At 35.7% G+C, this 144,179-nt stretch overlaps 1 protein-coding gene across 1 annotated transcript; it reads right to left on the bottom strand.

Moving 5' to 3' along the window:
• Positions 1 to 75,762: 75,762 nt before the first annotated feature.
• Positions 75,763 to 142,397, bottom strand: CDH9 (cadherin 9). The gene is made up of 11 exons (XM_063162372.1): positions 142,084 to 142,397; positions 122,472 to 122,766; positions 100,993 to 101,112; positions 98,711 to 98,878; positions 94,796 to 94,983; positions 93,266 to 93,519; positions 91,872 to 92,008; positions 90,370 to 90,491; positions 80,263 to 80,380; positions 79,925 to 80,176; positions 75,763 to 76,725 (listed from the first exon to the last, which is right to left on the bottom strand). Exons 1-11 carry the CDS (start codon positions 142,312 to 142,314, stop codon positions 76,238 to 76,240), a joined length of 2,373 nt encoding a protein of 790 aa, XP_063018442.1. The 5' UTR covers positions 142,315 to 142,397; the 3' UTR covers positions 75,763 to 76,237.
• Positions 142,398 to 144,179: the final 1,782 nt, after the last annotated feature.

The raw sequence follows: 144,179 nt of genomic DNA, 5'->3' as shown, positions 1-144,179 counted from the left end.
CTTAAGCTGTGACACAAGTGAAAATAGGGTCGTGTCCCTATTTTAAGTCAAACAAGGGTTGGACTTGCAGGATGAATTTTGGTAGGAGACTAGCAATTTTCGACCAACAATTTTCACTCTATGCACAGGAACATAGATTTAGGGGGTTTTTTTATATCTAGCCTGTAGCTCTGATGTCTGGGAAACAAAAGTCAGACCTAACCTTCCTAGTAAATCTACACCTGGGCTATGTGCTGTGTCTGGGCAGCCTCAAGCAGACACAGTGACTCCACTTAGGGTGTCACTTAGGCAGGTATTTTCCTATAATTGTAGACAAACGTGGGAATGTTTGCACTTTGTTATATCACTGAAGATGTGTTGTTCCAGTCACTTGAGAATTTTCTCCTAATTTCATTGCTATTTCCTAATCTAATGTTACTAAATGAAAATTCAACTGAAAAATCAGAATTTTGGAAAATGATAAATGGCTTGAAGATTCTGTATTTGAAACAGCCTAATAAGATCTGATTTTCAGAGGCAGCATGCTTTTAGTTAGGTGTATTCAAAATTACTGAGAACTAAGAAGGTTAAAGTCTGTCCTCAGAAGCAGTCCTCTCACTAAAAATTGAGTGTCCCCTCATCCGCAAGATTCACATTTCTCATATATGTCCTATTTGTTAATTCTTTAATTATTGCTAATTTGGTTCATATTTTAATCTATTTACTGCAAGCAAGTATGACTTTATCTGAAGTTAAGAGTTCTTTAAGTTGTTTCTGTAAAAAGGACCCTTTGGTGAAATATTGAGAGTCCCCAAAAAATCCCTCATTTCTGTTATTCTACTAATACACTTAGGAACAGAAACCAAATTGGCTTTATCAGTCCCGGTGCAGGAAAAATAAGCTATGAGAACACTGAAAGTGTCTGCAAGACTGTAAAATAGGAAGAGGAAATGAGAAGTATGTGAACAATACCTTGCAAATGCAGACTTATGGAAAGTCTTCAGCATAGTGTTTATTTTTAACTTGACTCTGAGCAGTGCAGTTGAGTAACAAAATTTAATTTCAGTGGAGGAGCAGAAATCTCCAATCTCCCCATCTTAGCATTATTTTCATATGAATTATATTAGCTCCTAATTTTGAGAAATTAATTTCTAAAGAACTTAAAATTTTTTTTACTGTGCTTTGTCTGTTTTATCTTAATATTTGCTCACAATTTTCATTTCTGTTGATTTCTGTTACAAAACTCCTGCTAGTTGTTCTATGTAGTGCAAATTGTTTTATCAAGCTGTGAGAGATTGTGTAACTAACCTACTGAAACAACAACAAAAGAAAATAGCAAGAGAGGAGTAATGCTGGTTTGGCTTCTAGTAGGCATATTTTAAAGTAAATTGAGCTGTGGAACACTAGACTGAAAAGTTTAAGATGAGTTTGACTCACTTTCTTGTCTTTGGATGAAATAAAATATGCCCAAAATATTTTAGCACTAGCAAAGTGTCTGAAGAATTTAACTAAGGATTTAATGAACTAAATTGTGCATTCTAAGTCCATTAATCTTCTGCAACATGATAGTGCTGAGTTTACAAAGAACTTTACTAAGGAGAAATACCTGCTTTAAAGAAAAAACAAGATAAATACTTTAAGAAGAGATACAGTTATATCATAATGGAACCTATTACCACAGTTTCTATACTTCAGTGATCTTTGCAGAGCAACAATACTTATGACAATCATCACATTAGAAAAAAAATTTAGTACAGTACTACACATATGTGGCATATTCTTATACTGCAATGTGTTACATAAAAGAAAGGATAACTTTATATTTTAGGCTTTCCTTGTCATAATACTTCATTTCCATATTAGGGATCCTGATTTCATACAGATGTTTATGTCATCCAGATGGAACAAAATATTAAAACAAATTATGGCCTTTTTTCCTAATTTTTTTCTTATAATCAGAGGATGTGATTTGTGATAACTGTTTGTATTAGAAGGAATGGTTTATTTTAGCTTTTATGCAACTGCTTAGAAAATAAAATGACTCAAGCTTTGTTTAGAAATAGATTTCTTATTCATCTTTTTGTCCATGGTTTTAGAGAGAAGACAGCTATTATTTCAAAAAATCATACTTATCCTTAATGAAAATTAAAACAAAGTTAGAGAGGTAGCTGTCATGAATTTTGCAGCAAAAAGAATATAGAGGTTTTTTCTAAGTGGAATTTTGTGGGATATAGGGTAGAAACTGATATTTCAAAGTAATTGATATAGGTAAACACGCTTTTCTTATTAGAACAGAGTTTTCATTTGGTTTGGCTTTAGTATAAAATCATCTTTAATTGATGAATTGCTTGTTAGAGAATAACTGTACACATTCTTTACACATTTAGGCTTAACTAATTCAAGTGAGTGCTCTCTGTAGAGATTAGTGTAGCTTTTCTTGTGTGCAAAAGATACATGTGCATTTAGAGACAGCAGGCTAACATAGCATTTAAATGTATGTTTTAAAAATTTGAGCTTTAAATATGTACTCCAGATCAGAGCTTGTGTGGGTAAATGCAGTCTGCTTTATTACTGCTATGGCATACTTACAGCCACCTGGAGTCCCAGCTGGAAAAGTTGTCACACAGCATAATTCAGAATGCCCCTGGTGGAAAGATTATTATTTGCTGTTCTATTGCATAGACTTTTAGGCTCTTTTATTAAAACTAACATAATAAGAGAATATGTTTCTGAAGAAGATACCTTTGGTATGAAAAAAAAAAAACATAAACCTATTCAAAACTTGAAAAAACTATTAATTTTGGTTCTGTTTAAAGGTTTAAAACATTTTTATTAGCTTAACTGCTTTGAAATTTCCATAAAAATGTCATGTTATGTTGTGTTTGGTAAGTTTAATGTCCTAGTTACTCCTTCTCCAGTTGTACATTCATTTTAGTGAGTGGAAATGGATCAAATAAATAGTATAATGCAGAAATGACTGAAAAAAAATTATATGCCACCTAATAATAGATCTCATTATTAAATTTAAATATTAAAAAAGTTTGATATGTATTAAAATCAGTTGAATATTGTAGGCATACATTTTTTAAAGGCAAGAGCTCACTATTATTTCTAAATAAAATTATATCATCCTACCGAAGGATTTAATTCCTTTTGCTAATGCTGTGGAATGACAGCCAATTTTAACCTCTCCGTAGAACTCTTTCTGACAAATCCATTAGAATCGCTGCTGTGATGCTTTAAAAGGTGCATTTCCAGCCAACCAATCACTCTGTATCTTCAGATGGAAATTATCAGAACAATTTGATTTGAGCATGGACTCTCCCCAGCTGATGCTCCCTGTCAGAGCTGCTGGACAAGCAAGTACTGTCAGCTTAATGGCTGCAGCCGTGGTCCCCCTCAACAGCAGCACCTGCCTCACCTGAGACTGTGTCTGTGTTGAACTAAGTGAAGGAATGAACACTGAGTAACTAAAACAACCTGAGCCCAACTGGCAAAATTTTTATTATTGCATACAGCTCATGCTGGTTTACTTCTTTGATATAGAAGTGAAAATAAAATTTTCTATGAAAGCAAAGAATCATGGTGAGTTAGGAAAGGTCCTGAGGTCTGAAAAAAACCCAGAAATCACTCTGATCTTCAAAGGCAAGAAGGAAACTGCAGCAAACGATGTGCTGGTGAATTCCTGGGAAGGTGGTAGAGCAGGGCTGCAGATGGGATCAAGGGTTCTGCTTCTTGCAGACATCCATAGTGGAAGCAGCCCCAGATCCCCTGGCACCAAGCTTCAAGCCTTGGCAGGGTCCTGCTCCCACAGCTGCACTGCGTGGCCACTGCCCTGTAGGCCCAGATGATGCCTTGTTCCCTGAGAGTAGTTCTCTCCCATTTTCCTTCCCCACACCCATCTTCCCTGCAGGCTCCACACCACCTGCCTCCGTGGGGATAAATTTGCCAGCCTCATCTTCCACTTAATCTTTTTCATCCTGCTGTCTTGGGAAGGACTTGGAGTGTGGGATTAGAACATTTCTCCTATTCCCCTATGGGCATGCCAGGAAACTGTGTCCTGTGCTGAGCACACATGGAGCTGCAGGAGCCCCGAGGAGAAACCTCAGCTCCAAAAAGGCCATGTTTGACATCTCATCCAAATAAAAGGGTGAGGTCCTTGGGAAGGTCACAAAACCCACAAGTCCCACTTGGGCTTTCTTGATCTGGTCTCTGGTCACAAAATGGTCAGTGAGGGCTGGCCCTTGTCTCTCCCAAGCTCCTTGTGGCACCCAGCACTTCTGCAGCATCCAGGCAGTACCAGCCCAGCCCTCAGAGACTCCAGAAAACACAAGGCATAGGAGCAGCAAGGGTGGTTCTCAACCCCACTGATTTTAAACTGATCTTAAAAAAGTTCTTTTGTCTCAGATCAATGGATTGATTTGTGTTTGTAGATACTTCCGAACTCTTGCATCTCAACAGTGTATTAAAAAATTCCTTTCTGTGGCCTGTTTCAAAAATTACAATTTTTTTAGAGGGACTAACAAGCAAATAAGAGGGGTAAACTGATTTCAAGTTAATATCTTAAAATCCAATAAAATTAAAGAAAAGCACCTTAAGGGTACAGAATGGCAAATATATACCAAGCAGCCTTGAATTCTTTTAATAATGCCTGTAATGTTGCAACTATCTATAAGTTTAGTCAAAAGTCACACAGATATTTTATTTACAACAAGGGAGGCATTTAGGTGAAAATAAATGAAACTTCAAGAAATAAAGAGTCCTTAAGAGACAACAGCATCACTTTCAACTTCCCAGAAAATGATTTTTAAATTCTGCTTTCCTAGCTGATCATCTCTGATTCTTTAAGCATAGATCCAATGACACGGTGGTTAGTAAAATTTCATCTTCACAGAGGTAGGTTAAAAATACCCAAAATGTGAAGTAGGTGTCAGCTCAATGGTGTCACTCTGCCCTCATACATTCACTCAATTTATGTTCCACATTATTTTGAAAGGACAGGTGGCACTACAAGTGAGCTGCATTCTTGTTTATAACCTTCAGTTCTAGAATCCTGGCTCAGAAAAAGACTTCTGTGGTGTATACCATTCAGTTGTGACAGGCCCTAAGTAGCACTCATAACTAAGCTGTCATGCAATATTTAGTGTTAGGGTGGGAGAGAAAATGACTTGGTGGGAGGGTTAGTTCCAAACACCTTGCTAAAGAAGATTGCTACAGTCCATTAGCTGCAAGCAGCTGAGCAGATGAAAAAAGCCCTGCACAGAGTCAGCAGACGAAAAAAGCCCTGCACAGAGTCACATATTAACTCTATGTAGCTATATATTACATAGCATGTGTATAGTTGTATTACTGATAAGAGATAATAGGCTAAGTGGAAATGAAATAGCAAATCTCTTTTAGATGCACAGATGGTTTTATATGCTTTATATTAATGGAGATCTAGTATTTGATGTGCTTCTATTAATATTAAGATGATTAAGGATGCATTTTTAAATGTGATTTTGTATCTGAAGTTAGGTGAAATTTTAGCACTGATCACCAGAATTTCAGAAAATATTTCTTACTTCTACTTTCAGTTCTAAGCAACCTGCGTGATCCAGGTACTGCAAGAGAAGTTTAAACTTCAGTGAGTAAACACAGCATGAGGAATGTTTAGCCAAAAGCCATAACAAAGTAATTGCGAAACAGCCTACAAGCGACAGTTAACTTATCAAATGTGTTAGCATTTATTTAAAGCTAGGAAAAATGGTTCTGATGAATTGGGACCAATTTGTAAAAAGTCAGATTAATTAGTTGGTTTATTTTTCAGTGACCCATGCAGCTACTAGGTGAAAGTCTGCAACGGGATTTTTCCTTCTTCTCTTGTAATGGGTATACATCCTACCTTTTCCTTTGCCTCCTGACTAGCAGAAGTGAGCAGATAAGTAAGCCTGACTGTGTGGAATGATGAGATGTCCTTTTATTTCAACCAATTACATGATTAATTATCTGAGCTAAAAACTTTTAATTATACTAATCCCTATGTTACACAACAGTTAAAGTCTGTAATAAGATCTATTTAGATTTTCGACTTTTCTGATAACAACATATCACAGGAAAAATGGGACTTTCCTTCATGTTAATCAAATTAGCACAACAGTACATTTCCACTCATTTTTTTTCGTGTACATTGAAAGAAATTTGGATGAAAGGGATTTTTGGCATGTTATATTTTCAGCTCTGTCTTTGACAAGTTTGATGCTAACCTGCTGTAACATCTTGAGTAGGTATGTGTCCTTCTAGCAGTCTTTCAAGATCACATAGCCTTTAATATATACAGTGAAGAATGAAATTCTGAAATCTTGAAGAGGTATAGATCATTATATATTTCTAATCAGAATGTTTACTTGTTAATTTTGAAACATTATTAAACTATATATGCTATATAAATGGCTATATATGCTATATAAATGGCTAGCTGCAAAATTAACATGATTCTAAAAATACCTACAAGGTGTGGGTTTTCATCCCAAGTCCCTGAATATTTCTGCCTTAGAACTCAAGTCACTTTAATGTTTTTGTCTTTATAACAAACATCTCTATTTTTTTCACTTGTTTAATCAGTTCTACATATGCACCAATACTAATTTCAATCACAAGTGCTTAGTACTGAATAGATATGAATACATATTTATGAGGTCAGTGATAGGACAAAGGGACACAAAAAATGCAGTTGTCTCACATGTATGTTATATTATGGTTTTCTAGGTGTAAAGTAAACATATATTTTAGAAAGAAATTTTTTACTTCATGCTATTAACTACTGATTTTAAAGGATTGGAGAAAACACATTAGAAATAAAGTCAATTTTGCATGGACTTATTTCAGTCAAAGCTGGTATAGATGTATCCGCTCTATTCTCATGGAATTAGACACTAAATCTTTTCTTAAGATAGGGATCTTCAAACACTGTAAATCCGTTGCCAGTCCCCAAAATTCCTGAGTTGCTTGTGGCTGTGAGAAGAGGAAAGGATGAACAGAACAGTAAATCCTGGCTTAGCAAACTTAAGTTAAAACTGTTATTTATTTTTGTCTTAATTATTGCTTAAATTACTGTAATGTAAATATGAGAAAAATGTGGTCCTTCATTCTTAGGGAATATGTGCCATCTAATGCAATATTTTTGAGTTCCAAGTTTTTCCTTTTATGGGCAAGAATGTAATTGGTCATTTCCAAACAATAAATATTCTGTCTGGTAAAACTTGTGCTATCTTTAATTATCCTATCTTTTCACTTTAAGATGCGATAATTGTTCTATGTGACCAGCTCTACTGACAATTTGTCCCACCCACCTCTGTTTCCATGTTATGAGACCCGTAAATGAACTCTTTTAAAAGTAAGACTTAAAAGTATTGAACAGTCCTTCACAGCCTCCATGAAACAAAAAATTCAATAAATTACATTGCACTCTTATTTCATCCTCATTCTAAAAATCTTACAGCACTTTATAGCATTTAATTGTATTTTACATGATCTTCTACAGTGAAATTTCTTGCATACACAGACATGTATAGTGGACTGTCCCTGTGTGCTGAAAGACAAGGGCACATGGAAAATGTCCAGCCTGAATGGGCAACTTAAGAATAAAAAGGGGATATATTATGCTTGAAAGGAGCGCCAGGTCTCTCAGGAAGTATTCAAGGGATCTTCTAGGGCATGTGGGAAAAAAAAAAGCTCAGTTTGAACTTAATTAGGCAACTTTTATACAGGATAATAAAAAATGTTTTTACAACTATATTAATGGTAAAAAGAAGGGTAAGACCAACATTTGTTTGAGGGAGGGAACTTAGTGACTGCGGATGAGGAGAAGGCAGAAGTGCTTAACGCCGTCTTTGCCTCAGTCTTTAGTGGGACAACCGTCCCTCAGTCCTCAGGACAACTGTCGTCCTGCGTTGACAGAGGGTGTCAGGGAGCAGAATGGTCCCTTTTATCCAGGAGGAGGCAGTCAGAGAACTGCTGAGCCACTTGGATGTTCATAAATCTATGGGCCCAGATAGGATCCATCCCAGAGTGATGAGGAAGCTGGCAGATGAGCTTGCGAAGCCACTCTCCATCATTTACCAACAAACCTGGCTCACTGGGAGGTTCCAGGTTAGTAGAAACTGGCCAATGTGACAATCATTCACAAAAAGGGTGGGAAGGAGGATCCTGGTAATTATAGTCCAGTTAGCCTGACCTCAGTACCCGGTAAGGTTATGGAACAGTTTATATTGAGTGTCATCACACAGCACTTACAGGATGGCCAGGGGGTCAGACCCAGCCAGCATGGGTTAGGAGGGGTAGGTGGTGTTTCACCAACCTTTTATGACCAGGTGACCAGCCTAGTGGATGCGGGAAAGGCTGTGGATGTTGTCTATTTGGACTTCAGCAAGGCCTTTCACACTGTCTCCCAGCACACTCCTAGGAAAGCTGGCAGCCTGCTGATTGGGCAGGAGCACTCTGTGCTGGGTTAGGAACTGGCTGGATGGCAGGGCCCAGAGAGTGGTGGTGAATGGTGCCACATCCAGCTGGGGCCAGTCAGCAGTGGTGTCCCTCAGGGGTCTGTGCTGGGGCCAGTTCCGTTCAATATCTTCATTGATGACATGGATGAGGAGATTGAGTCTTTCATTAGTAAATTAGCAGATGACACTAAGCTGGGAGTGTGTGTTAATCTGTTGGAAGGTAGGAGGGCTCTGCAGAGAGACCTGGAAATGTTGGATGGATTGGCGGAGTACAATAAGATGAAGTCTAATAACTCCGAGTGCCAAGTCCTGCACTTTAGCCAAAATAATCCCCTCAATGTTATAGGCTGGGGACGGTGTGGCTGGACAGTGCCCAGGTGGAAAGGGACCTGTGGGCGCTGGTGACAGCCAGCTGAACATGAGCCAGCAGTGTGCCCTGGGGGCCAAGAAGGCCAAGGGCATCCTGGCCAGTATCAGGAACAGTGTGGCCAGCAGGAGCAGGGAGGTCATGATTCCACTGTACTTGTCACTAGTGAGGCCACACCTTGAGTCCTGTGTCCAGTTCTGGCCCCTCAGTTTGGGAAGGACATTGAGAGGCTTGAATATGTCTGGAGGAGGGCAACGAGGCTGGTGAGGGGCTTGGAAAACAAACTCTGAGAGGAATGACGGAGGGAGCTGGGGCTGTTCAGCCTGGAGAAAAGGAGACTCAGGGGTGACCTTATCACTCTCTACAACTGCCCGAAGGGTGGCTGTAGTCAGATGGGGGTCAGTCTCTTTCTCCAAGCAGCAACTGACAGAAACCAAGGACACAGTCTCAAGCTGCACCAAGGGAAATATAGTTTGGATATTACGAAAAAGTTTGTTATGGAAAAAGTGATAAAGGGCTGGAATTGTCTGCCTGGGGACGTGATGGAGTCACTACCCCTGGATGTGTTTAAAAAAAGATTGCATGTGGCACTCATGATTTAGTTGAGGTGCTAGGGCTGGGTTGGACTTGATGATCTTGAAGGTCTTGTCCAACTCAGGGATTCTGTGATTCTATGAATTTCTATCTGACTGCAAGTCTCATGCTTTTGAAATGTCATCCAAGCTTCAGGCTTTTAAAAAGTTCCACTTGTTGAAACACGAGGAAGTCATAAGAAAACCTTAATGCAAACAGGGCAATTGTTACTCTTCTTTAGGAAGATCTTATTTTTTCACTTGCATTGGCCAGAGTTAATGAAGTTTCTTCATCTCATTCTATTTGTTTGAATTGCTTTCATTTTCTTCCCCTTTTCTTGTAAAATGTTTTATAGTAACCCTTTTCCTCCTTCAATCAACTCTCTGTTTTGACCCTCTACTTAAAGGTGCCAATGCGGCACTTATGAAAAAGGAAACACGACCCTGAAATCCAGTCACCCACACATTCAAAAGATAGTTTTACACAGATTTCCATTGCATTTGGTTTCTCACATTATTTTGGGTTTAATACAGCAGTAGTGGTGACTTCTTTTCATAGAATCACAAACTCATTCAGGCTGGAAAAGACCTTTAAAATCACTGAGCTCAACTTTGAACCACCACCACCCTACCAACTAAATCACAGCACTATGTACTACATCCAGTCATTTTGTGGACAGGTCCAGGGAGGTGACTCCATGACTTCCCTGGGCAGCCTATTCCAACATTCAATGACCCTTTCAGTGAAGAAATTCTTCCTGATGTCAAACCTGAACCTCTCCTGGCACAGCTTGAGTCCATTTCCTCTTGTCCTGTCACTTGTTGCTGGGGGAAGAGGCTGACCCTGACCAGGCTTCACCTTCCTGTTAGGGAGCTGTAGAGAGCAATGAGATCTCCTCTGAGCCTCCTCTTTTCCAGGCTAAACAGCTTTGGTTCCCTCATGTACTCCTCAAACAACTTATTTTCTAGACCCTTCACCAGCTTTTTTGCCCTTTTTGTTTTCTTTCAATTCCCTCCTGCCTTTGTCTGATTCTCTTTACAATTCACTATTTTTATGTCTTGACTTTTTAATGCTTTTCTTTTTTCTTTTTAAAAATTTTTATAAGCTTATAGTTTTCCATATTCCACTTCCTTGCACTTACAGAACTACTTCACATCAGACCAGAAAACTGAGGCACCTCCACTTTATGTATTTGTTAATTTCTGCAGTTTTGCTGCTTCAGTGTGTACTCTGATAACTTACTTGAACTGCATGTTCATAATCTTGTTAGTTTCCCTATCCTTTACCCTCTTCTTATAACCAATTCACTCATTTTTACATCTCTGTACACAATTTCTTTTTTTTTCATGATAGAGTGCAATTCCCTTTATTCCTCTTTTTGTTATTTCCTCCTTACTCTTTTTTCATCACTGAAAGCCTGATCTACTTTCTCCATTTTCTGCTTTTACTATCAAAACCCTTTCTACCAGAACAAGCTGACATCATAAATGTTTTATCAAAATGTTCTCTGAGTAGAAACAACATTGTGTACCAACAGGTTAGCCCACATCAAGACTATATTGTCTTGTTATTTACCTGGAAAAGTATGCAATTTCTCTTTTTTTGCAAAGAGGAAGCATAATTTTTCTGTTCCCCACAAGACAAACTTCTAAAGAATCTATTTTCTTTTTGCTTGCATTTTGAGACTTGTTAAACTTTTTACGTGGTCAATGCTGTCTTTCTCTGTCAAACTTTTGTTTCTCCCCTAAAGGAAAATTCCATGAAAAGAAAAATATAAAGGACAATGTTCTAAATAACATTTTTAAGAAGACATGAAGTAATTACAGAAATAGAAAAAAACAACGAAGTATATCTCAGTGAATAATAAAAAAAAAAAAGTGACATTTCCATTTTAGCTCTTTAGTTGAAGGGAAAGATATCATGTACTGGAAACACTCAGAAATTAAGAACCTATCATTAAATTCTAAAAAAAAGCCCTCACCCATATATATCTATTGATTAAATTGTGCCTTATATTATAAGAAATCTGTAATAATGGACAGTCAGGAAATTTTCAAAACCACAGGAACTTAATGAAAAGCCAGAAAGTCACATTTTGTTACCCTTTGTGTTTTCACCTTGCTTGCACCATTTCAGCTTTCACAATTTTCACTCCTGGGTGACAGGTTTTGAGTGACGGTATGAAAGAGAGAACAACTGCAGGCACAGATATAACCACACACCTGGAAGAACTCCACTTCCTCAATAGTGTGATTGTAATATCCTGAACCACTGGTGCATCATGAAGATTCTGAATAAGAGAAAAAAAACATAGCTAAGTTTTTGATTCGCCTAACCCTGGTCATAGTTATGATGTTTAAGTCTATATGTGACTATGAGTTTGTTGAATTGGTTGCTGATATCAGTCTTTTTTTGGGTATGTATCTCCCATTATTTCATTTCCTTTTTCTTGCATTTAATGATCAGCCGTGCCATCATAAATCAGATAAGATTTTAGGCAACATTTATTGTCTGAATGCAAAGTAATTATGTTTTAGACTGTCCTAACTTACATTTTTGTTCTCAGCAGCCACAAATTTGTTAAGAATGGACCTATTCTCATTCCATCAGGATGAAAATATTTTACCATCTTCATTCAGAGCGTATAAGCAGGTTAACTGTTGTCTTTGATCATTCTTTTATAATTAATGGAATTCACTGGTAAGCAGCCTGAAGCTAAAATATATATTGGTATAACTAGGGTAAGATAAACTTAGAAGGCTTAGAAACAAAATTACATCTTCCAAAATTGTCTAAAACCCAAATTTATTTTCTAATATAATATGTGAATGTTAAAACGCTTTCAGTACAAGCACTTCAGGATCTTAATATTTGTTCTTGACTATAGGAATGAAGGCAAAGGACATGGATGAAAATGTACCATTTAACATGTGCTTAGCTGTATTAAATGGAATTGTTAACAATTAAATGCATCCCCTGGGCAACATTGCTTTAACTTGAGAGGTTCTATGCTTTGTATTAAAAAAATGATGTGAGAAATAGTCACTTACCCCTTCATACCTCAGTGCTGTAATATATGCTGATAAGAAATGTCTGTTTTATAAATCCTCTCTCAGAGTAACAGGGTAAGAGAATAGGAGCAATCAGTAAACTAAGATTAAAAGGCATGACTCAAATGATGATGAATGATCAGAATATTCTGTCTACACAATTTTAGTGTTTACATTTCGGACTTACTATGAAGGAGCTAAGTTACTTTTGAAGCAAATTTGCCTGGGGAGTGATCAGTGCTTTACAGCTAGGCTGCTTCTAGTCCCAAGCAGGTTAATTTAGAGTTAACATACACACACAACTCCTCCCTCCATCTTTGCAGTCTTCGTTCTGGAAACACTGTCTTTGTCTAAGCATTTGGGACTGTTTGAATTCAATTCTTCCAAAAGCTTTACAGGTTAAAAAACAAAAATTACAAACTATGTGCTTACCTTTTGTTCCTGTCTTGTGGGCCTTAGTTTGGCTGATAGGCAGGATATTTAGAGGCTGTCATTAATGCATCATTGAGCTTTTCTGTCCTTTTCTCTCCTGCAAACTACAGCAATGTAAGTTCAAGCCCTCCATTTTTATTTTTTTTTTTTGGTACTTGTGCATTTCCTAGTTATCTGCTGAAAGTCTCAAAAATTGGAGTTGTTTTGCTTAAAAATAAAAAAAAATAAAACCACCTGTGCTTCCATAATCGTAACAAGTCAGAATTTTAGCTCCTTAAATCAAGAAAGCTACATACTCACTGAGTTGTAGCTAAATGCAGGAAATTGGATTTTTAAAACAATAAATATATATCAAATGAGAGTTATGTATTTTATTTTCAGATAGCGTTTTTGCCATGCTGGTGCACAGTACCTCTAGTATTAGATGCTGTAATTCCCCCAAGACAGATTACGCTCATAACACAAATAGTGTAACAGGAACATGAATGGTACGACCAAAATGGAGATTTAAAACATCACAGATAAAACCTGGGGTTTCTTTTCTGTAGTTTTTTTGAAGCTTAGGGCAAGATGGTATGGGGTCTTTCAAAATAAGTTGGCAAGACATCTCTCAAAATATGTTACCATTTTCCCAATCCCATTAAAAAGGAAAACAATCTGGTAAGGTGGAGAAGAAGTTAAGGAATGATGAGCAGCAGTGAAAAGTTGAACATTTAGGGTAAGATGCTCATGAAGTATGCTGATTGAGATACTCATGCAGTCCTTTGGCTGCGCAATGCACCATTTTCTCATTCTGCATCTTCAGGTCTCAATTATAATTAAATAAAACAGATAATTCCTCAGGTTATGTGTAATTGTTGTTTGTTTGTTTGTTTGTTTAGTTTTTGTTTTTGTTTTTGTTTCCTGATTTATTGCAGACCTGAATTTACCCCTCTTAACTCCTGTAAGTTTCCACAAGTTGGTAGCAGATTCCTGGTTTCAGTCATTGATTGTACATAGGCCAGCTTCTGAGATGACCTGGGACAGGCTTGGATGACCAGCTTCAGAATCTTTTCTTTGTAAGGGCTCTTGCCCTGGGAAATGCAGGGCAAAACAGTAAATTGGCAATGACTCTTTTGTATAAAAGCCAGTCAGCAGCAGTGGCAGCTGCACAAAAGCTGGTAATGGCTTATTACAGAGTTTGGAGAAAATCGTATTGCTTGAGAACTATGTTGCTGTACAACAATAAGGGCAGACAGAAAACATTTAATAGGATTATTTTGTTTTCTTCAGTAGCAGGCTTGAAAAACTTGGAAACAATTTGTCAGATAATGTTTTATATATTCATGAATGTGTTTTGGGGCATGTGATCATGAAATATTGTCAGACAGCCTGGCAAAAATCTGGGAAACAAATTTGAACGGCTTGCCAGGCTTAAACGAAACAGTTCTCCAAGCATCTCTTCTCTAACCAGCTACATAGTAGTGGGAATATGGCCACTTCAATACCAAAGGTAAAAAGATATAATACCACTAGTATTGCTCCTTTGCATGCTCTAAGTTTCAGAAATGTCATGCCTGAATTGTGAAATTCTGATATTGTGGTTTTTCTTTAACTTTCTGTGCCCTGTGAAGCTGAACTACTAATGTGTATGATGCAGCATTCCTGTGTGTCGACAGGAATACTTCTTCAGAAACACCCAGGGAAAACCCTTCCAATCAATTTGTCTACCCTTCTTCTGCTTGTTCCTGTCATATCGCATTCCTTCCTAGTCCTCACTGCCTCAGACTACAGGCTCACTTTTCAGTCATCATTTTTTTTCTTGGCTGTATCCTCCCCAGGATGCTCCCCATTCTGCCTACCAAGAAGTCTCTTGCTCCCAGTGGCTGACAATTACCCAAATAAAAAAAGTTTTCTGCATCCTCAGAACCAATGTAGACAATAATTCAGTGAGAGGGAAATCATCACCAGGATACAGAAATGACAGCTGGTTTCCAGGAATAAGATTAGTTTTCCTTTATTTTTTTTTTAATGTATTTGTCATTGTCTTTCAACATTTCTATCAATCCAGATATCTGCTAGTTTTGGAGGTCCCAACATTGTTTCAGTGATATTAAAGGCTTGGCAGAAAGGAGTTTACAGCAGCATTCTGTGGTGCTCACAGGCAGTATATGCACAGTCTGGCAGATATATACAGTCTGGACTGAATGTTGATTAAATTTTGATATGGATACTTCTGTTGATATGGATATGCTGATATGGATATTTCAGAAGCTTCACAAGTGAAGTTTATGAATGTGGTTATCCATAGAAGTGTTTCTTTTCTTGATTATTAGCATTTCATGATTTTCTTAGAAGTGCTCACGTGTCTGTTTAGGTTCTACATCAACATTTCTGTGTGCATAGGACAAGGAAAGGAATTACTATGTTTTTGAGACGTCCCACTTCACAAATGAAAGTGAAGACAATAATTTTTACTGCCTCTCCACTAGGAACTCACCTGTCAGAAAGTAATTCCTTTGACTTCTTATTATGAATAGCCATATTTTCCAGTATATTTTCATTTACTGGTTGATTCTTTCATTTAAAAGCTCTCCAGTGCATGTGGTTGTGTTGCAAATAAAACCTAAGTCACTTGCTATATTAATGATACTGTTAGACATTTCTGCTTTAAGGGGCACATCAGCAGTAACAATAGCAAGTCAGCTCCTTTCAAGTGTAGATCAGTCCTAAATTATTCTGTGAAGAAAGGAGAATGCTTGAAATATCCCATCCTGCTTAGTGGGTACAGGGGAAAGCCGTTGGATATACTCTCGGTGGTGCATGGAAGAAAGAGCAGAGTTCTGAAACAACTTTGCTTGCAAACTTTAGAGCATCCAGAAAGAATAAAGCACTCGGCATGGCTTTGACTGGATTTTTTGGTCAGGTTTAAAATCTGTGTTGAAAAGATGGTAAAAGGGGAGTGGAGAGGGGCAGGGGGGGAAAGGGAGGGAGAAGGAGAGAGGGAGCGGAAAAGGGTCTCCGGTTGCAAGAGCCATAAGGGCAAAGGGACGGTAGGCATAGAAGGGACCATTCTGTCTCATTCTCATGACCTTTGATTTCTCATCCCTCACTTCAAATAAATGTCACTGGAATGATGATGGGAATAGGATGATATGAGGCATTTAAAGGGAACTATGTCTTTGGTGTCCTCCCTGTGGGCTGGGATGAAGCGAGTGGAGCTTTCTTTCCCTCGCTCCCTGCTTTGTGCACTGGTGAGGGCTCAACTGAACTTTCTTCACACAGCCCAAAATGTAAATACCAAGAATGGCACTTGGATTGACCTTGTAAGAGTATTTTGCATTGTCACCTAATTGTGTCTTTTATTTATTTATTTATGGAGTTCTATTTGCATGGATTAAAATGGGGAAAATTTTTTGGCACCTTTCTGCACAGGATTTTCATTTACTAAGTTACCAGGATCCACAATTAGGGTGCTAAATTCTACTGAACTTTTCTGATTCAGTTTATGAGACTATAATATTGTCTTGAATGCAATTCGCAAGAGATAGTGAATTTAGGGGAGGTTTCTAACACTGTTTGGAACAAAGTTTTAAGTTGAATAATTAAGTAACAGTGGAAAATGGAATCTAATGAGACAATCTTGCAATTCTTATTTAAAAAAAAAAATTAATCAATTCACAACATTTTTTATTTTTTTGCCACTTAAATTCTAGGACTTTGGGTAAAATTTGATGCTTGAAAAAGTTTATATTGTATTCATGGATAATGAAAAATTATGCACTGTATACTTTTGTTATTACTGGATTGTTATACATATTTGTTCTGCAACATATTTGTTATAGAGTCTACATTCAATAGTCATTAAAACACAATACAAACTCAGTTTGATTCAGAATTTATTGTGAATCAGTTCTTATTTATCATCTATATACTTGCTTATCAGTTTTTAGAGTGTTTGGAATCTGCATGCCCATGTGAATGACATACTCATCAGCTATAATAAGATTAATAAAATTAGTAAATCCCCTTTTAAGCACAGAATAGTGGCAACCTAAATGAAATAACAGAGGTAGATGTGATGTTCTTTAATCTGTAAAGCGTTTTGCATAAATATGGGATTTTAGTTTTTGTTTTTCCTTTTTTGGATATATTTTGGAAAAATGGGATGCACAATATTGGAACTTCATATTCCTCATAAAAAACTCTCATGTCCTGTTCCTCTTAGAGCAAGTAAATTCCAAATTACTCTTTAAATTCTTCTTTAGTAGCACTTTTAAGCTGAGCACTTGAGAATTTGTATTAGTACAAAGAAAGAAGGGCAGTGTTAGTAACCCTTCATTTTATTGTTCAGGGCCAAGTGTGAAGATAATAAATTGTTATTACTGTATGAACACTTTTATTGTGAATTGTGAATCATATCTAAAAGAATTTGCCTCATAATATTCCCTCAAATACCAGAGACATTCCTAAAGGGAAGATTCAGCTTTCAAATAGGTACACACATACCCATTTTTCTTTACTGTAGTTACACTGTGACATTCAGGTTAAGCTTCTGTGGTGCAGAAATAGTTTAGAAATCAGTGTGCTTCAAAGCTAACATTCTTCTGTCATTATTTGATTTGGAAGGACAGAATAAAGTCAGAAAGGATTAAGGCATGAAGGACGTTAATATAAAACAGAGGGTGGGGTAGAAAGACCAAGTCTAATAATCATGCTGTGAAACCCTGATGGCCAGAAGGAGAGATTGAGGTCAGAAATGGCCAGTGCCAACAGCATCATTACCAAGCTTTCTGCTCTATAAGTTGATAGACAGTAATCAACATCAAAACGTGGAGATAACTAAAAAAATAACTCTGCTTACAATCTGTCCTTTCTGCATTTGGTATGAAAGACAATTGACATTTTTCACTTAATTTACATGTGGAGTACAGTATTTAATAGAATTTTTGGTGAGAAGGGATCTTGGAGGACATCTTGCCTGACCTTCATCTAAAATATGTCTATGTCCAGCACTAGGTCAGGTCTAGGCAAATCCTGAAAATTTCAAGGACAAGGATCCAGCAGACTAGATCCTGCCTACTCTGTTACAGCTCTGCTCTACTTTCCCAGTATACATTGGAAATATACCTTTTCTCCCAATGTCCAAGACAAAGCTCCCAAGTCAGAATAGACTTTGTAACACTGTGCAATACTACTGGCAGTTGTTTTGTTAAGTCTTTTTTCTAACCCTCCTTCAATCAGGTAATTATTAAAATGTCTTTATTGCCAGGAAAATAATAAAAAAAAACTAGAAAGAAGCTCATCTCTTTCAGGTTAGGTACATGAAGACCACTTGGGCAAGGGAGCAGTAGATAATGGTATAAAAAGAGTATATGTGATGCTTTTTTAAATGGCTGCTTTCTGCTACATCTGGTTTTGATAAATTGTGGCACTGCTGAATACTCTGTCCCTTTTTGCTTCCCCAGGTTAGTCTGATGTATGTTCATTGCAATTTTTCTCCAAGTCATTTTGTGCGGAAGATATTTAAAATGAGAAAAGTACCTCTGCAAGGATGTACACAGCTTAAATTTCAAAACAATTATTTAATAATAAAATCACAGAATAGGTAGTTAGAGTTAATGAGCTATTACAGTAACCATTAATATTAGAGGTGAGTCTTTGCTGTCCAAGCAGTCATCAGACTGTTGGGAGGGGTCAGATTCCACTCCTCTTTAGACCTCAGTATTTCTGAGTTGACATCTTATGACTCCCTGGTTTTTTGTTAGGATTTTATACCTTTTCATGTCTGTGATTTTCTTCTTGAATCCTTGTGCAGCTAACTACTTCTGTCTCAACTGTCTTACCTCTTTCTGCCCTTTTACCGTTCTCATTTGGGTTTCTCTCACCTCTAGACTTGACAGCTCCTTCTCACAATCTAGCCTTTCCTCAGATAGTTGAGCCAAAGTTACCTGACTATCCTGTATCGAAACCAAAACTAATCTCAAATGCAGTTGAACCTCTGGAAGGAGTTAAATCTCTGTTTCCTGAAGAACTTGTTAACAAACATTTCTACTCTTACTTCCCCAGAAAGGAGAAATGTTGTTTTATATATGTAAATGTCTTCTAACCTGTGGTCTCAGGCATGTATTCTCTGCTGTTACACAAAAAATGGCCCCAAAATTCCTGCAGATTTTCAATCACAAAATGAGATTTCTCTATTCTGCCTGCCATCCATCCATCCATCCATCCATCCATCCATCCATCCATCCATCCATCCATCCATCCCTCAGGCTCTTGCTCCTACCCCCTTTCCCTAGGAGGTCAATGAGCAAACAGTGTAATTGAATACAGCTCAAAGCATCAGTAACATGTGAAGAAAACACCAGAATAGTCTCATATCAGAGTGCAAATAATTTCACTTGCCTTAGGTCATACTCAGGTCTTCCTTCCAGGCCCTGCTCTCCCCACGCATAAGTGCTCTATGAAACAGAGGGGTTAATGGGGGCTATGCTGTGGCAGGGGATCTTTACTGAGTGCAAAAAATGTATCTGGCTTTTAAAACCATAACGGAATGCATACAGTCTGTCCCAGGGAGTCACTTTTTCCTTGATAGCATAGCACAGTTCTGCATGAATTCTACTTATCTTTTTCTCTCTGCACAGAGCAAGGAAGCAGAGCAAATGAGCCAGAGAAACTCAGCCAGTCTGGGGAATTTTAAAAATTCTTTTTGAGATAAAGATTTCAATGCCCACAGTTTCATGTGCGCTAAGAAGCTTTACTAACAACTGAGTGCTGAAGCATGACCTGCATGTGCCTTTTAGGTCATCAGAGCCAGAATGATCTCAACCCATTTAGCTTTCAGGTTATGCCTTGGTCAAGTGAATACTTTGAAGTCATTTCAGCTGAGAAGGTTAAAGGTTGACATTTGCAGTTATGACTTGTGTGTGCCAGCTTCACACTCCTATCAGTATCATAAAGTCAGCTTCCAAGTTTTCCCTATAAGAAACTGAACCCATTTCTAAAACTTTGGAAATAAGTATTTTTAATGTATTTTTACTCTTTCATTTCCCCCAGACACTCTGTTTGCTTTTGTGCTTTTAAAGTAATTATGAATAATTTATTTAAAGAGATTATTAGTGATAATATGTTTTAATTTCACCTATTTAAGGATTATATATCTAATTTCACATAAAATATGCATATTATTTTCATAGTTTTTTAATCTATGCATAGAGATCTTATTCTAATGAGATCTTACAGTATATAATATGCAATAGTTAGAAAACCACTTAAGAAAACAAATTTTTTAAAAATTTTTCTTAAAATCCCCTTTATTAATTATCTGTTCACACAAAGATCATTCAGACTACTTGGGACCAGCCTAGTGATAAATGATAAATGACAAATGAAATTATATTGCAGCCTTTCACTGGTGTGTGTTAAACAGAGTAACACAGAAGCTGTAATATTCTGTTATATTGCACTTAAAAATATTTTAGTGGGCTTTTTGCCTTTTTTTTTAAATTCAGACAAGATAAATTGTTCACTCTTTATTGAAGGAATAAAAATCACTAAAAGAATGACAAACTATAATACTCTTTTATGCTAGTTCCTTCCTTTCTAAGTCATAATAATGTTATTTAATTTACTTTTCAAATTAGGAAAGTATTGTTTTAGGGATGACACATGGGTAATTCTGTACTATCAGAGCCATGAAACATTTTCATACCTACATATGTTTAGATCAGGGCATTTATAACTGCTTTAAATCAAGCGCTAACAAAGCTCAATTCATGTACACTAAAATACATAATAAGAACTGATTACAAAAGGCAGTAGAAATATAATAGCTTATGTCTGGCAAGAAATAGAAAATATTTAAACATAGTGAAGACTATTTAGCAGGTTTCTATATATCACTTGTCCCTCAAGACAATGCCAAGGCTGGAAAAGCTTTCTAGCTTCCCCCCCATCTGTGTCTTATGCTCATTATCAAAAAAGAAGACAAAGAAAGAAAGACCCTGAGTGTAGTCTGAAGTCCTTAGCCTGCTCACTGAGGTGCATTGATGTATTTATATATATTTGCCTCTGTGTGTGTGTATAAACTATGTAACAACACTTTGACTTGACTGATGTTTTGGAATACTGGAAAGGGTATTTACTGGAAAAACCATCAGTCGTTTATTATTGCTGTAAATTTCACCATTGTCTTATGAAATTCTGCCAGTTAAAAGAGGAAAGTTGGGAAGCCAGTTTGCGAGATTTCTCTCTGCTGCTGAAGGCTCTGATGAGAGATTATCACCAGGTCAGGAAGTTTGAACATGCATCATACTGGTGGTGACCCATGCCCTGCTGCTTGTGCTTTTCATTAGCCAGCCTGAAAGTAGTTTCTTTAGATCCAGAAACTACACAGGCGAGTATATGCTTAAAGAGAAAATGGACATGAGTGCAGCTATTCTTTCATTTTAAAACCTTATCCTTCCAAGTTAGGTTTTGAGGTACATTGGCATTGTGGACATCATTTTACACTAATTACTGCTTGTGTTTGCAATTTCTTAGTTTTTTCTTTTTTTTTTGTTTTTCTCTCCAAATTAAAAAGAAAGAAAGAAAAAAAAAAAGACAGCTATATTATATAGTTATTGTGTTTCTATTGTGTCATCTTTACTTTCTTTTTGTCCTCTCCTCAGTGTAGCAGCCAAACCCAATAAATACATGATGAGCTGTGTATAAATATAATGACCAGCTTATCCGCACAAGAAAATTTGCATTCTTACTTATAATATTACTTCTGACTTGTTCAGTGGAGCTGTTTTTAAAGAAATTGACTTGGTTGCCTGTGCTTTCACTCTTGTATCTCAGCTAAGGATCATTAACAGAGTAGTATAAGGGGGTCTGCACTTTGAATAATCACACAGTGTTAATGTTTTTCTACCTTTACAGAAACCAAGAAGCAATCAAGTAAAACTATTCTGTGTGGACTTCCAGAAAAGTTTAAAAGCCATGGGGTTTATGTTCCCTAGCTAATTTCAGTCAATCCTTGTGCAGCGTTTGTTGCATTCTCTCAAATATCTCTGCAACTTAGAATTGAAATAAAAATTATACCTCTTCCTTCATTACGAACTACACAAAAAAAAATTAGGAATTTGAGCTAGATGGTACTAATACATAAGCTTTTTCTGATACATGAAAATGATAATTTGACCGGTCATATGTCATTCCGAAACAAGAAAGTATGACTACATTCAGAACTCTAAAAACTCCATGCCTTAAGGGTACAATAAGAAAAAAAAAAAAAAAAACAACAAACAAATAGCTGGAAAAAAAAAATATCCTTGGCTGTACAGCAATGTCTGATGCTTTCTGTAGCATAACATGTACACTGATTAATCTGGTGCAACTATGCTCTTGATTAAGACTCTTTTGTGAAGATCGGTCGCCCCAAATGACTTTCTGTAGTGGAGCACAATTAATTCTCAGTAGACAGTATCAGGTCACATATAGCAAATGTGATGGTGATGAGGCACTGTAAGAGAACAGGAGTATCATCTTTATCATCAGTGTTGATGGCCCATCTACGTGCAATTTTACCTGGTCTGAAGTTAAAATCAGCACTTGGTGACAGAAGATTTTGCCTCAGTGATATTTTTGTATTCTGAAACTCTTACAATGCCCGTCTCAGTGTGTTGGTTTTGTTTTTTTGCTGTATCTTCATTTTATATTCATGAACTCATATTTGAACTAGCCTTTGTCTTAATCAGGGGTTAGCACTGTTAGCTTCAGGAAACTGGCCATTTAAAGCTGGAGTTAAAAAATTTTTTTGATCTTAGATGTGCAACACATGTAGGGCTTAATTTGAAATAGTTTGCTGAGAAAGCAAGAAAAAAGTTGTCAAACCTCGAGGAGCCCTGTACAAATGTCAATTATTTATATTGAAGCAACTATTTATATGAAAGTTATATGAAATTCTACTGTTACAGTCACAATTGCTTAGTATAATATTGAAGAGATATTAGTAGTTCTGGAAAACTACTAATGGAAAAATAGTGCTAAAATTGCAATGGATGTCATCTGTGTCAAGAGCAGCATTTCTAATTTGGAATTATTCAAAACATGCCTTTCTTAAGTAGATCCTAAATTTGGATTTACTTATAACCTTATAACTCAAAGTCTGGGGTTTTATTTTCCAAAATTTTAGATATGCATCATGGGGCAATTATCCTGTATGCCTTTTGTCACTGACATTTAATTTGCTCTGTCACCTTTTAATGTGTGGCTTTGGAAATGTTAACTTTTTTCTCTTTTTTCCTAAGCCCAGGAAAAAAGGGCAGAACAAGGGAGTCCACCACCAGCCAGTAGTCTTGCATCAGATAATGCCATCTGGGGGCTCAAACCCAGCAACTTTAGATTGCTACATATCTTGAATATATTTGGTTTAATGTTACTTGCAGATATACTCATAGAAGGCCACTTTGTATTTTTTTGCTGTTTAAAACTAGGTCAGGTCTGTAAAACAGAGAGTGAAGTAGAAATCTAGGCAAAATGGTAGGAGTCTAAACTTGTGAGGGAGAAACAATATTTCAAGGAAATTTAGGTTCAAGGGGACTAAATCTTCAACAGCAGGAATTTTACCTCAGCTGTTACCTCTGAAGAAATTCTCGGGGGTATGATGCTTACCTATGTACTCCACAGGGAGAATACCTTTAATCAGATAATTTATACTTCCATTCTCAGCTCTATGGCTTTCAGACCACTAGCAGAGCAATGTGACTCTGTTCAGAAGACATTCTTGATTTCCAGATATGTTTTACAGAAAATAGTCTCTGAGGCTATGGAGAAATGCAAATTTCTTTCTAAAATACTCTGAAATATTTTTTTTTTCTCCCTGGAGATGATGTCTGTTGTCCAGCACGCAAGAATTCATACACTGTAGTGGTAAATATCAAAACAATAGCCTCTTGGCAAAACAGCAGAAGCAGAATTCCATTCTACAGTTTACTAAATTTTCAGATGAAATGTTTTTCACCATGAAAACATACAGACACAAAAGGTATAATTTTCATTTTATCACAGGAAAATAAAGTATAAAGTGTCACATTTATGAGGAAGTCGCTGTGATGCAACATTTTCCTGTTCATAAAATCTTACAAAATAAATTCCAGTGTCAGAAACTAGTAATTTTCATATATCAACCTTTCTGATAAGCAACAGGCAGATTACCTTTCAAAGACTAGGAGCAAAACTATGGAAATGTTAGTTATATAAAAAAGGAACTGATCCAAGACACAAATCAATGAGTGCCTTTTGATTAACTTGATCAAGTTTTTGATCAGGCCTGTACTGTTTGAGGCATAAATAACTTGCTTCCATGTTAGTTCACACAGTAGTGTTGTCAATGCACAGAAACTATGGGCTATGAAAAAATGCAGTTTGTCTAAGACTGATGATTTTTATTCTACTTTTAAATTTTTTTTGTTCTAGCAGATGCTTATATATCTCTGTATATAAAACAGCTAAATTTTTCCTTTTCTGTTTTTATATAGATTAAAACAAATAACAACTACAAAGACCTTCCTAGTAGAAAATATTAATAACTTGCATCATTGTGAGTCTTGGATTTGGGATGCATTATGTTCTTATTATCTACCTTATTAAAAATGGTTTTGGACCCATAATAGGTCAGGTTAAACACAAGTTTTGTATTGGAGATTTATGCTCCTATTAGTTCTTTAACCTTGATTGCTATAGAAAAGATACTAGGGCAAAATTGAAGACATGATGTCGAGCCAAACATTTGGGTACACGCCAATAAAACAACACATAATTTTGGAGTATCTACTACATCTCTGACGTTGGCACAGACCAAAAGTTATGTACACAACATGTATGTGGGAGTTTTGCCATAAAATTTGATAAATAAAATTCCGATGCCAGGTCCCTTCTTCTTGCCTTTCTTCCAGTTAGCTCACAACAGAGGCCGACTGACATAGTTGTACAGTTCACAGTTCCAGAATTTAGCTCAGGCCTCCCTTCTTTTGTTCACAGCGTGACGCACTTTTTGTACCACGACTTGTACTATAATAGGAACATATACATGTAATATTGCAAAAATTATGACAATAAACTTGTCTTTTATATCTTCAAACTGAACAAATAAACATATTTGCATTTTTACTTATTTCTATCATACACGTATTAAAGGAAAATATATGTGGAAGGCAGAAGATATGCAAGTTGTTGCCTAAAGGAGACTTTAAGCAGGAGTTTCTAACCCAGCTGAGGACAATACAATTGAGAAATCTCAGCCAAAAAGCTGATCGTCCGAAGAAAATTTTTACTGCTAGAGAATGGCATGGACTGCTTAGATAAAGGTCAGATACTTTCCTAACTTGAAAGTGCTTCTCTAAACCCTTTACAGTCTTTGTTGTTTTTTCTTCAAACTGAAAAAGACTTCATGATTTCATCACTGAAAACAACCTGCAGAACAGCCCAGCAGAGAGGGCAAATAGATTTAAAACCAGTATTGCTCTCAATAAACTCTGAATCAACATGGTTAGGTCATTGATAGGTAGCCTAATTCAAAGACAGCAGCAGGTAAAGAGGAAAGGTGAATTTGAATTTATTTTAAAGAGTAAATGTATAATCAATATTTTATATAGACAAAAAGCCGATATAAGTCTATTTTATATGGACTAAAAGTCTATATAAGTCTATTACAGTAGTAATAGTACACAAAAAAATGTTCACTTTCCAATAAAAAATTGAAAAGATCTGGGTAGGGGAAAATTAAGAATTTTTTTTCATAGACTGCAATGTATTTTGAAGGTTTGTGAAATGCTGTGGGCATTCTAGGCTGTGGTTATAACATAAACTGAGATCCTACTCAGCTTATGTTATAACCACTGGGAGCACTGAACATCCCATGAATAAAGTACTTTAGCTGTTTACCTGGGGAAAGCATTGTGTGGAGAGATAATAATGGAAATTTTCCTTCTACTTTTCTAATTCTCCACTGAACTCCACTGGGGATATGGTATAGTTTAAGCCCAGCTTGGTCACTAAGCATCACATAGCCAGTTGCTCACTCCCATCTAGAGAGATGGGGAAGAGAATCCTAAGAATAAAATAAGAAAACTCATGGGTTGGGATAAAGACAAGCAAACAAATAACTAGAAGAGTGAAATTAAATGTGTCTATGTTCACTATATTTTGCCTATTTTTAAATGCAAAAAACCATCTAATTTGAATAATAATTTTGAATAAAAGTACTTTATCTCTGTTTGCTTTTGTATTTTGTCTTCTATATTCTGTCTTCTAGTGCAGTCTCTCTCACATGCTGCTAGAATACTTCTCTGTATAATGCATTTTGCTATTAAATACACAGGCCTATTTGCATTCTTTCTTGAGGGTAATTCAAAATCTTTATCAAACGTATCAATGTGTAAGAATAGGCATTGACTCCTTCAGTGTGCCTGAGGTCTACATAAAACACCTCTTGTAGAGCTCAGAATCTGATGTGTGAAATATCACCTCCTTTTATCTGTGATTCACATTCCTTTGTAATTTTGTATTTTACTCTCTGTGTGGAAATGTTGCTTTATTGCACAGTAATGTGGAGAAGCATATGTGTATGATACTAATAAAATAGGACCATGAATAGATCTTTTACACTGTTAAACCTCTTAGTCTGGAAGGCCCTCTTGAACATCATTATAATAGGAATAGAAACAATTTTAGGACCCAGATATCCTATTCCATTATATGTTGTTCTAAAATAAATGTTGAAATTCTTCTGGTGAAATACTATTCTAACAGAAAATGGAAACTGTCAGACATTTCAGGTCATGACCTGTAATACATAAGCCTCAGTAAATAGTCAGAAACAAAATATTATCCTTCATGCTTTAGACAAAAGCTTTCCAACACTATGGTTTTGATTAAGTCTCTAAAAACCGTTAAATTAAATAAATAAAAAGACTTGTCATCTACCAGTATGCATAGAATTCAAAATACCAAACACAGGACAAACTGAATCTGACATTAAAAAAAAAATTGAGTGTGACAGCTGCAGCAGTTACATCTTGTGGAAGGAAGTGTGTGCTCGCAAAGACTTTACATCAGGTCCTGGTTGGGAGCTGGCATTTTTAAAGGTCATGAAGCTCCTTAGCACCATTCAATTACTGCACAAAGGGTACCACTGACAGTTTTAGCACTGTGGTTAAATTAGCTGAGTATTATCTGAGACAATCAAACCTCTGACAGGATTATTTTGACAGATAATATCTGTATATCGAAAAAATACCTCAAATATAATACTCATCTTACCTCCCTTTATTTTTGAATGACAAGAAAAACATGAGAGAATTATTTAGTTGTCCTGTAGCTTGTGAAGATATCAACACTCTCAACCTGACAATTGCATAAATAAAGATAAGGCAAAAACCTTTGATTTTAGCCACTTTTGATTTTTTCTTTATTTCGGGTTCTAAATGAACAGTCTTAATCATTAACATACTGTTCAAAGTGTCTTGCCATGGTTATACTGCTTAAAGCAGAAAAGGACCAACATTGTTCTGTTGTTTACAAATGCACCTCCTTTGCTGTGTCGTGCCCTGCAAACAGTTTAGATGAAACTGGAATCACAGAATCGTGCAGGCTGGAGAAGTTCTTTGGGATCAAGTCTGGCTGTTAGTCCACTGCCAAGCCCACCACTAAATCATGTCTTTAAGTGCCACATCTACAGTCCTTTTAAACACTCCCATGGATGGTCACTCAATCACTTCTCTGGGGACCCAGTTTCAAGGCTTGGCATCCCTTTTGGTGAAGAAATTTTTTCTAATATCTAAACCTAAATCTAAACCTCCTCTGGCACAGCTTAAGGCACTTTCCCCTTCTCTTATTGTTTTCTACTCAGGGAAAAGAGATTGACTCCCACCTCTCTACATCTTCTTTTCAGGTAGTTGTACACAGCAGTAAGTTCCCCATAAGCCCTTTTCTCCAGGCTTAACAGCATCAACTCCCTCAGTTGCTTCCTACAGGATTTGTGCCCGTGACACTTTTCCAGCCTTAATGATTCTATGTGTCCTGTCTACCTATGAGACCTTTCCCAGGGATGGTAGGATGTGATTCCAGTAGTCTATCACTCTTTCAGACTCCCTGGTACTCCTGAGCCTACTCACCTCTTCCTGGAGTTCTGTCTCTAACCAGGGGAGTTCCTGTACCTGGGCACAGCTCCCACAGGGGTGCTCATGTCTGCCCAGTGGTCTTGGTGCAAGAGCAGGGCTCACCCTGCAGCTGGCACTGGGGTGAGTTCTGCAGCTCCAGTGGGGGCTGTCTGCAAATCTGCCTCTGTTGTGGAGTCACAGACCTCACAGTGGCCGTGGTTTCTGCCAGACGGTTACCATTGCTCCTTGGTTGAGCTGGCAGGGCTTCAGAACATTTTATGTATACTCTTCCAGGGGAGCTCCTATGGAAACTCCTGCGCTACAGCCCTGGCTGACATACCACGCCCTGTCTGTGTTCCCTGGTCCCTAAAACTCCCAAGGGGCTCCTTTTGCATGCAGCAATTGTGGAGTTTGTCGGCCACCACTGCCTCTAGCCTTGCTTACATCTTGTGAGTCACTATTGCATGAACCACTGGCTCCTGGTGAATCTCTCCTCTTGACTGAGGTTCCTCTGGTTCAGGAATCTCCTCGTGCGCTGTGTTACATCACCCTGCTGCAGATCATGCCAGCATGTGTGCTGATCACCTCATCATTTTGGTCTTTATGATTGCTTACCTGTGTGTACATTTTTGCACTATGCATCAAAGTGACATGAGGAGGCCTAGATTAAACCTTTTAAAGTAGATGGCAAACACAGCTCCATAATGCAGTTACAACTTCTGGCTATTCACACAGCCACACTTGCTTCCTTTAATTAAATAAGCACACGTTTCTAAGTACATGCATGCACACTTAGGAGTCTGCATACAATACAAATTATAATCAAGACCTTAAAATTGAGGAGAGAAATTTGTCAGCTCTTCTGCACAGTACACAAGTATAGTGTTAATCCCCTATCTTGGCAAATTTTCTCTTTATTTCTGACGTTTTCTATTCTCAGTAAAAAATTTTTAACATGCATTTAAAATGTTTTTAATGTTTTTAAAACTCTCTTATCAATTTCAATATAACAGTACAGAACACAACCCCAATTATATGCACATAATGAAGGTAGGATAGAACACTTTCATACAGTAGATACTAATGAACCTAGCCATTACAAATACTTAGTTAGATTTTTTTTCAATATTTTATAGTCTTGAAAGAAAAGTGTGATGGTGTTCACAGGGGTTCTTGGATGAGGGAAGAGATGAGAATGTTGACTCCATGTTTCAGAAGGCTTGATTTATTATTTTATGAAATATATTACATTAAAACTATACTAAAAGAATAGAGGAAAAGGTTTCATCAGGAGGCTAGCTAAGCTAAGAATAGAATCAGAAAGAATGATAACAAAGCTTCTGTCTCAGAGAGTCTGAGCCAGCTGACTGTGGTTGGCCATTAATTACAAACCAACCAAGATGGGCCAATCACAGACCCACCTGTTGCATTCCACAGCAGCAGATAACCATTGTTTACATTTTGTTCCTGAAGCCTCTCAGCTTCTCAGGAGGAAAAATCCTAAGGAAAGGATTTTTCATGAAACAGATGTCTGCGACAGAAAGGAAACATACCATTGGACTCAAGTTAAAATAAATTGAAATTATATTACAATAAAGAATCTCTGTCCATTATAAATCATTTTCTTTTCAAATATTCTCTCCCATATATTGTCAATGAGTGCTGATGATCCAAACATTTTCTTTTGTAGCAGTAATTTTTTATTCAATTATGAATAAAGTTCCTTTTTTTTCTTTTTAAACTCCTTTGCACCTTTTGCCCTTCCTACTCACATTTTAGATATCTGGAAACCATGAAAAGTTGAATATGTGTCTAATCTCACTATTCACAGTTTAGGTTTTGCTGCACATAGAGACATGTCTGGCTCATTCATGAGCAATGATCTGGGGCTGCTGAAGAATCTGAGACGTTCATCAAGACTTTCATGATGATGAAGTGCAGTGGTTTAGCATCTGTGTGCATTCTGCTTTTTTGCTGTGTTTTAACAGATTAAAGTTCAAATTTATGAGGTGTTACAGACATCAGCTTTGGCTTTTTTGGGAGCTCTGCCTTGAATCTGAGTCCTTTTATTATATTTGATAAAGTAAACCTTGATGATATGAAGCTCTTCTCTATAGACATTCTGATGTTTCAGTAAATCCTTGCTGTGGATAAAATTTGCATGTTTTGAAAAGGAATCAAGACATGAGTATGAAAAACTTGTAACTCTTAAAACCTTTAAACTATAAGAAATTTTAATAAACTATGTGAACTAAAGCTTTGCTCTAAAAATAAAGACTATTGACATGAGTTTTGCTAAAATTTACAAACCCCTATTTGCATACTACTGCTGTCTTAGTCAGTGAAAATATGAAACATGTCAGTTTTTACATTTACCTAAAACATAAGTCATTAGTAGCACTACAGTACTTTCTGAGTTATGGACTCTTCCACTGCTGTTAGTATGTAACTTAATAGTGAAATAAATACATATATTCATTTTTTAAACTTCTGTGCCAATTTGGAGTCATGCTGTGCCAAAGTAACCAAATCTTAATAGTTTCTGATCAGTACAGATGTGTAATAATGTCCCAGGAGGCAGAACAAACAATTCCTCATTCTGTAGTATTTCTAAACATAATAAAGCTCTACAGTATCTATGGCAGAGAAAATATTTGTGAAGCTCCAGACAGTGATCATTGAGATAAAGTACTTAGTTTCTTGCTAGGTGTCTTGTAATCATCCCCCCAAAGCTCATCACATCCAGAAACTGAATGTTCAGAGTTAAACATCGAGTGTTTTCAAGGGATCATCTTGAATAATGCATTGAAACATAGATAGATAATCACTAAAAAAAATATTCTGAAGGAAAAAGTTAAAAAAACACTACTATGTGTCTTGCTGGTCTCAGAGTGAGGGAGGCAGGTACAATTGCAGTAGACATGTAAATACAACATTTTTGGTCCAAAATGGTCTAGCTCTTGGAATCTGCAGTGTTCTGGTACACCTTTCTGACAGGCATCCTGTTCTGGAGGACAAAAGATGTTCCTCTGACAGGATACACCACAGTAACAGTGTATGGGCAAGAAATGCAGGAGGTGAAAGGAAATGAACTGTCCACAACCAACAATGTTAATGCAGTGTGACAGGGTAATATGCACGTTATGCTCAAATAGTCAAATTTGATCACCTTCTACACACACCTTTCTAATAAATGTTGAGAATTTTAATAAATGGCAAGATCAGAGGAACTGAGGATTTGAAGAGTAATGTTGCTGATAAGGTCAGTTGGCAGTCAATCACAGTACATCGAGATACTTAAAAGATAACACAAATTCGTGTTCCATATGTTTTAAGAGTGATCTCAAACTCCAATGTATGTATATGATTTGAGACAATTTGCTCATACCAGAGCAAATAAAGTCTGATAAATACATCTCTTTTAATGAGAATCCTAGATGTTCTGAGTTTGTAGAGATATCTCCATTCTCAACTGAATTGGCCATGATATATTTTTAGTACCAGGATGAATCGTAAGTCTTAACTGTTGAAAACCAAAAAAATTTAGCTTAAGAATTTTGATTGTCCTGAGCACAGCATTAGGATTTCTTATTTCATGATTGATAAACTCTCTGTCATTTGAAAATTAAGAAAATACAGCCAGTTTAAATACACGTCCTGCACATGCTCAGGACTGTCAGCAAAATATGCTCAGTGGTTGTTTTCCAGAAAGTCTGAGAACCCATTCTGTTAGATATTTGGAAAAAAGCCCAGTTACAGGAAGAAGACAATCCTTTAAGACTGTCTTAAGGGATATGGAGTTTAGTGATATACAGGAAATCTCATTATATGGGAAAAGTAGTAATACTAAGTGGCCAAGGACTCTTGAAGGACTTTTCAAGTAGGTCTGGTTGCTTAAAAGTGAAATTATTTGGAGTACCTAAAGAACTAAGGATTTTGCGCTGAGAATCAGACATTTTCATAGTTACCAAAGCATGATTTTCTTATAAAATCTAGCTTAAAAAAGCTAGGGACAAAAAACCCCCATTTTATCATATTTCAAAAATATTTTACCGAATGTTGCTGTAAACAATATCACAATTTTATTGGCTTTGTGTTGCAGGATTTTGATGGTGAGGGTTACAGGGGTGGCTTCTGTGAAAAGCTTCTAGAAATTTCCATCGTGTTTGATAGGGCCAATGTCAGACAGCTCCAAGACAGACCTGCTGGCCAAAGCTGAGCCTGTCAGCAATTGTGCCTCTGTTAGTGCTTCTGGGATAACAGAGATAGCAAGAAGAGCAATTGAAGCCAGAGAAAATAATGTGAAGAATCATCTCCCTGTTGGAGGAAGCACAACATGTGATAAAATTACCAAAATTCCCGGTCCCTGGCCCCTGCACCACTGAGGGGAAGAGGTAGAGAATTTGGGACTAAAGTCATCTTGAGAAGAAGGGAGGGGTGGGGGAAGGTGTTTTAAGAGTTGGTTTTAGCTCTCATTGTCCTACCTTGGTTTGACTTGTAATAAATTAAACAGATTTCCCTAAGTCAAGTCTGTTTTGGCCGTGACAATAATCAGGAATGATCTGTCCCTGTGCTTATCATAACCCATGAACCTTTTGTCACATTTTCTCTCCCATGGCCAGCTGAAGAGGGCGTTGATAATATGGCTTTGGTGGGCACTTGGCATCCAGCCAGGGTTAACTCACCTCTTCCAATTTCCACAGGCTTAGACCTGGTCACAATGTTGTCTTGTGTTTAGTGTGGGATAAATGTTGATCATTTGGTTGGATAATTTTGGTTGTTGCTAAGTAGTGCTTACCCTGAACAGAGGACTTTTCAATTCCGCGTAGTCTGCCACTGCAGGAGAAGGTGGGGGAAGCATAAGTGGGACAGCTGACCTGAACTGGTCAAAGGGATATTGCATGCTATAGAATGTCATGCCCAGGGAATGAACTGGGGTAATTTGGCTGGAAGAGCCAGCTTCTGCCTGGGGATATGGGTGGCTGCATGTAGTCAGACCAGGACACCACCACAGCATCTAAGTGATAAAAAAGGCATTAGCTTTCAGAGCATCTCAGCTCACCACATATCCTCAGAGAATCAGCTGGCCACTAAGTTATTGATAATAATTAAGAAAACAGATATAACCTTGAAATCTCCAAAGATACTGGTTAGTCTAAACAATATGAAAATTGAAAAGGTACACAGTGCTTTCCTTCCTATCAGTTGCAAGCAAGAATGAAACAGGTCTCAGTTGAAAAAAACTCCTGGGATGCCTTTTTTTGGGTGATTTTTTTTTCTCTATAATTTGAAATTGTTACTTTGAAAACTAATTCAGTGTCAATAATCGTAGGTATGATGTTTTTCTTATCGTAACCAGACAAATAACCAGACAGAGTTTTCTTCATAAAATAAACAGGTATTGCTAACAGTGGGCCTATCATTAAAGAGACATTTAATAAGCATTTTTAAGGACTAAGCAATAAATCAGCAGTTCTGAGAAATTCTCATGTTTCTCAGGCATTCTGAAGGCATAGAAATGGTACCATTCCAGCCTTGTTCCCAGGATGCAGAGAATCATTACAAAGAATTCCACTTATGGTTAGGAAACAAAAGTATTAGAGTGCCTCACAGTAGGGTGCCTCCTCCCTTGGGATAAAGTTTTTGGGTTACATTTGTTGTTTAAATCTTCTGAAGAAAAAGTCATTAAATATAATTTATTATTCCTGTTAACAATATTTTTTCTCACTCCCTTCAAATGGGTAATCTGAAGGGAAAAACCCACAAAGTTGCTAAAACATGTAAAAAAATAACATGCTTATCTTCTTACTTTTTTTTCATTTTTTTTCTCAGTGCTTTCATAATATATGCAGTCAGGAAAAGGAAAAAATCCAGAAATGACTGACACCAAACATAACTCAATGTTCAATCAGTGACATACCATGCATATTGTGTTAACACAGATTGTAATTACTTTCTCACCAAATGGTATGCCAGATCTTTTCACTGAATAAATATATGCAAGTGATGTGCCATCATTCTATCACTGCCAGTTTAATAGGCATCTCTTTGAAGAGAAGAAGAAAAGTGAAAGTGTTCAACTCATTTCTTTGAACTTGCATAATCAGTATTGAACGACTATGTTTACTAGGAAACACAGAGGCTTTTATTAAAAAGTTGTATGGAATTAACATCTAAAATGATGATGAGCATGAAGGAAAAAGAAGAGCTCTGAACCTAAGGACCTTTGACAGTACTGGGACACGAAATTCCATTCACTAGGGACACAGAATAAAGAACAACACAGAAGGGATGGACCTATTAGGTCTGTACTCATCCTTTCTTTAAAAAAAAAAAAAAGCGTAATTAAGATTTTGTCTCAAATCAGTGTTGCAGATCCTTTTGGTCTGGAATATCTTCTTAGAGGAGTATACTATTTTCTTTGTATGTTTTTTTCTTGTGAAACAATCATCTGAAACATGTGAAAATGAAATAATACTCTAATGCTCTTTTGTGTGATCCTAGAGCTGGCACAGCATTGATGTGTACTACTGAACATAAAAACATATTGTGTCCACAGCATGGAGATTGAACTGTATGAGAGATCTGACACTGCAGCATGACAGGGCAGTAAGGGAGCAAGAAGGAACAGCAGATACAGACAAAATGCTGAATTATAACAGGTTAAGCCACGTTTGACATGCTATAGGCTAGCACAGAACGAAACCAAGAGAGCTTGGAGACAAAGCAACAGCAAGCTGTAAAACAATTTCATTTTGACAGTTTCCGAACAGCTACAAAACCACTCTCATTTCTGGTGCCTCTCACTAGGGTTATGGGATAGATGTCAGTTCTGTGCAAGTTTGTGGGCTGAGAGGAAGAATCTGGGAAGGCAGTGTCCCAGCTGAAATGGGTACATAAATAAATTAGTGTCACACTGACAATAGATTTCATTTTACATGAAACAAGGCTTAGGCATTTTGTTTCAGGCACTTTCAGTAGAAGGAAAGCCAATGCAAATAAGGAGTCTAAACTTCACTTGTGCTAGACCAATTTTTGGCTTTTATATGTTACTCAAGGATTTTGGTAACTCAGCTTGTAGAAGACATCTTTAAAATCCACTCTCTGTCTGAATTCTACAAAGCCTTAAATTAGAATGTTATAGGATATTTTGGAAGAGAAAAGGCTCTCCTTTTAATTCTTCAAATCTGGAAGAATTAAATCTGGAATAGTTTATCACTCTAAATCAGTACATACAATTCAGATGTTGAGTTAGGCCTATTTTGGAACAGATTTTTTTCCTAAAACTAATCTTAATTCCTCACATCTAGATTGTAATCCCTATATCCAACTAGTTCTGAAAGAGGGGATTCAACATCAAGTCTTGAACTACAGGAGATATATGAGATAATTGATTTTCAAAAAATACACCTCTGCATGGATTTTTCAGGAAATTTAACTGTTTTGAGTCTCTCTTTTTGAATGTTCAAGGGAAATATTTGTGAAAAATATCTTCTGTTTTCCTTTTCAGAGCATTGTGCTAATAATGGCAGGATCCTGGGTTTGACCCCTGCATGGACCATTCACTTAGGAGCAGAAGTCAACGATCCTTCTGTGTTCCTTCCAACTCAAAATATTCTGTGATTTTTGTGATTTGTTTTCAAAGATGAGGCCAGGATACATTATGGGAAATAAAAATGTGATTAGGAATGTTTTATGAAGTACAAAGTCAGGAGACACTAGTTTCACCTCCTACAAGAGATAACAAGATATTTCTAAGTAGTATTTCCCAATCTAATTGTTTTATGATTTTATTTTTTCTCATTAAAAAAGTAAAAATTTTCAAGTAGGAAGCCATCCATTTTCCAGTTAAGTATTTCAAAGGGAGCTTTAACATTCTCAAGGTTTTGAAGCTTCATAGTTTCAACAACATAATGCCTTGTCCTCTTTTAGGGAAATTTTTGTCAATAAACTTCTGAAGTCGTCCTTTTTAGAAAGCAAATTCAGGACACCCCTCTCCCAACCTGTTTGAGAGGTAAAGCTCCTTTGAGAAAAGTGGAAAAAACTGTTTATTTAGCAAGCAAAGTATGGAAAAATGAATAATATTAAACAATAAAGCCTCTCACTGTTCTGAAGAGATGGCAAATTCAGAAAGTCCTTTTTGTGGCCTGTAGCTCAGCTCACTCAGTCTCATATCCGTCCCGGCTGCGCTGGAAATGCCACATCCCTGGCCCCAGTTTTTAGTCCAAAGCAGGACTGATCAGCTCCAAGAAAAAGAAAATGCCACAGTCCAGGTAACATCTCTGCCTCAGCTATCTAAAAATACCAACTAAAAGCAAAGGAGACTGTCTGTGCTACAGACAACATTCACCAAGAGAAAAGGAGTTACGGGGGAGTGAAAATGAAGTTTCTGGACAGACAAACTGGGTGCTATGGCTTCTCTCTCCTTTTGGTCTCAGATCTGGCTTTAAAGGTGCAGAAATTATTTCTGGGCTAAACAGATAAATTGGGATGCAATTCAGCATCATAAAGTCACCCCAGGACATGCCTCAAGATTTTCCACAGTTTCTTCACATTTCTGCATTAATTGTCATGAAAAATGATGATACTCAGGAGCACCTCCATGTCACAGGTTTCTTCTCTAAGCTCACAGCATTTTTGAGAATTTGACCCAAAAAATTTCCTTCAGTATAAGGACTACTATATATATACATGTATATATCTATATATATATATATATATTAAAGACATAATTCTACACTGAAAGAATGACATGGGAATAAAAACTTAAAATATCATCAATAGTGAGCCATCATAAGAGCAACAGATAAACAGACATTTGTTAGTTTGAAAAAACAATTGAGAAATGAAAACACAAACATAAATTAATAAAAAAAGTCATATGCAATTATAAATCAAGGTCTAGTAGGTCTATGTTCCAGGAAGTAAAAAGATGCTTTAATCCCAAAAAAAACCCAACCCAAACTGCCAATCTCACTACTGTACCTCTATAAGAAAAAGATTGAAACCAAATTTGGAATAAAAAGAAAGAGCAAGAGCAGGCAAAAACTTTTAGATATTATTAACTTAGAACAGAAGATTTTTTTTTTTAATTAGTCCAACCAAAATAGGTCTTCACTGTTTGGGATAACTGATACAATGCTTTTATTTTCTCTCTTATTTTTAGCATAAGTAATTTTAAACTGATTAGGTTTATTTCTCATTGGTCTGTAATTGATTTTTTTACTTTTTTTTTTTTTTCATTTTAAAATTAACTGTATTGATCTGTTTATATTTTTTAGGAAAAAAATCTGACAGTGAAACTGAAGTTGTGGAATCAAAAATATGAGAGATATACGGGAGTAAGAAAAAGCAAATAACATTTTACTCCACAATTTTTCTGTTATTTATATAAGCTAAATTAAAAGATCAAATTAGTAACTAGATCAGTCTAGGTCTTTGAGTGTATGTTCTTTTTTCCTGAGAATAACTTAGTATCCATTCAATAAAACTACAAAAAATAATACATGATAATTGCACAGAGAAATACGAAAGCTACAATGGACACCTAAGTCTAATAAAAAAAAAAAAACCAAAAAAAAAAAAACAAAAAACATGTAATTAAGCTTGGAAGTTTGTCTACAGTTCTTAAAATACATGTTTTGAGTGATTCAGTGTAAACATTTACGAATTCAATTGAGACTGAATTTTTCCTTTTACTATTCTAATTTTTCTTGATGTTCAGACTTCCAGTCTCTATTGACCTATTTTATGTTTTTGCTCATTTGGGTTGCTTTTTATTTTTGTAGGTTTGGTTTTTTCCTGTTTGTTTTTTTTTTTTGTTGTTTTTTTTTTTTTTTTGTTTTTTTTTTATTATTAGTTTGGTTTGATGTTTTTTGTATACAGAAGTTTTTAAGTGTTCTGACCTTGTGGTAATTGATAAAATCATATTTATATGTCAATGAATACTATGTGTAAAAACTTAAGAATTGGGAAGCCTCAGTAATTTTTCTCTTTGTATTTTGTATCAATAAAACAGGTTCTTTAATATTGGCAAAGATCTTGGGAATTTTGTTTTCTATGGTATAAATTACATAAACTTTCCTGAATTTTGTATTCCTCCATAGGTCTTTTAGGTTTTTTTCTCTTTTTTTTTCCTCCACTCAAGTTTGTAGTCTATACTGGATTTCAATGTTAACTTCAAGTCTATAGAGAGTTCTTAATAGTAGAACTACTCTTATTAGAGTAGCAAATAAACTGAGGTTGTCATCTCTTGAAACCTTTTAAGATGTGAAGCATTTCCAGCATCAGTTTTTCATAAAAAGGCAGTCCTAATTCAAAAACAAGATTACATATACTTTGATTTTCTCTGAGATATTGTCAGGGCTGATGAGAAAAATCTGTACTACTTTCAGTAGCTCTAATGAAAGAGAAGAATCTAGATTCATGACTCCTTCTGGCAGGAACAGAGCCAGAATTCCTGCTATGTTTAGATTTTTAGATTTCTTTTCTTCTTTTTTTTTTTTCTTTTTTTTTAACATGGTTTTAATGTTGATGAAAAATTCTTGACTGGAAATTCTAATTAATTCTGTCCTCCAACGCAGTTGTTCTAATAATGGCAGTAATGCCATAAATAGTCTTGTAATCTTTCTTGTGTATCAACTAGTTTATGTGGTAATTGCTCTGCTCATAAGAGGTAGGAAATTATTCTTCCCTCTTGCTGATGAAAAGTTGTTGTACAGACAGAATGAAACTGCTTCTTTGGTTTCACAGGAGAAATCAGTAAAAAAACCCAGGGTTTGAACTTGTACCTAACTTTGGAATCCAACTGGGATCCAGGTAACCAAATCTTCTGGGTATCCTGAAATTTAATTTAGGCAGCTGAATGCATATTGTTCCTACTCTAACAGTGATGGGTTAATTTGTGGAGAGGTAGCTTGCTGCATTGAAATAAGTACTGTTCCTACAAGCAAAGAGAATGATGGCCATTTTTGTAGAATCAGAGCTAAAAAAATCCCAATAGGTGTTGATCAAAGTTCAATAATGATTATTGAAACATATATTCACTAATGAAAAATATCCACAAAAAATCAAAGACTATGTATTCAGGACTTGATCTATGAGAAGACAAATCTCAGCCCACTGCTGAGACTCATGACTGGATACCAGTGAAGGTCTTGATTTTGTTTTTGAGTTATAGGTGGTGTTCTCAGAGAGAAAGCAAAGAAACTAAGCACATATTCCCCTGACTTACCTTTGGAATGGACTCAATCTATTAGACCTTTTGAAAATCTGAGCCACTGATTTATTTTTTCAGCATCACCCATTTGAATCTGTCCTTTTATAGCAAACTTTTATTTCCATGGTGTAATCGTAACCCCAGTAAATATGACATACAAATATATATCTTACACTTTCATGGTTGTCTGTTGTATCATGCTGAATTGGTTGTCACACTTCAACAAATAGAAAATCCAGCAACCTTAAACTCGGGCAGAGGATTATTATGGCATAATTCATTAAATTGTTTGACAAACATTATCTAGCCAGGCATTATGATAAGCAACACTTATTGCTTGAGTCCTAATTATTGCAAAGGTATAAAAAGCTGAGTTTCCCACAGCAACATGGGAACAATTAGACAGGTGTCATATAATGAAACATCTGTGTTGCAGTTTAGGACTTTTTTAGATTGAGGAGCAAAGAAAATGCTACCCAATTATGGGTAAAAGAAGATTCATCTTCCTACTAATTTGGCACAAATTGAAAGGTTAGGCTTTTAATTGCTTCAAAGAAGAAATTGGACTAATACAGTAAGAACAAAAGAGCAGAGTGCTGTTGTAAAGAGCAATGCAGTCTCTAATTTTGTATTAAGCAAAAGTAATCAAAAGACATTTATACAGAAATAAACATAGCTGTGAGCAATCTGTTTCCACTCAGTGTGCTTAGACCTTAAACCTCAATCCACTGAAACTGGTTTTATGTGATAAGTATTTTAGAGCAAACACACAGCAGGTGCTTGCCATTGAAGTTTGAAGTTGACTTTTACACTTCCTCCCAAAAGAGCAGCAGATGGTGATTCTGCACTCTGTAGGTTCTTGAGAGGTAAGAAAGAAAGCAAACACAAGGAATTTGCTTAATTTTCATGTGTCCTGCACAAGGGCTAACCTTCCACATGCTAACCTTTTCAAGTACTGCTCATACAAGTTCCATTTGAGGTGTTACCTAGGAGAGGAAGAAGCTGTGGCCTTTTCTGCTTGTGTACAGACCCAGCAGGGTGAGGGCTCTTCTCCAGGAGCCCAGGCACCAACATAGATCCTCACTTTTTTTTTTTTTTTTTCCTTCAGCTCACTTTCAAACTTTTTATTTTATCTACTCTTTATCGTAACCCTTTCTGGAGCAAAGTGACCCAATATCAGAGTGGAGATATCTTTCTATGTCTTGTTATCCTGCTTGTTATGTAAAATCAGTAATGCTGGACAGAAAGATATATCAAATTATCAGCCATTTTCCAGGGTAGATATCACTGATATAATTTTCAAAATCTACAAGCATTCCTAAACTTTAAGGCTCAGATCTATAACATATTAGAACATTCATATAAAGCAGCTTGGATAATAACCATATTTTCAGTCAAGGTTTTTTATTTTCAGAAGAAATTTGGATTTTCTACTGATATGTTTTTAGTAGGAAATGTTTATTTTCTCATTTAACTCTTTTGTTTGCAGAAGAATTTTTTGGGTGAGAAAGAGTTTTCTTTTTAGTCTTCAGACACCTTCATTCCATCACAGTGACTGACAGAAGAGCTAAACAAAGCAGTACCTTTGAGTATGCATCTTAGCACAAAATAATTACTTGTGGAAGTGTAGCATGTGCAAGGGTGAAAATTATGGATAAAAATCTAAGTTCTAATTGACATTCAGTGAAGAGACGGTCAGCATTCAGAATGTCATGGTCAGGATACAGAAATCATCCTAGATTACATAGGAAGATAAATGAGGTATTGTATTGGAATCTCTTCCAGGTTTTCCAGTCCTGTTCTCATTCTTTAAAAGCATTACAACAACCACATCATGTGTCTCCTGGACTCATGCAGGTGGAAGAGGAAGAGGAAGAGAAGGAGAAAGAAAAGAAGAGAAGAGAAGAGAAGAGAAGAGAAGAGAAGAGAAGAGAAGAGAAGAGAAGAGAAGAGAAGAGAAGAGAAGAGAAGAGAAGAGAAGAGAAGAGAAGAGAAGAGAAGAGAAGAGAAGAGAAGAGAAGAGAAGAGAAGAGAAGAGAAGAGAAGAGAAGAGAAGAGAAAAAAAGAAAAGGAAAAAATATTTCAGATTATGCACTCTGATGAACAGCAGGCATCCTCCCTTAGCTGATGTCATATTCTAATTTTTTTCATTCTTGCAGACTACAAGAGAAAAGAAAAAAAACTAAAATATTTTTCTGTGTCATTTAGCAGGCTTTTGGGGCCCTATGTATACAGAGCATTTCATGTGTCATTTGCGGGGGTTGGTGATTGATACTCAGATACAGAATTGGCTGCCTTTGGTCTTGACATATTTAAAAAACTGCAGGCTTCCCAGTCTTTCCCATATGTTCAATTTATATATTGAAAACTAAGAAAAAGAAGGCAGATGTACAAGAGAAACAAGATGTTGGGTAAAATGAAAGTTTGTTCTGTGGTTTATATATTATGTTTCTGGATTCTTTGGCAAGAGTCACAGACCCATGTGGATAAAACACTTATTTGGAAAGCTAATCATTGTACATGTGGAGTTTAATTTCTTGTTTGTTATTGTGGTCTTTGCCCCAAGATTCAACCTGCTTGGTTGCCCGCTTGTATTTGGTGGATGACCAATTTGCCAGACATCAGGAGGGTCCTTAGCAGTGGCTACAAGGACTTCAACACTCTTAATTTGACCCAGTGGCATGGCAAGATTATGCAGAGTTTCAATGCCCTGGTTCCCCAGTTGTGAAACAGAAGCAATATCACAGCTTTACTTTAGGGTGGTGATGTGAAAACAATCGTGTTAGAATCTGTGAGGTATTTAGTTAGTATAGTAATGATGGTTCAGAAATATATTAAAAATAATAGGAAAATAGATTTTTCCCCACTCAATGGAATTTAATTTCTCTTGGTTTTTTTTTGTTTTTTTTTTTTTTTTTTTGTAATTTGGAAATAATTGAGATGAAAGTGTACGATTATTCTCTTCTGGAAAAGTTAGCAATATTGGGAGAAATATGTGTGAGCTTGTGTACAGGCTGATAAAAAAGGAGAATCACCAAAGGCTGACATAGATTAGATGAACCTTAAATGAAAAAATACTGTATGACCTATGGGACGTGTACTGAGATATTCTAATGTCATGATGTTGCTTGCCAGTAAAGTCATTAACCCCATAAAAATACTCCAAGTCTTTTTATATTATGAGGAATTTTAACCGATTTCTTAAGGAGCTGACTATACAAAAAAAGCCCTAACTTACTTCATTAGGCTTCATTAGAGTTCATCCTATTGAGCATAATTTATTTGATATTAGAATTACTCTTGGTTGGAAAGATAGATAACATACTTCAATTAATGTCTTCCTAATCTAGCAAGATGGGTAAAGTATAACATGCTTTACAAGATATTTATCTTCACGAGGTGCCTAGTCTGTCTTATGTGATTAAGAATTAATAATGTGACATAAAGCAGGTAATTGACTTGCCTTAGATAAGGTATACATTCATACGTTGTCATGAGGTTATGGGAAATTATGCCTTGATGACTGTTAAATAAAAAAATAAAACCCCTAAAATTTGGAAGAGCAAGGAGAAAGAAAAACAAGTGGGAGCTCAAGGGCTCGAGGATGGGAGGAATGAAAGAAAGGTCTGGTAACGCTCAAGGAATGATTGGTGAAATAGGTTTCATACATTCCTACATGGAGCTTTTTTCTTCAACACCTCTTAATACTTCTGTATTGAAGTGTTCTTCAATTCTTTAATCCACCTTTGAGGATCAGAGTGGCCCTAGCAACAGGAGGTGATACATTTTACTGAGTAGCATAAACAGCTGCATCTACTGAGCCAGACACATCTGGATTGCAATTCTGAACCAGGTGAGGGTTACGTGTTGAAGGCAGATGTCATAAGAGGAGGACTGCTGAGGAGTTTTCACAAGCAGTTGGCTGTACTTGGGATTGTGTGAAAGCCATCTCAGTTGTCTTGTTGTTGACAGCTTTTCACTTGTAAAAACCATATTGACTCCCTTTTGAAAAAGGTTTTTGATTTCTTTTTAGCTTTTTTTACTCTAGTAGAATACAGGCCAGAAGGCCAAGGAAAAACATGTCTGCCATGGAAACGTTTAGTTCCTCTCCTTTTGTTCTGAAATCCATCTCCAAGATGGCTATTGTCTCCTCTCTTGCTGTTGTCAAAGGCTGTAGTGCTTGAACCCTCCTGTCAAACATCTGTGCTGAAAAACAGAGAGAATTGTCAATTCTGCTCTTTTCTTATTCCTATCAAGTTCATACTGCTTGTATGGCCCTGTGTTTTGTAAATATTGTTCTTTCAGCACTGTTGTCCAAAGGCCAGGGTTTTTTTTTTTTTGGTTATGTAGGAAATCTTAATGTGTCACACTTACAAATAGATCTTCTGAAAATAGTAACCAATCTGAAGTTTTGCATAAATAAATATACTCTCTAGCTGAACAAAGCTTGTGACTTAGTGAATTTCTTTTTTTTTTTCATTTCTTTTGATATCCTGAGAGAATAATATTGAAAAATTTTGATCTAAACATTTGGTGGCATAGAGATAATGTCAAGAAGTGTGTTAAAGTTCATGCTTATTATGATAATCCTAAATAGATTTTGTAACAACAGCAAAAATGTGTTTATATAATAAGAAAAGCCTTTTTTCAAAAACACAGTATACTACCTTTTACATACTAGTTTTACTGGGGGTGTTAAGGCATTACTCTATTTTTCTGGCAGCTTGTAACTGTGGAAGGGTCTTTTAGCTGGGGGGAACAGCCAATTGTATAAGGCTGATGAAAAATTCAAAAATCTACAAAAAATTGTGTTATGATTTTTTCATTTTACAAGTAAATCTATAGGGGATTTTATAGGGGACTATAATTTTTGCCTTACATGCAAACAACCTCATCGTAAATGTTTAATTTTAATTCAGCCATGAGATCTTGAATGCCAGCTCAATGACTATGTAAATTTCTTATAGTCGAAAGTTGTAAGCACTAATTACTGGCCTTTGTGCTTACAACTGACTTCAGAATTGTCCAATTCATTATGCTGCTTTCACAATAAATCTCGGAAGCAAAAAAGCTTGTCATTCAAAATGACATAGCACATTTTATTCTGATCAAGACAGAGTCAAGAAACTGACCCAGCAATGAAACTCTGACACTCTCTGTGTTTAGATGCCCTGGCATTCCTCTGCTGGTAAAATCAACTGTAGTTTAAGACTGTGATTATGGAAGATTTCAAGTATCTTAATTCCCCTTGCTTTCTACAGAATTCCAGTTTCAAGGTACTGGCTACCCATAAAAAGGAGGTGATTGATCAAATTACTACAGTGTTCACTCTATGTACAGCTTTACACAATGCAACTCTTGCCTGGTTTTAAAAAGTCTGTGCCTTTTGCTAACTGAAGCAAGTGGCTCATTTTCCTCCATTTTTCACAACAGCAGAGTTCCATTATTATTGGTGATTTCCCCCTATCATAAACAATATCTGAATCTGTGAAACACTAGCAGTGCTTGTTATTTAATTGATTTCCACACCTGCCCTCCCTTCCTCCTAAATGGCTGATAAATTAGGATATATTACATCTTTGAGGCTCTTTCCTTCTACTGGCTCCTTACTTCAATGAAATTGCCATTCAACACCTCTGATATTACTTACTTCTGCATATTTTAGAGAAAAGATGTTGGACAAATGGAAAAGTCCTTAAAAAATCCAACAAAATGGGCAAGACAAAATACCCAGATTAATAATTTTTCATGACATTTTTATTTCTGTTGCACTAAATTTGAAGAATAATCTACATATCAAGTGGCTTAAAAGTAATCAGGGTATAATAAAATACCAAGGTATATTTAAAGAAAACATTTTTAGTATTGCATTTTGATACTTATTTTTTATTTATTTTGAAGTTTTATAATTGATTCTAAACACATTTTGAACTTTTCTCTGATAACATGAGGCCTGGACACTTGGTGGGGTTTTAAATAAGTTTCTCATGTAAACAGTTTTACTGAGCTGTTTTTAAGAAGATCAGATATTTTAAGACCTACACTATAATTATTAGAATTGTTGGTATTGTAATTGGATCCAAATGTGTAATTGCAGGCCCCCAACTGGGTTATAATTAGCATTGACTCCATGATTCACAGCAGGCTGATCAATCACTTTATTATACTATACTTATTAAGAAACCCATTGCTTTTATAGATAGTTACAATACATGTGGAACCAATAGGTCCTTCAATCCATTGGCCAATCTAGAAACTACCCCGTGGTAAATAAATCTCCGCAACACATTCCACATGTTCACAACAACAGGTGCAGCAAGTGAAGATAAGAATTGTTTCTCATTCTTTTCTCTGATCTTCTCACAGCCTTTCCCAGGACAATGCCTGGGAAAGTTGTGCCTGTTGCTCTCGGTAGCCAGAGAGCTGCTGCCACACAAATGTGGCACTCAGCTGCTGACAAGTATGCAGCAAGTATTTAATGTACATTAAATCAGTCATGACAATACACAATGAATTTCAGCGTTAAAGAAGGAGAGGTGTTTTCTGCAATTGAGTGTAACCTTGTTGGGAAATAATTTTTACTGAAAAGAAGAGTTTCCTCCCTACTCTTCCCACTTGAGGCCAGTGATAGATGTAAAGAAGCAGCGTATTTACTTTTCTTACTTACAACTTAAATGGCACTACAAAAATTTAGAAGCAGAGAAAAAAAAGTAGTGATGGTGTTCCGAGACAGTAAGAGTAATAAATTGTGTTGTGGAAATCAAAGTTATTTTCTTTTGATATTAAGAGACATCACATTTTTCTTCTTTCAATAAACTTTAACTCATGTCAAATGTCTTGAAACTTCTATTTGAGTTAAAATTTTGACTCTGTGCCAAACATTTGCCTTTTAATTCTAGCATTATCAGCTTACTAGCTAAATATGATCACAAACAGAAAAATCACCATCTGTGATAATGTCATTCATAATAAAGATATTGTCAGAAAGGATGTGGAAAGATTCAGTCATTCTCATGGTAATTCAATATAATGGGGACAAAGTAATATACCATAATATATTCAGTTGTTTTTGGTGTGGAAATAAAATTTCCCCTCTCTGACTTTTTTTTTCACTTTCACCCTCAATTTAATCTGATAAAACTCTCCCACAAAAAAACAAAATAATACAAAAAACAAACAAACAAGTAAACAAAAAAAAAAAAAAAAACAAGCAATTAATCAAAATCCCACTACTCCCTCCCCCCAAAACCCAAATGCCTAAATCCATAACTCCAAAATATCTTTAAAACTATGCTGGTTTGGGGTTGGTGCCTGTGGTTTTTTTTTGGTTTTTCTTCCCATGCCTTTACAAGCAAATGGAAAAAGATGATACCAAGTTGTGAATATAGTTTTTCAGAATCAAATTTGTGGGGTTTTTATTTAGTCATAATGATTTAGCCATTGTCCTTCATATAACTTGGAGGAATCTGCCCTTCTTGGAGCACATTTTTCACTTAGCACAGAGAATTGAACCTTTTCATTTTTCTCTTGGTCCTTTTCACCCACTTCAGTCAGACATTTATGCAGCCCTTCTGTAACTGAAACCACAGTTTATGCACCATTGACAATTGCTGTGAGTTTGTATCCACTGATTTGCGGAAATTGAGGTCACACTTCATGGTCCTCCAGTTTCCCCTCTGGAGCTGCTCCTGTGGTTGGGTGCCCTGTGGCTCTCGGTGTGTGGGGTGGGTCGGTCTGCAGCACATCTGCTACTCCACTTTCTGCTCACTCCATTCGTATTCAGACCTTGTGAAACAAGCTGACGGTTCATCCTCAAAGAGCAGCTGCAAAAGTGTTCAGTTCAAAGGATGCTGTTAAAAAAACAACTGCAATTCTTTTCAGTCTTGTTGGAGCTGCTCTCTTTTTTACTCCAGTTCAAGCTAAGTCGTGGGAAGAATTACCAGCTGTGCAGAATTGATTTGAACTGTAATAATGTGCTTGAAGATTCACTTCTAAAACTAAGAGGAAAGCTGAGTATTCTTGCCAATGTCAATGGCAGCAGTTATTGAGGTTGTCCATAAGCTGAGGGCGAAAGGTTCAGTTCTCTTTTTTCTTCCAAATCCTTGTCAAAACTTTTATGTCAGTTGTGCAGAATCATGATAATGTGACATTCAGACATAATGTGCAGTTCCTGCATTCTCATGTTTGTGTTCAGGCTGTGACATACATCAGAAAAGCAGTTATCTTATAACTAGCTTTAATTTTACAGTAAAGTCATTAGTTGCAGGTGAATTGCACCATGAGTTCTCTTTACACACTGAATCATTGTTCGAAAAGGTCATTTCTATGCAGCATATGTTTCTTTTTTGCTTTGCCCTAATCCTTATTGTTTCAAGCATCACTGTTCCAGAAAGAATGGCTGAGTACATTTTAGTTGGTAGTTGTTAAAAATATACTGTTACTGAACATAAGTGACTGTTTGCCTACAAATAGACAATTTCCTGATCTCTGGGCTGGAAAGTCCCGTTGTACTCCCAAGACACAGCTCCAGCTAAGAATGTTGCTCTTGCAAAAGATTGAAATTCCACTCCTCACAGCAAATGATGTTGTGCCTTTACATGAAGTATGCCAGTCTGTATTTCTAGCTAGATATTGATCACATGAAGCTATTGCGAATGTTGCATAGCAGGACATGATCATGCATTCTGGAACCTTCCCTATGTTGCAGGTAGCAGCATGCCCTTTTAAACACAGGGTTTACCCTGGGTTTTCACTTTGTGCATACAATCTAATTCACATTAGGTCTTACCCTTGTGTTTCCGAGGGTAAATATTGTGGAGCAACATAAATCTTGGCCTCAAGGTTGCTGACACACTGCCATGTAGATTCACTCAGAAGGTATTGAAGCTCAGGTTTTGCAATAGTTAAGATTTTGATCAGTTGCACATGTGCTGGCTTTTCTGGAAATGCCTCTATCAATAATGGTAATGAATCTATGAAGTGATAATGCTTTATTTTAAGTAATCAGTTCTATTTAGGCTCTGTTATGACCCCACTTCAACAATACTGACTCAATATATTTTGATGGCTCTGTATTAAATGTTTTGGAATTTCTATTGCATGAGAAATTCTTCAACAGCAATGCTTAGTTATTATTCCAGACAAATAATGGCAAAACAAAAGCCTAGTCTTTCTGAGAGGTGAAAATTTAATTTTTTGAACAGTTCTAACAAGGAGGGACATTGGTTTAGTTTATGCAAAAGATACATTCCTTCTTGAAGAGCTGTATTTTTCCATACTTTAAAATTTGCTTGCTTAGTTTGGTTAATATAGCCACTCTTTCACAAGATAACTTGATATCTCTGTTCTCCCACCGCGTTTGGCCTCAGTGAGACACCTTCTCTGCTCTGCTGAAGCAACTGATCAAGAGCACCTCCCTACTCTGCCAAGGCAAGACCCACTTGGATATCTATACCTGTAAGGACACCAAAGAGAAGCTCAAGTTTTCCCAGAAAACTCTTTTGTATATAGGACACGTTAGTAAGTATGTCACGAATTTCTGGCTGCAAAAGGAGATGCACTAATTATACTAGGGAGCAGGATGTTGAGTGGATTATGAAAGGCAGTTTTGTGGTTGCTTTTTCTTTTTGGTTTTGACTGTTTGGGAGTGTTGTCTCTTGGGACCAAGAGGGAGTGGGGATGGATTTTTTAACTGGTCTTTGTTTTGCTGTGGAGAGACCCACTCATTATTCCAGTTGCTACTAAAGAGAAGCTGAGGAGACTGAGAGCTGAAAGTAAAACAGCTGCCTTATTTTGGAGGGGAATAATGCCCTATTGGAAACTGTTCCTTACATAGAAAAGTCTCTGCTTCTGTTCTCTTTTGTTAATTCTGTCTGACTCATTTTTTTTGTTCTGTTGTATTCATGCAGCATCTTGCTGCATTTTTATTTATTTACTTATTTTCAAAAATATTTAGTATATATATCGTAAAATCTTTTGGTCAATCTATAACAACACAAAACTTGAATTGAATTACCTAGTTCTCTTTGTGGTCTGCAAGACATAAGAATATTATATAGATTCAAATAATCCTGCCTGTCAAATGGAATAAAGATGTGTTGGAAAAATGCATCATAAAGACCTTATAATTATTTGAAGATGAAGAGTCAGCGCAAGCATAAGATAGAAATTTTGAGGAAGATATAGGAATAAAAAAAGGAAATTGTAAAGATGCTATACAACATTACATACTCCCCATCTTCCCCAATGTAATTTCACAGATATTCCACTACTTTCTCATAGATTTTTTGTTCTTATTTTTCTTTTTTCCTTCTCCAGGTACCTTTCAAAAGCATCTATTTCTAGGTCTCAATGTGACATAGATGGCATTGATGGTAAACTCTGAAGCATTTTGTATGTTAATACCATATGAATGCCAAGGCGATCACTTCAGCTGCAGTGTAAAATTGAAGGTCCCTGTATGGTATCTGGTTTTGTTTTGTTCTTGAAAGAGTTTTAAATTGCATTTCCTGTGGCACTAAGGTTATCTGCTCATATTTCATCTATCAGTAATTTTTGAACTGTTCTTAAATTGTAACCAGATTTTAGATGTGATTGGAAGACGAACTCGTCAATCAATTCTACCTGTGAGGAGAAGACAGGCAGCCATTAATTTTATCAACTAGCTGTTTCCAAATGCTCAACTTCTTCAGCATGTTCAGAGACAAGTCCAAAAAGCTATGTCATAATTATCTCTGGCAGCAATGTTCTTCCTTGTCTCTGGGGATGAAGACTTAATGCTGCAGCAATTGAAAGGAAGACTATGGAAGTAGATGAATATGGATGAAAAAGTTTGATCAGTTGAATGACTTTCTTTTTGTCATTTCTGCCAAATATTTCCACTCTCTAGATCCTTTTTTTGTCACAGATTTGTGATCTTTTCCTTCCTTTGGAGTTCTATTTTTTAATAGTCCTAACTTCTAAAAGCCTTCCATTCCCAGCCTCAATCTTCGCTACCGTTGCATGAGTTTCCACGGCTCCACTTACATGCAATATCCCATTTTCTTTTCTGTCTTTTTGTTATTTATGAAATTTTATGTCGAAATTGCATTTATTGTACAGTCTGACAAGTGATCTTGTGCAAACTGGTCCCATCTCTAACTATTGCTAAAATGCATCATGGGGTTCTTTGGGCAAAAAGAAATTACAGGTTTTATTGGAAATGTTTGGTTTGGTTATTTTCCCCTTCTGGAAATCTTGAATCCAACAAGATTTGAACAAACCTGATTTTATTTTTTTTCTACCAACAACTGATTCAACTGAGGCCTTATAACAATTTCTTCCAAGATTGCAAAGCATTTGCATGAACTTTGGGAGCAGATCAGAAGAGTGTCCTGCATAATTCTCAAAATATTCAAAGATTACCTTTAAGGAATATACGCATGAAAAAAATAATCTGCTTTCCACAAGACAGTATTTCCTGTGTTTCACTATTTTCTAAAAATCATTGCCTGAAATTGTTCATATTTTCTCCAACAGTAGGTTCAGAATTAAAGTTCATTTGTTTCTCTTTGTTCTTTGTTCTCCTTTGCCTTCTCATTTTTCCCTGTACAGACAGCTCTTCTGTGCCTTGTTATATTTCATCTCTGATGAGGCAGAGATGCATGAATAATCTCAAGTATATTCAATTCTCATTGGAATTGAGGACAGGTAAATAAAAGTTAATGGAAGAATTGGGCTAGACAAATAATAAACCAAATTAAATATGTATAAAACCCATTTGAAACTAATAGACATTAACTTACATTTCTGTCACCCCTGTTTTCCATCATCTGACCTAAGAACAAGATATGGATTATAATAGGTAAAATATGGGGTTTTATCAATGAGAAAAAAATACTTCTTATGTCCCTGATTCCTTGTAATATCCATGCTGTGTAGGTCCTTGTGATGTATTATTGAGTCTCATCTCACTTCATGAAGGTTCTTTGACTGAATGTTTCTAATGTAAAAGGGGCAAGGTAATTCTTCAAGGATTCAATTTTTTTTTCATGTTTTTTTTTCAAATAATTTTCATTTGTAATATATGTTAGCCTTTTTAATATTGTTTCATAGAGACATCATTGAAGTGAAAATGAGTACATAATACTGTAAATTGCTAGTTCCTGTATTTTTAAGTATATTTATCCACACAAATTAATTTGCAAATTCAGTATTTTTGATCAAGGTCAACCCAAAAGATTTATTAGGAATTTTTGAAAGAAATCAACACAAAAGAAACCAATTCTTCTGTGGTCCAGTTAAGAAGTGGTACTGGTTTTAGAAAGAAATCCTGGGGCTCTGCTTAAGCCTCATTGATTTTTAGTGGGAGTTGCTGGACCTATTGAAAAGAAAATAGATACCTTTGAATGTTCAGCAACAAAGAAGCAGCTCCCATCTCTGTGCTACTCTAGTGACAAATGTTGGCTGGCTCCTCAGCACAAAAGAAAGGAGATCCTTTAATAGACAGAGCTTATACCTGCAATTCTGATGCTGCCAAGCCTGAAAAGGAAAATCCTACCACCTCCACTTTCCTTATTGCTGGAGTCAGTATCGCTTGTAGGTAATGAAGCAATGGACACATTGCAAATCTCTGTGTACAGAGATGAAAAAATCAGGATTCAACTTACAAAGACAGACAGCAATCCCTAACAGCAAAGTAAAAGCAATCATTGCAGTATGAAATATTTCAAACAATCCTGTGGAAATAAATTACTGTTGCCCTGTGGTAAATTACCATTCCCTTATGGTGACAGCATCAAGAACCTTCTGATTTGATAGTTTAATATGAAGGAGTTTCTCAAACAAATGAGGAATATGAGGATTTCTTATAAATAGTAGAAAATGAAGCAAATATCACAGCAATTGCTGGATTGAAACAAAGTCGTGATTTACTTGGTCTGTTACCCATTAAAACAGCATGGGAACGCATACTAATAGTAGTTTTGGCTAGCAGGCAGCAGGGCAAAGCAAAGATGGTTCCTGACTATTTGGGCTGTAATCCTGCAGCCCCTGTGTTTTTGTGCAGCTTCTGAAAGCTGCTGGCAGGGTAGGAGTGGGAAGAAACCACTGGTAAAGGGCCAGTTGGTTCCCTTTGTGGAGCATGGAGAGAACGAGGAGTAAAGCCGTAAAGAGGCTCACAGCAGATGATTAGGATAACAAGGGATCACCCCGACTTTGATAGCAAGTGTGAGGACAGTTTACAAAATTAATACTGGCACAGTCCTGCAAACTTGGCTTTCTTGTTTGGAGTGTGGTTATTTATTCCTTTTAATAGCTAAAATAAGCTGTTATGTAGATCTAGTGTTATATATTGTATAATGGAAAAAGAGAATGTTGGCGTCAAGTCAATCTAGTGCTATTCTTAATATGCAATGGGATGCCATTGAATTTAATGATCTGTAGATTACTTGCATGCTGTTTGGAAGAAGAAGCATTCCCTGATAATGGTGGCTTCAAACAATAGTGTCATCTCACCCTAGTCACTTCTCTACCAATTATTTATGTTCACTCTTAGAAATTGCCCCATTTGCAACTAGAAAGGGATATACAAGCCTTTGTCCTGGTCTGGTTTTGAATATTAAATTGAATTCATATAAGCATATTTTTTTTTAATTTCTTCAAAATGCACAATTTTCTTCACAAGTTTAAGTGGGTGCTCTTTGTACTTTACTATTTGAGTCCCTTTACCTCTATAAAATTTCTTTTTTTTTGCATAGGTGAAATGCTTTTCAGGGACAAATTTCCTTCATGTTGAGTTTTTGTAAACATTTGAAGTACTTCTACAAAAAAACCAAAATGACCCTAATAGTGTATTCTTAGGAGAAATACGAAATCAACACACCATACTGCTATAAAAGATTTTATTTTCTTCATTGCATAGATTCTAACTTTCTAATTAATTTTCTGTTAAGGGTCATTGTAAAAACAATGAAATATGAAAAAGATTGTTTGTGATTCATGAAAACATTCATTACTTCAATCCTCTTCTTTACTTCTTTACTTCTTTACAAGACCAGTGAATTACTTTCAATTGCATGAGTGTGATTATTTATATCTCAGTAAATTTACTGAAAGGATGTTGCAGAAGACAACACAATTTCTGCCAAAAAATTATAAAATTATCATCTCTATTGTGATCATTGTAACTTTGATTTACATCTGTCAATTTAATCACAACGCTGAAGACTATCATCATTGTGCTCTTGTGTGGGTTGTGGATGTCAGGCTGCAGAGAATTGTTATATCATACTAATTTCTGAGTATGATAGAATATTTTTTATTAAGATTTTTAAGGCAATTTTGTTGGCAAATCTTAATGAATTCCAAAAGACATAAAATTTCAGTTCACTATTTCTCTAACCCCAGTTCTTCTGCCTTGCATATGACATCTAAAATTCATCACAAATGTTTTTACATTTTAAGATGGTCTGTTTTGGTGTGACACCAAATGAACTCAGTGATACTAAAGGTTTTTTCCCAACCTAAGTGAATTCACAAGGGTCTTGTGAATCTCTGAGAATATAATGTTCTGTATAACTTAAACCACTTAGATATATAATTCAAACTCGAATGAATAGCTAAACTAATTGCAGGAATAATGAAATCACTCTTTTCTAGCCTTTTCTCTAAGGCTTTAGCACGTCTAGGAATTTTCTCAATTCCATCTACACATGAACACTTTTATAATAGTGATGTGGGGTTTCTCGCCTTTTTTTTTTTTTTAAGAAAGGAGAAAAATATTTTGGTAAACCCATGTAACTGCTATAATACAAATAGAAATAGCACACCCCTTTTCAGAGGCTTTCTAAAATCAGAGTGACTATCTATTACAGATGCATACTTTCTAGCAGAAAATATTCAAGGTGTTCCTTACGAACTAAATTTATACTTCTGTGCAGGCAGGGAGCCATGAAATTCCAGGAGGGTAACACAAAGAACAAGGGCAGTCGGCATGCTTTTTACAGCATTCTGGAACATAGACACAAGAGGATGGGGTGTGTGAACATTAAATTTTAAAAGCTTCTTATACTTCAGAAAGCCTTTAAAACTATAAAAAATTTAAAGGATTTATAAAAACTACATATGCACAGTCATCAAAAGAGCTTGAAATATGTTTGGAAAGATCAAAGAGGAATATCTTACATTATCATATGATGGAGGAAGGAGAAGGGAGGGAGAAGAGAGAACAAGTTTCTGGAGTTTGGTGTCGCAGGTGAAGAACAGAACTGAGGATAAAGGCCTGCTTTGCAGTCTTCTCTGGCACACACTGTTTGCCATCTTCACTTTTTATATCTATCTTAGTGCTACTTAGAAAATTGTAGAAGGAGGTGGGGTGTGAAATGTCTGAACAACCCATGATATTCTGTGGAAAAGAAATGTGCCAGTTTTAGTGCTTGAATGGCTGTAATTATCATATTGTGGGCGAAAGTGCTGAAAGCTTAACATTTCAGTGAAGTATGGTAGGATTATACAATGCAAGATGTTGATATGTACCTATAACTTGCATATGATATGGTGTGTCATTAAATGCAACAACAGAACACCCTTTGCCTTTAGGTGCCTAAAACCATATGTGAAATTTAGGTATTTTCTAAAGGACCCTTTATAAATGTTCTATGGATTATTTGCAGCAGGCTTACACTGTGGCGCTTGACAGTGAGAGAGTTCCTTCGGTTTTACTATGGTGAGTGTACTGCCAAACTTGGGATTTCACTGCACTCCCTCCTAAGCAATTACAATGTCTTCTGGGGTATTTAAGGAGCTATGTATTCAGCTTGCATCTTTCTCTCCCTTTTTCTGTCTTTTCTCTTTTTTTTTACCTTAATTTAAGGGGCGATGTCAGGTTAAATTTAGATCAAGATTTGCATTTCTGAAGTTTTCTTTAAAAATGTAAAGCAAGTCACAAAAGCAAACAGAAAAAGTGCTGTGTATTGGGTTTGCATGGCCAAACTTAAGTAGCAGAGAGGCTACAGGGGTGGCATCTGTGAGTAGCTGCCAGAAACTTCCTCCATGTCTGGCAGCACCAGTGCATGGCAGCGCCAAAGATGGATTTGCCACTGGTCAGGGCTGGGCCAAATAGAAATGACAGTAACACCTCTGTGATAACATATTCAAAAAGAAGAAAAAGAAAAATTGTGCAGTAATAATTGCATCCAGGGAATAGTGAGGTGAGAATATGTGGGAGGGACGCCCTGCACACACTCAGGTCAGTACAGAAGGCGCTGCAGGAGGTGCTCCTGGTGCTGGCTCTGAGGTTCCCCTGCAGCCCATGGTCCAAGCCATGACGACAGAGATGTGCAGCCCTTGGAGGACCACAGGGATGCAGAGATCTACCTGCAGCCCAGGGAGGAGAGCCATGCTCGAGCAGGTGGATATCTGAAAAGATGCTGTGAACCTGTGGGAGGCCCAGGCTAGAGCAGGGTCCTGGCAGGGACCTGCAAACTCAGGGAGAGAGGAGCCCATGCTGGAGCACGCTGTGACTAAAGGGCTGTAACCCAGGGAAAGTGATCCACATTGTAGCAGTTTGTGGCGAACCTTTGCCTGTGGAACGGACTCACATTTATTAAAGGCGAATTCTCCACCATGGGAGGAACCCCACGCAGGAGCAGGGGGAGGACTCCTCTCCCTGAGCAGTGGAAGGGATGACATGTACCATAACCCTCATCCCTGTGCCACTGGGGAAAAGAGATAGAGCTGGGAAGGAGAGAGGGTTGTGGGAAAGGTGTTTTTTAAAGTATTATTTCATTTCTCATTATCCTGCTCTTTTCTTAGATTTTATTAGCAATAAATTCAATTAATCTCTAATTCAAGCCTGTTTTGTCCATGATGATATTTGGTGAGTGATCACTCCCTGTCCTTATCTCAACCCAGGAATCCTTTGTTATATTCCTCTCCGACTGATAAAGAGGCTTTGGTGGATACTTGGCAGCCAGCCAGGGTCAACCCACTACAACAGCCCCCACCCCGATTTAAGTGAAACAAAACAACAGCCTCACAGTTATATTTGATGTTTTGTGTGTTTGTAACTGAAATATTACATTGTTGTTAAGTGTTGAAAAGAGATTAAAAATATTTTTTTTAAGAAAAGAGAACTAAATAACTAATATTTATTGTTCAAGCAGGTGAATGCAAGTAATCCTCCACAAAAACAGCAGTGAATTTCTCATGGAACTTATTTCTGTGTACTCTTTCACTTTCTGTTTGTTGCACTTTATGGGTTTTTTCAAAACCATTCATGGTTTGTGCTCAGATAGGTCACAATTGTTTTGTCTCCAGCTTATCTTGCCCAGAGAGAGAATGAATTTTGTTGGTTCAGAATTCAATTTATCCCAAACACTCACAGTCAGTACCAATTGCTACTACACCATTCTGCTAGCAAACCAATTTCTGCTTCTTTACTGTTTCCATGTTGTCACTCTAAAGTCTTCTGTACCTGCTTACTGGATTTTGTCTTGTGAGGTCTGGAGTCTTCCTGTCAAACCTATAGGCACCATCAGTGAGGTGCCTCTTTCGCCACTTTCTGCACCTGAAGTCACATAACAGCTCTTACCATACACTGTACTGAGTGTGAAAGACCCCCTAATTTGTCTGTGGTATCTGCTTTTGAGTCAGGGTCCTGTGGTGCTTTGCAGCGAGGAGCCAGGAAGAGTCTAAGAAGATTTTTGAGCTGCTTGAGAGACTACAGCTATCCACGCTAGACGTGATACCATAAAGAAACAAATACGGAACAGATTCCAGTTGTTTCCATTGTCTGTCCCAAACTCATATGTATCAAAATTGTTTACCTGTAAGAGCCATATTTTGAGTTCTTAATATTATCAAAGCATTGAAATAAGCAACAACTGTAAAAGTGTTTAGATGCTTTATATATTTAAAATGTCCGTAAGGCTTTTCATGATCTACTGAGGTTTTCAAAGAGAGGTGCATTGCTTTATGATGCCATTTATTTCCTCTCTCATTTCCTCTCTCCTTGTGTTTAATAATATCTTACAAAAAACTACAGTATTTTTCCTCGAGAGTGATCCCAACATATTTTGTAAATGGCATAGTTTGGATTTATTAAAACTCAATGTAATTCTATTAAGTAGCCTCTGAAAAGAGGTATGTGCATGTACAGTTCCATATTTCTGGCTGTCCTATGAGGAATACAGAAGTGCTGCACATCATATTTATAAGCTCTATCTTGAATTCTTTCTGCAAGTAAGACTCCCACTGAAGCCATCAAGCAAGTTACTTTTACAAGGAATCCAGACTTGTGCTCAAAGTGAATATTTCTTGTTATAGACCAAGCCAGAGGATGCTGAGGGAATACTTAGTTTTGCCTTTAAAAGTTACAATGCAACTTTGAGTCTCTAAGCAATAGCATTACAGGAGAAGATGAAGGTTGTACAGTGACAATAAAGTAGCACTTCTCAGCACAAGCAGCAAGCCAATTCACTTCTCATCAGATGCCTCATAACCAAATTATTGGATGATGATTTTTGGGGAAAAAAAAAAACCCAACAACAAAAAAGTGATTTTTGTAAAATATAGGCAGAAAAAGGGAAACAAAATAATATGCTGGTGTCAAAGTGTGGCATTAATTCCTTAGCCTGACCACCCTTACAAAAATGAAAGACTTGATGTGCTTACTTGTGCTCCGATTAGGCATAGGATTTTTTTTGCTGCGTGTCCTAATTGCCAAAAAACACTCTTATCAGAGGCTTTTGCAATGATTCTGTCCCAAGTCATCATGTGCCTGTTTACTATGTCCACATAATGTTGTGCTCTTATTATTCACATATTTTGAAACATATGAAATCTAAATGCATTATTAAAACAAAAAAAAGAAGCAAACATACTATTGAAATATTTCGAAATCTTAAAGCAGCTTTGGCTTCACCAGATCAGAATTGGTAGTTGCCATAGTAACAATTATGAAATAGGGAATTAAACGTCATTACAATCATTCCTAAGTGTTGAATAGCTACTCAAAAGTTTGCCTCTAGACATATTGCAAATCTAGAAGCTCACAACTATATTGTAGCAAGAAGACAGACCACATGGCTCTTGGGCTTCTTTTTCTCTACCCACTTGCTGTGAGACACAACGTTTTAGCAACCTTCTGAAACATAACAGCCAGAATGACAAATTATAGTTCAGTGAAAGGTGGTCTAGTGTTCAGGAACAGTAAGGAGCCCTTGCTTTTTGTTCATGCCTATTGTTCCTTTCTCATCAAGCCAAAATCATTCCTGTAATATCCTTTCACTGCATATGCAGAGTGAAAGATAAAGGACAGCACTTTAACTCCATTTGCACAAAAACTGTATGACATTTATCAGAGTTATGCAGCACTAGCTAGTGTGTGTATGCCACCCATTGATTTGTATTGGGTTTGGATGGCCACGTTTTGGTAACACTGGCGACTACAGGGACGGGTTCTGCAAGAAACTGTTGGAAATTCCATCTCCTGTCTGATAGACCCAGCTCCAAGATAGACACACCTTTGGCTATGGCAAACACCATTAGTGTTGGCGGTAAAACCTCTGCAGAAACAGATTTAAGAAAGGGGAGAAGTTACTGCTCAGGGCAGACTTCAGCCAGAGAAGGGAGGAGTGAAAATATGTCAAAGAAGCTGTTCCAGATGCTGGAGCAGAGGTTCTCCTGCTCAGCCCATAGTGCATGCCATGGTGAGGAAGACTTCCTCCTGTAGCACATGGATCTGCACAAGCAAGCAGACATCCACCTGCACCTCTGGAATGTCCCACTTCACTGAAGGTGGATGCCCAAAGGAGGCTTATGACCCCTTGAGAAGTCCATACTGGAATAGGCCTCTGGCAGGAATTTTGGAAGGAGAGAAGCCCATGCTGGAGCAGATTTGCCAGCAATACTTATGACCCTGTGAGAAATAATGCTGAAGAAATCTAATCCTGCAGAACTGCACCTTTTTTAAGGAACCCACACTGGAGCAGTTTGTGGAGAACTGCAGCCCATCGGATGGGATCACTTTGGGGAGGTTCACAGAGGACTGTCTTCTGTAGAAGGGGAGTAGAGGAAGAGTGTGAAGGGGAAGTAGGATGGATCTGGCACTTCTATTCCTATAAACTTTTTAGTTGTGTTCTAAACTTCTGTCCAACAAGGTGAATGTATTTATTAAATATGCAGTGCACATATAGAAACTTCAACTAGCTCTGAACCTGACAAATGCAATGTGAAGCCTTTCACAGCACTGGGATGCAGAGCTACACGACATATATTTTTGGGAGATCTTCTTACAAAGTTTTGGTAGATCAACTTCCTCCACCTCTGCTGGGAAAGGTAGTGTCTGTTAAACGCTCTTTTTCAGAACTGAACAGAGATCTTAGCTCTCTCCTAAAAGATAGGTAATGGCAGCTTTTATATATGTGTGTGCGTATAAATACACACACACACACACATGCACACATGCATATATATATATATACACATATACATATAAACAAAAGCTAATAAGTAAATTTCCAGGCTCCAAGGCCAGGTGTTGTTTCCACATGCTGAGAATAGCATGTGGTATTTGGAACTTCTACCTCTCGCTATAACCAAAAAAACTTTTGCAGGGGTGAGGAGGGGATGTGAGAGAAGTTGGACACAGTAAGTTGAATGGAAATGTTTCATTTGTATATTTGAAACTCCGCCAGCACTAGTCAAAAGAAAACCAACAAAAACCAAACCAAAACTAAGTTTCTTAAGATGAAGAGAGTGATTTGAAGGGAGTGTAGTTTAACAAGCTTATTTTTTTAGACCATCTCTTTAAAAAAAGGGCAAGCTCAGATTCTTCTCTTGACTCGGAACACTTTCTATATTTTCTCAAATAGCGTTTCAAGTAAGTCACAAAAAAAATCCTTGTATTAGGGATTTTTTAAATTATTTTTTTCCAAGGCCCTTGATTTTATACCCCTGAATGATTAAAACAGAATATCTAGTAACTCTCTGACACATCATATCAATTCACAGCAGCATCCCACAGTAATGTGTCTTCTTTTCTTGTATTTTTTAGTGCTTATGCAAACCCTCTTGGAAAGATGATTCCTACAGCTGAGGTATACTGCAATTAGTATGCTATAGATAGAGAAGTGCATAATATGCACAGTGTATCATTTGTCAATGGTAGCCTAAAAAATTGGCTTCTACCCTGTAAGAATTCTGGAATAAAAGTATCTGATATGCCAGATCCATCTCAGTGAATCAAGAGTGAGAAAATTTAAAATTCTGTGTTCATTGCTTTATCTGCGGAGTATGCAGCAGATAATTTATGTGGCAAACATTAAGTAGTTACAGTATAAGAAAATATGAAAGAGGTCTTCTTTTATGAAGCTAGTTATGGTATATATGAAATGGGAAGGTAGAGAAAGTCCTTTGGGAAAATAAAATAAAATAAAAATTAAATATTGTATTGTAATGAATATACACTAGGGGATAAAATATAAGTTCTGCAAGTATTTTTAGTGGCATGTACTAGCTCTCCATGGGTCTGACTTTCTTCCAGACTAATAAGCAATTTCTGTAATTATAGAATGGTTTTGATTGAAAGGAACCTTAAAACCATCTTGTTCCAATCCCCCTGGCATGGGCAGGGACACCTTCTACTAGATCAGGTTGCTCAGAGTACCATCCAACCTAGCCTTGAATGCTGCCAGGGATGGGGCATCCACAACTTCTCTGGGAAACCTCTTCCACTGCTTCATCACCCTCACAGTAAATATATATTTTATTGAGAAATCGGAAACAGTTTTGTTTTTTTTTTAATTAATAGATTTGCCTGCATTTTGAGAAATATGATAGAAGAAGCTGTTCCTAAGAAAACAATAGTGATCTTTGCTGTATTTGTCTTAGCAGCAGATGTATATACAGTATAAATAGTGCTATTAATTTTTTAAAATTTATTTTTAGTATGCAGTCTTTAAACTTAGTAGAGATGTTTCTATATTTTTTAGAGTAGCTTTACAAAAAATATAACTTTCTTTCACTAAAAGTAAAAAAATTCTGCATTTGACTGTTGTAGATACAATGGGAAAGAGGACACTTTTCTCAGAAATATGTTACTAATGACTGCTGTTTAGAAAAAACCATTAATTTGGTAAACATGAGCAACACATTTCTGACAGATTCATACTTTTAGATAAAGCATAGGAGAATTTAATATACACAGGGACATTCAAAATTGTGTATTTATTATGACAAAATTCTCCCTTATATTGATATGTTTCTAAAAACATTAAGATTTCAGGTTTTGTGGAACCTGAACTTACTGATGCCATTCACTATAATGGTAAAATATATCTTAACAGAAATTCAAAAATTCAAACAAAAGTGGTTTCCTGTTTGCATATTTTTCTTTATTAGAGCAGAACATCTTAAGTCAAGACAAACACCTAAAAATAAAGTGTAACATTGTTGTCATTATCTAGTTATACAGCTGTCAGCAATACTGGTCATAGTTTGAACAAAATATCAGTAAAGTTGCTGCCACTTAACTAACTAGCCCAGAAAATTAGATCCTGTTTTCCTGTGTATATTTATGTTAGTCAGTTTTAATGTGCTACTTAACAGTGGAAGCAGCAACATAGTAAGTCTTTTATCCACGGTTTCAGAAGTGTAGCAGGTTTTCTTTCATCGTTTTTGCTATTTTTTTCTTCTAGCAATAATAATATTAATGATAGTTAAAAAAGTCTTAGTTTTGTGATTGATGTCAGTAAATGAAGACTGCACCCCTCAACTGTAAGAAGTAATTGAAGTTCTCCAGTATCTGAGAACATTCCCATGGTGCTTTACCAATAAACCAGAATTTCCTGTATGCTACCCTCTTGCTTAGGGCATGAAAGAGCATGCTTGAGGGTGAAACCAAAGGCATTTTTTGACACATCTGTTCTAAACTTTCTCAGCCTTTTAAAAGCAAATATTAAACTCTATGTAAAAATTCTGTAACTTCAAATAAATTATGAGATCAGGTGGCAATTATTTTCTCTATGTTTTGTATTGTGGTTCAAAAATATGTAATAAAGATTTAATATATTTAATGTATATGGTTTTTGTGAGCTTTAGTTTTTCATGCTGACATAAAATAACTGGCTTTGGAGAGTAATGTGAAATTTTTTTACTAAATCTCCCACAGGTATATCCTGTGAACTACAAAATCTAATTTACAACTCTTTCAAAAAGACAAATTAAATAGCCTGTCTTCCTTTGACTCATTTCTGACCCCCCTATCCTCCATAACTACATCTCCCAGAAAAATACAAAGAGCTTGCACCATTTTTCTCTCCAGCCCCTTTCCTTCTTACCTCTTTGTCTCTTACTTTTTTTTCCCCCCCTTAATTTATCTGTTAACAATGTCTTGCTTATAAACTTGCTCCTGGACATTACAAGACAGGTCAAGAAGAAAGCAAAGTAGCATGGGAGAAAGTTCTTTATTATTCCTCTCTCACTCTTGCTCATGGTGCTCAGGGTGCTTTCTATGTGTAATAGTACCATGAAATTCTTTCACATTAAATGTCTGGATATTTTGGGGTGTGAAATCTAATGTTCTTCATCACAGCTCTTAGATGTGTTTTCTTACCCTGGGGCAAATTGTTTGTCCAAATTCAATAAGGGTTCTGTTGTGGCTTCCTTAGAAACCACTTTCCCTGAAGTAGTTATGTCCTCTCATTCTCTGCTAATGTAGAGATTAATCAACCTGATTTCAATATTTGGCATTGTTGATAATCCGATCTTCCTTAATTATCTCCATAGCAATCCCAGTTATCCTACCAATCTAAACCCTTTTTGTCCCACTTCTTTGTGTTAAAAAACCTTCTGCTTAGAACATCACAAAGTTAGAATTACTATTTTCCTCTGTACATTCCAGCTATACAGCCTCCTCTCTTTCCTTGTCTACATTTACTGAGTTCCCATTATTGTTTTACAATAATAAGTTCTTAGTGTTTTGTTACATGTTTTAAGGACAGGAGTACCAGGTTAAAAGTTTAACTGTTTGCATCATAATTATTACTAAGGCATCAGATCACAAAAAATTTGCAAAGAACATGCAAATAATGTAAAGTAGCTATAAAAAAAGTGGTTACATAATTTTTCAAAAACTTGAAAAAAACCCAATGATTTTACCACAGCTGTATTCATACAATGACTGTGAACCGACATTGCTTTTCTTTTTTCTTTATTTTTTTTTTTTTTAATATATAGATGCATTGAGTTACTGTGAAAGGTTATAAGTGGTGGTCATATGGCCTTCTAGAATAAATGAATGAATGTTCTGGCAGTAACATTTATGATAGCATAGGCTTAACAGTTTTAGAGGTTGACCCAACAAATCCTTTCAGTGTTACAAAATCACCAAGATGCTGGAAGAATTCTTGCTGAACCAATAAGGACTAAGAGTTGTATTGGTGCATCCCTAAATCTACACTCTTTTCCTGGTGAACTGGGAGATTTTATCTTTCTAAATGGAGAATTAAATTTTACTTTCTCTAGCAGCAAAGCTTTTCAATACCTATATTGAACAAAGATTTGAAGGGAGTTCCCCACATGATGCATATTCAGATGGATACAACTTTTTTCTAAGAAGAATGCAGATATATTTTACAGAAAAATCTAGGTGTACCTTCACTTAACAAAAGCTGCTTTCATAATTTCTTTTTGTTTTGTTTTGTTTTTTTTTTTGTTTTTTTTTTAATTTGAGAAGAGTCAACAAGTTATGTAGCACAATTTTACAAAATCCCAATTAGGTTTTTATATTTTATTATTTATATAATATTATATTTATTTTATTCTATTAATGCCGCCTCATATCAGGTTCCCTCTCTAATCATTAAGTCCCACTATGAGACTGAAGCTAACAAAATTTTAACCTGTGGAAAAGAGAAGTGGCATATAAAACTTATGCAGCAAACGCAAAACAACATCCCTTTTCTACAAAAAGAAGAAAAGGAAGCATAAAGACTGACTGTGGAGGAGCTGTTTCGGATTTGAGAGTTCTGATTTCTGAGGATGATGTAACCACACTCTAAATCAGTCACGTGTTCCTTTTGCCCAAGCTGCATGGTGCTCTGCAGCAGACTCTTTGGCATGTATCCTCATTTTCAGACAAGCTGCTCCAGGTGGGCAGAACAGCCCTGCCAAGGGCAACCACATCCTTTTCCATGAAGCTGGGGAACTGGCAGAGTGGAATGTCATATCCTGCCAAATGTCTCTGAGGAGCACAGCAGGCGCAGTGGGTTCTGCAATGTATTTCTGAAGTTGTCTGCCTATCTAAATATTCATTCAACTGGAAAGCTGTATTGGGATACAATATCACAGATTTGAGTATGGATTCTGGTAAGAAGCATGTGTCAAAAAAAAAGATTCAGAAATACTGCAGAAAGGTAGGGGAAAGCAGTAGTCTTGACTAGAGACTAGGTTAATAGAGAGAAATGTATTGAAATAGCATAAATATATCCAATTTAGCTCAAAGTTGGTGCTTTAGGGCTTGATTGTGTTTTTTTCTGCACTGTGGTTTAACCCCAGCTGTGAAATGACCCCACACAAATCACTACACCACCTTTCCCTCTGGATGGGGGAAAGAATAGGAATGGTAAAAGGTAGAAAACTCATGGGTGGGGAGGAAGATAATTTAATAGGGAAAGCAAAAGCTGTGCATACTAGCAAAGCAAAATGAGGAATTCATTCATTGCTTCCCATGGGCAGACAGATGTTCAACCATTCCCAGGAGATCAGGGTCCCATCATGTGTGACATTAGCTTGGGAAGACAAACACCATCAATGCAAGTGTCTCCCTCTTCTTCTTCACCCAGATTTCTATGCTGAGCATGGTGTTATATGGTAGTTCAGTTGATGGATTTGACAATGGCAAGTTTCTGAGTACTTTCTTTTCTTTAAACACATGGCTTTGTAGAAATCACATTCTTGTTGAGTGACGTCCTACGGCAGATAGTTGCTCTAGGCAAATTTTTGCCCCCTCTGAATCAAGACTGCAACCATGACTTCGACCAGAAAACATCGAAATTGCAACAATCCGCTCTTCTTCTTGTATCCATGGGTGGTCAGATCTTTCTACTATCATAATTTGTCTTTTCCATATAGATTTTCTTAAGTTGGATCTTTATTTATCTGTCTAAATATCTATTATTTAGATAATAACAACAAAAATTGATGCCTACCTTGTTTGCATTGCAAAAAAAATTCTTCCAAAACAAGTATATATATATATATACATATATATATATAAAAATATCTCGACATTGATCATTCAGTGTCATTTCACTCTAATCTGCCTAACAGGTCAGTTAACAAGAACTGAGATACCTTCATCTTCCAGTGTGGGGTTACAACACACCCCATTAAATAGCCTTCAAATAAAGGATTTGACCTCAAATATTTTGTTGTCAATATAAGCCAACAGCAACAAAATTGTGAACAATTTTCCCCAGCTTTCAGTGTGGGAAGCTCCATGAAGAGCTAATACATGTTTCTAAGTGTGTTTTTCAGATTCTGCTTTATTTTCACTGTTGTCACCCTCCTCCCCATAGCACAGACTGTGATTCAGGGCAGCGAGCCCTGGGTCTATTTCTCTGAATCCAGAAGCCCATCCTTTCTTGTTTTTAGGGTTAGCAGTTTTGTCTGTGAGTGATATTTTTGGTAGCCTTCTGGGTGACAGAGGAAGTGGCATAGAAACAGCAGAAGCCTGTGCCCACTAGGTTTTTCCTACAGAAAACAATCAGACACTCTTCTTTTTTTTTATTTCATACTTTTGTTCTCCATATATCTCAGTATGATAATGGCAGTACAGCAAATAATTTCAGTGCTATATTATACAAAAAATGGGAAAGAATAAAGGAAAGGTCCACATGGGAATGATAATATTTATATGTGAATGTAGTGTACGAAATGTGTTTATGCTACTGAGATTTAAATTTCCATATCTGACATATTGGTGATTTGTTTTTCTTTGATTACATCCCGAGAAGCAGCACAAGAAATGTATGCTGTTAACAGCTGATACATTGAATGTCATGTTTAATGTTTTTTCAAACATAATCAAAATATTTAATATTTTCTTGTGGTTTCTTCTGTATAATGTTGAAATTAAAGCAAATGAAACATCATATTTTTTTTAATATTCCTTGGGAGTGCAAGAGAACCTATAAAAGACCCATACTGGCTGATTCAAGCATATTGCTGCATTAGCATAGACGTTTCTTTCTGAAAATATACACATAAAAATCGCAGCAGGGTTGTAAGTCTGACATTCCCATGCCCCATAGGCTTCATGTTTATGTGCCAGTGCTCAGAAATGGAGACCCTTTTCCTTAAGAAAAAATAAAAATTAACCAGTAAAGACAATTTAATATGGGTATTTTGGATGTATAGAAAAGTTTTTCAGTGGAGAATCTCTGCAGGACCGGAGATTATTGAGGTGCAGGTTTGCACCTCAATACTATACAATAAAATAAAAGGAATCTATGTACAATTATTTAATGTTGCAGATGATACTCTGTAAAAGGGTAATATTATTTTACTCCTTCATTCTGTTTCCATTCCTTATGTCCTAGCACAATGGTTTTCCACAGAATTACTATTTGATTTTATCATTGTAAGTTTTAACTGTGAGGAGGAAATGAGCATCTACATTTTTCTAGGGGAGATAGTTCTATAGTGCAAGAAATATCAGTGTTTTGATATTAATTTCCTTATAGTCCATCTATATATCCGTCTTCATACTTCTGCATTGAATGTCTTCTGTTTCTTAAGAGAAGTATCTTGTAGACCAACTCTGTTATTTAGACTTTTTTTCCTTTGTTCTCAAATTTCAAAGGTGCAATTCGACTGTGGAAAGTTGCTTGGGTTTAAGGACATTTCTTGTTTCATTTGTTGAAATTATTTTAAGCATTTTATACTTCAAGAACAGGCCAAGTTATTTCTTAACCTATGTGCTATCAGAAGAGACTTTATCTTTTTACAATTATTTTTATGCCACAAAATCTTTTCCTTCTTTCTGTTTCACTTTTCACTTGAGAAGTTTTAGTTTCAGAACTATGGGTGATGCACGAGCAGAAAGGAACACAGCTTGACTTTTTTCTTCTGTGCTGCATTTGAGGCTCGACTAAGAATGCAAACAATATTTCTACTAGGATACTGATAAAATATAATCTTGAATACATTGCCAGTTAATAAAATTTGGAATTCACATTTTTGTTGAACTATTTTCTAAGCTAGATCTATATTGTCTGCTAACCATCACAAAATATAAGATACTGTCTTAGAAGAAATTGTACTTGAAATTATTTAGAAGTTACTATACAAAATCCTTAAGAAAACTCCAAGCTAGTTTTAAAAAAAATAGTTTTTTTTAAATTAAAAATATTCTAATACAAATTATATAAATCTATTTATGATTGATGGTTTAAAGAGGTTAGAAAGCAATTGCTGTGGATACAATGATAAACAATAACAATTCACAAATTCAGTCTTTTCTAGTTTTGTGGATATCCCTATTGCTAAAAGCAGGAGCCTAATGCAGACATATAAACAGATTTCTGGTTTGCCAATTTCTATTCTTTGCCCCTGACCATATTTCTGACAGTCCACTCTTGGTCCTTTGATCAGTCCATTTGCATTCTGTGACTCTTGCTCTTAAAATATGGCCAAATTTTTTTTGATATTTTGCTTCCTAATTTTCATTATCTCTCATCTTCCCACACATCTATCCTTTTCCATGCTATCATTCTGAAAAATGTCTCTCTTTTATGATATATTCAGATGTTTCCCAAAGTGTAACTTGAAATCTGTGATCCACGGCAATTAGTAAAACACTCACATATAAATAGTCCTTTTTTGTCTTGTTCCTTCTCCAAGTATGACTATTGTATGAAAGTAAAAAAAAAAATCAGGAAAAAAGATGGACAAAGAAATGTGCAGTAAGCCCTACAGACTGCAGAAATATCCCCTTATGAGAAGGGATTCATGAGTCTAAAAGCATGTCTGGCTTCATTAGAGCAGCTAATATAGCTGGATAAAAGATGCTACCTCTTTCTTCCGGCTTTCACTCCATCGCAAATGTATAAATGCATGAATTAGATTGCATCACCAGTAGGAACGTGCTTGTATCAATGATGTAATGAAAATCTAATTTTTGGTTTATTTTTCAGGGCTTTTCATAAAATCTAGAGGAAGACTTTTAACACATGGGGTTTTTTACCTCTAAAAATTAGAGTGTTTATAACACCTTGCAATGAGTTTAGTGTTGGTAAGTACAGCAGCATGTCAATGACTTGGGAAGAAAAATGCAGTGGGTGAAATTCTGGCCCTTACTGTTATTGCTGTGCAAAAGCTGGCTGTAAAACAGAGCAGGGTTGGCTGAACATCAGTGACAACAAATATTCTGGCACTGTTGTGCAGGATGGCTGAAGGCACTCATCCATGGCACAGAAGAAAACACACTGGCATTGCTTTGGAAAAGATCAAACTTCCCCTTTGGTCAGTAAGTTGCAGATGGCAGCATATGTGTTAGCAGGTGGGGAAGCTGTTTACTCTCTTTGGCTCTCACTCTGGCTCCCGTTGGATGTTGCTGGGTTGCCTGGTGCCCATTCTGTATCCTAATTTGAGCATTAGTTGAAACAAAGCCCTTCATTTACAGAGGGGATGGGGTTGAAAAGCCTCTCCATGTCTTGCTTTCTCTCTGCATCCCTGCTGAGCACTGTTCAGGCTTGTTCCTAAGGACTTGTCATTAAATTACAAATCTGAAATTGCTGGATAAAAATTAAATTTTTTTCAGCAATCAAGAGATAATGTCTCATCAAGAAATCAAATGAAAAGGCGTGGAAGGAGTCCTTAGGAATAAAGTCCAATCAGTTCTGAAGGAGTGGAGACCAGCTGGTGTTGGGTACTACAACCTGATATTCTTCCACTGTACCACTGTAATCTGCTTTAAGTGAGAGATTAAGGACAGAGCTACTGCTTTTTCAAATCTGAGCATAGTCCTGTAGTCCTTAGGGTTTACTGCACATTTCTCTATCTTTCCTTTTTTTTTTTCTTTGTACCTGGAATTAAAAGCCTCTTTCATTCACCTTCCTGCACAAGGCAAGGCCAGGAAAAGAAACTGAATTTTTCCCCTTGAAACTGTCTTGTATTTGTCTCCAAAACACATACTTGTCCAAAAAGCAACTTAGTTTGGAAATAATCTTTGATTCACAGTCGTATGGAAGGTTTACTTCTTTTAAGATGTCTCAAAGTTGTGGGGCAGTGGAATCAAATTACTGCTTTTATCAGTGGAGGTACATAAACTAATGTCTCCTAAATTATTAGCTCTCCTCAAGGCAGTATGGCCTGTGGAGAGAAGAACAGGCTTTTTCTTATCTTCAATATTGTCCTGCTGGGTGTTTTTGGGGGAACTGGTGCACAAATAAGAGCTTTTCCTACCTGTGAAACAGTGATAATGACACTGACCTTCTTTGTAAGAAAGCTTTGAAAACTAGGGATAAAAGCATTATATAAGAAGTAAGTATTATTATCGTCAACCCTAGCAACCAGCAGCCTGCTTCTTGACAGCTGAAAGAGCAAGTTTCAACTGACAAAAATCCCATTCCTAAATTTCTTCTCACAGTTTTTACTCATGAAACTCTTTCACTCCTTTTTCCACTACTATGTTCCAAAAATCTACTTGCATTATAAGGTGGCAGGGGTGGTCATACTGCCTCCAGCTCCTAGAGGGAAGGGAAGGCTGTAATGATCCTGGACAGGTTTCAGGATCCTGTGTTCCTCCAAAGATATCCTTGCACTGCTCAAACAGATCGTAAACTGTTTCTAGTCTGGGCTAAATATCTACCCATAACTCCACTAGTAAAATGAAGGACAGAACTATAAGCAATGAAAAATGTTATTATTTTACTCCCACTAAAATCAAGATCTATGTTTTTGCAGGCATACTTTGTACAGCCTGTCATTCCCCTGTGAGAAGTGATGGGAGAAATGCTTGCCTTGCTGACTCTAAAATCAAATGCTTTTAAAATTACAGAGTTCATTCGAAGCTTAATAAAGGTATATTAATATGTGTTATGACAGGAGCTGTGTCAAATTCCATGATAAAATGAAAAAATCAGGAATGTGCTCATATTTTAAGTTAGAAGACTGTTATGAAAGTGTATTTCCTTCTAAAAGAGTGCACAAGAAAAAGACATTGGAGTTGTGACAAGACACTGTCACTTTTACAGCTCTTACTGGTGATCTGAAATTTTTCTAAAAAGTATTCTAATGAATTTTTCTGGAGTGGGAGAAAGGTTTCTTGCTTTGAGTGGGGATGATGGGGGGTGGATAATAAAAGGAAAGAAGTACGTGTTCCTGGATTTCCAGCACTGCAGGGCGCCCTGTGACAGCCAGTGGGTTGATTCCAAGCAAAGGCACTCACTTCCCCTGTAGAAATAACGTCAACGTGATTTCTTTGGAACACAAGATCGTTGATATTCACAGCATTCTTTTCTGCATTTACTTCCTGTAAGATTTTAATGAAGATGAAAAATCCCAAATTTGGAAGTGATTTTTAAGTAGAGTTCAGGCCAGATCTCTCCTCATTTGAATTTTGATTCATGAACTGAAATGGAATCAAAGTGTAAAATATACCTTCTAACAAAAGAATACTAAAACAGCATAAATCAATCTGTGAAATGAGATTACTTTATATCTTCCATCTTGCACTTAGTTGAATGTGTCTTGTGTTCTGCTATGGATTTTTTCCTTTAAGATGGGCATCTCCGTTTGATGAGATGTGGTACCTAAAGTTGCTGTTGGTAAACCTTTTAGATGATAAAGTGGGGATTTTTTCTAATATGTGTATATATATTCATTTACAGATGCATATAGAACAAAAAAATCAAGTGCCTATAAAATATAATCCATGCCTCTTCCTGAAAACTTCTTTCAAAATTCCTCTATTTCCCATTCATCTTCCCATGGCAGAAGCAAAAACTGTGATATCCCCATTCTGGGTTTTTATTTTTGTTTCTTAATCTTCTCGTTTGTCTACAAAATCAGTTGCAAGACATAAAATATAACAATACTCCAATATGGCATGACCCAGACACTTATGTGCACTGTCTGTCTGCTGAACACAAGTGAGAAATGAAGTGTAAATGTAACTTTAAAATATGACTTTCACTGTAAATTACCCCACTAGTAGTTGAAATGCCTTTGGTAGAACAAAAGGCGTTCATGTCTGTTGTCATCAATGCATAAGAAATATGCCAATGGAAGTTGCATATACTTCTCTTTGTTCTCTGTGTGATTATTCTGTTCTAAAGACAGCCAAATGATAAAAGGACTAAAAATTTTAGGCATTTTATGCATGATTGTGGTTGCATTTAGGCTACTTAACCTGGCATATTGAGGAGCCTGTTTTGGCATTTCCCTGAATAATGTAACCCTCTGTGGGAGATCATCTCCAGCACTATTTTGTACAAAAACTACTTATCAGAATAAGCTTGTAAGTTTATGACAATAGCACAAAAGGCAGTTTAAGTGAAAAAAAGAAATAGAAAATACATAGATATTACAAAAAAAGACCTCCATCCAGCTGGAACAGCTTTATGTTTGTTTGGGTTTTTTTTCCTTGGAACATTCACTTGACATTTTTCTGTATTCATTTTTACTTCTTTTTCTAAGCTTATTTGTTCTTAACTCTGGAGAGAGCCCATCCAAAATCGATTTAAGTTTGCTCAGAATGATCACTAAATCTAACAGTATTTCCTTGGGAGTTACTAAATTTATCTCGGTCCTTAGCAATCACAAGTAAGTTTTCTGCTAGAGATTGAGTTAGTCTTGTAAATTCCAAGTTTTCCCAACTGCTTCTTCTCCTTTGCAGTGAACCATAAGAGAGTGGTTCTGAGTGGCAGAAAAGAGATCCTTGGTGAGATTGGCAATAAAAATTACTTTTCCCCTTTCCCTTAAGCCTCTTCTAAGGTCCCAAAGCTATGAACTCCCCAGTGAGAGATGTCTGACATATTAGTCAGTCCCATGGACCCAGAACTTTGGTCAACAATCACAGTTGACTTCACAGAGGATGAAGAGGTGCATAATTATGAAATGCCCAGCACTTCAGTGCCTCAGTTCTCTCACAGCGGAAGGAAAATCTGCAGAAGTATCACTGAAAGGAATTCTGACCTCCCTCTCGTCTCTTACTTTGTTTTTTGATGCTCAACCAGTATGGCATATCCCACTGCCAATCAGCACTTGTGCTCATTATTGGACCTATATTATTTGTATATCCAGCTGAATCCTGGTCTCTAGAGGTTATTTTCTTGTTGTACTTTCTCTAAACTGTACACATCAATGTCACTCATCTAGAAATGTCAAGGAAGCTAACAACTTAATCAGTACCTTTTGTATGGGACAACTCCAAGGCATTTTCTGTGTCAGTTAGCTCCTTCCACCACACTAGGGTAGGAGTATCCATGCTGCATCCAGGTGTAACCTGGAGTTGGTGGTCAGAGACAAAGATGACACACACTCAATGGTCCTTGTGACAAACAGCCATGAGTTTATTCCCTCAGCTCCTTTTGTAGGAGCTCCAATTTCCTTCACTTACACATGTGATTAGTTGAGGTCTTAGCACCATCCAGCTCTCTGGCCTGTGATGCATCTGCATTTAAGGCTGAATGACATTGGCTGAGTGTCCCTGTGTAGATTTGAATCCAACCTATCCTTGCTCACCCAGGGACTGCAATGCTACATCCAGGTTTTCCAATTATGGACCTGTAAACCAGCAATAGCCATCAAATTCTAAGAGACTTCTCATAACCTTCTTTTCCTCCTCTGTGTCTTTGGCAATCAACTTTATTAACTACTTTTATGTATTGTGTGAATGCCCAAAATTCCCAATAGTTTTGTGAAATTACTTGTTTTACTATGTCAACTACATGAATTTCTGTGAACTGTAAATCCATGTAGGTAATTTTTTAAACACATATTGCTAAAGAATTACAGGGCTCTTGGATTCACCAGTGAACAAATCGGAAAGCATGGGAGAGTCTCATTCTGAAAACAAAAGGCTCTGCCTCTCTCTCTCTCTTTAGTGGCTATGACTCAGGGGATGAGAAAACCTAGGGTGAGAGAAGGAGAGGGAGATACCTTTTTTGACTGATTTTCTGAACTTTCTGCTCTTCCAAATTACCGCAGTGGTACCGTGACATGGTGATACTGAGCACTTGTCTCTATGAGATCATTCTGTAGGGTGACTTCTATTATACTTCTTTCTGCTTTCTGTTACTGAAGAAAAAAAACAACTGAAAAAACCAAAAAAATAAAACAAACCCACAAAACCAAAACAAATTTAAAACCCCACAAACAAACAAACAAACAAACAAACAACAACAAAAATCCCCAACCCTCCAAAATACAGAAATAAAATTGTTTCTAGGTGGAATATATAATTCTTAAGATATTTTTGTGTCTTCAAGGAAGAGGAATTTCTCACACCCTGTTCCTGTTTTCCTGCCTTTGCTAGTAGCCTCTTTGAAGTCACGCTGGTATCCTATGATGTGTCCTGCTCCAGGTCTTGACAATTTATAAACTTAGTCAACTCCAGGGGTATATACCTTGCATGTATCAGTTCTTGCTTGAGGATAGATTTTCATTTTTCTCTCCTCTGTCATTTCACTTTACTGTGTGATATTCAGGCTTCTGATGACAATTTACAAGATTGCTGAAAGATGTCCTGCACTGTGCAAGATGAAGTTTGGTGTACACTTTCTATAAGTCAGAAAAGTTTATTGTATATTTTCTTCTATTTTGGTTTTGTTTGGGTGTCACTCCTCCCCTCTCCCCTAGTCATTTCTCTTCAGGGACAGGGGTTTTTATTCTCCTTTTGCTTTTTCCTCTATCTTATCTTGAGATAATGTCTGAAAGTTGTGGAAATTGAATTCAAAGACTAATGGATTCCTGTGTACTTTCACTTTCCCAGGAACAGGTTGAGAACATAGACTCCATAACTCTTTTGTTTTCACCTCCAAAAGACACAAAACAGAAATAATCATTCTTATGTCATGAAGTTATACACTAATGCCCTGTATCTGCATCACATCCATGTAAATAGCTGCTACATATTTGCAGGTTATCTTGACATTCCTGTGACACTAAAGTTTTTTGTTTTCAACAGAGCATCACAGACCTGATGCACATCTCACAGCAAGCTACTCAGGTGGTTGTTTGGAACCACAAACACACAGACATTCCTTCCCCTGCAAAAAGAGGAGTTCAGTGCGAAAGAAACTTGAGACACATCCTCGGGGCTGGCAGAAGAGTATGGTAGAAGGACTAAACAAAGAGTAATAAAGAAATATTTTTTTATAAATAATCTGAAAGTCAACATAGTAAAAAGATAATCAGGAGTGTGTTCTTATGTCTGGCTGAAGGGTCTCTGAGGTTGAATCCTCTTTATTATTTTTATGGTAAGAGATAAGTGACTCAATAGTCCACATAACATTGTCAATGTGTATCTTAAGTTTCATTATAAAAAGACATGGAAAATGGTTCATTAATAGAGAGAAAACCTTGAAACGTTATTATTTTGTAGGTGTTTTTTTTTTTTGAAACATCTGTAGGTGTTGATTTTCTTTAAAGTCAACATTAAAAAATGGAAATGCTATGGATAATATACTTCCTATATTGTCAAAACTGTTTCTCCTTTTCCATAAATTTGAGGTTTATATACTTCTTTTTTTACCAAATATGGATAAACGCTTCAACTTTGTTAGATCACGTGGTCCACTTATATTCCTTTTTCTGTGTTGTGAAAAAATAAGTGCATTGGAAAACCATATCCAACAAATATATTTAAAAAAAAGATAGTTGCTGATTGTCATTAAGGCTGTAGGAAATATGCGAATGTACACACTTCTTTGAAGGAATAGAACACTAACAACTTTAATAAAATACTAACTAGACTTTGTTTTTGTTTCTTGGTTCCCTTTATTTAAAAGAAACTATCAGTAATGTACCTGATTTTTCTTATTGTGTCAAAGCTCCAAAATAAGATTAGTATATCATAACCTTCCTTTTATTATTGATGGTAGCTCAATTATCCAGTTTCTTTGAAGGTATATTAAAAATTGTTTTCATATCTGCCAGAATGAACTTTAATAGTTCCTTAGATCCCTAGGCATCGATCTGTTCAGTCCTCTCAGTAGTCATATGTTCATGTAAGAAGGTATGTGTGAGTGAGCTTCACCATGAAACTGTATTATTCTGCCATGTAGCAATACAAATTGCGAGTCAGAGTGCATTTATTTATAATCACCTTTTCAAAATAGTCCTTTCTGCCTTCTACACTGCATTCCCATTGCAGAGCCCTCTCTCCATATCGTTCTTGCACAGTACATTGCAACCACTAATCTGATATAAGATGCATTCAAAAATGAAGTGTTGCACAATACAAATTTTCCTTTGTTCAGAAAGATTGGACAGTTCTTTATGATTGACAAACTACATAAGTAGTCTTTTTATAAATTCTAATTTATTTAATAAAAATACAAAAATATAAATATACATATATAAAAATATCAGGATGAATCAACACACAGACATTTTTAACTCAATAAATATGGCAGTAATATTAATCTTTTTAAAGTATATTTTTGAGATTAAGTTACAATGCAGATGCACACTATCCAACATAGTAGGAAAGGTAAAGCAAAGCAATTTAAAAATATGGAGTTTCCATGTAATTCTCAAAGGCGCAAAAAGCCTTTTATTGTCTTTTCATTCCCTATAAAACCCTTTCATCAGAGGTTTCTAGGCATAGAAGGTTGGTTGTAGTGTTTTTTTAAAATCTCAATCGTTCATATTCATTCACGTTGACTTATTGATTAAGCAAACCCTTACTAAGACAACACCTATTTTTTGTAAATATTTTATTCCCAAGTAAGAGAGTAGGCCACTTTATTTATCTAGGAACATAGACATGAATTCCACTAACACTGACCAGGTCACAGATTACTTCCTCAGTCTCGATCACTGTCCTCTCCACCATACATATCTGCCAGCTTTTTAAACCGCGGTCCCCAGTCACTGAGGTAATCGTAGTCTTGGTTGCCTTCTGTGGTAAGTGATTCCAGGGAGCTGAGAGAATTTGCTATGGAATCATTTCCTTCGTAGGCATATGTTGCTAATGAATCATAAGGAGGGGCAGCTGGGTCTGAATCGTTTTCCTTTAGCCTTCTATGAATAAAATCTTGAACATCGATGTTTTCCCAAAGAGGCGCAGTCCGCCTTATCTGAAATATTGTTTCTGGGATAACATCTCTTCTCATCTTACTTTCCTCCCTTGCCTCTGGATTTCTCAGTGTGCCAATGTCAAAGGCCTGTGTGTCTTCTTCCCCACCTCCTTCATCGTTGTAGGTCACAATATTGTCCCGAACATCATCTTTTGAGATGATCAAGGGTTCTTTCTTCCTCTGTCTCTTGAGAGCCGTAAACAAGACAACTAATACTAAAAGGAAAAAAAAAAGTGAATGAGGGAACAGATCTTTAGAAAGCAAATAAATGAGGCAAAATTTTACCTCACCTCTTGACCAGGAAAAGTTTTAAGGCTGGAATGGGATTCTTAATAGGAATGCAGTGATAAAATCCATCTCCAAGTTAACAAGGGAAAGTATTAATGATTTTATAGCAATTAAAAACTTATTTTTTAAAAAAACCTATGGGAGAAATGATAAAAATACTTTATATTTTAAATAAATTTGCAACTAAGCTGAAGTTGAAAAGCAAACAATACCATACAATATTATACTACTGATTTTGATTTTCTTTTTCTAAGTACCACCTTTCTGGCAGTCACTAAGGGTCCTTTCATCAAAAGTATTTGAATCTCCTAGGCAAAAGGTATTCACACTCTTGAAAGCTAGTGATTTAGGTATTCCCAAGTGTCTAATTCACTTTTGAATATGAAATCTACAGGTCCCTCTGAAAATAAGAACCTGAAGACCTTAAGCTATCAATATAATTGACAAAACTACTTTTGCTTCAATGACTGCAAGAATTGAAATCCAGTCTTTGTTACTAAATGTTTCTTTTGAAAAAACATGATTCCCTTAGTTTATGAAACTCGAGTTGAATAACTCTTCTGAAAAGGTAAGGATTGATACAAAAATGAAGCTGTCTAAGGGGAGATAAAAAAATGAAGTTAGGATTTTTTAAATACATTCTGGTGTCTAAATGGTATTGATTTCAGTAGCAATTCAATGCTTAAGTGCATGTACAAATCTGACTCTCTCTCCAGCAGCTGGAGTAAATAATAGAGGCCAGAAAGATCATCTGTCAAGGAGACATAACAGTGATTGCTGAACCATAAATTACAACAGTGCTGAATGGTTTAGTTGAGTCCTAGGAGCTAAGTTTTTACTCTGAATCATCTGAATATTGGTGAATAAAAACTAAGGTTTGACATGTTGCAGGTGGGGAGAGTGAAATAGAGAACTTCCACATGCCATGATATTATGTTGTGAATCTAAAATTAATAGAAATATGTTCCATTCAGTATTCTTTTGATTTTCTTCCTTGCACCTGTACAGAGGCTCTTTTCATAATACTAGATTAGAAACTACACACTTTAGTAAGTTTAAGAGTTCCATGTAGGAGAAAAGGGCAGATCACTGAGAGGTTATTGTAAAGTGAGCTTCACAGGCTGGTACTTAATATGTCTCACCTATGTTGGGCATGTTGACACCACTTTACTATTATAACATACAACCTTGTTGAAAAATTAAATAGGATGCTGAGTATCACACTAGCTGTAGACTAAAAATTATGTTTAGATACTCCACAGCCACATATTTCTTTGAATTCAAATACGTCAGCAGTGCTAAGCAGAGCAGGGCCTCTAACCCTGGGGCTGAGACAAGAAGTGGTCAAACTTGTTCTGCACAGCAATGGTCCCTGACCCTCTTCTGAGTCTCATATTTTGTTGCTGTGACCCCAAGGGTCATTTAACTTTGATAAGTGTCGGGAGTTTAGTTCAAGCATGGCTTAAAGGAAAGGGCCATGGGGCCATACAATTGAGAGAAAAGTGAGGGGTAGTTGCAAAGCAGTTCCAAAGCAGTTCTCAGCCTGACTTCTATAAACAATTAGACTCTTTCGGGCATCACTGTATAAACAATGAAGTTCTCAGGCAGTCTTCTCATAACAAGTGTAACACTCTCTCTGGGAAAGGATGGCACCCTGAGAACAGATGTGGAAGTTTTGGGAACCGTTCGCATCACAGTGAGAACACTGGTTTTGTTTTGTGTAAACAATCAATGGTGTAGTAAAACAAAAGGTGTGGTTAGAGTTTTCTCTGTTAGCCTATCATAAACCTGTATTTCAGAATATGCATGAAGTTCATTAACACTATTATTTAAGCTGACTGATCGATCAATAAATTGAGTTCGATGCATCACAGGATGGTCGTTCTCCCCTCACTTCAACAGATAAGTCCAAAGTTTAGTACAGATTTGTTCAATCTGTACTCAAGCATTGCAGCCAATCAGAGCGATGTTTTCATTCTGAGCTAGTAAGGGCGTGTATTTCACGCTCCCTTTTCTCCTGCTCTTGTCGGGGCATGCAGGATCGCTTTAAAGATGCAGAGCTTGTTGACATGATGATAAGAACTGTGCAAGGTGAAGAGCTAGGTCTGGCAGAATTTGAACCATAATTTTCTCTTGAGCATGGTGCCTTTCAAGTTCTGCCTCTTGGCAGAATATCAGCAGATTCCCTGACTATGCCTGGACAACATCCTGGGGAATCCAAGGGGGCTGATGCTAAAACCAGGCCAGTAGCAATTCCTGAATCTAAGCAGTTTATCAGTTTGCTAGAGCTCAAGTCTTTTCCCTCCCTTAAGCACAGTACAGATATGTTTTATAGATATTGCCCTTCTTCTAATACCTATAGCAAATATATAGGAGGATCACAGAATTATCTTGAATCTAGGGTAAAAACTGAAAAAAAGAAAAATATATCCCCTTATAATTATATAAACTAACACCTGTAGCTTCCCATTGACCCCTTGGCAAGCTATGTTTGCTAGAACAGGTGGAAAAGTAAAGAGCTTTCCTGCAGAGTTTTACTGGAAAGTAGAGGTGATACTTTTCTTGTAAAACATGCAAGTTGAAATTTTTATGTTCTTAACACCAGATAATGAGCTAACATTTATTCTACTTCCTTCATATGTATCCACATCTTTCTAATGTTTCTACCTTCCAAACATTTGTCTGACTTCTGTTCTTATACTTATTTAATCAGCAGTTCTCACTATCACTTGGAAGAAATTGAGTATTTCTATCCTACGCTTTTGAGCTAAATATTTTCTGTACAGGAAAAATCCAAATCTTTCATCATTAAATAGCTAATATAATTCATAACATTGTTGCAAAACTTAGCATAGCCTCAGAAATAGGATTTTAAAGTTCTGGATCTAAATGAAGGTCTGATTATGGTATGAACATTACTCAAATGAGCATGGTAACTAAAACTGACCCTGTATTTTCAATTTTATTTAGTCTGAATAGCACAGTCTCACTCTTCTCACTCAGTCTTCTAAAGAATAATGATATTTTTCTAGAGGGTCATGTGAATAAGGGTTTTAAGAGCATCAAGACTCTCAAAGTGACTAGCTCTTTGTCTGGTCAAGGAGGTATCTTGTAACAGGTACCTACTTAGCAGGATGATGATGCAGAGGAGAATGGCCACCAGAGCCCCCGTGCTGAGGCCGGCAGGGAGCAGCAAGGCCTCGGCGCTGCAGGACTGCATGTTGCCCCGGCTGTCACAGGCGCACACGCGGATGGTCAGCGTGCCCGTGCTGCTCTGGATCGGGTAGTCGTTGTCAAATATGATGATGGGCAGAAGATAGGTACTCGTCTTACTACGGCTGTATCCGTTTCTTCTGGTCATAATTCCCGCTGTGTTATCTAGAATGGAAACACAGAATCAATAAGTGTTTCTGAATTAAGTTTTATGTGATATTGGGGAGGGAGATGTTAGGGTCAGCAGTTACCTTTGTTGTCTACAACAGAGAAGTTTGGATGAACAGCAAATTCTGGCACCAACTCAAAGAAAAATTTGTGTCCTCGAGCAGGCTGATCTTTGTCGATTGCACTCACAGTCTGTATGAGCTATAAAGAAAAGAGCATTTCATGCTATTTTAGAATTCTTGTGTTTCAATTCTCTGCTTTTCATGTCCCATAAAAATCCAAGGACTCTCTATCTGAAGACAAAAACTGATGTCCTAAGCCAAATATTTCCCAAATAAATACAGTAGAGGTTACAGTAAACAAATTATTTTATGGTTTAAACACATAACAAAGGATGAAAAAGAGTCCAGTCCTCACTGCAGAACAGCCATGTGCTTTGATTTGTACTCAGTATCTTGCAGTGAAACAGAAACATTTGCCCTTCTGAATAAGCCATAAACCTCCTGTGGCTTCATGTAGCAATGACAGAGAGTGCTGTGTAAACCAGTTGTTAAGTGGGTCTAATTCTCAGTCCACCTCATCTGCTCCTGGCGATAAATTGGAGTACTGCACTGGCAGGATTCTCAATTCTCCTGGGGTAATAAAAAGAGAAGCTTTACTCCCTCCTAAATTGAAACCTCTGGCTGTGGAGCTTAATAGCTGCCCTAACAAGGCCACTCAAGCCCAGCTGGGAAGGAGTGATAATAGTGCCAGAATAGGGTCAGAGCAGAGTGGGCTGAAAAAGGAGAGGCTTCAGCAGTACCTCTGGATTGCATAAGCTTTCCTCTTGCATCAAAATGTGCAAATGTGTGTACTCACGTTTATGTAGACACACATAAATGCTAAAAATTTGACTATTTTTTTAATCTATCTTCTGCTGGACTGACAGAGAGGCTAAAGGAAACAGCTACAGAACTGAGGAAGGAAAAGTTACATGGGAACAACTGAGATTTATGAATTGACTTGCAACATTTAACACCATGCCACACTGCATGAGTCACAGGAACTCCAGATAGCTCTGGGAGTGGCTGTTCCTTCATTTGCCCTTCCTGGTGGGTGTCACACGAAAGAGAATCCATAGTCCACCTTGGCTTGCAAGCACAGGCTTGCATTCAATCACAAGATGACAAAACTGGTAGCACGAGAATAGGAGTGAGTCTCAACAGAGGATGCTGTAACTCAGTACAGGTACATTACTATGCCACTTAAAGGCAGAATGAGTTCAGCAGCTAAACATTTTTCTTTCAAAGCCAATGAGAGCCAATGAATGTCTTGAGTCTTCAGGTGTTTCCAGTGTTCAGGGTGTCTTGAAATCCCACAGATAGCAAAGCCACTTGTTATCAAAGACCTTGTTTTTCTTTTATTTCCAGAGAAGGCGCAGAGTGACTTCTTCCAGAAATACAGTAATTGAAAAGTAGCACTAATATAATCTGTAAACTTTGTTGCTATCAAATAAGGAATTATTTTTTCATATATATTGCCTTGGAACATTGACCTTAATGGGACTTGAGGACAGAGTTAAATTTTTGAAGGTATTTAGTATCTCAAAGAATGAATCATTTTATTAAAGTGGTTTTTGCTGTTATCATTCAGAAACTTGCTGCTGCTGGTGTTGCACTGCACCACGAATATTTGACCCATTTTTTCTAGTTAACTTTGGATGATTGGATTGCAGTTAATAATATTGAATTATAATTTAAAAACCCCAAAGCAAAAAAACCCAAAACACAACACAGAAACAGCTGAGGGATCTGTGCTTAGCTCATTCACTTTCCAACACCTTTTTCTAAAAAAAGCACAAAATATTTTTTATAATTTCTTTTTATTTTTGAGGTATATTGAGGAACTTGAATGGTAATTTGTAAATATCAGCCTTGCACAAAAGGATGTGACTATGCTTAAAGCAGGATAATGCAGTTTTTCTAAGTGTTATATTAGAGTAATAACTACATATACTACACATAATACTTTCACTTTTAAAGCATTTAATGTTCACTGATATTTTGATTTTTTTTTTTTTTTATAATTTTTAGCTGCTTCACAAGATTAATCAAATCCTTGTTTATGGTGAAGTATCCTGTTTAGAGGGTTTCTACATTGCAGTTTATGTCAATAATTTTCCAATGTTCAATTGCTTTTGTCTTTCCTGTAATCTGCCTCTGGAAGTGTTAATACAGAAAGCAAGACCAGGATTGGGTTTAAGTTTAGTTTTCCACTGTTTAAAAATACTGCTAAAAAACCACCCAAAATTTTTTGATTGGGCTACGACATCAAATTTAAATGAGAAAATTTTCCTTTCACATTAGAACAAGTTTGAAAATACCGAAGAAATAGAAAAGTACCAGGGAGAAGACAGAATTAGAGTAAGTGACAACATTTGTGTGGTTTACAATTACTTGCTGAAAAACCCAAGGAGAAAATGTCCTGCTGCAGTAACTATCAGAAACTGTAATTGAGTATCTTGGGTCTTTTTGAGATGTAATCATTCAGTGTTTGTAAGATTTGAATCCCTTCATGTGCAAATCACATGGAGAAATACAATTTTACCAGGCGCAGAGGAACCTAATTACAACAAATAATTATTGTTGAGGGTAAAGCGGAGGGTAAAAACCCAACCTCATTACCTGATCTAACTGTTGGCAACGTGAATTGAGAACCAGCTGTTTGCCTAGCAGAGAAAAATGAGAGATTAAAAGAACAATGAGAAACCATGATTGCAGGTGAATTGTTCCAAATGATGAACAGGTGAAAGGAAATTAGAAATCTTATCTAATTAAGGATTTTTCTTTTTCACTTTTATAGCTGTAAATAAAATACAATGCTGTCAGTGATAATCACCACAGAAATGAAAGTAGTCTGGCTATTTTTAAGTATCTCATTTATATGAAGAAAAGTTAGTATTCTTTTGTGTACATTTTGTGATTTCATTTCAGTAATATATTCACCCATTTTGATGCACTTAGGGACATTGAGGTATGATCACTCTTCATCAGGACTTAAGAGCAACGTCTCTGATGCTGTAAGATTTATGACAGAAGAGTTATTTCAAGAAAAATACTTTTACTCAAATATATTTCAAGCAGATCAAGCTTGGAGAAAATAAAACCATTCTCATTATTTTCTTTCTTTCTTTCATAGCTTCCCATGTGAATGAGCATATTTTAGAAAATACAGCAGTATTGTCACTATTTTGAGAGCTGCCTATGCATGTGCATGAGCACTTCTGTGTATTTAAAAAGAAACAGTATCATACTCTTGAGTGGATCTTAATGGGTCAGTTCAAGTTTTTAGGGTCACTTTTCTTTGAAGATAATGAAAATTAAAACATAGGCATTGACATCAAGTTTTTTACATTCAGGACAAGATATTTGTAGCAGTTTGACAATGTGAAAAAGTAGCAAGAAGAATTATTCCCAATGGGAACTTTTCTTGATGATCTTGGGACCAGTGCTCATTTAGCCATGCTGTTTAGCAGTGCTCTGACAAAGACTGATGTCTTTAATATCTTTATCAATGACATAGGCAGTGAGATCAAGTGTATCCTCAGCAAGTTTGCAGAAGACACGAGGCTGAGTAGTGTGGTTGACACAGCAGAAGGAAGGGATTCCAGAGAGACCTGGGAAATCTTGAGAAATAAATCTGTGAGAATCTCACAAAGTTCAACAAGTCCAAGCACAAGGTGCTGCACATGGTCTTAGGACAATCCTAGACAAGAGCACAGAATGGGAGAAGAGGTCATTGACAGCAGCCTTGCAGAGAAGCACTTGAGGGTTCTGGTTGATGAAAAGCAGGACATGAGCCAACAAAGACCCCGGAAGGCCAACTGTATCCTGGGCTGCATCAAAAGAGGAGCGGCCAGCAGGTCATGGGAAGTGATTCTACTGCTCTACTCTTCCCTTGTGAGATCCCACCTGGAGTGCTGAATTGAGGTCTGGAGTCCTAACCATAATAGAGATGTGAGCCAGTTGGGGTGAGTCCAAAGTAGGGAAACAAAGATGGTTAGGGGTATGGAGCATGTGTGCTACAAAGACAGGCTGGGAGAGTTGTGGTTATTCAGTATGGAGAAGAGAAGGCTCTAGAGAGATCTTATTGTCATCCTCCAGTACTTTAGGAGGTCTTATAAAAGAGTGGAAGATTGACTTCTTACACAGGCAGATTGGGATAGGACAAAGGAGAAAGATTTTTAACTAAAAGAGGAAAGATTTAGATTAGATGTTAGAAAGGAATTCTTCACTCAAAGGGCCGTGAGACACTAAACCAAGTTTCCCAGGGGCACTGTGAATGATGCATCTCTGGAAGTGTTCCAAGTGAGGATGGATGAAGCCCTGAACAACCCAACCAGTCTAATGGGTCATATTCCTGGCCATGGCCAAGGGAGTTGGAACAAGGTGGTCTTTGAGGTCCTTTTCAATTTAAATCATTGTATGATTTCATTATTCTATTTGTTTCTTTCATGATTAAGACAGAGATTCTGCTAAAGGGTTTGGACCTATTTTCCACTGATTTTTTTTTTTCAAACATGGAAATACTTCAATTACAGTCCTGTTTCATATTGTTTGGTTTTTTTGACCTGGATGCTGTGATTTTAGGACTTGCACCACAGTCAAAACTATGATTGTAGTTTATGTTCAGGCTATTTTACAGTTATTCGTACTTATGTCTGAAAAAGTGGTTGGGGGTGAGTGAATGGCCTAAAAACAGATTGCTTCTATGTATCTCATACATCCTTAGGCAAAGGCTACTCTTCAAGATGTTTTAAAGACAGCAAGCAAGTAGAAGCTGGCTGGGGGAATTCTGAAATAGGAAGGGTCCCTGTGCACTTCAGAGCATGCTGTTAGCGTTCCTGAGGCTGCACTTGTACACACAGAGAGCTGCACAAGTAGAAGGTTTTGGTTGTAGGCTCAGCCTTGGGAATGCCTTTAAAAGAAATGTAGGAACCATTAAAGCAAATGCTAAGCTTTATAGCACAGAGGTCAGCACCATCTGGATGCTTTTAAGATGGGTTTTTCGGTGTGTGCTGGCTTGCATGTCATGCAAATAAATGGCTGTTGCACCTTGGCTCCAGGGTGTACTCTTTAAAAACTACAGCCACATGTTTTGAAAAGTTCCTTGGAGAAACATGAACAAGATGAGATCCACGGGTGGGCACATGCAATATACTTTCACGTTAAACATTTCTACTAATAAAACAAAACCTGAGACAAATAAAATGTTTGCAAAGAAGTTTGCTGCTACTTCTTTTCAAAACAGTAATGTATTGTTGGTTGTTATTTTATTTCTACACCTTTTTCTTTTTCAAAATTCTTTCTTTCAAAATTTACTATATATGGTGAAAAGTAATGTCACTTTCACAGAAATTTAAAGATGGTCTGTGTTGTAGATCACCTTTCTGAAGTTTAAATACAACATGATTATCATATAAAAATTGTACTTCCACTTACAAAGAGTACTAGAGAAAGATATTGTTAAGGTACAGATACAGTAATAACTTCTGAATTTTTGTTGTTTCTGTATGTAACAGAAGAGAGGACCAGGCTTTTAATCCACTTGAAGCATTTGGGCTTTCATTTTTTTATTATATCATGCTCTTAGTTAAACCTGATCGTTGTACAGCAGAGAAATAAAAGTAATAAAAGACTTAAAAGTATCTCTAAGCACTTGAGAAAGAAATGTCTAGGAACTGTTAGTGTTGGTTTTTGTCTAACATTTTTTAAGAAGTGGTGTAGAAGAGAACAGAAATTCTGTATCTCAAAACACTGGCTTTCTTGAAAGTTGTTGAACTTCTTTGGTGCTGCAAATGTTTCTCTAGGAATCTGGTAAGACCTCACCACTTTGTCTGCAATAAACTATGGGGAAAAAATATCCTGTGAGAGAGACAATGTATGGCAATCATGAGAACAATGTGTGCAAATGTTATGGGGAAACAATGGAAGAACAGATTTTTTTCTCCTATCCTTTCCTCCTCTTACCCCTTTTCCTGCCTGTATGATCTGGTAGGGTCAATCACTAGCTAACTTTGAATGTATTACTAACAGCAAGCATAAATAAGCATCACAGAGGTTAAGTAAAAGACGCGATGGTATGGCCCATAGGAGTGTTTAAAAATCAATGCAGCTGTCAGTGGATGTCCATCTTGCACTTATGCGGCCTGAGTGATCACACTTGTACAGACACAATTCTAGGCTGTACCCCTGTAAGGTGCTAGCTGCAGAAAACTGTCTCCATCACACATGTGCGAGCTTGAATAGATGCCTGTCACTGCACAAAACTTCACATTCAGTAATGCAAAGCAGTTTGGTTTCCAGAGCTTGGCTCTGTTCCACAAATGTGTTGGCAGTTTTAAGCAGGACTGAATGCTTATCCAAATTTGGAAAACTCTCACTTCAATTCTTACTTAAAAAGAAAGACTGTTAGCATGGGTCTCTCACTAAAATAAGCCAAAAGGTGTCTACCTAGTGAAGCAGCTACAATGTATATAAAGGCATGACTGATAATTAGCAATGCAGGCTTGAGAAAAAGTGATCTCTCTCTGCTTCATTTTAAAAAGAGAGGGAGGGTATGGAGAGCAATGAAAAGAAAAATCAGCCAGATCTCTGAAGGAGGAAACAAACTTTCTACGTTCTGTTGTCTGAAAACCTGTGAATGGCAGGAAAAATATTGCATCAGTGGGGGAAAGTAGTGACCCATGTTGTATTCTTGATGAATGTTGAAATTCGCTAAATTTTTGCCAAAAAAAAAACTTTTCAATAAACTATGGAGCTAAACTTTTACCAACAAGTTATGCAGTTAAATCAGTCTCCTTCTCGAGTATATCTGCCTGGTTTCCATGGAGAGTACTCATCCTCTAATCCAGCTAAAAAGACCCAATTAATTCCTGTGACAAGGGTATGAGAGACCTTGTGCCAAAGCCTTCCCCACAACAGTCCCTGGGGCTTCAGGATTAGCAGTTTCTAAATTCCATGAGAGGAAGTCTGCTCCCTATTTTTCTTTAGCCTGTGTACTAGCCAATGAAATAAGATTCTCATGTTGACAAAAGTGTTTCAGCCTAATGAACACACATTTTTATTAACCTTTTATGATAAGGTTTATCCCCAGTTATACCATAGTTGCTTGGACACAAAAGAGTAGGAGACTCTGTAGGATTTTCTTTCCTCTGACCCTCCTAAGGCTATCTGAAAACCACAAGCGAAGCATCTAATATCTGTTGATGCTGAGAATGAGTACTGTTGCCAGGTGGCAGAGAAACAATATTTGATCATTCTGATGCTTCCTGATGTACCTGAAACTTAGAAAGGCGTGCGACTAATAGCTGGTCCTGGTTTAAAAAAAAAAAAAAACAAAACCAAAAACCTAAATATATTTATCTTCTCAGCCTGATTTTTTTGTTATGGCACCAGATGCAGAAGCAGTGCAGTGATGTGTCAGGAAACAATAATGGTTATAATCAAAAAGCTGGTTTGGGAGATCTCTAAAATGGGTTGGAATAGTAAGAAATGAACATATGTTTCCATTTTTCTTGTACTATACAGGGACTGCTAGACATGAGCAGTACAGGTTCTTTGGAACTTAGCACACTTGGCCAAAGCATTCAAGTTCATATTTCTATATTCATTGTTATTTTAAGCACCAAAATAAAAGTACTCTCATGTATTGAAGGTAGTCTCTCTTCTGAAATACTAAGCCAATTATGCATAAATGTTCAGATACAAACTCCGGTGCCTCTCTTGAAGACCTCAGCTGTTAAGAAATTGAAAGCCAAATTGAATCTCTCATTTTTCTATGGCTACACTTGGTGCACACTCTATTTCTAGTATTTTTGTGAGATTTTCCAATGAGGGAAAATAATTTCTGAAATTATATTGGTAAATTAGATATGTAGGAGGTCTGAAAAACGACACGCATACCTATTGAATGGGTCTCTGTCATATCTGCTATTAGGTAAGTACAGAATTTACCAGAAAGGTAAATGATATTTCATACATTCATGGGTATTTCACCAAGTATGTTAGACTAGATGGAAATTGCATTAAGGAAATTGACAACCAGTCTGCCTGGACTGAACTTCTTCAAATATATGACAAAACCTGTGTTTGCTGGTTGGCAAAATTGCACCAGATTAATTTCAATTAGATCTTAATTTCTCAGCTTTTGAAACATTCTTTATGTTATGCAAATAAAATACATGACTCACTTTTCTACCAGTCATCACACTCAGATTTTAAAATTTATTTACCTCAATTTTGTCTTGTGTAATGAGACATTGTTACAGTAACAGAATTTAGGTTCTACGGCATCTGTTTGAACATAACAGCTGGAATTATCTGAATGCATTCAGCTTAAAAGTCATAAAGTAAAACAGCCTAACAGCCTAAGTAAAACAGGGTCTAACAGCCAAAAGCTTGGAGAATTTTTGTACCTTCTCTAAGGCTTGAACTGTAGTCTTAAGTGGCAATTTATGTCACTGGTTAAGACAGGACGATGTGATTATAAACCTTAGTTGTTATGAAAAGCACTCTCTTTTCAATTTTCTGGTATGATAATTCCTTCCACTGTTTTAATTTAATTCATCGCTTCCTTTGAAGTATATTCATCTATTTATATCATTTACATGAAAAATAGTAAAACATTCTTTAAAAAAAGAATAAAAAAGTTGTCAAATAGCTCTTCAAAGGGAAGTGATTTTTTTTAATCAAGGTATCTTCTTCCATCCTAACCCATTTTGCCTGAATTCTGATATTATATTTAATGAATGAAACATAAATATAATTTTATGCGGTCTTCTTATAATCCATTGTGTCTTTTTTTTTCTCCATTTTTTATTTATTTTTCTATCTGTTAAAAAATTTATAAAACATCACTTGAATTGGATCAGAATTGAACAAGACACGTTTTCTTGCTCTGCATAGGTTTCTGCAATACCTGAAAAACTAAACTCATCTTAGGTACCATCTATGCTACCTTCAGTGAGGCCTCTGTGACTTAAATAAACACTGGTAAAAAAAATCAGGTAAAACATGAGCATGGTTCCTGATGCCTATCCATATCTCCCATCTTCATGAAGTCCTTGAATATTGCGTGGTCACTGTGCTCTAAAGAAAAACAAAATATTATACATTCTGATCCTTTCCACATATTTTCTATGAAGCCAGACTGTTTTGGCTGGATGATGACAGCCTAAAGCTGGTGAGCCATGAGGATAGACCTAAGCTCCTCTTAGGGCTTCATCCTGGCTTGGCTCTCCTACAGTAGAAACCCACTCATGTTTGTGTAAGTGAAAATAATGATCTCAGCTTTTTTCTTCCAGTCAAAAATTAATCAGTCTAGAGAAGAGGCTCACATGTGAGCCATTTTAGAGAGATAATCTTAGAGTACCCTCTCTGTTACAAAATCCACTTCTTTGGTAAATCTTGTAAAGAAAAAATCTTTCTTCACAAGATTTTATACTGAAGGACTGACTAGCATTAGCATAAATAGATGATGTCGTGAAGGCAGCAATATTAAGACATTTTTGTAATATGCTGGCTCTGAGTTCTCTTGGTTTATCTACTTACTTGAATCCAAATAATCACTTTGTTTTATCCTTAACTTTTTTTCTTGTGTCTTAGAATTTTACAGAATTCTGAGACAGTTTAGAAAGGGATATATGTGATCTTTGACCAGACTCAACACAATGCCAGACTGAGTTATAACCTACAATGGAAACAGTTACACTGCCCTTTATTTTTGAAAAAGCTTGGTTTACACACCTTCTTAACTGAGACATAATAAAGATTTTCCTGCCGCATGTACTTGAAGGTGTTGCTACATTAACTAAGCCAATGATAAAAATCCAGAAATAAATGTAATTATTGTACAGCATAAAGCATTTTTTAGCATTATGCAAACCCATTTCTGAAAAATATTTTCTGGTATTATAAATGAAAAATCACCTAAAAGTATCATTTTTTTATTATATCCTATGCTATTGTACTAGGATATTATCTTTCATCTTTTATGTCCTTTTTGGAATCAACTTGTATTTTTTGCAGAAGATAGGAAATTAAGAGGCTGGGTTAGTCTACTGCTGTTCAAACTAATATGTTGAATTCTTCATGATGGCACTGCAGGACAGTTTCCTTACAAGTCCTTTGGTAATATCAGTATTGGTTTACCTGTCCTGCTTTTGCATTTTCACAAACAAATGTTTCATAGTAGTTGGCAAACTCTGGTGCATGATCATTTATGTCTAAAATCCGTATGAAGACAGGTATTTGGCTACTTTGTTTAGGGTTATCTGAAAAAAAGAAAAAATATTACAATAAAAAGAGATATGTATATGAAAAAATCCAATACTTTTTTTCCAAAAGATATTAGAAATGTTCAATTTTCTTGATTATAGTAAAACAATTATATTTCATTTTCTGATGACATACATTACATATACATAAAAGTCCTATGTATAATTGAAACAAGTTTTTCTATTGTTTTATATATATATATGTGTACATATCATATAAAGTATGCTCAAATTGATTTACATTAAAAACAGATCACTGAGTTGTTAGGGAGTTGTATTATTTATATCAGTTCAACAAATAATTAATTGCAAAAGTTGTTCCATGAGGCTGAGCTGTTAAGAACATTTACTTTTTCAAATCAATAAAGCAGTAAAAGAGTGTCTGTGAACAACTCTACCACCACAACCACACACAAACACGAAACCATAAAAAACCCAAACCAGTTTCCTTTCTCCCCTAACTACAAAAAACAAAATAATAAAATGATTTATGCAGGATATGATCATCAATCAATCTTCACAAACCTCCAAACACAAGGTATTGCCAGAGAGGATTCTCACACTATGCATATTGAAAATGTAGAACATTTTTAACCAAACATTGAAAAGTATTTAAGAGGAAAAGGTAAAAGATATAAATCTTTCTGAAAATGGGGATATGATTCATCTCTCCACATTACCCAACTCCCAGACTCTTAAGCACATTGACTCCAGGGGAATCTATAGGAGAATAAAGGAAGGCAGAAAAGTTTTTCCCTAAAATCATATGTTTTCCCCTTTGATGACTGTTGCCTCAGAAAAAAGGTTTGCAAGAGACATCTAGCCTGAAAGTATCTAAGAGAATAGTAAAGAATCCAGGTGAAAGATTAAGCCCACAGTTTACTTCAGATATGGAGGGCAAAAAATTTCCCTAGTCTTGACTTCAAACAAAGCCATTTTCTGAGATAAGTTAAATCAGCTGAGGTAAAGCATAATTTTTTTCTCATTTACAAAGGTTATTCTGACAATGTATTTGTATGTCAGGGGCATTTTTTCTCCTCTTCCCCAAAGATTTTCCCAAAGACTTAGCTCGGGATAGAGTCAGTGCATCACACCTGCACCAAATTATTTTATGTGAATTCTCAAGGAACCAGTTAACTTATCTAATGTATATTGTACACGGCTTTATTGAGCCTGAGAGTTCCTAAATATCTTTGTGAAAAATGGGCAAAACATAGCTTAAAATATAAATTGGACTTTTATATGTATGTTTAAAGATGTCTTGTCTATCAATAGTATCTGGATAAGAGCAAAACAAGGTAAGTCATAGAAACTGTAGAATTTAATTATTTTCTCAGTTCAAATATTCTTCTGAGATAAATTTTATCTTCATCTTACTGATTTCAGTTGCTATGACAGTGATGTTGTGCCAGGGAGTTTCTTCTCGGTCAAGTGGCTTCGAGAGGAATAAGGATCCATTTCCTGAATAGATGTTGAATATTCTGTCAAGGTCAGTGTGTCGATCTACAGAATATCTGTCAAGACACAGTAAAATTGAGCATCACAATCTCCCATTGCAGTCTCCAGTTTTGCTCACAGCCACCTCTAAAAGTTTTCCAATTTTAACTGTGCTTGATCAAGAATGTTTTCTTTCCAAATAACCTAAGTTTTCCCTTAACTACCTGCATGCTACAAATACTTAGAAACAATTTTAAGACTAGTGAGGAGGATGAAGACAAAACTTAATGTCGGTGGTTTTTAGATTGATAATTGAAATTACATTTTAGCTCATAAAGTGAATTTAGGACTACTAACTAAAAGTGAACTTTTTCAGGTAAGATTTTTTGCAAATTAATTTTGCAAATTAACCAAAGGACACATATTGCAGACACAAGAAAGTATCAATTTAAAAAAATCTATTTTTGAGGTGTCACAAGAACCACAAACATGAGAGAAAAATCTTTCCATTACTTGTTCTTTAATATGAAACTTCTTAAAATCTTGTTTTGTGATGCTTGTTTTTGCTTTGTTCTTACCCAGTGAGAAAAACTTGGTTTACAGCTGTTTTCTAATCAGCCTAGTAGCTGGCAGTCATTATCAGGTTAAACTGAGATTTTATACATATTTTTCTTTAAAATATTTTATTTTCCTCCTCCTCCCACACCTCCTACTTCAACACATACTGCTGTAGGACATAGAAAGCTTGTTCAGAAATGCAGAGATCAATTTTCATAATCACTTGCATGGTAAATAGACAAACTTAAGTGCCTTGTTTGTCACTGCAGATAATAATAGCAGATTGGTAACAATTACAGCAATTTTGCAGCACTGAACTCTTAGTTCTAATTGTTATTACTTTCTTGCAATCATTTCTTATTCAATATACTGTGATCATTAAATAGTTAAGTTATGGAACATGGATGCTATGTACAGAAGTGTGACTGTCATCAAGTATCAGGGAGCTCAGAAATACAAAATTTTGAATGTTTTAGATAGTATAAAAGAATAATTTTATGAACAGCTTGGCTAAACTACTAAAACATGCTGGCAATTAAGTGCTGACATTTCCTTTCTTTTTACCTGGTTCCTGTAGACTGTTCTTAAAAAGCATTCTCTGCACCGCTCATTGTGCTAATTGTATTTGCCTTCACAAGCTCGCACAGACATTTCTCTTGGACACTTTCCAACAGCCCCCATGTGCTTAATTACCCAAAGAGCCTCTTTCTACCTTGCACTCTCATCGTTCTCTGTTGACCCACATCTAAAGAATTCTATATTGTATAATGGCTTACTTTATTGCATTCTTTGCTATATCTGGGTCTTGGGCGACAACCTGCCCAATAATGCTTCCTTCCTTGGCATCTTCGTCTACCTCTATTAAATACCAGGGTCTGCTGAACACTGGAGGTTCATCAATGTCTTCAACAGAGATTTTGACAAAAGCCGTGTCTTTGAATGGCCCCAGCTGAAGAAAACGAGGATCAGGATGAGCGTTGCTTGCTTCTACTTTCAGGGTATATAACACCTTGTTTTCAAAATCCAGATGCTGAGGAGCAAATAATAATAATAATAAAGAAAATTACATCACCTTAAGAAAAATATGAGTAAGTTTTACAGTCTAAATCGAAAGGTGAAACATTTTTAGGAGCAAAAGCTCAAAATTTTACTCCATCTTGGAGAAGATGGAATATATTAGATCTTATTCTAGAAACTAAAATTAAGAATTATTATAGGATAGCAAGGCAGTTATTAATTGTTCAGGTTCCTGAAAAAACAGGAGGCTTTGACTTATGTAAAAATATAGAAACATGGAAGTTTTACTCAGTCCACAACAAGGAGTTGTGTAAAGTCTTATTTGTCTCATCACATTGGCAGTAAAAAGAGCAATTATCCCAGTTCTTAAATTATCTCTGTCCTATTTATCTTTTACTTTCTTTCACCCATTACCATCTACAGTTTGGCACTAGGAACACACCAGACTTGTCCCTGGTCTCCATGTTCCTCAGCAAAAAGAAAATCTGTGAAGTTTGATTTTCAATCCACATGACATTTACATCATGCATATCCATATATGTATATGTAGGTAGACCTTCATAGAGACATATAAATAAACAAGTATATGTGTTTCCAAATATGTTTATAGATTGGTATTTTATTCATAGGTAGTTATCAATTAGTGTTACTGATATATTTAATAACATTAAAATCAATAAAAGGGTTCAGAGTTTAAGAGGCTGAATTCTGAAAAGGAACCAATAATGTTGTCAGACATGGGATTCTGAATTAAACTTCTGTAAATGTCTTTGCTCTTTGGAGTTTCACTGACATCATTTGTAACAACTGAAGTATCACCAAAACTGGAATTAAAGCAAGACAGATTTTAGGTACTAGGGATAACTGGCTGTTGAACAGATTAGAGAGGGAGAGTTTAATCTCAGACGCGCAAATTCATCAAGGTCCAGGTAAGCCTACCACTCTTGTAAGTCTTAGCACAGCAATCCAGCTGATAAACCCCACTGTGAACTGAACCTCTCCAAGTTTTCACAGCCCTAATTTGAAAGTACTGTGTGTGAGAGTCTATATATTGAACAGACAGCAGCCCCTGAAATATTGCTTTATGTGAAGTGACATGCCAATAAATTTCCCTTGAGACTTGAAAATAACAGATACCTGCTGAAGAAAGAGAAGAACAAAACTAATACAACAGCTCCTTGGCAGCCTGACCCCTTGTGAGATCTACCCTCCCTTCCCCTGGAAAAAGAAAAATAACCGTAACACCTGAAGAGCTAAGTACATATAAAAGAGAGGGAGAAAAAGTAAACCTTTTTGACAGTTATAATCCCTTCCTGTGTGTCCTTGTCAGTGATGATATCAAACATGTCTGATCCATCCCCATTGGAGATGCTATACTCAATCTCTGCATTTTCTCCCACATCGGGGTCATTGGCTTTAATTCTGCCAAGAGGAGTCCCAGGTGGTGCAGATTCAGGAGAGCTGAACTGGTAGGAGCCTAGAAGAGCAAAATCAAACATTTATTGTTTTGAGAAATATTTTTTTCCTGAATAAAAATTATCTTCAATTTCAACTAGATTTTTTAAAGTAACTTGAAGTTCCAAACACTGTAAGAAGAATGCCACTAGTCATCACACTAAACTTTAAAACAAGATTTGGAGTTGATTGACAAGCTGTCAAAATATTCAATTTTTTCTTCAAAGCCATATAACACTTCTTTTTTTTCTTCAGTTTTAAGGGACAAAGGTGCAAAACAGTGAGGTACCAGTTCTTACCCTGATTATTAGCACTATATATATATATATATATATTTATCTAGAAATGTTCCTAGATATATTTAGAACTAGGAAAGGATTTTGTTTTGTTCTCTCAAGGTTGTTCTCAAATAAGAGCTGTAGAAATCTGTGAGGATTTTGGAAAGAGACTAAAATAGAATAACCTTTTCTTTTAATTACTTTGAAATATATTCCAGTAAATGTTCTGTTTGAAAATAATAAATTCATTTGTTATTGATAATACATGGTAAAGAGTCATGGTAAAGGGCATTTGGACACGTGTTCATGTTAATTGTTATTTTTATTTTTATAATCAGTCTTCTATAAAGAAATCTGATTACACAGACCCTTTACGCTCGCTTGTGTGTATGAAGAGTGAATTCAAATGTACTTTCTGACAACTTTTTTTTTTTAAATCTAATTTTAAAGACATGCTGTAGCAGAAAAACTATTAATTTCTTCACCAGGAAGAGGGAGACATAGTAGATGTTTCCTCACTAGCAAGACACAAAAATAATCAAATTCAGTATTTTCTGTTATTTGCTACCAAGAAAATGTAAAAAAATCCAAACACATCTGATGAGTTCATATTTTGCACATAACATGCCAAAATCTAATGTTCCTTTTGTTCTGTTTTTTCATGTAAATTCATATTATTTTACTGAGTGAAGTAGTAGCATTGGAGAAATACCTTTAGAATGTGACAAAATTAGTGTCCAATAAAGGGTACAACCTTTATTCAAAGGATCCAAAGAAGACACATATAAATTATATTGACTTGTAGTAAAGTACAGTCAACTCTCCTTGTTGCAACAACGCTATTTCCTCTATTTACACGCCCTTTTAAGGCACCTAAAGGATCCTGACCTGTTCCATTTAATACAAGGAATGTATCAAAATTCTACATGCAGAATGAGTTTCTGTCCCCAGTTGTAAAGACTAAGTACAAAAGAGAGTTCCTGAAAACACCTTGTATTTATATAAATGTGTAGCAAAATGGAAGCTAATGCTTGATGCTAAATTGTGATTGCTGTTCCAAATTCAAGGTTGTAAGTGAAAACTCAGCAGCAGCCTATTTTTCTGTGATCCACACAGACTAAAATGTATATTGTTCCCTCAAACCAGTCTGCAAATGGGATGAAAGGTAGGATTCCTGGCAGCTAAATCATGAGTTTCAAGCCTTGAACCCTTGAAAATTCAAGGGTTTGGCAGCTGAGCCAGATCTACCATAAGAACAGATTCAGTCATGGTACTTATTACTCCTTCCAGATAAATACCTCCCTTCAGTGCTTTTTTTGTTTGAAAGCATTCCTACTTTTGTGGTGCTGTGTGAATGCTACACATTTCAGGATGTGAGATGGCTATTTGGTTTGGAGTACAATAGAATTCAAAATGTGTTAATACCATTTAAATTCCATTTAGGCCTATGTCTTCTAATTTTCCACGACTACTTTTAGGAAAAAAAACAAAACAGAAAATGTTTCTTCTTGATGCGGTCTGAACAACCACTACTTCACAGTGCCATTTCACTTTCTCCAGTCCCTCTAAGAAATCCATTTTTTGGTCCTAAATACCTTGATATCAACTGGAGTTGCTTGCAACTGCCGTTCACCTGCTACTTTGGGAAACAATTTCACTTATTGTTGCTTCACATAAGAGAAAAAGGAAGACAAATGCTTTCATAAAAAGCAAACTTCCAGAACAGATAGTTTTTTGAAGGTGTACCCCTCATCGTAACTACCCAAGAAGAAATCAAATCTGCGTGATATTTCTCTTTCTTTGATTTTCTAGAAAGTGTAAAACCCACCCTGCTGAGGAGAAAGAAAATGAGAGGGAAGGATCACCAGCACAACTGAAATTGCAGCATTGGAAGATCCCACAGCAAGCCTTCTGTAAGTGTGTTTCAGTGATGTTCAAAGTAGAATACTAGGGAGAACACTGAGGCATCAAATTGTGTAAATTTCTCCAAAAAAGTACCCATCCTGAAGTTTATTGAAACAATTAGAAAAGCTTTCATAGACTTGAAGTTTCAGTTAATTTTGAAAGAGCATTCTTTTTCAGAAGAACACAGGCTAAGGGGACTGGAAACCTTAAATTATTTTGTAGTTCTATACATTCTTCATTCTTTCTTTTATCTTATTTGATTTTATTCAACAGTGAGGTTTACAATGCAATGTGCCACCATAAATTATAGGTTAGGTTCCAGAATTTCTATTTGCCAAAATATTTTAGGCTTGCATTATGCCATACATTTTTAAAAAGTATCCCCTCATGAAGTTGAACAGGAAGTTCAGTTAAAAATTGATGTTTGAATTTACCATGGGAAGGTGATTGTCATTAAGTGAACTCTGAATGTGAATTGAAATTATATTTCTTTATGAGAGTTGTATATTTCTTTATGAGAGTTGTATATTTCTTTATGAGAGTACTTCCCCTCCCCTCTCTTCTTTTAAAGCAATGTGTTATCATGGATAGAGATTAAAACAGTAATTTATAATTCCAAAGATCCATTCTTCCATGCTGTCAGAGTTTTCCAATATTTTTTTTTTTAAACTGCACTAGGTTGAACAGTTTGTACTATTCTGGGTGTACTTATTGCCATGGTACTGAAGAGCTTTTCAAGTCCAGGAGAGCATTTTATAAATCAGCTCTCTTTGTTCAGTCCTTAGTGGATCCGTAAAGAGAGCCAGGTCTCTCATCAGTGTGAACAAGCAATTCAAATTTTATTATGTGGACACTTTTCTGGCAGGCACTGAACCAAGGCTATAAATTTCTCCTATCTGCAGCCTATCAAACAGTTATCAGACACAGACCGTAACAACATGAGATTAAATTTAAACACTGTCCTAGGATAAAAAGATTTTTGTAGGGTATTACTCAGAAGTTTTCTGTGTGGTGCTGCTTTCTGCTATTTGCTATTTTTTTCTTGTACAAAGATACTTTTAAAAAAATTTATTTTATTGTGTCAGACTGGCCTAGATTATCATAAACATTCAAGAACTGAACACAGATTGCTAGTACCTAAACCAAATGCTTAGACTGCCAGCAGAACAAATTACCTGATCAACTCTGCCTGTGGAAGTCAGAACATTAGAAAACCTGCAATGTATTTGCTTGCTTCAACACAGGGAACTAAAAGAACAGATCCTTATATTTTGTAGCTAAATTCCTCTGATGTCCCTGCAGTTGGCCTAAAATATTGTTACAGTTTATATTTCTGTAAGCAGAGTAAGAATGAGAAATTTATCACTCCAACAAAGAATTTGATGTTAAAAAAATGTAGACAGAGATTCCCATTTGCCTTGGAATGTTGTAAAATAAACAGACACAGCTGTGGGTAAGTACTACAAAAACAACAATTAAAAAAAACCCAAAAATTCCAGATGAACAAAGCAAACCAGCTGATTTTGAGGGGTTCTTGGGAAAACCAAACTATTAGATGATCCATACTCTGGGGGAAGCGAGGTGGATTGTCGTTGACGTCAGTCAGGGTGATGTTCACGGTGGTGGTCCCTGATAATCCTCCCATCTGGCCTCCCATGTCCTTTGCCTGGATAACCACTTGGTACTGCTCCCTGTTTTCTCTGCTCATGTCTGGTAAAGCAGTCTTGATTATGCCTTGAAGGAGTGAAAAAAAGGAGACAGAGAGGTGAAGGAGCAGCCCCATCCACTATAATCTCAGAGCTCTTAGAGGGGTTCATGTCAGATACAAGGTGCAGATGATAATCCATAGCAATCACAACAAGGTATACTGCAATAAACCTTTCAATCTATGGATGCTTTAATGTGATTTTAAGAAAATAGACAAAAAAATGTAACAGAAAATATTCATTGCTTTTGTTTTGCTAAATCAATTTGATTATTCTTTTAATGACAAAAAATATCAATATGTTCATTGAAATAATGAAATTTTGCAGTTTCTATCCTCAATTATTATTTACCATGTTGTGTAATCTTCAACCCTGGTGACATTTTGATATTATAGCACAAGGCTGAAGTCTAACATGCCCACGATTCATTATTCTAGGCTGTAATAGATCATTGATTTTTATGCTCAGTGATGTCCACTGTAAGTCAGGAGCTACAGCTAATAAAATAATTGGAGAAGAGTCTAAAATTAGTTTTGAAAATCTTTTTGGGGTGTCCAGTTTGAAGGATTTCATAAGTGTAATTTGAATGTCTCAGACAATTTTTCAGTACACAAAAAAATAAATGTCTTGGGTGAGAAAACCAAAAGTGGTGCTGTACACTGCTTCATTAAAGTTCCTTTTTGAAAACCAACCAAAGCTTTTTATTTTTATTTATAAGAGTAGTGGCTTTTAAAAGCTGGAGTGAGCAGAGCTTTCTTTTGTGAAGTGGGAAAATGTAAACATAGTGTCCTTTTCTGCTTGGAGGTTTCACAGCCCTTCCCTTTCTTTCTCAGAAGAAGGCTTTCATTATAGGCTCAGTTTGATATTACACACACAAAAAAAAGGCAATCCTGGAAAATTTACACTTCTAGCAAGTGAGGGAAATAAAGAAAAAAACCTTTGCAGCTTAGTGCTTATGACATTCATGTCTGAGCCAGGATTACCAGGTTCTGATTATCATACCTAGACTTACTAATACATGTAACATAAAACAGCAAATTGGATTAAAATAAGAAAATTAATCCCTGAACCAAAGATGAGAGGCTGGGTGTTTCCCTTACTGCCTGCCCGCCTAAACACCTTCTGCCATCCGCTATTGCCCATGTGGTGCTGGTCCTGTTTCCCTGCTCATGCCTGGTGATGATGTTTGAGTAGGGGATAGGAGAAAAGAGAAAAAAAAAGAGAGACGTTGAAAAAGGGGGGAAATTCAAACACTTTTATCCAATGCAAAATCTTTATGCTCCCTTTTAAAATTTTAGCCTTGTCATTATCGTTTGCATATTATGTCTTTGCTGTATTTAGAAAAAAACCCAAATTGTTGCAACAGAAAGTTAGCCATCATCTCAGCACTCTCAGTGGATCAGGAACTTCAGGGATTCTGGACAGGGTTGCACTTAAATTGTCAATTAGAAAACCAGAATAATTTTGATAACATGCAAGAAAAACTAATGCAATGACTATTGAGTCTTGAGTGCCTTAGGATCAGATATTTGGAATAAGAGTGTTCTGGTGACATCTTTCCTTTCTGAACCCTAATTTTGAGTTATAGATGCCCAAAATTCACACTTTTTTTTTTTTAGCTTGTGTTTGTCTCATTCAAATTCTTGCATAAGTGTGAAAAAGGCTTCAATTCATTCTTTTCAACTTAAAAGCATTAATGACACTTGCTTCAGTTCCTATAACTCTTGGAAGCATAATACAGCTTCAAAAAAACTTTACGTTAAAAATTAACTTATGAAAAATCAGTGGTCAGGGATCTATTCCAAACTTTTAGAAATACGTAATTGCCTGTGAGATTTTTTTTTTACCTTATAGTATGAAAATGTCCAGTTCCTATTTATGTTTTTTAAAGGTAAACAGATGAAATTCCCAGAAATTGGTGTAAAAATAGGCTTGTGACTAATTTTGACGAGTCTTTGGACCCTTTACAGTATATTACACCTTTTTTTTTTTTTTTTAACTTTTGGCCTTTACAGTTAGCAATCATCTTCTGAAAATCTTAGTTATACCAAGAAAAGAAATTTTTCTGCATTATTATTATTATTTTAAAAGAAAAAACCATACTTTTATTTTGATTCCAGTGAGACAGAATGGTTTTCTAACCTGTTTCTGGATCCACTGAGAAATACGGCTGTCCCTGGAGGATGCTGTACACCACTTTGGCACTGTTCCCATAGTTGGCATCATCAGCGTCTGTGGCTGTCACCTGAATAACAGATGTACCTAAATAGGTACCAAGAAAAGAATCAGCAGATTTTAGGAAGGCATTTACTTCTTGTAAACCATATACAGTTGTTGAAGTATTGAATTCAGTTAGAAATCAAACAGCATCCACTGGAGCAATCCAGAGCTATCCTACTCAAGAGAATAAATGAAACCCCATCTTCCTGGTGACTGCACCTAAAATCATTATCACTTAAGATTCATGCTTCAGTTTAACAAGATAAACATACAGGGACTGACAGGGACATCTTCGAAACCCAACACAGCATTAATTTTTTTGGTGATCAAACAGATATGAAGATTGTTCTCTGGCAATAATACAACCTCAGTTGAAGCTGTTTACTTAAAGGTTTGGTTTAATTAATACACCAACCTAAAGCAGATTTCCCCATACTCATTTTCTGCTCAGATGACAAATGTCAAGTGTCTGAATTTTGGCTCAATAGAACACTTTGTCTCATCCTAAACTGATTTTTGAGGTTCTATTAAAAAAAAAAAGATTTATTTTGCAGTAAGAAATTAAATTTGTGGGATTTTGTTTGCTTTCTTTCTCTCTTGGTCAAAGTTATTTGGCAAATATAGGACATTGAATGCTGCTGATGTTTTTTTGACATTCACTTATTTTATGTGACAATAGTTTACCCTTGTCCTGTGATCATAAAAAAGAAAATATAGGTTATATGGGATTATGAGTACTCTGAGCCAATACATTTGGTACAGTTTATGGTTTGGAAGCAAATGAAAGCTTCTGTAAAGCCTTTCTTATAAGATATAAAAGCACAAAGGTATCCTTCACAAGCTTTTGTTTTTTTCCTTAGCACTTATATGTCAGAATGCATTTTGCTCACACAGTCTAGAGCTGACAAATGTCTAGATAGATGCAAGCAGTCCAACAGCTAGAGGTGTAAAGGTGCTTGACTCCTTGCCAGGGGAGAAGGCTGACTGAGAAGAAGCTCTTTACCTTGGTTTTGGCCATTTTTTTTGGGGGGGGAGGGGTTGTTTGGTTTTTTTGGTTGCTGTTTTTTGTTTTGTTTCTTTTTTTGTCGTTGTTATCTCACTTTCTTTGCAAGGAAAAGTTCTAGTTCTAGCATTGTCAACTTAATTGATATCCCTATTCCTATTTTTCTATACCTTCAGTCTCTCTAGATCGAAGTTCCCTCAGATAACTTGCAGGCAAATGTCTGTCTTGACAATAAATTTAAAAGACCCTCATTTACGGGTGATTAATGACACAGTAGTGAATCATTTGTACTGGTGTTTTTAAGCATATTCCAGGGATTGGGAAAAGTAGAAATCCAGAGTTATCAAAACCAATTTGTGACAGTATGTTATTATCAGGTCCTGTTAGATGCAACTATTTTTTCATAGTACATAATACAGCTTTACAAATAATACTTTTACCTAGACAACAATTACCAATACTTCAGGTTATCTGAAGAGCATGTAAAGAGAGGATGAATACTTCTCTCTCTGCAACAAACCACCACAAAAAATGTTGTAAAAATGCTTTGTCACAAATCATCAGACTCTGAAGATTATTTTTGCCATCAGGTATCTGGATTACTTTTATGCCTGGTTAAACAGCTAGAGGTCATCTCTGTGCCAAGTTGAGCTGAAAAGGATATCCCAAAGAAGTGAATATTTAAGGAATTTTTAATCACTAGCAGTGCCCAGCAGAACTGCTCATCTGGACAAAAAAATTCAAGACAGTTCTTTGATAATCATAAAGTTCCATTAGTCCCATCTGTTTTCAGAAAAACAAGTTAAATTCTCTACCTCCTCAAGACAAACAGGGAAAGAGTCAATATCTCTTGCTAGCCTATAAAAAACCATTAATCAATAGAATAATCTGCTTATACTGTGTGACATTGTAGAATCTAGAAGTTAAACAGGGAAAGAGTAATTTATCTGTCTATCACCAAAAATCCAACCAAAATACCTTAATCAGAAAACATTTTTTTCTGCGGCCTCCTGATCTAGGCACTGTCATGGGACTGACACAGAAGTTTGAGAATGGTCTTAGCAACCAAATGCACATTGATGTTCTTTTTTTTTATTTTCCCAGTGTACTGTTTTGGTGAAGAGAAAAAGTGCTGAATTTGTTTTGAGTTAGTTTTTGTTTTTTTCTTTTTTAGAGCAGTTATTACGGGACTTAGGGCAGTCTTTGGGAGGCTTCTGTGTTTGTCTCATTGGAATGTCTGTCATTGTTTCCTGAGGCTCAAGTGCCATATAATTATGGTTGCTGAGGAGTGTACAGAAGATGTAACAATACAGAAACTTTCTGTGTGGTGAAAAGATAGTATTACAAATCTCCTTATTTCTATTAAAATAATTGTACAACTGTGAAAAATTATTAACAAGAGTACAGCCTCAAAAAAATCAATATCAGCAGGCAGTTAACTCTCTTTGCCAAATCTCTTTGTCTGCTGTGTCAAAAAGAAGGATGGTCACAAATGATAGACAGTACTTGTGCAACTTTCCTTCATGAGATAAGAAATTCTCTTCGCTTTTTGGATCAGAAATGACAGTGAAATAAAGGCAATTAAATAAAGGAACTAAATATTAGTTAGAAATAATTGGTAAAGAGGCAAAAATTTTTAATCAAAGAAAAGTAGGCTTTATCTTTGCCCCACTTGAATGATAGCCACAGTATGATCTGTTCATTTATTTATTTATTTATACTCCAGATTACCTCACAAGCAGCTTCTTACCACATTTGTCAGAGGAAATCAGCTTGATTTAAAGTACAAATAGGCTGTCTGGATGAATACAGCAGGAGTGAAGGAAACAAGTACAGTGTAGGAAGAACAGGGAGTGGGGGAAGTTATTTTTGTGTTTACCTTTGTTTCTCACCATCCAACTCTATTTTTAATGTGCAATAAATTCATTTTTCAAGTGAAGTCTGTTTTCAGCCTTGTGACAATTGATAAGAAATCACTCAATCTTTGCTTCAACTCATGAGTTTTCCATTTTCTCCTCTCTCCCAGTTCTGCTGAGAAGGGGAGTTAGAGAGCAGTTGGGTGGGCTTCTGGCAGACAGCCATGATCAAACGTGCCACAGAGCAAATTGGTGTGAAGAATGACACAGAAAATGTGAGAATAACTGCAATAACAGTCTAAGTAGTGATAACATTAATCTTCTGCAAAGCCAAGTCCACTTCAACCCAATCCAACCCAGCAAGTTTAATCCATTTTAGGATGGTAACTAAATCTCAGAGTTCTCAGGAGCAATCTCAAGAGCAATCGCAGAGTTCTTAAGAGCAATTATGAGCTATGCCCATAATTCATTTTCCTTTTCCTTTTCCTTTTCCTTTTTCTCTTTTTCTTTTTCTTTTCTCGTTCTTTTTCTTCTCTTTCTCTTTGTCTTGAGAATGGAAACTTAAGCACTTTGATAACATATACGTTGCATGATGTATGGTGTCCTAATGTAGGGGTAGCAAAATGCACAAGGTAAACTTTGAAGGTAACCTGAGAGAAGACAAATCTAAATCTGTGTAAGGAGTGCTTCTGCATGTGTTTGTGTATGCATAAAAATTCATGTAAGTGCATGTAAAAATGTAGAACCCATAAAGGAAAACTACTAGAGTTAGAAAGAGCATCCCTTCATATCTAAGAAGTGTCAGAATTGAGAGTCACTAACACAGATTACTAGAAATCATGCAGAGTGAGTCATACATTTGAAAAAAAAAACCCACAACATTTGAAATGAGAATGCTTTTATGAATTATATTTAAAATTCTCTCCATTCGTTTGTGTTTTTAAGTGCTTGAAAGAGTCCCTCTGGTATAATTAGGTCTCCCAGCATGATACTAGAGTCCACTGCAAAACTGAAGTAAACAGCTTGAGGACAATTGGTGGAAAAGAGGTCTTCCACTAGATGAGACAGGCACATATTTTGCTATCTTTTCATGTGAAGTCATGCTGTTCAACATGCAACTCTTGTTCCTACTTGGCTCCTTTTGCTGACACGAATTACAACCATTTCTGCCAGTCAGAAGGATATATCTACATCTACTGGAAAATTTTAGTTTTACTGATAACTTGTTCTGTAACCTTCATTTTAAACAGTGTTCTCCATCCTGGGAGAAGAAAATGAGCAGATTATGCTGTTAGTAATGTATGCTTCAAGATTCAACCATGAATGTTGGATAAAAATTGACAGTGATTTAAATATCATTCAGAATCAGGTCTTTTTTTTTTTAAGGGAATTCTGTGAGTTCAAAATGCATTTTGATTCTGACATTTTTTATAAAACTTGTATTTCAGAACAATTCAAACTTCTGATTTAAAGAAAAAAATAAGAAGACTTTGACTTTCTTCGGCCAGCCTAAAGTACTCAAAAAGTTGTTTGGAAACACAACAGTCTGAAAACGCTGAAACAGGATGTTTTTACATTATGACACAGCTTCGTTTCTATTTTATTTTTTTAAGTCTACTTCTGTCAAAACTGGCAATTACTGAAAAGTTCTGACTTTTACAGAGGAGTTTTGTCTGTGTATGTGCAGAAAGTCTGTTTAATTTTCAGAAATAGAAAACCAGCTGGGGTAAGTGGAGAGGCAGGAAGGGCTTTATCTCCCTAAAGGAGAAGCTCTTATGCTTGCTTCCTGCTTTCAAACACAATGGAAATCTGCAGTTTGTCAAGTTTATTTACAGAGGGAAGATTTTAAAAGAAGATTACTTTTACCAGCAAAAAAGATTTGGGCAAGCTCTGGAAAACCTCTGGAGGCAAAATTGGAAATTTTGTATATCTAGAAGCCTTAAAGAAGGTGAATGGACATGTAGTTTGCTTAGAAAACATCTGTCCAAGATTATGCAGATGTAGCCTGGAGATGACCCTGCTGAAAACATGAATGAAACTTTAAGTGAGCTACAGAAATTTTGAGGGGTTTTAAACCACTTTTGTCTTTGAGAGCAGGTTGGTCTCCCTGGAGAACAAGACAATGAACTGGACAAACAATGGCATAGGAGCTATGTGGCACTAACCCAAGTCTAAAAAGTTTAAGGAGTCATTGGGCTTGCCATCAAGTATCTCATTACCACATCAGCTTCTGACTACTTTCTGTGTGAAGGACAGGACTAAATAAGGTTGAGATACAACTCTTATATTTTCATTGAGAGAAAATCTACCTAAAAAGCTGAAAGAATAGTGAACCACAAAGTGAACTGTGCGCTTTTGCACATAATTACTATTTAGTGGGGCTTTCACTAGACTGGTCTTCCTTTTTTTTAGAAACAGCCAGAAGGTTGGTAGCATGAAAGATTTTATAGAACAAAGGAAAAGAACAAATAAAAGCAGAAAAGGAGTAAGTTTCAACAGGTAAATAGATACGTGATCCATAGCAGAACAAGAGTAAATAGGCATGACCAAGTAAAAAAAAAAAAAAGCCAATTTAAAACAAGTAAGCAACCTGAGGAGCTAGACCCAAAGAGCGTTAAAATGGAAAAGTAGAAAGGACTTTAATATGTAGTTCAGCCATATATATTGAGAAGAAATATTGTAAGAAGACAAAAGAGAGGAGGTAAAAGATGGCATAAAAGAGGACACTCAGTAAATAATTTCTGAATTACGTTTAACCAAGTTTAACAATTTTTAATAATCTATTGCACAGTTATGAGGTGAAGCTTAATTTAACTTGAAAATATGCTGTCTTCTTTTCATGTATCTTGTCTCACAAAGTTTTTGATAGAGAAATCAGTTGATATACTAGCTACTGTACATGGTTACTCTGCCCTTGTTTTTGATAAACAGTGACCTCCAACCCAGGAATCACAAATTTTGAACCACTGTGGTGTAGGTAAATAGTCACTGCAATTCCTGCTAATGTTACTAAAAGTAATTTGTGAGAGACTTAACAAAACCAAGCTATGCTGCCTTTCCCTCAGAACTACTTTTTCCTCTCCATTTCAGTACATAGCAGTAAAAGCATATAGACCAAACCACTCATTTCAGAAATACAAGATGCTGTTTTTGCACACCTTTACTTCCAAAACAGTACTTTATATTTTGTAAACAAAATGAGGAAACAATGCTCGTAATTCCTTGTGTGTGTTGCATTGGGATGGTTTGGGGTTTTTTTTATGGCATCCTTTTCTATAACAGAAAGAAACCCCCTTTTAGATTGTGTTATGAGAGCTTGCATTAGAGCAGGAACCAAGCACCAGTGATTGTCTCACCACACAGAGAGATGTAATGTGACTAAACTGCTCTGTCTATAATCTGCCTGCATTTGCTGGTGAATAAAATACATATACCGTTGCAACATAATGTCAGAAACTGAACTAGGAAAGAACGGCCAAAGCTGAACAAAGTCTCCAGCACTCACCCTCCTGCTGTTTGATGCCTTGATACAGTAACTTTAGTTTTCCTTTGGCAGTAATTGCAACTGTGAAGTGCATAAGATGCCCTGCATGAGAATTTGAAAAGCACTATGGATGAAATAACAAGTGGGAAGCAGTAAAAAGAATGAGGAATAATATGAAGGACTGGTGAGTGAACAACTCTGCGCAAGTTTATTATTTTGTGAAGCTCCTTTTTTCTCCTTCTCACCATAAAGTCAGTTCTGAAACAGTAATACTGATGCAATAAAATGGCAGAAATGAAACAGAGAAAAGAGTAGTCAGACTCTTTCAAGTGTCAACACAGATTAGCATTTACATTTCATTTTCTAATGGCTAAAGAGGTACAGCAAAAAAATTATCTGCCATCCTTAATAAATGACCTACATCTTAGAAATATTGATTTTGTTCAATACTCTGTCCATCATTACAATTAGAAAACACCTGTTTTAAGGCAGAACAATTGTCTATGTTTATAAATACACCAAATTCCAATTAAAATACCAAATCACAGAATTATCCTCAAAATTTCAATTCAAAATAATGATGAAGTTCACTGGTAATATGCTTCTGCGTCTGAAGCTGCTGTATGTACAGAGGGCTGATCCAACTAGAAGTAGTTGCTAATGAAACCGACATGTTGAAGGAGCCACAAGCAATGCTGTAATATGGCCACAGATCACCCTGATTACTCCTCATCTGCCCACAGGGAATGTGGAAATAAGCCACCTGTATGACCTGGCAGCTGCCCTCCATGGCAGGTCAATCACCACAGCTCCACAGCTTGTTTCCTTTTCAAAGATGAGAGCAGAAATTTTCACCCCATGCCCCATCTTAATTTCTGGAATACTCCAAATGAGAGAAACAACATTCTGCTGCTTTTATTATTAAACATAGGAAGAGTTCACCCTGTTGATCCTATTAAGAGAAGCAGTAGTTCATAAAGGCTGCAGCGCACTTACCTCGTGGTTAAAAATCCCTACTCCTAGCCAACAGTTTCAAAGAAGAGTTTAGTTTTATTTATAAGGTTTTAAGTAAGAACTTTAGAAATTGTTTGGAAGACCACAACTACTTTTGAGAAAAGAGAAAAGCAGAGAGCATCTTAAAGCTGTACTATATGAATTAAGGAAGCTAAGTATAGAAAGAAATAACATTTCTACGATTAAGTCATTATTCTATAAACTAAAAAAAGAAAGAAAAAAGCAAGCTTAAAAGAAACCGTTTTTAAAGTTTCAGTTCTGATGTACATGCCTGTACTGTTTTGTATATTGCAATGCAACACTAAAAGTTATGAGTTTTTTTGAGAAGGAACAAGTTAACTTTCTGTACTTATTCTTCATTTCCTGCTTTTTTGAGCTCCTCCTTTTTTGAATTTATATCTATAAATAAGAACTAGAATCTTACTCTCATTTGCACTTTCAAAATTAGTCCCTAATACAAATTAATGGTAACCTTTACAGAGTTTATATTTTTGCCAGATCTGCAAACAGGTGCATTTAAAAGCCACATGTGAATCTCTATTATGACCATGAGCAAGAACATAATTTTTATGATGACAGGCTGGCCTCATCTTTATGTTACTTGGTATCATTTTTGTCATCTATTGGAACTCCTTTATGGGTAGTGATAAAGTTTGTCTCTTTAAACATTAATACAGCTTTGGAAAGCAGCAATTTCCATAAAAATGCAGTCAATGAAGTATTATGGCAGCCCTAAATTTACATTTGTTTATAATAGGTGATTCATGAAAATCTCTAGCTTCTGTAATGTTTAGATACTCTGGATATTGTCTGTTAAAATAACAATAAATACCTGTAATTTTGAGGAGATATTGAGTCTAAAACAAAGCAAAATAATAAATTCCAGGATTATATAAATTATTTTCTTTTTAAAGGTACATTTTTTAGAGTACCATTTTCACACAAAATCAGAACACTTCTAGAGTGAGTGTGTATGCGTGTATATATAAGTAAACACAGTTTTAAGTAAATATATATATATATATATATATATATATATATATAAATCTATGTGAGTGTATTGGTGTAGGTATATGTCTAGAATATCAAGTAGGGCCAATCAAGAGATTTTGCTGTTATTGTCACTAGGCACTTCATTTACCTTCAAATTGTTCAAATGCTTTAAGTATAATGTGTCAAATGATTCAAAGGCAAAAGTGCTCTGCTAAAGACTGTTGAATTTTCACTATGTCTGCAAATCAATTGGAAATTCATTGGTGATTTAGTGCAAGACTCCTCTCACATGGAGTAAATAATCATGGGGACAATCTCATTTGCACATATCTCACAGATGGAGATGTTTCTATTTGAAGAAAATTAAAGGTGATGACTACAAGTTACTTGCTTGGGAAATAGGCCTAAAAATGCTTGAGACAACTTGAAAGTGCTTAGATGCTATGGTGATTAAGACTCAGTGAAAATAAATTTGACATCTTCATTTGAACAGTTTGTTTATTTTCCTCAGGTAGACACACCTTCCTGATAGCCAAGGTGTCTTTTAAAGGTGTAGTCATGAAGTCAGTAAGTATCAGTCTTCTGGACCATGAAATATAATATTATTTTTTAACCTTCCTCTCTCCTAAACCACACCTATGAACTAAAAAGGTGGCTACACTTTAGATGTGTGGTAATTTCTTTTCATGACTGTCACATATTTTGACTTTATGGGGAAATAAAGCTTTCAATTTTTTTTACTGTGTACATAGCCTAATATATCACAGGTTATTTATCATTAGTCTTGGAATAGAATGAAGTAACTGCTATTGAGCTGCCTTTCTGGCAGGAAGCGTTGATGGGAATTTGGAGTTTATTGGCAGTTAAATGTAAGATATTCACACATGTACATACTTTGGGAACATTAAGTTAGATTGCATTGCTCCGGATTGGTGCAGAGGGTTGTTTACTTTTAATCTCCAATTAGCTGTGAGTAATGTATTTTGAATATGAAGATATGGAAAACCTTTATGAGGAATAAAACAGATACTTGTACAGATCTTAATCATTCTTGATGTTAATTTTACAGGGTCACGCATCTATGAGGTTGTAGGAAAAAGCTGCTCTGGAAAGTGTTCTGAAGCATCTGATAAGGTAGCACAAAATTAAATAAATGTGAGCATCAGGATTTCTGGCACTGTGGAAACTTGCAGATGTACATTTTGCAAGATATTGAGAAAAATACATGAGGAATGCTGTAACCTATTTATTCTCATGCTTACTAAAATATGAGTAACAGCAGGAATAATATCAAGCACTTTTCAAATAAGCAGAAGTCAGACAAGAGAGTTCAGGATAAAACTTTTCTTACCTTCATTTTTTTGACTCTCTGAATTCTGTGTATGGTAGAGAAAATTTCCAAAATGACTATAGGATTGGTAGGAAGGAAAAATGCTGTTTTATAATAGAATTCAAGCTGAAGTATTAATTGAATGAAGAAAAGCACACCTGTAACTGTCATTCCTATAATTCATCTTCTGTGTTGCTATAAACTTCAAACAAATTATCATACCTATTTTAATGATTTAATTGAAAAAAATCAAATTTAAGTAATATATTAAAACATATGTATCTAGTGTGTGTATATATACATACATATATATATATATATTTATGTATTTGCATATATAGGCACATTTTAAGTGAGACATTTCCTTATTTAATAATATTGTATCCATTATGGACAGATATTGTATCATATCTATTAAGGTGAATAGTGGACTCCTTGGGGGTAGGTAATGTTCTTTCCCTTTGTTTTCTACTCTTAGGCTGCTGGAATTCTGCAGCTAAATAATTTTTAATTGAATTAGTACAAATCGTCCAGATTTACATGAGATAAAGCTTTAACTTCCCAGTAAACCTACTAAAACTGAGAATTAAGATAGAGTGAGATAGCTCACAAAAAAAGGTATGCAGGATAAATGAAGGTTTTGGAATCTAGGCTTTTGTTTTGTGAGAGATTTATCTGTTTGATAGGACTGCAATCTCTTTGGAAGACTGAAAATTATGCAAAACATCTTTATGTGTGTTCTCTCTGTGTGAAGATTAACTAATTTATATTAATTTGAAAAAAAAAGGGTTATACTTCGAACCCAAATATGATCTATTGTGTTTTATTTATATATTTTAGAGATTCCTAGAAGTTACACAGAAATCTGGTAGGGAAAAAAAAAACCCAAAACAGAGCAATGGAAATGGTTCTCTGTTTTAATTTCAAAATAGATGCTTGCAAGTGTTAGTGTGATTGAAAAAAAATCCTCAACTTTACACTCAGCTGCATAATAATAGCAACTAAGGTGTATCAGGCATTCAGAAAGCTGTAGTTTTTTATAAAAACCTGAAAATATTCTGCATTCAATAGATTAGATTAAGTAAGCATCCCAGATGGGGTTTAATTTAACAAACAATAATAATTAAAAAAAAATTAGACTTCTCAACGTAATTTGAAAAATCTCTTTTGTGGCTACATATGAAAGAAAATCAAACACATTTACCTTTTATGTAGTTAATTGCAATTCCTGACTTAGATCTGTGTAACCAGCCTTCCCATACAACTGCAAAAAACACTTGAGAAATCCCATTCCCAAAAACCATTTAAATGAAGAAAAGAGTTTTTTTCAGACTTTTCAGACACCTAAAGCAGTTTTCTCAGACACCTAAAAGTGCACATAAAGGAGCATAATTACATGGTTTCAGAAAAGAACTCTGTGCATTAGCTTGATATAAACAGTGACACTAATGTTAGCACTTTTAACACATAATCTGTCCAATACTAATCTGTTTAATTTAATGTCTGGCATATTTTAGTTGTAATGAAGGCTATAACACACATATGCCTCTGTTTGACATGTTCCTTCTGAAAAAGACACAGGGGTTCCTGATATTGGTGCTGTTAATTAGTGCCAGCTATTCCAGTCCTTATTACCAGCAGTTCACTTGCTGCAGGTTTCAATATGGTCCCATAAACGTGAGAAGGGTCTCACTGCAAGCCTTATTCTGTAGCATGTCTTGAAACAAGGAAAACTATTTGGTGGTTGGCAGCTTCACAGACCCATAGGGGAATAAATTAGGTTCCTGTAAACTGGCATTGTGCATAGGAATTCCATTTACTGTGGCTCTGAAAACAGGTTGTGCATAGTAACATGCTTATATCACAGGATGTATAGAAGGGTGCATCAAGAGGTTTACACACTGGCTGAGGCAACATGCTGGTTCAGAATGTAAGTGATAATTTTGGTTTTCAGATGGGAAGCCATGAAAGATGAAAGGATTTAACATGCAGTCAGAGGGACAGCACCTCTAATCAGGCAGAACATATCCCACTGCATTTCCCTGCAGTGCAAGCAAAAGTGCTGATATGAAGAATCCGGGAGCATTATGTTCACAGATTTTGGTGTTGTAGCTCAAATTCTAATGAAATAAAAGTAAGGAAAATGAATGCATCAAAAAGTACTTATTGTAGGTATGAGAGAAAAACTTTTAATGCTAGTTTCAAGCTCTGATTTAGAGATGCACAGGCCTCTGGTTTGAGGGAGGAAGGTGTTTAGTGTTTTTTGTCTTTTTTTTCATTTTGTTTTGCTTTCAATGTAAGCCGATAATGGGAAATAATACATTTGTTGCAATAATGTAGCCAGGCAGATAGTTTTGCAATGAGTCATTTCAAAGAGATAGAAAGGGGAAGCACATTTAACACAACCTGGATCTGAACATTCCATTTGGCAAGATGGCTGTCATTCCAAGGCTATTCCAATGGACATTTCAATGTCCATTGCTGCAGTAGCTGAATTTATTATGGCATATCTATGGAGTAGAGCTGTTCTGGTCTTCTATGAAGTAGAAGAAAATTGAGTTTCAATGAGTTTGTAGTCAGCTTAAAACTGCATCTCTAAAATTTAGACCAATTAGTTGATGAATCCTAAAGTCCCATATAGTGCTATAAAAGTCACCCATCCTTCTTACTAATTGCTGCATTTGAACTTCTGGCACCTACTTTCTTCCTACGAAAAATATTTTAGACCTGTGACAGGTCAGCAGGTGGAGGTCTAAGGGAGCTGAGAGGTCACAGACTGACAGTGAGTTGACAGCGGCTCAGTTCTCACAGGACAGAAATAGAAAAATTGTTTATACCTTCCTGTGTTAGCAGCAAACACTAGTTACTTTCCCTTGCTGACAGCACTTTTAAGAAACCCAAATTTCTTGTAGCACCAAGAGGCAGCTGTTACTCATAGCAGGTGATTCAATGGTTCTGGTTTTCCCAAAGTGCTGCCTCAGATTTGTGGTGTCTTAATAAGAAATCGAACTTGTCCCCATCTCAAAAGAAAAGAAAAAATAAGAAAGAAAGTGGGGAATCCTGTTTAGGATAGAAGAATTTAGTAGCTGAAGAAAAAAAGACATGTCAAGCAATTATTTAGCTGAAATTAGACATTGCTGGATGAAAGAGTCTCACCTGCTTTTACCTGCTATATTTTGCGTATTCCTGATACTTCCCTAACACTAGCTCTAGCATCTAACTTCATGCTATCTGAAGCAGGGAACAGAAGTAGTAGAAAGGGAATATTGATCTTGAAAAATTCATCTTTATGATGATTTATCTCCTTAAACTTTCTTCTTCTGGGTTCAGAGGACAGTGGCAAAAACACAAGACATCATACCTGGGAGAGAACAGAGAGACCAAAAAGGAGAAAAAGAATGCCACTCATTTTTCTGTAGCTTGAGAACTTATCTGCAATGTTAAAATGTTCTGTAAACTTTAAATTTGTGAATTATTTGAAATCTTCACAATGTTACAGGTGTTTTATATCTGGGCTTCTGTAAAGCCTTTGACATGGTCCCCCACAACAATTTTTTTTCCAAATTGCAGAGAGAGGGATTTGATAGGTGAACTGTTAGGTCTGTAATGAATTGGTTGGACAGATGCATCCAGTGTGTAGTTGTCAATGCCTCAGTGCTACAATGGACATCAGTTACAAGCAGTGTCTCACTGGAGTTTCTACTGGGACCAGTGTCATTTAGTGTCTTAATTAATGACATAGGCCAAGGACTTGAGGGTAACCTCAGCAAACTTGTAGGTGACTCCAAGTGAGTAATGTGATTGACTCATCTGAAGGACAGGATGCCATCCAGAGGGATCTGGACAAGCTTGAGAACTGTGACCACAGGAATCTCATGAGGATTAACAACACTAAGTACAAGGGGCTGCACCTGGATCAGGGCAATGCCCCGCATCAACACAGGCTGAGGCATGAACAGATTGAGCAGCCCTGCTGAGAGGGACTTGAGGGTGCTTGTGGACAAGAGACTGGACATGACCCAGCAATGTACATTCACAGACAGCCAAACATGTTCTGGTCTGCATCAAAAGCAGGGTGAGAGACCATCTGTAATGGTGCATGGGGATTTCTGGAATCCCCAGCACAGGAACAACATTGACCGGTTGGAGCAAGTCCAGAGCAGGCCATGAAAAAGATAAGAGCGATGGAGCCCATTTCCGCAGGGGAAAGGCTGGGAGAATTGGAATTGTTCAGCCTGGAGAAGAGAAGGCTTCAGGGCTACCTGATTGCAGACTTCCAGTGCCTGGAGGGACCCGGTAAGAAAGAGGGAGAGAGACTATTCACAAGTCTGTAGCGACAGGAAAAGGGGGAACTATTTTAAACTGAAAAAGGGTAGGTTTAGATCGCACATTAGGAAGAAATTCTTTAGTTTGAGGATGGTGAGGAGTTGAAACCAGATCCCCAGAGAAGTTACCTCATTCTTGGAAGTATTCAAGGCTGGATTGGATGGAGTCTGAGCAACCTGGTTTAGTGGAAGGTGTCCCTGCCCATGGCAGGGGCCTAGATACCTTTAGGGTCCCTTCAAACCCAAGCTGTTCTGTGATTCCATTATATACACAATACATACATATCAGTTTTAGATGTGATTACTTATATTGTATTTTAGGTGTTTATTTTATCTTCAGTCTGTAAGAAAGAAAAATTACAGTTTTAAATGGATATTTAAATTTTACAGAAATTATATACATTGATTGTGGAATGAACAACATACAGGAAAATCCTAACACCTCTGTAACATACAGCTTGAAATCAGTGGAGCTGTACAAGCTCAAAATGACCTGCTTACAGTACCAGAGTTTTAATAGGTTCCTTGCAGACATCCTTTTTGCTAGGAAGATGCTGTCCATATTATATCCGTAGATAAATGTGTAGACAATGAAGAGAAGAATTTAATAATGATCTAAATAAGACTCTTTTGGTGTTCTAGTGGTTTTCTTTTGAATGTTAGAAATATGAAGATTTTGAGCATCCATTCATTTTACAATTCTGCCTCATGCCAAATACTTATAAATACTTCTATATATTTTCCTAATAAAAATACTATTCATGTCCTTAACAGACATGCCCAAAAATGAAAGAAAAAACCCAAATACTCCAAAATTCTTTGAAAATATTCTGGAAGGATTTATGATTTTGATTACTTAATAAAAAGAGGATTTTGACTTTTAACTTGATGGCTTAAGAAAATGTTGCTAGACATTGAAATCTTATTTTCTATATTTTTATTTATTTCATAGCAAATAAATTTTATTGCATGAAAATAAGAAAGAAAATAGGATAAAAATTCTGCATTTAAAAAAGATTCTGACATTTGAAATTCTTTAGTTATAGTGGCTAATGCAAAAAGAAATATTGAAAGTATTCTAGTTACAGAATTTCTGCTATCATGCTTAGTTTGACTAAAAGGAATTCTAATTCTATCTTGTAAAATATGAAGTTGTGGATGAAATATTTATTTGAAATATATCTTTCTCTTAAAGCTAACTCAATAATTCATTTTAAAATAGAGTGCACATAAACAATTAGAATTCTGAAGTTTTGCAAGTGAGCAAACTAGTTTTTTAAGCTTGTGTCAAAGTCAAAACAGTCATTCATAGCTTCTTTTTATAAACATCTGAAACTAGGGAAAATATGCAAAAGAGAAAATATAAATATTTCCTGCTGAAACTTGAAACATGAGAGCTGCTTCTCTTTAGTTGTTTTTACACATCTGTAGATTAATGGTTACTGACATAAGCAAATTCAAAAATAGAAAATGTGATGGTTACCACATTTGGTTCATTTTTTTCCTTTCCTCTTGGTTTTTTTTTAAACTTTTTTAACCATAAGTCCTACTTCTTCTTCTAAGAGCTTCCTATACAAAATAACAAACTGTTCTTGAGAAATACACTTGAGATTATGTGATGCTGAAAACATGGTGTAACTTAAAATAATATCAGAAGGGAGCACAGTCTTACTTAAATGAAGTAGTAGTCATGATGATTTTAGATTCCCAAGAGATGCTATAGAAATATTGAACAATGATAATGGAACTTTTAAGATAATCATTGTATTATTGGTGTTTCAGGATATACTAATGTACTCAAAGACAACAGCAGAGTAGTAAGAAGGGCAATGTTAATGCATATTACCCAGTGGGTTTTACGGCGTGTTCATCTCCCTTTTTATTCATGTGTATGTCTTTTACATATACATTTTATTTATATATTTTATTTAGAATAGCTGTTCAATACAAGAAATGTTTAGTCTTGCTACAATCATCTACACCTCAGTTGAAAATAGCTATATTTATATTTTGTACATAACATACTTCTAACAAACTCCACTGACTAGCTAAAGAAAAAAACTTGTATTCTGATTATTTTCAATAAAAATGATATAATGGAAAAATTGTATGCTCTAAATTTAACCATTTAAAATGTTCTATGCTGTGTAAAAATCCTCCTGTGTAGAAATCTTAAAATATTTTAGGTGTCTTTGAACTATGGGGTCTTTCAACTATAAATTTAGATAGTAGCATTTTAAAGAAATGACTGGTAAACTAAATTAGGCATTGTCCCTTTTCCTAATAGAATCAATGCAAAGATTTAAATTTGTTGTGAAATTCTCATCAGTGGCATGCTAAAGAAGCTTAATGAGATAAAACTGGTAAGCCTTACTCATTAAAATCAGCAAAGCAGGTACAGAGGGATGTAATAATATTGACCTGGGTGCCAAAAGGGATTAAATACATAGAACATCTCACTGTTAACTTCTGTTTTCAAAAAGTTCATAATAACTTTACTTATAGCCTGAGAAAAGTGGTTTACTCAGTGAGGTGTGGTGTTTCTTTTGATTGGCTTTTATTTAGGGATTTTAGCAATGTTTCGCTTGGAAAAATACTTGGAATGATCTTATGCTCATGTAAGCCTTGAAAATGAAAAGAGTAGATTTTAAGTGTGATTAAAGCTGTATTTTTCATTCTACATGAAGTGAAAATAAAAACAATATTCATGATGCATAATATATATTTAATTTTTCTGAAGTATTGGGGGATTTGGATAGGTAGTTCAGACTAGGTCATGCTTGAAATCCACCAATTCTTCATTGAGACCAAGGCTATACCATAGAACTTTGGTATTTTAACAGTGTAAAATTTTCAACCTCTTTTTAAAATTTTCTTCTTTTATTTTGTTTTGACTAACCTTTATGGGTCTTCCTAGCCTTTTTTTCTAATTTTTTGAAATTATATTTTATTTATTCAATTTACTAAATCTAACATGATTGACAGGATTCTTCCAGTCCACTCTAGTATTGTTCAAAAATATAGCTACAGCATTTATTATACTTGAGCACTTCAGTACAGCAGATGATTTTAATGAGAAATTCCATGTTATTGAGTTTTAGAATGTTTTAAACTAACTTTCTCATTCAACTTTTGAAGTCAATATCAGTTTAATATGATCATTTCCATAAAAATTTATCTAAAATGACTCTGCAGTCAGCTCACTTCAGTGGTTTTGATTACTCCCAGTACTAACTTTGCTACACAGCATTTTAGGTTTACCCATCACACTGTTGGATTGGATCCTATTTAGGCGTAGCAGGGCTAATTTATATATAACTTGATGACTGCACACACAAGTGCACAAATAAGCATTCATATTTCCCCAGGGCTTGACTAGGTTGTGCTGAAAATCCATGTTATGCTTTCACTCTTCTTACTATCAAACTAGTTAAACATGATGGCAGTTTGCTTATTGGTACTGAAAATCACACATTCTGTCAGAGGTGTTGACTTACCATTTTCCCTTGTGTGCTCTAGACATAGTTATTCCAAGAAACACTCAGTAACACACTGAGAGGTTCATAGTATAATTGCAATTTGAATAACAGATATATACACACAGCTGGAAACATTGCTAGAGATGATTCCTCTTCAATTTCTCAATCTCAGTGACATTTCCCAGGGCTTTCATAAATATCTGCTGTCATGTTTGTTGGACTTGGCAAACATAATAAATGTAATAGTTAAGGAAAAAAAATTGGTTTGAGACAGAAAATTGGGAAGAGATAAAAAGTTTAAAGAAACTGGGATTTTCCTGCAAATTTTTGACCTGCTTTTCATGAGTGTTTCTATTCCTTATAGTGTGTACAGTATAATCATATCATGATTTTCAGTCAGAAAACTTCACTGAATAGGTATGCAAGAATGCCTATATGCAGTCTAAAAATGTCCCTCATAATTTCCAATGTTTATGTAGGTAATGCAGAAATACTTTGACTTTTTCATTTCAGTTAGTCTTAATAAAAATTATCAGTCTCTTCTGCAGATTCTTTATTTTATTATATTATTCTTATTTTCATCCATTTGTTATAGAGGAAAATATAGAATTAAAAAGCATGTAATTTTTATTCTGGAATCTTCTGGTTTTTGAAATGCAATTTTGGGATTTTCTTTCTTTCTTTCTTTCTTTCTTTCTTTCTTTCTTTCTTTCTTTCTTTCTTTCTTTCTTTCTTTCTTTCTTTCTTTCTTTCTTTCTTTCTTTCTTTCTTTCTTTCTTTCTTTCTTTCTTTCTTTCTTTCTTTCTTTCTTTTCTCTTCATATTCACATTATATGTTCTCACTTTTTTGAGATGCATTACTTTCAAACCAGCAATAGCCCTAATATGTATTGCTCAATCAATAATTTTTCTTTTTTCTCTTGCTTCATGACAGGGCAGCCAGGAGGGCCAGCCACGTCAGGAGGGTGCATGAGGCACAGCATCTCCAGGGAAGGGAAGGGAAGGGAAGGGAAGGGAAGGGAAGGGAAGGGAAGGGAAGGGAAGGGAAGGGAAGGGAAGGGAAGGGAAGGGAAGGGAAGGGAAGGGAAGGGAAGGGAAGGGAAGGGAAGGGAAGGGAAGGGAAGGGAAGGGAAGGGAAGGGAAGGGAAGGGAAGGGAAAAGAAAGGAAAAGAAAGGAAAAGAAAAGAAAAGAAAAGAAAAGAAAAGAAAAGAAAAGAAAAGAAAAGAAAAGAAAAGAAAAGAAAAGAAAAGAAAAGAAAAGAAAAGAAAAGAAAAGAAAAGAAAAGAAAAGAAAAGAAAAGAAAAGAAAAGAAAAGAAAAGAAAAGAAAAGAAAAGAAAAAGAAGGTGTCTATTAGAGAGCATCCAAATGAGAGCAACAAAGATGGACAAGGGCTTTGAGGGAAGCTGTATGAGGAATGGCTGAACCCACTTGTTCTGCTCAGTCTGGACAAGAGGACACTGAGGGGACCCATTGCAGTTACAACTTCCTTGTGAGAGGAAGAGGAGGGCCAGACACTGATCTCTTCTCCGTGATTACCAGGGACAGGACCTGAGGGAATGGACTGAAGTTGTGTCAGGGGAGGTTTTGGTTCAATATTAGAAAAAGGTTTTTCACCCAGAGGGTGGTTGGGCACTGGAACAGCCTCCCCAGGGAAGTAGCCACAGCTCCAGCCTGATGAGGTCCAAAAGCATTTGGACAATGCTTTCAGGAGCAAGGTGTTCTTGAGGTGTCCTGCTCAGGGCCAGGAGTTGGACTTCAATGACACTTGAGATTCTCTCCCAGTTCAGGAAAGTCCGTGATACTGTGGTTCTATGACTTGTTTTACACAACACTCCAACCTCAAATTACACTTTAAATTCTACAGGAGAGAAGCAAGTAAAATGTTAGGGGCTACTACTTTAAAAACTTTAACTTTTAGGCTTTTAGTTAAGTTGATTTTTTTTTCAAAAAAAATTGTACAAAAGGGATTCCAAGTAGAAATATATATGTGTGTAGTCTTATTTACATCTGTATGTACATCCTGACTTGAATTAGCATTCCTATGACTGAAATTCAGAAATATAGAATATCTATTTCTAGAATGGACTGGTTTGGATTTGGGTTCTTATTCTATTCCGCTTTAAAAAAATACAAAACTATTTTATTCATTCAAATTCAAAAGCTAAAACATCCCATTCCTGTGTTTTTTATATTCCTAAATGCGAATTAAATGTCAACTAAGCAGAGGAAAGAGTAACCCAGATCCGTTATTTTGTCTTCATATTAGAACCTAAAGGACATTTTTTATGTTTATATTCTTTTTCTTAAGGAAATTATTTTTCAAAGTAAAACTCACCTTTTCTTGTGTCTTTTATGGACACTCTCCCAGCTTAAAGTAGATTTTGGTACTTATGCTGTCATCCTCTTCATCAAATATAAATATTTCATAGACTTAGTATTTCTCAGGCAGTGCCAAGGCACTGGATCATATTCACATCTCTTTTATTCATGCCTCTCCATTGACTTTAATAAAGTTGGACTAAGTGATAATATTAAACATGAACATCATTTTTTTCACCATCTATTCCCATAGAGTTCCCTTCTTACAAATATATTTCAAATTAAATATGACAGGTGATCTGCCAACATTTTTCTCTCAATGATTATCAGCAAAGTAAATTTTGTATGAAAAGGATTACCCTGTTTTCCATATATCTTTAAAAGAAGCATGCTTGGGCTCCTCACATTGCACATGGTAGTTTATTTGTTCCTTTCTCATGCTTATAAAATATTATTTTATTATTTTAAAATATTTTATAAGTACATTATAAATTATTTTATCCTATAAAATAAATAAAAATAGTATTTTATACTCATGTTTATAAAATAATTTCTAGTTCTCCTATACTTCTAGTGCTCTCAGAGATATTAGCTTCTGGGAATTATTTTGTGAAGGTGCATATTAATCACAAGATTATTTTATATTACTTTCACTTAACAATGCCATCACTCATGACTGATTTTGCAAACCATTACAGTAAATTGTGAAAAGTAAATAACTCTTGAAAAATTTTCTGTTGGTTGTTTCCCATAGCCCAGGGATTTTATGTTTACTTATCTTATGAGAGAAACTGTCTCTGCTGTAAAAAAGTGAAGCACTTAGGTAATCATGATAACTTCTGATGAATGTGTGCTGGTGAATACTATCTATCACTTTATTTATTTGAAAAAATCTCAGAGAATTATTTTCCTGTTATCCTGTATTTCTCACATCTACTGTAACTCCACATTTTTACTTTTCATTTCAGCAGTTATAAATAGTTGTAAGTTTTTACCCATAAAGAAAAATATAATAATAATATTCTAAATATATTATAATATATAATATAAAAATGTCCATCTTAAAATGAACAAGCAAACAAACAAACAAACAAAAAACCTGCCAAAAAGAACTATTAATACTGATAAAAAAAGAAGGGAAAAAATCGTAAAAACATATTTTTTCACCGCTTTGATGTATTGATTGATTTACATACTTACACACTTAAAGTTGTTTCAGTCTAAACGTACAAATGATTTTGAAAAATTAGACCTTAAAATACAAAGATGATACTCTTCATGCAAGTGATAACGTCAGTTGTGACAAAACTATGCAGTAACTGATGAGATAGCCATACAAGCTGCATTTCTTGATGGTCCCAGTGGGCTTGAAAGACTAAAGTGTAGTTTATAGCATGGAAAAAGGATTAAAAAGGGGATAAAGATGAAACAAATTAATAAAAGCAGAAATCAATTATTTATGGTACATTGCTGGCAACAGAAATTTTTCCATGGATATTCAGAGCAGCTAGTGGCAAATGTCTCAAATAATAAATTATTTATAAGTTCCCAATCAGATAAAATATTTTTGTATTTTACATAAAGAGTTTTTACCTACCAACTCCAGACATCTCCGGAATACTGGCGGTGTACATGTCCTTGGTGAATTTTGGTTCATTGTCATTGATATCGTGGATTTTAATGATAAATTCAGACTCTGGTTCCACTTGTCTTCCAGTTTTTCTGTCTATAGCCTTGGCACGTAGCACGTACAGGGACTTTTCTTCTCTGTCCAATTTCTTTGCAGCATGAATATCTCCTGTATTTTCATCTATAATGAACAGACTGCCAGCCCCATCTCCCGTTAATATGTATTTTAAATTTCCATCTCCTTTATCTTGGTCAGTGTGTAGCTTCAGAGAGGTAGAAAAGAAGAATTTTATAAATATATATGTATTGTTATTACAGATCAAATAATTCAGCACATATGAATAAGTCTGTACAATCTTGACTATAATTGGGGTCAGTAGTGGTTATCTTCTGTCAGTCTGTTGGAAAAATTGAAAATTTTAGGCTCAGTCATACACAAAAAAATAGCTGCAAACAAACCCATAAGGACAGAGGAGGATGTAGAGGATGTTGAAATGCTATTTTAAATAACAAATTTATAACAAAAAATTCTATTTCTTTTAACAGTCTGACCAGAAACTACCAGAATTATACTTTTAGAAAATGACAGGAACTGTAAAACTCCCAAATTTCTATCTGTAAAATAACTCTTGCCTTGTATTTACTGGTTGTTGGTAAGGCAATTGGTTACCTTGAAACCAAATAGAAAAAAAGAGTTTTAAGTATCAGAGATTCTGAACTTCTCCAAATCACCTATAAAAGTAACTTATGTTTCTAATTGTATTATTTTCTTATTTTATTTTTTTTAAGGAACATTTTGCCTCTGCTGATTACTTCCTTCTTTCTAGTTCTCTCCACACAGAAGAAATAATTTTCAAGAACACTGGGAGGTAAATGTTCAAAGCACAGAGAGGGCTTTAGCAATCTTTTCCTACTCAACCTCTGTAAGAGTTCAAAATTCTGTCCCTATGAACTTACAGGCACTGATTGATTTGCTATACAGCACCATTATGAAAAAGTGTGTACAACAAAAATCAAAACAAGACATTGAATCTGACCCAGGCACTAGAAATTCTCACATAATGCTCTTCTTCAGGAGTCTATTCCTCTTATTTAATTTACATGGCACTGTAGTTCATTTTTATGAGCTTCTGCTGTAAATTTTTCTTATATAAATCCTTACAGTCACATCTGGCCACAAATTGGTGACTTGAGTGCTTCTCAAGCATGGACAGAGAGAATCTTATCTTGGCATGTTTTCTACTTCTCTGAATAGAAAATGTAGTGTATCAACAACCTGAGAAAATCTTGTTCAGTATCAATAATGGTGTCACTCTAGAGAGTCACTAGAACAATAAGGTTTTTTTGCCACCTCTTGCCTTGTTTCTGTATTCCTGTCTGTGTTTACCTCCATGTTTCATAGCTGAGTCATTGAACATTTTTATTATTCTACTTGTATGAAGAATGATTGCAGTAGATTTTGTCCAAATTATTCACTTTAATTTTTCCTTTTCTTTTAACAATGTATCATAACACTAGTCACCAAATATTATCTGATTACTGCTTTGGTCTTCCAGAGATAAGACTGGATGAGATAACCATCCAAGGTAGGTCATCTCATAGTAAGTTTTAGTGCCTACTGCGTTCAGTGTCTATCTGTAATAATTACCCATGAAAATTATTAAGGATTGCATGGTCATCTGCTAAAAAAAGGCTCCATACATGAAAAGGTGCAGATGAATAGCAGGCTCTAAACATAAATATTACAAACTTGCCAACCTCATTTTGACTGCTTGTATGAGCAACACTTCTGGTCATCAGCCAGGGTCTACAACCTTTTGAAAGGGACAATAATAAGCAAATGGTGGGAGCAGTGATTTTCTCTAACAAGAGATTCCAATACAAAAAACATATCTGTCCATTGCCATTCCTTTACCCATCTTCCTAACAATATACACACCCTCCAGAGATTAGGTTCATTTATTTTATCCAGCTGTTCAAACTATCTACAAAGAGGTCAGGTAACTCATACTTTGATAGGCATTTTAAGCTTCCTACTTGTCTCAAGTTTCTACCAAATGATAAACAGAGTTTTCAAGCATGATGAAATTTTGACTAAAATGTGGTTTCCTAGCAATGAAGAGTTCTACTACCTGTTGACAATTTACTATTAGGAAGTACTAAAAGTATGTTTGCAAGCTATCGCTTGTCCTAAATGTGACAATTTCCAATTCCTATCAATGTTTTGTTTTGCTCTTCACATTAGAGGGATCTCCATTTATCTGTGAAGCAATTTTGCAACATCATAACTTGTGAGAAAGAAAAGAGACCATTTTCTTATATAATAATAAATAAAGTAAAATATTATCTAGCATCTTATAAAAATAAAATACTAGTTGTGTAAAACAGAGCAATCAAGCCATCTTCTTACTATTTAGAATTATATAAATACAAATTATGCTTTCAACTTCTGAGACAGAGTGACTTCAAATAGCATTTGGAAGGTTTATGCAAAATTAGTATACTGATATATATATATTTGTAAAGAGACTGTAATGTAATTTTGACTAATCTATTCTTTTTCTTGATGACCTGCTTAAATATTTTGAATTTGTAATACAAAACATAATTCCAGCTTTTCAAATATTAATTATTCTACTTAAAATCTACAGAAAATGGCCTGCAGTAAATCACATGCAAAAATGTGATGTGTTATAATAATCATGCCTTTTTATTGACTAAAACCAAGGAACAAGAACATAAGAATTTTCCAATTCCTGTTTCCTGTTACAGTAAATAAATTTACATACAAAATAATTTGTCGAATTTTTTCATTCGTAAGCTGTTCAGGCGTGTGAAAGAGTCTCAGATGTTCAAACTGGAAAAATACATATGATTCTGAAGTAATCCTTGACTGCTGTAATCTCCTTCTACCTTTTGCAGATTAAGCAAGTCTGGGAATGACCACCATTCACAGAAAGCAAAACATCATTCCTTTTATTTATTCTACATGACCTTTCTCTAGTTGGATTGAGGTAGGCTAGAAAGCAAAAACTTCACATGGGTGGAGCACAAACTTTTCAAACATTTCCTTTCTCATATCACAAATTAATCATTCTGCAAGTCAGAAACATGAAACACTTTGATAAATGCAAAAAAAACCCCATGACCAACACCCCTGCTCCCCCAAATCAAACCTACAAAGAAAAATCCAAACAAACCTTGCTCAAAAATCCCAAACAAATGCAGATAATACATTTGATTCTTAATATGTATATATAGTACATATTGACCGCTGATAACAAAAGCCACTCCCATAATTAATATGAAGCATGTTGGAATGAAGACATAACCTAGACACACTGCTGAGAACCTGGATTTCTTAATATTCCTTTGCACACTTTTCTCTCTTTTTAGTCTTCTATGTGTCTGGCTAAAAAATTCTCAACAAAAATTTTCCTGTGGATCACCAGGCACAAAGATATTAGTAATGATTAGGGGAATGGCAATCATCTATTTTTTAATAATGTATATCTTATGAATATGGGCACTCTTATAAATAGTCTCACAATTCTTTTTTTTCCTTTTTTTTTTTTTTTTACCCAGATGAAGTGTGTCTCTCAAATTAGGCTATCTATCCAGTTTTGTGAGCTAAATTTTATGTGATGGGATAATTGAAATCTTGATATTCTCAAAAATCTTGACATAATTTCATGTGGATCACTGTTATTCTATTTTTCAAGGAAAAAATGAGTAAGCAAGCAGCAAGCAGAGATTATCTCAGAGTTCTGAAGAATAATTCTGTTTTCCCTAAATCAAGTACCTTGCTCCACTAGTTTACACTTCATCCTTATTTAGTACACAATATTTATCAAAAAAAGGTGTTTATGACATATATTTTTGGTTTTAGGCAGTATTTTTTTTACTAGGCATTCTTAGTATGTCTGAGGCTAATTTATGACTTCTCTCAAAAGTGCTGTTATGCACAGTAGACAAAATATCAGTATTCTTTGAAGTGAAAATTTATCTCAAATTGTTAAGTTCAGGAATTGGTATGGAATGTCAAACAAAATATAGAGTAAGAAAAAAAAAGGGAATATTATCTTAGAAAAGAGTTCCTTAAAGGTCCATGTTTCTTATTAATTCTGTTTTAATTTACTAAATTTCCAGTAAACTGCAGTTGATCTCCTCTTAACTGTTGTTAATAGACAGTAACTCTTTTCAAGTTAGGCAGACATATAATCAATGGAGGAGGAGAGAATCAATGGACACAGTTAACAAATTATATAGTGATATGAATGCATTTACTGCATTGAGAAGAAAGAAATCTCCAGACTTCATTTAGATTTTATTTTATTTGCAGTTTTCTTCCGTACAACTATTGTAGCAGAAGAAAAGGAGGGAAAAAAAAGTAATAAGAGCTACTTATTACTAGTGATGGTTATGAATAAATACAGTGAAAACACTTATTTAGTTGCCTAAATTCAGAAAAGAGGTATAATCTCCTTTGTGGAGAAGGGAGAGGGGAAATTAGAGACAAAGACACATTGGGAGAGGGCAGACTCATGTTTATGTTTAGGTAGGCACTCTGCTAATGCTTACAAATTAGGAGGTTTACAGTGTGCCTCTGTATCTTGGCTTAGAAAAAGATCTATTACTACAGATCTCTTACCTCCACTGTCTCCACCCATACAGTTGCATCCTGCAGAGGAATCCTGACATCCTGTGGTTTATTTGCCTGAAAATACTTTCTAGCAGGAGAGAACAATTTTCTTTCCTTACTTTTAAAGTGAGGAAAATACACTGGGGGGTTTTTGTGGGCAAACAAACTCTTTGGTGTAATTAAATTGGCATATCTGCATGTTTTAGGGAGACAAAGATCAGACTAATTTCCACATTGTCCTGGTGAAACTACTACCACAACACAAGTGAACACCCTCTTTAAGGGTCTGTTTATGAATCAGGATTGCGTGGCACAGCAAAGTTAGAATAGAGATGCACATGGGAGGCTGAAAAGGTGCAGAGTTTTAAAGTCAGAAATATTTTAAAGGTGGGAGGAAATTTCAGATGTTTCATAAGCCATAAGCATTATATCAATAGCTCTATAGCTAGAAAGTGTTGGGGTTTGGTTGTATGTGCCCAGAACTCCTGGATCTGGGAAATGTGTAGAGAAAGAAGAATAGACTGTACATGGAATGAACTATCAACATGAATTATGTTATTAACTGTCAGATTTATCATGATTCTTTGAAATATCCTTATATCTGTTTAAATTTTAAAACACTAAATATTATAGAAAACAATGGGAAGACACATGGAAGCATACACTATTCAGGTGTGTCCAAACTGACCCTTTCTAAAACTAGAGAAAAATTAAGAATTTTTCTCTATTTGTAGGATTCTTCAAAAATCTTTTAATCACAGTTTTTAGCTAAAGCTCCTGGCCTGAAGGAAAAAACATGCCAAGTAAAGGAAAATGTGTGTATGTTTCTTCTACAAAGCCATGTGTCTATTGACATCAAATTTCTATTCATATATGGTGATTATACGGTGCTATTTATTCTGAAACTGTGAAACAGAAAGAAATTGAGTTTTCCAAGTTATACCAGTATGTATTAAAACACAAATTGATTTGAGCTTGGGAATTTGACTGCAATTATCGTTCTTGGTTGCTCCAATTAAAGAAGGTTGTGTATACAGAGGTAGGAAAGAAGACAGTATTTGTGAAAGAGGATAAGTATTACCTGAAACAAAATAATTTAATTCTAATCAAAAAATGAAAGTGGTGTGCTTGAAATAAGGGCTGGTATCATCTCAGCCAAACCTAAAATCTCACATACAATGTATTGAGTGCTAGTGACAGGCAGGATATTAGCTCGTGCCCCTACTGTATAATTTCAGACCTAAGTGAGATCTGCAGCAGTTAGGATACAACATCAACAGCAGCTCAGCCAATATTCTCTTTCATTAGCATTTTAAGTAATTAAAAACTCTAAAGACATCTTAATAGCTGCAGTAGTTCTTCAGTGTGGATTGAAGTAGCAGTGCATGAATTGCTTTAATTTCTTATTTATGTGTGTTTAATCAAAAGTTTTATGTATATGCTAAATGGCAGTGTATTTACCTGACTTGAATTTGTGACATCAGCACAAACTTCTTAATTAAACAACCAGACTCTCTGTGTGATGGTAACCTAAGTGACTGTATATTAAACAAGACAAATGACATTTACTTTCCTTATCTTCTGCTTTCCAGCATCTGGTTCTTGTGTTCAGCTGTCTATTGTTAGCAATTCTCTAAAGAACGATATTGCAAAAAACACCGCTAACATCAGCTGCAGGTTCTGATTTTTGCTAAATACTTAAGGGCAAATCTTGTTTCCATTCAGGAGGAGTTCAGCAGAATTCTTAGTAGTCTTTTGGTTAGAATGACACAAACATAAGATGGGGAAATTCCATATATGTATTCCGCATACATAGGAAGGAATCCTGAAAATCAGAGCTGTATCCTCATGCACCTCCTTACACTTCTTACCTTCTGTGTCTCTTGTGCCCTTTATAAGTTGTACTCAAACTCGCAAAAATGGTTGCATCCTTACTCCTGCACAAAGAACTGGATTTCAGAGCACATAATTTTTTTCTCTCTACTCTCCAAATCAACACCTGAGTTATAGGTTTTTAGACTGATGAAAAGAGCCAATTTTTTTTTTACTATTATTTATGGCTTGCCATACACAGACATTTGTCAGTTCCATAACATAAGGTACAGATTTAGAGGAAGTAACTCCAGTCATCAATTGTGTCCATAGGTCAGAAATTATGACATCATAACACCACCACTGCCACTTTAATCAATCTCTGGAAAAGGTGCAAAATCCATCATTATTTTAAAGGTTTCACAATAGCAGAGGATATCAATTTTTTTTCACCAGAAACTCCTGAGTGAAATGTCTGCGTGCATGACTTTGCTTGCTGTTTCAGAGGCACTCAAAATGTCCTCTGGTTCCAAAAGATGTGCACAGAGATTGGCAGGAACAAAAGCTCTGGCCTAGAAGGAGCATGAGTTTGTCATATGGATGGATTATCCCCTACTCTCTGCAGAACTAATTGCTCTGAGCTCAGCTCTATACTAATAAGCTTATAAGAAATACTCTAATAGGGGAGACCAATGGTTTTTTAGCCAAGTACTTTATCTCAGAGGCAACAGGAGGTGCTGGTTTAAGAGAGCAGTCGTTCTGACCATTTTATTTTTTGATTATGTTAGTGTCCCTGCCCCCCTGACCCCAGAATTTAGAACTTTTAGATTATGTTAGACCTGTATTTGGTTTCATGATTTGTTCTATTTTCTTTCAGGAATATGATGCCCTTTAACTTGTCTGGGTATTCATTGCCCTAACTTTGAACAAGTACTGTATTGACTGAATATACTGAGTGTTTAAGTGTTTCCAGGAATGGGATCATCCACAACAACCTCAAGAATATATCATTAATAGGAATATTTGAGTATTTTGTCACTTCTGATCATAATTTCATGTGCATAAATATATATATATATATATGTATTTATACTTAAAGACAGTTGTGCACTGATCGAGACTGCATGGTTTTTAGGAAGTCATACAGTATAATGGAATAGTAGGATACTGAGATGTAAGCCAATATGATCAGAGGTTTTTTTGGCCTTAAATATGTAAACAGACATCCAGGATTTCAGCACCAAGGAAACAAAACCAGACTATAGGTCTGCTGACTGAATTTTTTTTTAAGGTCCTAGATATGTACTTTCCAGAAATACTCAAAATATATTACTTACTCTCCTTAAAACATACTTGTTTTTTACAAGAATGCATTTCAAATCTGAAAAGTTATTATGTTGTTTCATGCTTATTGATTCCAAATGACGTCTACCACAAAGATTAATTCTAAAATTATACATTTTTCCTAAGATCCTGCTTTGCAAACTGGTAAACAAAATATTTTGTGGACACTGTGCACACCTCACAAGAAGAAATTAATTCATTCCTCAATACTAAATTCAGAATTCCATTGTTATGTGGTGGTACATTAAATATCTTAAATGTTTATCTAAAAACAAATTTTCAAATGAACAGTACTGGAAAGAAGGCAAGGTCATTTATTTCATTGTTGAAATTATCATTAAGGTACTTTGTTACTGCTTATTTATTGACAGCAATGATAAAAACAAAGAAAAAAAGAAAAGCACAAACTGAAGTTAATTTTAATTAACTGTTTATAATTATAACTCTTTTAAATTATACTGCTTCTCTGTTCTGCTGTCTCGAAAATGTAAATTGTCATATCAACTCAAGAGTAGTGAGTGAAAGTATCCTGTAGAGTTGTCCATGTCATACCTTCATCAGTGTGAGTGCAATTCCCCTGCCCCATGTCTGCTCTAAGATAGGCATATGCCCAAACCCCTGGAAAAATCTGGAAGAGTCTCAAAAATAGGTATATCAAAGAAAAAGGTTATAATCAGGACAAGACATAATAAGAACCAAGTGTTGAATCTGTATTATGATAAGGTAGCTTCATAGAGGAAGATATTTTTTGAAGAAGAGTGTCATGAAAACCAGTAGTTAAGAAAAAAATGTTTAGTCTATTTTTTTCTCTTTCTTATTATTGTCTGTCACTCATTTTGCATTTTTTGAAATTTGCATTACTTACTCATTTAGTTCTTTTAAATCTTGTTTCAAAATTTGAAAAGTCATAACTGTAATGAGGGCAAAGACAAGGCAGTGGCTGGAATAGTTATCAAAATTCCTTAATGACCTCCATGGCACGACAGAAACTGGTGAGTGCAACTGCATTTGGAGGGTGCCTGAGATGGACTTCATTCTCTGCATAAGCCACAGGCTGATTGTACCTGTCTGATCAAACAGGACGATTGTGGCTCAGAGGGGAGCCAGGACAAAGCTCCCTGGGGCTTCAGATGAAAACCCCAGGAAAGAGAAGTAGTGCCCAGAGAAATCAAAGTGTAAGGCCCAAAGCAAGCCTAAAGCCCTGCACACCAGCAGTGTTGCTTCATGATTAATTTAATAGCTGAATCTGCAAACTGGTCAGATGAAGTGAGATTAAGTAGAAATTGGACAGTGCAGGAGATATTTAGCAAGGATTCAAAAAAAAAAAAAAAAAGTGTTTTAATGCAAATTATAATAAAAAAGAAAAAAACAGCAGGAGGCACATAAGAGAATACTTATATTATTAGTTCAACAGCAAGGATAGTCAAAGCATTTGCATATGGCTAAGGCAGACAAAATTCTGAATACATCGATGCTAATGTTGTAATAACTTTATGAAAAAATTTTGTAGGGGGAGAACTGGAGAATTCAATGATGACTGCCTCCATTCTCTTCTGAAATCTATTTTTGTCTAAGAAAATTCTCTGTCCTTTGGAGAAGGACACAACATGCATAATAAAACTGATTGTTTTGTTAATTATCCTGCATCTTCAACTGGAGCCAAATGTTGACCATGACCTTGTTAATCATTTGAAAATAGATTTTAGGATAGAAATTGAGTTTTTGTTATTAATAAAATAAGGGAACAGAAGTGCTTTTTTCAAATTGTTTTCACTCTTGATGAATGCTCTTCTTTCTGTCTTGACTTCTCCAAATAGATAAGCCTTGCCATTCTGTGAATTTGTCCCTATTCCATTCTGCATCAAACTGTTGTCATTGACTTGTTCTGTGACCTCAAATTTGACTTTGTTGCAGTTTTCTCCTCCTCACAAGAGATGTTTTGTCAGTGTCTGTCTCACCATAGGTGATGTTCATTTAATGTAAAGTACTTTGATAAATTTCATTGAATTATACTTATGGATGTGGAAATTATTAATCCTAGAATCATTATTTTAACATTTGACTTATCCTTTTCTCTTATATTTGCATCAAAGGCATCAATGTAAATCCTTTCTTTATCCTGAAGATAAACCAGTGATTTACATGGATATATACGCACAGATATATTTTCAAAATTTTTATGATAATAAAAGGACTTTAAATTATGGGGGGGGTGTATTTCTTCTTTTTCTTTTACACAACATGGAGTTAGACCAGATTTAGCCACCAGAGCTACCAAGAAAATTAATTGCAGTATCTATAGTAAGATGAAAATAGAACGGGTGATTCCTGTTTCCCTCTGTATTTTTGAGGCACTGACTAATTTCTTCTTCTACAGATTCATATTTTTCCCTTCACTTCATGCCTTTCTGTATGTGATTCTAAACTTTTTATATGGAGTGTATGGCAATCAAACCATGACCTCTTCCATTTCATAATTACTAGCCTTTACAGAGATTAATGTATTTGCATGTTCCATGAAATTTAGAGTTAAAAAATAACTCAACATACTTTAATGATTTATTCTTCTTTCTTGCAACAAACTTCCTTCCATTTGCTTCAGTGATGATGGATACAGAAATATTTGTTTCCATGCCAAATTCCTCTTTAAATTCATTTTATTGTTCACACCAATTGCTTATATATAATTTATATAGATTTAAAATGAAAGACAAATGTTTATTTCTTTTAGTCACTTGTTATGCACAGAACATGCAGTCTATTTTTCCCTCTTTCTTAAAAAATTATTGTTTTACAGGGATGTTAATCTACTCTTTCAAATGCAAATAATGTAATGGTAGAGAGAAAGGGAAAGAAAATACTTTTGATATTTGATTTTTCATTTCTTAATTTGTTCTTATCAGTCAGCTACCTGTTGTATATAAACATTTAATGCTCTTTTTCCTTCTGGTATTTGACAGTGTTCATTCATCAGAAATGCTTATTAAAAAGAAAAATATGTTTACTTCCACAATCCTTGCAAGACTCAGCTATCTGAAGAGCACCATTTTTAAAGGTTACATCAGTACTTACAAAATTTTATCAGTGTGATATATTAGTGTTTAATTCCGCTTTAACTTCATAGAAGATGTAAACCTGAACTTTTTAAAAGAAGCAAATTTATTCTCAATATTTGGAAATGTAGTTTAATTCATCTCTTAATCAGAAATATGTAGTAAAAGCTAGAAGTTCAAACATCAAAAATGGCTACAGGTGGTGACAGCAAATACAAATTTTAGGTTAGATTAATTTTATGAATGCTTGAGTAGAAGTATAACAATATCACATTTAGTATCTTTTTTGGTCATCGTTATACTTTAGAAAAAGTTAAAGCAATCGATTATATCACAAATTCAGGCACTGTTCCCCAAGCAGGTAGATAGTATATATTTGGTTCTTCATTCTTTTCATAGTGTACCCTGATATTGATATACCATTTAGCCCAATTCTTCATAGCTATTGTCATTCTATTCCAGAATATTTTTTTGTAATATTTTGTGGGAATAACTCATACACAGACATGTTCTGAGGAAATGCTTCATTAGAGAATTGTTGGCAATTACAATTTACAGATGGAAAAAATAAAGTAAAATTTACATACAACAAAAATTTAGTCAAATTTTATTAATAATTTTTTCCAGCACTACTAATATTTTTTATGGCAGGATATGGGATAAAAATTCCTTCTTAGAATCAAGCATTCTAAAACCTCTTTGAGATTCTGGCAAGTGCTTTACAACTAAAGTAAGAGACAATTTGGTGCTATTTCTTCTTAAGTTCATCCAATGGAAATGGAGAATACGTAACAAAACTTTCTTTTCATTTAAATGATTCAATTAATATTATCATCCTGGTTGTCATTTCCTTGATTTCAAAATTTGAAAAAACTGCTATAGTGGCTTCCGTCTGAAATGGGCATAATTGTGTCTGAAATGTGAAGAAAGACAGAGAGGAATTGTGACTTCTGAAATGTTCATGGAGGTTGTAATGTTTTCTTATTATTTTTACTACATTCTGTTATGTAAAAACAGAAAAGAGGGATTTCAGCAGTGTTTCTTGACCCTTTGTTGATGTAGGAGTGAGCAGAAGTTTGCCCAGTGTGTTTGTGCTGCTACAGAAATACATACAGCAATGATGTACATACAGCATGGTTATGTACTTCCAAAACTGGTAAGAGCACACAAGTTCTTCTTTTGATTGATACCCAGCATAGTGTTAAATTGACCAATTACATGGACTAGATCAACATTCTTTCTTTTTTTCCAGTTTCCAGAAGACTGAAACGTGTGATGATTCCTGCAATACACATTATTTGATGTGTTGGGCACATATAGGAAGAAAACACTTGCTGTTCTTGGCAATTGCTTGTTGACAGCTTGGCTATTTGTTGTCAAGATGACTATTCATAATCCTCTCCCTGACAGACAAGACATTGCACAATACCATCCTCTGATGCTGCCAAATCGACCTTTTTAGGTAGTCACAGACTGTTTTGCTCTGATGGCTTTTGCACTCTTATCACTGGGCTGGCAGGTACCAGTAAAACACAATGTAGTCAAAGCACTTTCCCTCTCCAGAATCATTCCCATAATGTAATCAAGGGAATAAATAAGCAACCTAATGAAAAATATCTCACGAAACGTGTTTTCCTCAGCCTCCCACCTTTTCATGCACAATAAATGATTGCCTGATAATAAATAATGATAGGTCTGCAGATTGCCGCTGGTCTAATCTTCTTTTCCCAGGCTTAATGCTACAAGGTTTAGAAATACTAGCCAAGGATCTTTAATAAGATAGAGCTATTCTTCGGATAACAATTACCTATTGTGCCAACTTCCTGATCCAGACAGATCTTCAAACCAGACCTTCTTAGGCCTTTTCACATATAGATCTTGACAAGAACAAGAGACATTTAAGCTCAGAAAAACCATTTTTATTAAAATGAAAATTATTTTTTAACTGGCAGCTGGAAATTACCACTGCAGACAGAAGACAGAAGACAACTCCATTCTCCATGCCCACTGTGTCTTTAAAATAGGTGGTTTTACTTCAAACCTTGTTTTTTTTATTAGTTTGTCGACATGCTCAATTCCAGTGAACTCTACAGGGGAGGGCCTCTCATTCCTGATGCCTGGACCCACCCCTTTGGTGCTCTGAGCACACTCAGGACATCCCCAGGGAAGGGTGGCTGTGACTAAGCCAAGAGCAAGCATTGAGGAGAACTATAAGGTAGACTCCATGCCATTGCTGCTAGGTTCAGTATTGGGTAAACATAACTTTTTCCACACCTGAGAGAAGCATAGAGGGAGAGAGGGAGAAGGGAAAAGAATTGGAGAAATATTGCTGGTTTTACCTATGTTGAATTGTCATGAATTTAGCTTTAAAAGCAGCTTAGTAGTTCTTTAGAAGACCTGCATTTTTGCTGTGGGTGAACTTTTCAGTTAATGTTGCTAAATTTTCAACAATTACATTGAAAACTCCTCTTTTTCCATTAAATATCCATAAAGGTGTGTATTTTGTAGCTTCCTGTTTTATTCTCTTTAAATTGAAAATCATTGCAGTCTGGATGTTCTGTCCCCAAAGAGGAGAAGAAGAAGGGACAAGGAAATGGAAAAAACAAGGGAAAGGAGAAAGGGGAAATTTGCAATGAAAACTTTGAGGATTTCCTCATTTCTTATATTTCTGGGGTTTTTTTTTTTTTATTTTTTTATTTTTATTTAAATTTTTCGCCTCAAAACAAATTTAGCTGATTCAGCAGTTGAACTTGAAAAACACGCACAGAAGCCTTGAGAACACAACAGAACAGCCAGGGCCCTAAAGAGAAACACAGACTTCAGCCTCCAGGTAGTATCATTGTCACCTTTCTGGCATGTGTGTTTTTTTTGGTTTGTCATGAAAACCTCCAGTATCAATACAATGCTGTCTCTCTGAGAGCTCTTTACCTAGTACTTAACTGTATTGACAGTATTTACCGTCAAAAAACTTTTTCCTGATGATAAGTGTAAATCAACTTTATGACAATATGAACCCAACTTCTCACCCTGAACATGACAAGAACTTTTTTTAACAGCCTTTTATGTAGCTGAAGAAACAGAAGCTGTCAGATCTCATGACAGCTGCTCTATCTGTACCAAACAATGCCAACTCACTCTTGATATTCATGTCTTTGAAGCCTCTGATCATTGCAGTTGTTTTCAAAAATAATTCTTTATTTTATGTGAAATATGATGTTCAAATTTGACAGCAAAATTCTAGCTTAGGCCCATTCTTTCAATGTAACATTCAAGATCTTTCCTATTTAAACAGTTTATACTTGGGTTATCCATGATGTGATTAGATCTCTAATCACTATTAGTGATCTCTGTCACTGTTTTTCAAACTTAAATCAAAAATGTGTTGTCAGAAATTCCTGCTGCCCTTTCTAGAAAAAGAATCCCATTTTGTTTGGAACATGTAACATTTGTCTTTCATCATTTTCTTCCCTGGCCCTCCAGCCTTCTTTTTAAAATAGCAAAATTTATTGAAGGCTTTATTTTTTATTATTTTTTGACAAAAATAAATTTTACTTCCAGAATTTTTCAATAAGTTTTTTGTTGAAAGCCTCCAAAAAATAAATAATTTTTAAACAAGTAAAACTATGGCTCCGTATTGGTGCCCGCAATTAATTTATGAATGTGTCTAAGACAGGGACATCTTGTGGCACTTTTAATTTTTTTCCCCTTCTGTTTGTCTGTTTTAATTTTACCTTCATTTTGGTGGTTCATCTGCCTAGGATATGGCTGCTTGAAACTAGATCAAATATTTATTGAAAAATGTGCTAACTGAAGAATGCAGTGTAAGTGGAGATGATTTATTAATTTCCAAATCAAAGAAGTTTTCTCTTTTGTATTTTTTAAATATTGGTTAGACTGTTTTTCATAATTCTTTGGCATTTACTGTCTTCATTTTTTTTCCCCTTTTCTGTTTAGATACATCATTATTTCCTTGTATTTACTCAAATAAAAGGAAAAATTTGAGGTCTGAGAAAGGAAAGACAAAAGGAGACCCTACTAATTTTCATATTTTATTCAATCTTAAAATATTTGTTTTACTTTAGGAACAAAGATTCTAATGAAAATATTTTATTATCCCTTCTTCAAAAGTTGTGATTTATTAGATGGCTTTGGGATACAGTGCATACTGGATGGAATATAATAAGAATATGATGAAATCTTCCCCCAGTTGAATTATATCTTTAAATGGTAGAAGCATATGATTCTTTTATGATTCTGTGGGGTTTTTTGTAATCTTTTTTTTTTTTTTTTTACAATTTACCATAGTGCTAAGTTAAAAGATACCAAAAACCATTCTGTTTCTAGTTGCATTTATTGATGTCCTGATTGCAATAGTTTTACAGGGAGGACAAATGGACTGTAGTTATTACAAAGTAGAGAGCACACTTGAAACACCGAAAGGATTGTGCGCCTTTATATTCTCTCATCCTTACAGGTCACTCTTAAACTGTCTCTGTAGAGGAAAAGTAGCAAATGTTATAAAGAGATCCTTAGGGAAAAAATGCATAAATTGATTTAGGTTGCAAGTAAAAAAGCAACTTCTCTCTCTCACTACAAATTCAAGATAAAAATAAAAATTCAGAACACAAAGAAAACAGTATTAGGCAATAAGTAAAAGCTGCTGTAGAAGAGAACATTATGTTTCAGGATGGAGCAGCTAAGGTTATTGCTGGTTTGGGCACTGAAGTGTTGCCCAGAGCCAGCATTTTTGGGTCCCCTCTGGTGGCCATAAGCTCCTTCCTCCCAGCTGCTCAGAGCAGAGGCTCAGCAACATGTTCAGAGGACATGAATAAATGAGGATAAGACTAATGAAGAAAGTGCTTTACTGCTCTCAGGTTTCCAACTTCTCTGCTGCTTTTCATGTTATTAGTGAGCTTACTCTGGACTGGTAGATGTACCAAAGGCAGAGAGCCAAGTAATGTGAAATAATATTTTCAGCCATTAATATATTTACAGTCTATATTTACAAGAAAATGCTATCAAATTCCATTAAATAATAAGGAAAAAAACCTCAAAATTGTTTGGTACAAAGGAGCATTTGAGTGAATATTTTTTAAAAATAACCAAGTCTGGTGAGGTTGGTAATTCAGTGATACCTCTTTTATTGTTTTTAAGGTAAATTGTTATTATCTAAGTAATTATTTATGGAGTTTAATTGAGTTCTTTTGGTTTTGTCTCTCTGTTTTAAGAGAGACTGCTATAGCATACAACCTTATTGCAGATGTCTGAATATTTATAAATGTAGATTACAAGAAAGAAATGGCTGCATTTAAATATATGTTGTACCCTGCTCTTCCAAAAACAAAACAAAACCAAACACCTCCACCCCCTCACAAAAAAAAAACCAAACAAACAAACAAACAAAAAAAACCAAAAAAAACCAGAAAACTCCTCTTTCACTATTTTTCTTTTCACTTTTTACATCTTGTTAAGGCACACAAACAAATGTCATGAAGCAAATTACTTGGTTTAACTGATGATAGAAGAGAGATAATTCTTGAGTTTTCACCCAATTTAAATGCTGCTTATGAGATGCAGAACCTAGTTAATTTGTTTTTATGGAAGTTGTTAAACAGGAGGTTACTCATGTGCAGCTAAAATTGAGCAGTGATATTTATTTTTTATTTTATATTTCCTCCTTTGTTATGAGAAATAAGAGTTGCAGGTGGTGTGAAAAAAATATTTTTATTCTTGTTTGTTTCTTCCTTTTTAAAATTCTGGGATATGGCAGGTGTAGGTTTGTAATGTTTATGATTGGTTCTGACATATATTGCATGGTGCTTCACCCATTATCCGTCCATCAAATTAGCAGCCTTTTATCAGCAAGATGCCTGTTTGATACAGGGAGAGTAGAGCTTCCATGTAAAAAAAATTGGGTGACTTAAAGGAGGGAAAATCTCATCTCTTGAAATCATTTCAATATACTGTTGCAAAACATAAAGCCATATTTTCCAAAATGGCTCATGATTTTGATCAAGTCTATTTATTCCTGTCCACGGATATTTCATAAGGAGTGGAGTTAAAGGTACTTGGCATTTTGCACAAGTGATGTCCAATTTTTTAAAGAGGAGTCTGTTACTGCTTACCTTACACGTCTGACTGAATATTTCATTTGTAAAGTCTCTAGAGCAATGTTTATCTCCCTATGCATTTTAGAAACAATGTATTTTATGCATTCACCTGTGTTTGAGACATGAATCCTCTGAGTTTGCAGAAGGAAAGAAGGATGTGAGGTGGGCATACTGTAAATTGTCTGGATTTACCTTGACTCCCATCACATTCACAAGGCAATTGTTCTGCATAGATCCCCCATCCTTGCAGGGTGGCTGCAAGCAATCCAACTGTAAAAATTACTAATTTTTTAATATTATGGCTATGATCCCCTAGAAGTTTATTTTATGATAAAGTTTCTTAATTCATTTTATTTGAATTTTAGTACCAGATTTGTTATTCTACCCCAGAAACCCATCTGCCTGTGCATATCCATATTAAAGAGGGGAGAGATAAGAATGCTTGCTGTGAACTAGTCCCCATGGGTTGGAATAAAAGTGCTCTTACTTCACACACACTAGTTTGCTAATTACCATCACTTTGAAGAGGAGAATACTAAACCTGAGATTTAAGCCTTTCTCAGAATAATATTGTTCAATGAAGTTGTTGGGGTGCTTTTTATTCCTTCAAAAAAAATCCTTCTTGTTGTAGCAGCTCCCTCTTGGTGCTGTCACATGTCACATGTACCTGTGATAATATGAACTAACTAAAAATGGATTTACTGTGGTTTTATACCACTGAGGAAAGAACTGGGATCATTTCACCATGGTATAAACTGTTATAAAATCAATGAAAACACATGGAGTTCATCAGTTCAATGCAATTCCTCTTTGGAACACAGGATAATATTTGGGGTAATTTTCACCTGTTTAGAGAATCAATGATGCTGACCTCTCTCAGGGGTCTTTCTGTAATATTTTGTAGTGAAGGGCAAAAAATATCAACAAGTAATTTGAGTTAAAAGATGTGAGACATCTCAGATCCATCTGCTCTCCAGCCCTCTGGTTTTTCTTCCTGGACTTAAGTCTACGGTAATAAGGTCCAATAATTTTTTGTTAGTTTAGAACAAGTAAGATGCAATCTTACTTTACTCTGATAAGTTTGCATGTGTTGCAGTATAACATGTAAGCATTCCTTTTGTGAAACAGGGAGGGTGGTGATGGTCTTGATGTAAGCTTAACTTATTTGAGTGTTAAAGTAGTTTGTGGTCATTCATCTATAGTCAGTGGGACTGCAATTAGAAGCAACCCTAATGTTTGACATTCCCTTCTCCTCTCTGACAGATTTCTGCTAAAATATCAGTCTATTTCTGTCAGTCTAGGTAAATTTACAGATATGGAGTTTGAATTATTGTGTAGTTTTCTGTATATCTTCTTCACAAGTCTACTTAATATTCAATAATACTTGTAAATATGTTGTTTTTAGAAGTATCTCTATACAATTAGTTCATCCTTTATTGGAGACCCTGTTGCCTACAACAAAACTTTTACACACTGATAAGCAGATGTAGCAATTGTATTATTTGCCTTTGTCTCATTTCTGCTACTTCACGTTAGATTTATTTAATAGAAAACAAAATTGTACAGGTCTTGGCATGAACAAGGTAAGAATCAAGTTTTTAGTTACAAGGGCTGACTTCTTTGACATTTGTTTCTTAATATAGGGAGATGATTTTCATGGTTTCCAGATGATCGTGTCTCCCAGAACCAGAGATATTAGCTAATGTTCAAAATATTTTGTAGGTTTTATCTACAAATGTCCTAATCAGTTTAGTAGCTAGGCATCTGAAAATGAGAATTAGCTGATAATAAGAGCTAGTGACAGCATTGTGGATGAATGACAGAAATGGAATTGGACATTTATTTATTTAAGCCATTAAGATAAACATTTCCTTAATTGTAAGTCACTCTGAGTGTATTCTAGGTCTCTGATATTCTAGATCTTGATAAAGATGACTTGGTTATACGAGACCATAAGTCAGATCTGTGGATGTTGAGACAAAAGGGCTAAATATCTAGAAATTTTTGAGTGTCATGTTATCAGAAAAGGTAGGACTGGAGACAACAGGAATTCAGAGATGCCATTGTTGATGTTATCTGACATAGACAGATCTCAAAGAATGTAAGACCCTACAATTAATTAATAAAATTTTCAGTTTATTTCAGAAATCACAAACTCCAGATTTTTTTTTCCCCTCAAACATTACACCCCTACCTGGAATCATGGAGAGACAGTAATTTTATTGTTAACAGAATTGTATATTTCACTTGAGAAAGTATACAGCCCAGCACTCTGGTAAAAAACCATAAGGTGGATGAATGAAATCATAGCTTTTATATTCTCTTATCTAATATTTATGCTTAACAGCTGAGAAAGTGATAAAACTTGCATAGGCATATGTTATAAGAAACTGGAACTTTTTAGTCTGAAAAGTTTCCTTTCTTTTTTCACTGAACTTCTTTGTTTCTCTCACACCTTTGAACAATCGTGGAACCTCAGGTGATCTGTGGTGCACTTTGACATAACGAGAAATTAGGACCACTGCTGCACAAAAAGCAAAACAGCTGTGGAGAAGGAGTGAAAGTACCAAGGGTGTTAGATGCAACACCTTTAAAGAATCCTTTAAACACAAGGCTTACCTTGCCCACGTATTGAGTATCTGGACCTGTGTATTCCTCCAGCAGGAAAAATTGATTCCACATCCAACCACGCTTGGTGCGGTGCAGTGTTTTGCCATCATTCTCTGACAATCCTGTTATCCTTTCACTGTGTGAGTGCTTGTTAGTCCTTTTTTGGGATGGCGTCATACGAACCACATAAAACACAGAGCTCCAAAGCAAAACTGTCAGAAAAGAGTGAGTCCTCATCATTTCCAGAGACGCTGTTAGCCTCCACTCTTCTAATAATACACCAGAACAAATTTTTCAAATGTTATATTCCTTTTGTAAGAAAAACCTAGGGGACAGAGAAAAGTGTTTGTGTAAGTTGCAATAACTCTTTTCCCTAATGAAACAGGAACACAGTCTAGTGATCCCAACAATAACCCATGGGAATGACAAATAATCATGAAAATTACTCAGGGAGTTTTAAGTCAAGTTCTTTAATGTCTTTTTTTCATCTCATACTAGTTCATTCACACAGTACATAGACATTAATTTAAAACACAAGCTGCGTATAATACTTTCTCTGAAATCTTTAGCTCCCAGCAGCATTCTGATACAAGGAAAGAGCCCAAATAAGAACTCTTCCAACCTAATCTCTTCCAGCTCAGCCTGACGCTATCTTCCCTTAGTATCTGCTCAGAACTGTCTATAAATCTAAATTTTCTGTTACTTTATGATTAATACATCCCGTTCTTCCCCTTTGCTAGCCCCCAATTGTCCAGAGGATCTTCTATTTCTGCAGAAAGGAAGTCATAAAATGAAATTTGTTAAGTATTATTGATGCCCTCCACAGATGCTTTAAACAAGAACAAAAAGTACTTGTTAGACAACTGTAGGTTCATAAGAATCCTGCTGGGGTTAATATAACTCTGCATTTGGAAAAGAATTCTCCATTTGGAATGTATTTCATTTTTCCCTGAATCGGTCTGAATGAATGGGAATTTTCATTATAAAGAACCTTACTGTAATTAGTGTTTTTCTGAAAATTACTCTGATATTTTCTGTGAAGCTTGTAAGCAATATTTATTCAAACAAAATCAATCTCATACTCTTTATCTGACAGTGCAACTGAAGTGCCTGATGTCCCAGTGTTTTCCATAAACTTTTTCACATTAATTCTAGTTTTGCTTTAGGATATCTTTAGCTGAGCTGTCATTGTATATTACAGAAATCACAGAGAAACAATTCAGAAGCAAAAGTACATTTTGTTTGAGAGTCCTGGTCCACTAACAGTGATAGTAATGTGAGGCCACAACACTCAGATATTTTGAAATTTAAAAAAAAGCATACAAAATTATCCCCCTTTCTTCTGCAACCCAATATTGCCAACGACTATTTTCACTCTGTTGTTTATTTGTTTGGGATTTTTGTAGAAGATGGGAAGGTAATGCTTTCTGTACAAAAGTTCATTTTGGAAATAAAATGCTTTTGTGAAAATTATTAGTCAGTTGAGAACAAAGACGATTTAATGGAAAACATTTATTGAATTGTACTCTAAAGGTCTTAATGATTAAATTACTGGAATTGTACCCTTGTGTGAAATTGTCTTAAAATGATGATATTCTGCATGGACTCAGTGTCTTAACCAGCAATTCTGAAGGAGGATCAAAGTATAAGCATTTTAGCAACTTCAAAAAGAGTTTTAGCTGAGCAAGAAGTGAAGGCTTGGAATATTTATCACTTTCTAAGATCATGTTAGAAAACAAAAAGAAAGCTACTTAATAGGTGTCATATTTATGCAGAAGATCATGTATATCATGCAGGAAAAGATGTTTTCTTTTGCTTTTTATTTTAATTGAAGAATCAAAGCACTAAGTAAATTAATTTGCATAAAATCATGAAGGTACATAGATCTTGGCATGCATTCATGAATGTGTTTTATTTGAATTCCGATTTTCTCCCTTTTAATGCTCAGTATGTCACTGCTGCAGGCAGAGGGGCAAAGTGCAACTCTTCTGTGGTTAATTTAATACCAGGAAATTTTGACATTAACTGAAGAACATGTTTAGTACATGATGATCCTGTCTTGTGATTGAAATTTACTGGATACAGATCAAAAGAAAAAAAACCTT

This window comes from Melospiza melodia, chromosome 1, assembly GCF_035770615.1.
Source record: "Melospiza melodia melodia isolate bMelMel2 chromosome 1, bMelMel2.pri, whole genome shotgun sequence".
NCBI classification, from domain to species: domain Eukaryota; kingdom Metazoa; phylum Chordata; class Aves; order Passeriformes; family Passerellidae; genus Melospiza; species Melospiza melodia.
Note: the sequence above shows the minus strand (reverse complement) of the source record. Positions and strands in the feature narration are given on the sequence as shown.

Coding starts and splice junctions, on each gene's coding strand:
- CDH9 (XM_063162372.1), bottom strand. CDS start 142,314: ATGATGAGGACTCACTCTTTTCTGACAGTTTTGCTTTGGAGCTCTGTG. Junction 90,492..91,871: donor TGTCATAGCAACTGAAATCA/GTAAGATGAAGA, acceptor TCTTTTTTTCAG/ATAACCCTAAACAAAGTAGC. Junction 80,381..90,369: donor AAAATGCAAAAGCAGGACAG/GTAAACCAATAC, acceptor TTTTCTTTATAG/CTCATACAGACTGTGAGTGC.